Raw genomic sequence first — 102,327 nt, forward strand, 5'->3', positions numbered from 1 at the left:
TTCCAAAAACGCTTGGCCTCCAGCTGGTCTACCTCTGGGCAGTGGTCTCCTGATGGTCACATGCAAGAGATCCACAAGGAGCACCGGAAGGTGACTTCTCACCTGTGCGTTGTGTCATCAACATGCCCTCCGAAAAATCCCCTTAAGGGAGGTCTAGCCTTTAGGGTTTATCACTATCTAAAGTTATATTACAGATTTGCTTGTAGGTTTAGGGTCTGTCTCCCTCCACTGGAAAGTAAATTTCAAAAGGGCAGAAACCTGGTCCATCTTGTGCCCTGCTGCATCCCCAGTACCTAGAGCAGTGCCTGGGACGTGGTAGACACTCAGAAGCTAGCAGCTGAGGGGACTTCCCTGGCAGTCCAGTGGTTAGGACTCCTTGCTTCCACTGCAGGGGGTATGGATTCGATCCCTGGTTGGGGATGCTGCAAGGTGCGGCCAAAAAAAAAAAAAAAAAAAAATGAAGAAGCAGCTGGCAACTGAAAGAATTAAACGAGTTTTCCCAGCCCACACTTTGAACCTGTGGGCCCAGACCCACCTGGGGTAGCCTCTACACTCAAAATGACTCTGCCTCCAGGATCTCAAACTCTGAGCCCCCTCGGAGCACACCTGCCCTTCCCTCACAAAGGCCCTCAGGTTCTTCTGCCACCCATCTTCTGTCCAAGAGCCCTGCTGTGCCCTCCTCCTCCTCCCTGTGCTCTCACCCCTGCTCTGGTTCCCTGAGATCTGTGTCTTTCCCCAGCACCTGCTCAACCAGTCAGCAGCCCCGGGGATAGAAACTCGGGAGGCGGGAGAGCAAAGTATTTGAGAGCTAGGACCCTAGAATCAGACAGATTGATTCTTAACCTCTCTAAGGTGCAGCGCCATTTCATCAACAAAATGACAAGAGTAATAATACCCATCTCAAAGGTTCTTACAGGGATTAAATAGGGAGCTAAATTATCAGATGTGTAGTGAGCCCTCAATTGCATTTACCATTATTATTACCAAGTTAATAACACATTATTAATACCAAGTTAAGAGGCTTTTATTATAATCCAGAAGAGAAATTCCAACCCACTCAGACTCCCCCCCGACTTACAGGGATCCCTAAGGAAAATGTTCAAAACCTAGGTTTGCATAGAACTCAGAGCGAAAAACACTGTTTAACCACCACTCATTTTGCGTTGCATGAATGACGCTAATTCTTCCCCTCCCGGACCCACAGCCTTCATCATGTGGCTTTGCAGATGTTCTCATTGAAGAGATGGCGTCTCCGTCCCCACTCCTTGAATCTGGGCTGGCCTTATGGCCTGCTTTGGCCACAAGGTGCAACAGAGTGACCGTGCGCAGGTTCTGGGTGAGAGCCCCCAGAGGCCTGGCACGTGTGCATCTGCACTGCTGCATCTCCGCCACAGCCAAGAGAACATGCCTGGGTGAGGCTGTGGGCAGATGAGGGACACATGGAGCGGAGCCCAGCCCACGGGTCACCCCAGCCCAGGCGACGTACGCTGGCCAACAGACAAGCCACCCCCACGTCTGCGAGTGAGCCCACTGGAGGCCAGCAGAGCTGCCCCGCAAACCCCCAGTTTCCTGCAGACCTGGGAGCCCTCAGTCCTCACTGTTCTGTCCCACTGAGGTTTTATGGTTATTTCGCAGGAAGACGGAACTGATGTACCACCCAAGTGGGTACTGGACCACTGTGCTCCAGCTTTCCTATCGATGGCCGACCAGCTTCTGCTCACACGACTCCATCAACAGGAATCTGATGACCTTCAAAGGCAGCCCGTTCCCAAAATCTTTCCAAATTTTGAGCTAAAATCTCTATGTCCTTCACCGCTTGGGACAAACCCCTATATTTTCACACTAGTACCCCAATCTCTGTCCCAGGCCCATCTGCATGTTCACATGGATGTCCTCCAACCACGCCAAGGTCAGCACATCCAAGATAAAAAGCTGCATTTCTCCCCCTCCATTTGCATGGGGCAAGGACCTCTCAGCTCTCAAGTCTCGCCCTTCCTCACTCCCAACATGGAAAGAGTTGCCAAGCTGTGAAGATTCTATTTCCTCAGTCACAGGTCACTCTCCAGTGCTGGCCTTGCATCTCTGGCCTGGATCCATTTGACGGTCTCCATTCCTTCCTGCACACCGGCAACATACACCATCCATCCATCTTTCATTCAAAAAGTGTCACCTCACAGCTACCCTGTCTCAGGAACTATGCTAAGGATGACGAGATAAAAGGCACAATAATCTCTATTCCCAAGGAGCTCACCTAGTGAAGGGGCTCATCTTTCAAGCACAGGGATCTGATGATGATATTATCCTTTATTGGGTGCCTATTATATACCAACTACTCTATATCATACAATATCTCAAATCCTTTCAACAGTTCTAGTGGGTCTTACCGTATCCATTTTTACAGATGAGGAAACTGCAGCTCAGAAAGTTCAAGCCATAGACCAGCGGTCCCCAACCTTTTTGGCACCAGGGACCAGTTTTGTGGAAGACAATTTTTCCACGGACCAGGGGTGGGGGGTGGGGTCAGGTGGTAATGTGAGCAACGGGGAGCGGCAGATGAAGCTTCACTCGCTCGCCCGCTGCTCAGCTCCTCCTGTCCTCGGCCCGGAGGCTGGGGACCCCTTCCATAGGGCATAAGTGGTAACATCTGTTTGTTGGTTCCAAAACCCAGGCTCTTCCCACGGCACCAAACTGCCTTTCAGGCTGCCCTCACATCTTTCCTACTCAAAACGCCATGGCTTCCTTGGCAACCAGAATCAAAGGCAATGTCTTTAGGGTGGACTTTGGGGCCTCGCCTGTTGCTCTACAAACACCAGGCCTGCATGCTCCAGGCTCACCCACCTCCCTTGGCTGCTGCTGCTTCCTTACCCGGGGACATCCTCCCTCACATCCTGCCCTACATCCTCAAGACCGAGCTCGAGGGCACCTTCTCCAGGAAGTCTTTTCAGCCAGCAGGACTCTCCCATGTTCCCTCAGCACTGTGTCAGGCCCATTGTGCCGGCACTGGCCAGTCTCCCACAGTAGACAAAGGGCTGCTCGTAGACAAAGACTGAGTCTAGCCCATCTCTGGATTCCTGCTGCATCCCACAAAGGATCTGCACTCATGGCTGTGGGACAAGACAGAATTAATTGGATTGGATTACTGAAAATAGGAAAGTGGGCTCAACCACAGGACAGAAACTGGTTATGTAAATTCAGCCAACCAATATTTATTGAGCAGCTACTATGTGCTCAGTCAGGATTCTTGGTTGTAAGTAATATTAACAACTCTGGCAAACGAACATGGAAAAATTATTGGAGGGATGTAGAGCAGCAATAGGAAGACTAAATAATAAGGCTCAATTATTTACAATAGCCAAGACATGGAAACAACCTAAATGTCCATTGACAGATGAATGGACAAAGAAGGTTTTATATATATATGAATATTACTCAGCCATAAAAAAGAATGAAATAATGCCATTTGCAGCAACAATGGATGGACCTAGAGATTATCATACTAAGAAAAGTAAGTCAGAAAGAGAAAGACAAATACCATATGATATCACTTATATGTGGAATCTAAAATACGACACAAGTGAACTTAGCTACGAAATAGAAACAGACTCACAGACATAGAGAACAGGCTTGTGGTTCCTAAGGGGGAGGAGGGCGGGGGGAGAAATAGATTGGGAGTTTGGGACTAGTAGATGCAAATTATTATATATAGGATGGATAAACAACAAGGTCCTACTGCATAGCACAGGGAACTATATTCAATATCCTATGATAAACCAAAATGGAAGATAATATGAAAAAGAATGTACATATATATATGTATATATATACGTATATTCATATATATATAACTGAATCACTTTGCTATACAGTAGAAATTAACACAACATTGTAAATCAACTATACTTTAATAAAATAAATTTTTTTAAAAAATGAGGCTCAGAGACCCCCCAGGAATTCAAGGAGGCTCAGCAGCAAGGGCTCCAGCTGAGGTGACACTGTGGGCAGAAGATCTGTGCAGAATGCTGCTGCAGGTGTCTGTCCCTGCTGGCGGCAGGCTCGGCCTGTCTGAACAAACCCGCGGCTGCCCCTGATCTCTGGGTCGTTCTCTCTGGACTCAAAGTCCTGAGCCTAGATCATACACCCCCACCCAAGCTGCCAGAAAGGGGGAGGGAGGACTGTCTCACAAAGGGAAACCTCTGTAGTAAGAGATGGGGCTCAGCTTCCTTCTAAGACACATGTTGAGATTCCCTCAAAACAAAGAGGGGAGTTGGGGCGCTGGGCAGCCAAAACTATACGACAAATGTCAACCACAGACCTTTGCCTCAAGGAGCTTACATTTTGGAAGGAGAGGTGAGGCGGGACCTTGGAGATCATCTATTCCAACATCTTCCACATGTTGTCAGTGGAACACCATGAGGACAGCAGTATGAGGAAGGCTAAGTGAGAGACGCTGGCTAACCCAGTTCCCTCATTTCCGGCCTCTCAGAGCCTTTGATGCACCAGTGTACGCTGTGAACGTCCAAGAGGGGAAGAGATCATCAGCTTTTCCCTTATTTGACCATGCAGCCCTTTTCTTGCAAAGTATTCTATAGAACTAGTATTCTGTTCAGCAGACCACACTTCAGGAACTCTAACTCAACCTTCATTTTCAGACAGGGAAACTGAGGGACTTCCCTGGCCTCCTGACCGTCCACCCAGGACTTAGGGAAAGGACCTGTTCCCAGAAAAAGGAGGCAAAGATGGAGGCAGAGACCTGGGCCAAGGCAACTGCTCAGGCCCTCCCCCTGACTGGGGCCGCTGACATGAGCTCACTCTCCAGGTGCAGATGAACAATGCACACCCTCTAGGCCTTCGGAACCCACTTCCACCCTCAGGAAACCCCTTCCGGGGAAGAGCGGGGAACGGTCATGGGCAGCACAAGGCCACCCAGAACCAGGTCCCAGCTGCCTCAGCACCAGAGGGAAGGATGCAGGACACCCAGCAATTAGCAGGTACTCAGGACATGGCTGTGGAGCAGGTGTGCTGGAGCCCAGCCCCCGCTCTGCCACATGGCTGCGTGACCTTGGGAAGGTTAGTTAATTCTCTGAGCCTTGGTTTCTTCAGCTGAAAGAAAATGATCCACTGAATTACAAATGACTCAGTAAAGTGTGAACTATTCTTCAGATATGAAGTATTGTTGAAACAAACTTGTTTCCTTTTCTTAATGAGAGACACTGAAAAAGACTTCACAGGTAGGTCATGGCAACTCTTTGCGAGGCTTTCCTAAAAGGAGGTGTCTCCTATTTGGTTATGTTTGGCAGGGCCATAGCCTACCTAGAAACAGAGACAGGACAGCATTAACATTGAAGTATTCAGGGGCTTCCCTGGTGGCGCAGTGGTTGAGAGTCTGCCTGCTAATGCAGGGGACACGGGTTCGAGCCCTGGCCTGGGAAGATCCCACATGCCGCGGAGCGGCTGGGCCCGTGAGCCACAACTGCTGAGCCTGCGCGTTTGGAGCCTGTGCTCCGCAACGAGAGAGGCCCGCGCATCGCGATGAAGAGTGGCCCCCGCTTGCCACAACTGGAGAAAGCCCTCGCACAGAAACGAAGACGCAACACAGCCAAAATCAATCAATCAATCAATCAATCAATCAATCAAAACATACGCATCTGATTCAAGATCCTCATTAAAAAAAAATAAATAAATAAATAAATAAATAAAAGCCATGGAATCAGTACTATATTTAAAAAAAAAAAAAAAAAAAAAAAAACATTGAAGTATTCATTTTGGAAATATTTCCAGAGTGCCAGAAATTGTGCTCAGGGTTACATATTCCCCCCACACACCACACACACACACACACACACACACACACACACACACACACACACACATTTCCAGAGTGCCAGAAATTGTGCTCAGGGTTACATATTCCCCCCACACACCACACACACACACACACACACACACACACACACACACACACACAACCACTCATGGTGGCTCACATCTTTTATCTCCATGCCCTTGCCCTAACAGTCCAGGCTGCCTAGAATATGCTTTCCCCTCTTCACCTGGTGAATTTCTATTTATCCTTCCAACCTCAGATGAAGGGTCACCTCCCCAGGGAAATCCTCCTAGCCTCTCCTCTCTCCAACCTAAGTTGATGCCTCCTCTGTACTCTCTGCACAGACTCTCATCACTGATCTTCCTACCCTAGAGTGACCTTACCTGTCTGTACACCGGTCACCCCAAATAGACTATGAATGACTTGAGGGCTATGAGCCTAGCCCGGCACATACAGGTTGAGTGAATGAATGTATAACCCAACCTTCAGCTCTTTCTGTTGTGGGAAGCCTGGGGTTTTTCCTCATGTCAACCCTTGAAGCAAGAGTCCATATGTCTTCCCATCTACCCCAAAGAAAATACATGCCACATAGCATCTGACTGCTGGAGATTTTGTAAAGAAGACAGAGAAAACACACACCCCACAGTAAGATCCTCCAAATACCCATCAGACATGTTTATTTCCAATCTCCTTCCTACAACACCAGTAGTCCTTGATGGTAGCCAGTATGATGCCCCCTCCCAGGATGTCCAGGTCCTAATAATCCCCAAACCTGTGATTATGTCAGGTTACATGGCAAAGGGAAATTAAAGTTGCAGATGGAATTAAGGTTACTAGTCAGTTGACATTCAAATGGGGGACTATCCTGGGATTATCAAGGATGTCGTAAAAAGTGGAAGAGGATGGCAGAGGTGAGAGTCAGAGTGATGTAATGTGAGAAGAACTTGAGCCAGCTTTGAAGATGGGAAAAGGAGAAAGGGAGTCATGTGCCAAGGAATGGAGGTGGCCTCTGGAAGTTGGAAAAGGCAAGGAAACGGATTTCCCCCTGGAGCCTCCAGAGAAGAATGCAGCCTGACAACACCTTGATTTTGGCCCAGTGAGACCCGTTTTAGACTTCTGACCCCCAGGACCAAAAGAGTACACTTGTGGGGCTTCCCTGGTGGCACAGTGGTTAAGAATCCGCCTGCAAATGCAGGGGACACAGATTCGAGCCCTGGTCCAGGAAGATCCCACATGCCGCAGAGCAACTAACCCCATGCACCACAACTACGGAGCCTGCACTCTAGAGCCTGCGAGCCACAGCTACTGAAGCCTGCGTGCTGAAACTACTGAAGCCTGCGTGCCTAGAGCCCGTGCTCTGCAACAAGAGAAGCCACCACAAGGAGAAGCCCACGTGCCACAATGAAGAGTAGCCCCCGCTCGCCACAACTAGAGAAAGCCTGCATGCAGCAACGAAGACCCAAAGCAGCCAAAAATAAATTATTTTTTTTTAAAAAGAATACACTTGTGTTGTTTTAGGCCACTAAGTTTGTGGTCATTTGTTTCAGCAGCAATAGGACACTAATGCATCCTCTTGCCCTTGCCCCTTACCATGCCCAGACTCTCCTGTCTCCAGCAATTCCGCTCTGGCCCCAAACTTGCACGGCTCACCCAGCTGAACAAAAGCCCTGCAGTTTGCCCAAACCCACCCTCCTTAAAAGGCAGTTTAGCAACCATCTGTTGTTATACAAAGTATATCCCTCGACAAGCAGGCTCACACCCTCGCAACTAATCAAAATACTGCTTCCAAATAGATACGATATTCTTCCTGAGATACTCTCCCTGAGGGAAGTGCTGACGAATTGACTTTCTCCATCTTACCACAAGTGTAAATAATAATATAGCTAACATTTGGGAGCGCTTGCTATAAGCCAGACACTATTCTTAGTGCTACATGTGTTAACTCATTTCATTCTCCCAACAACTCACTGAAGCAGGTGCTGGTCTCAGCCCCATCTTACAGTCCAGGGAATTGAGACACAAAGAGTTTAAGTAACTTGCCCAAGGTCACAAAGCTGAGATTTTAATTCAGGCGGTCTGACTCCAGTCTGGGCTCTTAATCACTGCACATCCTGTCCCCCCATACGTGAGCAAATGAATAAATGAGGCATGTGTGCAAAGTGTACGTGGATGTGCATGTGGATGTCTCTGTGTGCAGATGCTGAGAAACCAGGTCATGAAGACAGAGGTCCTGTGCTCACGTTACTCATGGTCCAGCGGAAGACGGAGGCCAATGCATCAGTCCAGTGCTCTGAGGGCATCTGTGCAGAGCTCTGGGAGCAAAGGGGAGAGTCCAGATAGGAGTCAGGGAAAGCTTTCTGGAAGAGGTGGCATTGAGCTGAATTTTGAAGGGTGTGTAGGCAATAGTCAAGTGAAAGGTGTCAAAGGACATTGGGTCAAAAAGACCCTGAGGCCTGAAAGAGAAATACAGAGACAGGACAGAGTCATTGAGAGACAGAGAAACACTGACTGCAGACTGTAGAGGCAGAAAAAAAGAGGCAGAAAACAGCTGACTGTGTCGCATCTGGCTGTTCCCGGCCCAACCTCCCTCCAGTTCTGGGACAGAAAATAGCCTGGCTGACCCGTAGTGTGCAAAGCATTTCCTGTGCAGCCCTGGGGACCCCCGAGCTGTACTTTCTCAGGGGTGGGGCTGGCGGGGGTGGGGTGGGGCAGTGAGGGCAGTGGGGGAGGGGATGAAGTCTCCAGGACGAGAGTGGCTGAAGATGGGAAGGACGCATGTGCCTATGTCAGGGTCCATGTATGCGCACGGGGGTGCATGTGCGGGAGGGTGCCCCGGGTATGCGTGATGCACCTCCGTGTGTGCACGTGGCTGACCCTCGGGTTCATGTGTCTCTTCACGGAAAATGAAGGCTGGGTGGACACACAGCAGGTCATGGCGGCCACCTCCCTGTCTTAGGTCCCGGGGCAAAGGGCAGCTCTAGAAGCCTTCTTGAGTACACAAGCCATCTCCTCTGGGAAGCCACCAGCATCAATGCTCCTGAAGCAGCTTCCAGTGGACTCTTTATCCTGCCTGGTCCCCAAGGACGCCACCTCTGCATGCTCCCTTCTCGGGTCACTGACTTAGTTCCAACTTTTGCTGGGGACTGAGTGATCCAGCCAGAACCTTCTCCGAGGACCTTTCCCAGAGAACAGGGGGAGGATTTGGGGACAGTCAGGCCTGGCCTCCAGAGCCCAGAACAGCTAATCAGGGAAGATATCCTCCTCTCAGGGAGATCCCAAACATCCCCAAGTGACTTCTCCATGCCTCCAGCCTAGCCCCTTCCCTCATCTACCTCACTGAGTCCCTGTCACCACATTCCCCAAGGTTGTTTTTGAGACTATCTTTAAACAAGCTCTCCCCACCCTATCTTTATGCAGTTTATTATTTTACCCTCTACCCCTGTTAGGTTTTTTTCATTCCAACACACGTGATGTCTTTGAATCTAGAGCACGCATTTTTCCTATTTGATGGACCTGCAGAGACTGAATGGCCAGCCAGGATCTTTGATTTCACCACACTGGGGCCCATGGAGCTCACCCCGAAAGACCACAGAAGAACTTCAAGGCTGCAGGTACACTGGCTTCACCTGGCCGGGCCAGCCAGGCCTTCCTGGCCCTCCAAAGGCCTACAGCCCTGGCTCCCAAGCAGCTGCAAAAATAAGAGGTGTTATCATCCTCAGCCTCCCAAAAGGAGACCAATAACTCCTGGACTAAGGAACAGGAAGTAACATTGTGGAGCACCTATCACGTATCTCCTTTAACTGACACCAACCCTTCTAAAAGGGAATTGCTATTCTGGTGAAGAAGGGGTTTCCAGAGGAGGCTAAATCAGGATTACGAGTCAGGTTGTGTGTGATACATTGAAAGGACAGCACCCCCTCCCTCCAGCAACCCTTCACAAGGGGAGGGCCCGACATCGGGGTATATACAGGAAGCAGGCTCCCGGAGAAAGAAGCCAGAGCAGATGACCTTTCCACGGCCCAGCTCCTGGGACTGGGACAGAACATCAGGGAGAGAGGCAAGTTGCTGGCAAGGGGAATTTCTCTCCTGGAGGATCACATGAGAGAAGGCTCACAAGCACACAGCTTTAGGGCCCAGAGACAAAGTATGATCTGGATTTGGTGAGAGGAATCTTCTCCCCACTTCGTGGAACCCCCAAGTGGCTCCAGTTCACGGAGGACTGAAAGAAACAGGATGCCACCCGGCACCCAGTCTGCTCGCGGGTTTCAGGGCACGGCGACAGCACTGAGCGGGGAATAAGGGCTTTTTCAGGGGTCCCATAGCCCTTCTGTGGCTTGCAGGCCAGGACCAGTCATGAAGTAACAGACTATGAACACATGTGAGATGTCCTGGGAACCTTCTGAGTAGGTAGAAGTCTGGGTCCTATAGATGGGGAGCTACGAGGCAGAAAAAGTGGGGCGTTAAGGCCAGTGTGATTTCATTTGCAGGCACAGGTTGGTGAGGCCAGGGAAAGCCACATCTCACACACTTTAGAGATGGGGGTCAGGCTCAAAGAGGCCAAGTCACAGGCTCCACAGTCGCACTCCTTCCAGGACAGCAGCTGACCTGGGTCACCTCTAATGTCCACCTCAATGCCAAGGCCCCATTTCTCAGGCCAGTGCATTTCTACTAAGAAATCTCCAGAGCAGAGAGGGCTGAGCCTACGTGGCAAAGCCCTGCCCTGCCCGCGAGGCATCATCGTACCCGTTTCCCCTGTAACGTCTGCCTTCTCTGAGAACTGGGTCCCCATCCACCGGCCTCTGCAGAAGGTGCCGTGTCTCACCTAACACTCACCTTTCCCCCAGGCACTGCCTGCTAGTCAAGGGCCAGCGTGTCTCTTCTCTGGGGTTCTTTTGGATTCAGAAACCAAGGATCAAAGTTGTTCCTGTAATGTATCAGACTTGGGAGCTCTCAGCAGCCCCGTTTTCCTCCACGTGGAAAAAAAGGGTGTGCAGTGAGAGGCTGGAGTCACCACAGAGCGAGACACAGAGGTGAGCGGCTGAGAGAGCTCGGGTGACCCCCGCGTCTGCCACTGAAGCAACTCTGCGGACCTTGAAGGTCTTCTTTGCCTGCGAAGTACACGTTGGATCTTGGTCGCTTGCCTAAGGCCCTGCCCAGCCCCCACATGCCCTTTCCCCTCCATCCCAGGATGGGCCCGACAACGAGCAGCAGCGCCAGGGAGAAGAAAAGCTGGGGGGGGGGGGGGGGGCACCAGTCCGGCTGTCCCTTGGGGCTCCTCCCAACAATGGCATGGGCAGCACATTGTTTGCTCTGGGTCAAGACACCTCCCCGGATACCCCCACCCCTCAGCTTGGCAGTGAGTGAGGCAGAGGCAGAAACAGACGGTAGAGGCAGTTGCCAGTATCTCTGGAAACCTTCTGATGCCTGGGGACCACCTCCCTGACCCCAGCTTTGCGCGAGCAGGGAGGGAAAGAGGAGAGGTCAGACGGGGGACGAGAGAATAACTTGCTCTATGCTGGGGAGGAAGGGGATGACCCTGGGCTTAGGTGGAGAAGGGGCTGGGAGACCTCTGACCAATAGAAGCAAGATGGCCCTACTGAGACCTGCAACGTGGCTGAAGCCAGCCATTTCTCTTTTCTTTCCTTCAGGGTCCCCAACTGTGAAACATGCCATGGGAGCAGAATATACTCTGAGCTAGAGAACCATGATCTCTCCCAAGTTTGGGGATAACTTGGCGTCACGTGTGATCCCAGACCCACTGCTAACCTTAGCAGCTGCCAAGCTCCTCTGAACTCTGACTACTATGACTGTCTGTGTACCTGCCCAAGGTGGGCAAGCATAGGGGGCCAACACCAGTGGCCTCAGGTGCCAGGCATGCTGGACTTCACTGCTGGTGCAAGCTGATGGGAAAGGACAGGAAGCTGGGACTCGGGCAGGGAGAGTGAGTTCCTCCAAAGGCAAGATTCAGCCCAACATCGATGTCTTTAGGCCAGTTTGGTATTCAGAGCAGACAGCTTTTAGAACTGGAGCTTCAGGAGATGCGTATATTCAGAGCAGGACCCGAGTCCTGCAGCTTGGGAGCACAGAAACCCATCCCAGCCGCTCTGGGGATAGAGGGGGAGAGGAGAGGGACACCAACAAGACTAGTCAGGGTGTCCGGAAGCAAAGCAGGGCTTATCAATGATATCAACTGGGAAGGTGCAGCTGGGGTTAGATGGCTAAGATCCACGGGTGCCCAAAGCTAATTCCAGAGCCCAGAGCAGCCACGTGAATGGCTCTGGTATCTACACCAAGGACAGGAGACAAAGGGGGAAGAGAGTCCAGAGCAGCAGGCTTTGGGGTAAAGAGTCTCCTGGCAGCTATGGCTCCCCCCGGCCTAAGCAGTCAAGATCCGTACATGCACGGGGGCCACGGAACACTGTCAGGCCTGGAGGTCACCCAAGCCTGGAGTGCAGGGCTGACTCCGGGCAGCTTTCTCAGCCCCGTCTCAGAGGTCCCTGGCATTTGAGTGTTGGCCCAAATGTGCTGTGGATTAACTCCACTGATGGCAGAAGAGTGCCACACAGAGCGTCCAAGCCCACAGACACTCCAAGTAGCAGAGGGCCACTACGCAGCTCTCGGTTACCCACACTCCCACTCCCCATTCATTTATTTCCCTCCTTACCTGCTTATCAGATTCCAGGGTAGAGCACATCCCCCAGCGCAGCGCTGTACGGTGGAACACTCTGCGATGGCGGATATGTTCTGCCTCCTCTGCCCAGTACAGTAGCTACCAGTCACCTGTGGCTATTGGACATTTGAGATGTGGCTGGTGGGGAACCGAATTTTTTTATTTTAGTTCATTTCACTTTTTTTTTTTTTGGCTGCACTGAGCGGCTTAAGGGATCTTAGTTCCCCGACCAGGGACTGAACCCAGGCCCTCGCAGTGAAAACGCTGAATGCTAACCACTGGACCACCGGGGAGTTCCCCATTTTACTTTTAATAGTTATATGTGGCTGGCACCTACCATACTGGACAGAGCACTCTCGGCTCTTCCATACGGTGGGGCAGTCAACCCTTCTGAGGTCCAAACACTTAACCATGTCCGTGTGCCAGGAACGATCAAAAGGGGTCTCTGTTAAGGTAGGGCTGGAGTGACAGAGATAAGAGGAGAAAGAGAAGAAAGGAAGACATATCTACCTTATCTCATCCTCACGGAAACCCTGCAAAGGCAGTACGATTATCTCCACCTTACAAATGAAGAGACTGAGACTCGAACAGGTCTAATAACTTGCCTAGGGTCACACAGTTAGTTAGGGCCAGAGTCAGGGTTTGAACCCAAGTGTCTGACTCCTGTGTCCACGGTTTTCCACTTCATCACGTGTCTGAGGAAGAAAGTGTCCCTTCCTGGCACTGACGGGTCAGGGTTGGGAGGGCAAAGCCGTGGGCTGCTGGACGGCGCTCTAATGCGCCTCTTCCTGAGCTAGGTCTGCCCTGTTACAACTTCATTATTTGGCTTGAAGTGCATTTCAAGAACCCGGACACGCCCAGATCCACACATAAGGCCAAAGGCACATGGCCAAAGAAAAATTATCTGTTCTGTGCTTCCATTAGTGCAGATAATTAACAGCTGACTTGATATTCTTGGCATAAAGGAAGACAGAGCTCTGTTTTGTTTGGGCTGATACTAAAATACCTATTTATCCCCTCTGCACGCTGATTTGCTCACTCACTGGAGAACCAGACAGCAGGGTCAGAAGTGAGCTGGAAGGGAAGGAGATGAGGGTGGAGAGGGAACTAACATTTCTTAGACATCTAAGACTTGCCAGGTACCAAGCTAAGAACTTCAACAAATTGCTCAACTAATAATCATCCGATGAGGTAGCTATGACTATCCGTGTTTTACAGGAGCAGGACTGAAGCTCAGAGCGGTGAAGCAACTTGCCCAAAGTCACACAGTTGATGGTGGCAGAGTATGACTTCAAAATCCAGGTCTGCCTGATTCCAAGTCCACTTTATATCACACTGGCTCCTGGTAGAGATCTAGAAAACTCACCACTGCTAACAAAGTGCCTGAACTCCTTTCCAGCTCTATCTGGCACGACACCTAAAGCCAGGTTCCTGCTACAACCATCCCTCCTCCCAGAAGTTCAGGCTCCCAGGAGCAGGAGCGGACCCCAGCCCCCAATCCCATTGTGCGGTCGATGACAATGAGAGGCAGGCGTCCCCTTCTCACCGACCACTTTCCTCCCCACCCCATGAGGAGCTGCCAGTTCAGCACAATAGCGCATTCTGTGTCCAAGAGCCTCTGCTGGCGGTCCCCACGCTTTTGCAGCCCCTCCAGACAATGGCAGGGCCCAAAAGGCCTGATAACCAGTGACAAATGTATGTGAATGACCAGCTCACAGGAAGTGGCCTTCAATAGTCCGATAGCTTCCTGTATCCTGACATTGTGAAGGCCCACTTCCTGTGCTGTCTCCGAAAATACAGCAAGACAGAGCTGGGGGCAGGGGCAGAGGCAGGGCTTCCCTGTCCGCCCCCAGGCCAGGTGCTTTTCATCCCTCTCCCCCAACGATGCCAACAGTCTCACCTGACTCCTGGCCAAACCCCACCCCAGCCCAGGCACAACAGAGGACCTATTTTTAAAGGGTCTGCAGCCTTTCTCAGTCCCCCACCGCCCACCCCTGCCCAGTTGCAGGATCCCAAGCCTTCTGCTGGGAAAGGCTCTCCCATGGCTACTTGCATACCTCGGGTGTACACTATAAACACATTTCCCCGTGTCCGCAGGTCACTCGACTCTGAATGATAACCTTCAAGAGGCTTACAAATGCTTATTAAGTCATCGCTTCAACCTTATCTTCCCAGAGTGGACAATCACAATTCCTTCAGCTTCCTCCTTGTCAAAAAAGGCAAAGCACAGCAAGAGCCAGGGAGGCCTCTGCCCTCACTGGGCTCCAGATGGACTCAGGAAAAGGCTTTCCCAGGTTTCGCCTTCCCAAGCACCTTTCCTCCCAGAAGGAGCTGGTCAAAGAGATCAAGACCGCCTCCCAACTAGCAGGAAGGTGGGGTAAGAGCAGGGCTAATGTCCTGAGTGTCTTCTGTGGAGTCAAGCACTATGCTTAGAGCTTTCCCCTCGATTACCTGGTGACGGAGGTAGTAAATCCTCATATTAAAGATAAGCACTGAAATAAGCCAGACAAAGACAAATACTACATGTTATCACTTACATATGGAATCTAAAAAATAAAACTACTGAATATAACAAAACAGACTCACAGATATAGAGACTCACAAACTAGTGGTTACCAGTGGGGAGAGGGAAGTGGGGAGGGGTGAGATAGAGGTAGGGGATTAAGAGGTACAAACTACTATGTATAAAATAAATAAGCTACAAAGATACGTTGTACAACACAGGGAAGATAGCCAATATTTTATAATAACTATAAATGGAATGTAATCTTTAAAAAGTGTGAATCACTCTGTTGTACACCTGAAACATATAATATTGTACATCAACTATACCTCAGTAAAAAAAAATTTTTTTTAAATAAAGACAAGCACACAGAGAAGTTAAGTCACTGGCCCAGGGTCACCCAGCTAATGAGAGGCGGAGCCATGCTACCCCCAGCCTTGCTTGGCACTGGGAGACAGGTTTAGGTAGAGGGGAAAGGGGAGGATACCATTCACCCCCTCCTCTCATACCCTCTCTAGGACACCCACCCACATTCCAGACAGGGAAAGTCCTCCCCTGCCTTCCCGGCAGGCAACCCTGGAGAAGGGCAGGGGGCTGCACCCACCCCATCAGTGGCCTGCTGCTGTGAGTATTGTTCTCCACTTTCAATGCCAGGGCACTGAATCAGCCTCAGGCCATTGTGGTCACTGGGTGGGAGGGGGGCTGGTGTGGGAGGCAGGGAGAGGTCAAGAAGTGACAACCTATTCATTGCCCTTAGCCATTGGAGACCTGAGAGCTGCAGCTCAGCCAGCAGGAGCCCCCAGGTTCCGTGTGTCCAGGAATCCGGGAGAACAAAGAGGTCTCTGGAGATGGAAGGAAGGAGGGCAGGAAGCCCTCACCAACTTTCCCACCCTCCACCCTCCACGGTCACAGGGGAAGAAAGTAAAAGGGAGGGGCAGCCAGTTTCCCTGGGGGTAGAAAAGAACCCAAAGCCAGTAGCCCAGGGCTTAATTCCACAGCCTTCTCCACCAGTGACTTAGAGGGTGACTTAGCCTCTGAGTCTGTGTGCTCACCTGTAACTAGGCTTTACAGGGATTAAATGAGCTATCATGAAACACTCAGCCCCACGCTCACTGGAGCTCAGTGAGCAAGCGGGTTTTCCTTCTCAAGTTTTCTGGGCTTTCTCTGCCTCGGGTTCCCGCGACTAACAAGGTCCACAGCAGAAAGAGGCTGGCTGCCCTCTTCCAGCCCTTTTCCAAGAAGCAGGAAACCTCCGCAATCGTGGGACTCGTGGAGCGGTCTGGGCAGGAGGCGGCTGGCAGTCTGGCCTAAAGGCACCATCACCCCTGCCTCCAGTGTTGGCTCCTGGACCCTGGGGGACCCGCGGCCACGTGAGACCCCGGGCTGCTGACCCCAGAGGGAGACACCGAGGGCTGGGGAGGGGCAAGGCACCATCAGAGGCCCCTGAAGTGACCTCTAGCCCACCTAGTGGGGCTGCATTAAAGTGACAGGGAGGTGGGCTCCTGGAGTTATCTGTGGCCAATTCTGAATCCCAGCAAACTTCTGAGCCACTTCCCCACCCTGCTCAGCTTTTATCAAAAAACACATAGCTCAAGGGAAAAAGTCTTTACCAGAATATCAGCCTGAACCAAACCAATCAGACAGGTAAATCTTCTAGAAAAAAGATAACAGAAGTGATGCTTGGATTCTCAGTGTTGTTTCTACTCCTCCCTGCGCAGAAGGGTCCAGAGTTGCAGAGCTCAGCTAAAACCCAGGCCGCTGGATTTGTCCCCTTCAAAGTCAGTGTGGCCCCACTGGGAGAGCCTGGGGCCACGGCCGGACTCTAACGGTTGCCTAGAGAAGGAAGGGCGTCCAGTCTCTGATAAGAAGGGGAAGACAGGACCAGTGCCTGCGCCCCGCCACTGGCTGTTCCTTCACCCCCGAGACCACAGGGATAATCAGCTCAGAGAACCTTCCGGCCGAGGGTCCCCACCCCGAGGGTTCTGGGGAGAGGCGCCGGCACCAGCCTCACTCCAGGACCAGGCCAGCAACCAGGGACCGGTGAGCTCCTGCCTCAGGGGGCTGGGCACCCGTATCCAAGGCTCTGGCCACTGCCGCCCTCTCCTTGGAGACTCCCCCAGAGGCAGCCCCTTCCATGATGCCACCCTATTCTCCTGTTATGTGCTGAATTGTGTCCCCCCCAAAATTTATATCTTGAAGACCTGACCCCTCGCCCCAGCACCTCAGAATGTGACTGTATCCAGAGATCAGGCCTTAAACAAAGTGATTAAGCGAAAATGAGGCCATTAGTGGGCCCTAATCCGATCTGATCAGTGTCTTTATAAAAGGATATTTGGACACAGACACCAGGGGCTCAGGTGCCCAGAGGGACAAGCTTATGAAGAGGCAGCAAGAGCATGGTGTCTGCAAGTCAAGGAGAGAGGCCTCAGAGGAAACCAACCCTGCTGGCACCTTGATCTTGGACTTCTGGCCTCCAGAACTGTGGGAGAACAACAGAACAAATTTCTGTTGTTTACGCCGCCTGGTCTGTGGTATTTCGTTGCAGCAGCCCTAGCAAACTAAGACACCCCACCCCCCGCCTCGTCGGGGGATCATGAGGAGGGGTCTGGGGGGACTCCCCCCATTTACTTCCAGCTGAGCCTTACAATGGGTTGGCACTCCAAGAGCCACAACCACCCAGGCAGGGCCCCTCCCACTCAGCCCCACCCCTCCACTGCCCAGCTTCTACATCCTCTTCCAGAAACCCCCATCTGCCTGCAGGCCATTCAGTGAGCCAACCAAGGCAGGGCTATGAGGGCATCAGGAACCCCCCTGGAGCTGGGGATGCTGTAAAATACCAAGGGGGTACAGAGCGACTGGGAGTGGGAGAGGCAAATGGGAGGAGAGCAGCATCAAATGGCAGAGCCAAGGGGCCTCAGAGTTGAGGACCAGGACCCCTCACCATCCTCCAGCCCTCTGCCACGGCATTGCCCTAGGCCTCGGTTCCCCTCTACAGTCAGGAACCCCTTCTTAAGAGACCACAGACCTGAGTCTTTAAGTGTGGGTAAATGCATGGGATGGAAAAATACCACTAATCAAAATAACCAACTTTTCCTAAGTGCTAACTATACGTGAGTCTCTGTGCCAAATGCCTTGTGTTTTCTTTCCATCTTCACAATAACCCTGAGGGAAGCAATATATTAGTTCCACCTGACACGTGAGATTAAACTCTGAGAAGTTAAGTAGCTTGGCAAAGGCCACAGAGCTGTAAGTGGCAGTGCTGGGCTTTGAACCCAAGCAGTCTAACTCCAGAGCCGAGTTTGTTGGAGGCACAAGGGGAAGGCTGGGATCAGAGCCCATCGAGGCCCCAGCATAGGACAGTGACGCAAGGGCCAGCCAAGGACAGGGCTTTAGGGACAACAGCAGACGGAGCAATCCACCTTGTCATCAATTGACCAAATTATAAACACAAAGGCCTCCATCTGTGGGAAAGACCGTGACCTCCTACCCTCCCGCACGTGGGGAAAACAGCTTGGAGAGCATCAAAGGGGCACAGCTGCCCCAAAGGTTTATCTTTGGTCTGTGTGCTGGGAAAATGAAACTGGGAAGGGGCAGGAGAAGCAGGCTGCAGCCTCGGGCAGAGATAAAGTCACGCCAGCCACCAGCAGAGGGGCTGTGGCAGTGCCAGCTCTGTGCCCACTAGCCCTCACACACTCAAGGGTGTTTCCCTTGGGAGAGTCAACTGGTTGGCAGGCCAGCTGACCTCAGTTTGGTGTGATGACAAGCAGCAGACTGGGAAGGGGAGGGGCCATGGGATGGCCGCAAGCCCAGCTCTGCCAAGAATTCCCTGTGTTATCTTGGGTGAGCCATTTCCCGCCCTGGGCCTCGATCCCGTTAGCATAAGGGGAACCAGGACTCCTCTCCTTTCTGTTTGAGCTCCTTGGGGAGGAAGGACAAACGAAGAGGGCTTCATATAAACACAAGACGTTCTAGGCCAGCTTCTTGATGAAATGAGGATACCTAGGGAATTCCCGGCTGGTCCAGTGGTTAGGACTCAGCACTTTCACCCTGGGGCCCAGGTTCAATCTGTGGTCGGGGAACTAAGATCCCGCATGCTGCGGCGCAGCATGGCCAAAAAATAAATTAAATAAAATGGTTAATTAGAAAGAAAAAAAATGAGGACACCAAAGCCTGGCCCATCTCTGTTTTCAAGGCTCCGCCTCACCTTCCAGCCCGCCCCCTCCCAGGCCACAGCCAGAGGGAAGGCACGAAGGGGAAAAGGAGACAGAGAAGACACTCCAGAAGCAGCGGTTCCCTCGGGCTCCCAGGCATTCCCATGCCTACCCAGGATTTCCGTGTTCCGCAGGTTCAACCCAGAGGTCTGCTGAGGCTGAGGGAGAGCCCTACTTGGTAAAGGCATTAAGTGGTTCCTTGGGCTCTGACCCAGAGCCCTGCCGGGCTCCTTGGAGGGTTCCCATCCACCCTGCCGAGCTGCTACACCGCTTTGATCACTACTACACGAAGGGTTTCCTGAATGCTTTCCTGAGGACATTGTTCCCCACTACAGAGTCATCAGGGTCAAATTCATCATGGGCGATGCTGGTCCAGGTCCTACCCAGTGGGGAAAGCCCGCCCTCTGTCCAAGCCCCACTTCCCCTGGGAAAATTAAGCCAGTGGTTTCTCTTGGTTTAGCTCATTACCAGCTTTGGGGAAGGCAAAGCTGTAGCAAAACACGGCTGCCATTAGCTCAAGGCTGCCAGGCAGCTCAAAGCACACACCTGGGAGCCCTGCTCCGTCTTCCGAAGAGGCTTGTCTCCATACCCAGCCCCAGTTTCTGTCCCAGAATCACACTCAGGGGCCTCTTAATTCATTCAACATTTATTGGAAATGACTCTGTGCAAGGCTTGGTCCCTGCCCTCAAGGAACTTACAGTCTAGGGAAACAGACACACGACCGTCACAGTGCCTTGTGTAAATGCTGCAGTAGGAGAGCGGACACAGGGTTAGAGAGGCAGAGGGAATGGCAGTCTCTGCTTAGCTACCTAGGCTGTCTTGTGGTGTAATGGAGTTCACCAGGCAGCCAAGGAGGCCCGATGCATAGTGCACCCGGAGGCATCAGGACCTGAACGAGCGTAACACGATCAGGAAGTGGTATCAATACAAAGCATGTTCTGTCCTGGGGATGACGGGAGGGAGGCTAGGGCAAGATGATGGAAGAATCTGCATGGCACACAAGGGGGCTTTGGTGAGAGAAGCCATGGAGGTCTTTGAGGAGCGACCTCATTAAAAATGTGTTTTAGAGAGAAAATGCTGCCAGAAACGGGAAGAATTTTCAGGAAGAGACCAAAAGTTTAGGCAAGAGATTATAAGGGCAGGTAAGTGAGATGGAGAACAGAGGATGAATTCCAGATGAAGAAGTGGGTCACCACAGGTTGGGGGAAGGGGGAGTCAGAACCAAGTTGAGCAACAGGAGAGAGGAGACGGAATCCATGCCAAACACCAGGCCGGGTGTTTTACAAACACTCTCCATCTTCACAAGAATCGTCCCCATTGTACAGATGACACTTACAGAAGTTAAGTGACTTTTCTGGTCATGCAACTAAATTACAGAGTTAAGCTTCAAACCCAGGTCAACACCTTTAACTGTCATACAAATCTAGACAGAGATGTATAGTGAGCTGTTTCAGAGAATGATCTAGAGCTTGGGGGGAAATTCACGACTACAGATAAGACATCTGGGAGTCCTCAAGGTAGATCAGCAGGTGGTTGAAGCCACAGGTGAGGCTAAAACAGTGCAGCAAGAAAAAAGCCAAGGATGAAACTGGAAGAACACTCACAGTTAAGAGAACAGGAGGAGCCAGTGGCAGAGGAGACAGCTGGAAAAGGAAACAGAGGTGGTGGTGAAGTCAAGACAGAATTCGCTGAAGAGTGCCGGACACTGCAAAGCATTAGTGTGACTGGGAATGGATACCACATGTGCAATCACAAAGGCTTTTAGCCAAACTGGTTTCACCACTTTAGTGGTGGAAGTGGAGAGCAAGCAGCAAGGGCTAAGAGGAGTGCAGGGATGGGGCTGAGGGCTTGACAAGCTTGGTTTAAAAAAGAAATCAGGGACTTCCCTGGTGGTCCAGTGGTTAAGACTCCACGCTCCCAATGCAGGAGGCATGGGTTCGATCCCTGGTCAGGGAACTAGATCCCACATGCTGCACAGCGCAGCCAAAGAAGACAAATAAATAAGAAATCACCTTGAAGGCTACATCTGAACCCATACATGCAGAGTGTCAGGCCACACGGTTATGCAAAATTCTCTAGCTGCACTGGGCAGTTCAGGCCCAGAAGCAAACAGAAATGGACCGTGGAGCTGGGTTGGAAGTGAAGGAACAGGGGCAGTGGAGAGGGGCATAAGGGTACAAGGGATTTTGGACTCTTTTAGAGAGAAGAGCTGCCCTTTCTGGGACACCAGTAAAGATGTTTAAAAATCTCAAAAATATTTGGAGGATGCATTTGGAATTTTTAAACAAAAAAACAAAGCCAAGGTTCATCTCTGCATTGTGTAAAAGGGATCTGATAAACAGATAACTAATGTTAACAAATTTAATTAAAAAAGAATAAACTGTTTTTAAGTACATCAAGGCACCACTGGAACAGGATGCAAAATGATACACACTAATTACTAATTATTCCTCTTTACTATTCAAGCTGATTCCCCAAAGACTTCTACTTAGCAAATACTTTGAAGAGACTGTTCAGGAAAAGAATAAAGGAGCATTTATGTCTCTTCCCTTATTCAGACTGGCTGCCATCCTGATTCGATAAAAGGGAGATTTTACTGGGATAGAACAGCACTTGCAGGTTTTTGAAGCTCTAAGCTGGCTTCTCACTCTTTTTACACCACAGCAGGAAGGACATCAGCACCCCTATTCTTCCAAGGTCAGAAGAGGTGAAGGGGCATGCCCCAGGCCACCCCAGTCTCTTGCCTCCAAGTCCAAGGCTCTCACCTCCACCCATCCTGACACATGCTACTCTCAGGCGTTCCCCCACACCTCGCTCCGCCCGTCTTGACTCTGACCTTGAGACAGCACAGATGCGGCTACTACTTAGCAACACAGGTTGAAGCCTGCACCCCCGTGGCCAGCCTGGTTCTTGGACAAGGCAGTCTTTCCTGTAAGATACTCCTAAGAAGCCCTCAACCACCAGGCCTGAGAGGGTCCCTGTGAGGGTGGGTCCCTGTGATCACCCTCCCAACCAAGGCTGCTCTCCCCTCCGGATCCCTAGCTCACTAGGATCACAGGCTACATGGAACTGTTTTTCCTGCAATAAAACTACAGCAGCCAACATTTATTGAGCACCTACTTGTTGCCATGGACTCTGCTAAGAACTTTACATATGTTTACATATGTTACCTTAACTTTGCAACAACCCAGCAAAAATTGGTACTCTTATCCCTGTTTTACAGATGAGGATAACCGATACCTGAGGCTCAGAAAGGCTACGTGACTTGCCCAAGGTCATTCAGCTAGTGGTTGAGGCAGTACTCATAAGTCTGTCAGACTCGAGAATCCACTTTATTTTCACTGTACCACACCACCCTGGCTCACCACTCTACAAGTGCCTAGAGACCCACACCAGAGTGGAAAAGGAAAAGTGAGGCAAGGCACGAGCCTTTTCATTTTCACTGCCTGGCTCCCAAGTGACTCTGGGGAGGCTAATCCCCTGGTGTTTCACTCAGCCGACAGCCTCACCAGCCCGGGGCCCTGGGAAGCTGACAGGAGTCAAAGGGCCCCCTGGCAGGCTTGTCCTGGCAGCTGCCCAGCTGACTTGAGCTAACACAGCAACAGGCACAGGAAAGGCTCGAGAGAGAGTGGAAAAGCACCAGACCCTGGGCCGCTGAGGGCAGCAAAGTGATCCCTGCCATGCTCAGACGGGATAACGCAGCTCTAAAGCCACCACTATCACCAGGCTGGGAAGAGACCCGGGGCGGGGGCCGGGAGGGGTGGGTAAAAGCCCCAAGCACATCTACTTACTACTGTGTTTCAGTGAATCCATGACTGCTGGTCCAACCCAAAAGAGGGTCACGTGCCTCCAAGGTGAATCAGCAACAGTGGAAGAAAACCAGTCCATGCCCTGGTTGGTCCCAGCAAGCCTGGCCCACCTTTGCCCCATCCACAGAAACCCCGCTGCCTGATGACACCTGAGCAGAGGCAAGAAAGCACGCACGATCTCATAGCCCCACGGTAGCAGCGGAGCTCAGCCAGCCCGTGGGAAAGAGCAAGCCAGCTGAGAATACTAACAGACTTGCTGGAGGCAAAAATTCAGCAAGGGCAAGCCCGAGGAAATAAAATTATTTAAAAGGAGCACAAAGTGAGACTAGAAAAAGGGAGCAACTTGGATTTCCAAAGATAGTGCTTCTTCCATCAGGCACTGGGAGGACGTACATCAGTGGTGGCAGGGTTATTCTAAAATATCTGAAAATCCAAAAATGTCTTAGTCTGTGGGAAAGCTTTTTTTGTGTTATTTCTGTAGGTTTTCTGTCCTGTAATGTTTTGCTTAGGCCAATATTAAACTACATATGTGCAGGATGCCCAAAAGTGTTTCGAGGGAACCAATCCTGGGATCTAATGTTTGCCACAGTTGTTAGACTGCTTAAAAACAAAGCACATCTCTAAGATTTCATTAGAAGGCAAGGGGCAGCTTGACAGGTGGCAATATTGGCAGCCACTGGGTCAAATTAACTGTATGGGTATGTTAACATGCTTAGAATTTTTTTAAAAATAAACTGTCAACATTTAAAAATCAGAAGTTTCCATACCACACCTCCCCCCCACCCCCCAAAAAAATCCACAAAAATCTGAAATTCTGGCATCTTTTAGAGAGGGGGGAAAAAAAACAACAATCTGGTATCTCTGGGCAAGCAGCACAAATTGGAAGAAGCTGCACAGCCACTGCCCCCTTTAGGCAGGCCTGTGCTTTTCTAGCACCTGGCCGCTCATTTAAGCCACCTGACTGACCCCTGTAGGCAAGAGAGTGCTACTGGTGGTTTAGCCCAGTGAAGGGATCCCAGGCTTGGCCGTCCTCAGAACTGCCACAGGGGGGCAGCACTGGTCTGCCCATGAGGCCTGCGTCAGCCTGAGCCTGTAACCAAGCTAAGCTTATTAGCACATCCTTTCAGAACCAGAAACGTCATCCTCACTTCAGCAGCAGACCCTGCTTCCCCACGCCCCCCATCGGATTTATGCCCTGAGAAGCAACAGCAACTCCACATTCCCACCAGGCCTCGGCGACGGAGGCGGAGCCACGGCTCGACCTGCCCCCTCCTTCCCTGCCTACCACGTTCCACATCCCCCCGCTCCTCCCACTCCACAGCCGGCATCTCTATCTGTTCAGGAATTCTACCTTCACCCCCTGTTAACACCACTGGGCCTCAGATCCTGAGGTAAGAGGCAGGGCAAACACCCTCCCCCTTTTAAGGCAGGTTCATTCTTCATCAAATGCTCATTACTTGCCTTTGCTCACTCAGGTTAAAGGTCAGTTGACTTTGTGAGGCAACAGGTCTGCCTCTCTGCTCTCACCCCTTCCAACCTCACCGACAACATATTTCGTGGCAGCATTTAGTATAAGCTCCTACTGCCCTTCAGGAAAGACATTTAGTATTATGCATTGAGGCCCTTAAAACCGTTCGTCCCATTTCATCCAAAATGCCATTTACTCTTAGAGGAAAACGCAGGCAGAACACTCTATGACATAAATCACAGCAAGATCCTTTTTGACCCACCTCCTAGAGAAATGGAAATTAAAAACAAAAATAAACAAATGGGACCTAATGAAACTTAAAAGCTTTTGCACAGCAAAGGAAACCATAAATAAGACGAAAAGACAACCCTCAGAATGGGAGAAAATATTTGCAAATGAAGCAACTGACAAAGGATTAATCTCCAAAATGCCATTTACTGTTCCTACCATTTAGTCCAAAAATGCAGGAAAATCCTTATATAAGATACTCTTTGCAGTATTTCTCCTAGTGAACGACCAGAAACAACCCAAATGTCCAGCAATAGGGAAACTGTTAAAAACAAACTATGCTATATTCCCACTTGATGGGCAATTATACAGCTAATGAAAACAATTAGGATTATGAAGACCATGTGATAAGATAGGAAAGTGATGACAATATGAAACACTCTGTAAAAAAAGAATATAAAAATAAATGTACAGTAGTAAGTATCTAAAAAAACTAGTCCAAGAATGTGAAAGATACCAAAATGTTAACATTTTATCTGTACTAGAGCCCTCAGAGTGTGGGTAACCTTTTTTAAACCCCTACCAAATTTAATGTACACATACTACTTTTATAGGGAAAAGTATGTGTGCATGTGTGTGTGAAGTTGGAAAATTTGACAGCAATTGTTAAGCTCCCTGGTCTACTCTTAATGTAGACTTGGAAAGTATATAAGCCTCATGTCATCATGATAAAAAGGCCCTTGGGAACCTGCGCCTCCAGGACTCACCGCCTCCAGGATCCAATGCAGCCACGCTAGTGAAACAAAGCTTCCAGGGCCCCAAAGTCCTTAGTTAAAGGCCAATTTTATCCTACCCGGAGATGCCTGCTTTGCATAGCTCCCAGGAGACCCCAGCACCACCTGGAAGACAGGATTAGATCAAAATGGTTTTCAGACGCCACTTTAATCAAGTTTTGCACTACACAGTGACGGGGTGGGGGATGAAAGACGGTGACTGTTTTCAAGCAAATTCACCTGCCCCAAGGTGAACAGCCGGGGCTCCCAAGAACAGAAAACTGCTTTCCTTCCCAGGGGAATCCCCTTCCTGAGCGGACAGGATTTCAGGGAGAATGAGCACAAAGGACAGAGCAAGCTAGTGAAGGGAGCCAGGGAGATTTCTTAACTCTTCCCAGTGCAAACTAGAACTAGGCGTGTAGGTATCCCTCCTAAAGGCATCACCCCAATCCCAGCCACTCCCACCTAAGGCCAAACCGCCTCCCCACAGGGACTGACAGCCAATGTTCATTTCACCACTCTCCTCCCAGGGGTGCACCTAGCAGCGCAGAAGCCTGAGCAGCTGTGGCCACCATCCAGCAGAGGCAGCCTTCAGGCCAGAACCCCCACGGGCCTTCCTCTTCACTGGGCCCTCAGCTACTAGTGTGTCTGCCTGGCCATAGCAGAGCAGCCAGTATGTGTGTGGCTGTGTGGGGCGGGAGGGGCCAGAAGAAGCAATAAAGCAAATCAGATGTGGGTTCTGGTTGCTGGGTCGACATGGTGGCGGGACCAGTCCTGGCCCCCAGAAGGACCCATAGGGCCCTGTGTCCTCCATTAATTCTTCTCCGGGCGGTTTCTGTTCAGGACAGCTTTAGGGGCAAATTCCAGCTTGTCCTTAAGGCTCACGACCTGGGTGTGGTCCTTGCCTAGCAGCTCATCCAGCTTGCGGTCCTCCCGGCGCTCCGAGATGCTCTTCTCCTCCTCCACAGGCTGGGGATCCTTCCCCCGGATGAACCATTCCAGGTGGTAGCCCACAGCCCCAACCACGAAGGCCACGGGAAAGGTGACATAGGGAGCATAGGTACGCACCACGGTCCAAAGCACAGGCCACATGACATCTGCAGAAGAGCACGAGGCCACATTAGGGAGAAGCAGCACCCCTTCCCACCAAACACGGACCACCCACCAGGGCTCTCCACTCACCAGGCAGCCTGGCACAATTTACTGAGCATCCACCCCATGCAGAGCAATGCAAGAGGGCACCTTGCTTTATGCAACAGTTGGGTCTCTGAAACAATCTAGGAAATTTCAGAAGAGTCAATTGTTAGGGAAGGGGGAAAAGAATCTCTTTTACGTACTACGCTCTTTGACAATTATGCAACCATGTATGGCAGCGTTCCCCACGAGAGGACCTCTGAGCCTTACCTAATAAAGCTTCAATCCTACTGTTGACCCCAGGCCCTCCCTGCACAACTTGCCAACATTCTAAGAGTGGGTAAGAGCCTTTCTCTGCTCTACGCAATTCCCCCATCAGCAGAGCCAGCCATCCTTTCCCCACCACGCTCACCCCTGGGAGTCTCCTGTCTCCAGGTTAATGAGAAGCAGTTCCTCTGCCCCACATAAAGAATAAGCAATGTATTTAGGCAGCCAAAACCCCAAACCATTACCCAACCACTCTGGATTTTAGATAAAGATACTGGTTTTTTCCTATTCTGAACTTGACTTTTCTAACAAGACAAACCTCTTCTTTACAAATCTGCTTGCCAAACCCCTTTCAAAATACACTCTCTTCAACCAAAGCCGTATCTTCGTATTTGCACAATAAGCTCCTAAAAATATCACCAGCCCATTATACATACTCTGGACACACTAGAACTTGAAAATTCTATGTTAAAAAACTACTGTACAAGCCATGGCAGAAAAACAAAGAAGTGGAATGACCCCAGGGCTTCCAGAAATGAAGTAAGGCAACACCAGGATAATGTAAAAACACACAAATTGGGTCACCCTCATAGCCATTTAGTCTCAAATGATTATTATCATTATTAACAATTATCAAAGACTATTCACAATTATCATAATAGTGATAGCTCCATTTATTGAGCACTTATTACATGCCAGACCTTGGGCTAAGCTCTTTACATATACTGTCTCCTTTAATCTGCATGTCCGCTCTCTTGACGTAGCTGACATGACCAGAGGGTTAAGTAACGTGCCCAGAAGTCTCAAGTGAAAGATCATTCCTTTTGTGCCCCTGCAGGTATTTCTCCAATCTAGCTATCTCTGGTCTGAACCTCACCAAAGATAAGATGACTCTCTCCCTCTCCCTTTGGTTCCAATTCTCTCTGGAGGAACCCCAGCATTTTGTGGACCCAAGACTATAATGGACCATCACCAAGGAAAAAACTACAGCAGCTCCAAGATTGCCCTCTGCGTCCCCGTCTTAGCACCAGGCACTATGCTGGACAATTAACATATTAGTCATCATCTGATCTTCACAACACCTCTATGAGGCAGGAATTATTAGCCCAGATTTTTGTTGAAGGTCACAAAGTCTCAGGGACATAAGCTTATCTTGCCCAAGATCACCAGAAGTGATAGAGACATTGACTTGAACCCAGGCCTCTCCAACTTCAACACCTATGCTCCTTCTACTGGAAAGAACACACTGCAAACAGGTGTACGGTTTCTGTCCAAATCCTGGACTTGAGGAGAACTTACTGCAATTTTTCCCCATCAGCTTGGCATTTCACTACCTAGAAGAGCTTCCCTTTTTGCAAACTCTGAGATTACACTCAGAGATTTGTGAAATTACAAGATTTAGGAGTTGTTAAAAGAGGCACCCTTGAAGAATCTCAAACCTAATACTTCATTTTCTTTCCTACCTGTAAGCAAGTTCTCTATAAGTAAACACTTTTCCTAAACAGCCAACTCTCCACTCAGATTTCCAATCTGTCTTCAAATATATGAAGCATGAGTCCACAACTAATATTATCTCTCACATGCAGCCCGAGGTCTCCCTCTGTGGTCGGGTTCACATTCTAATCATTCCCAAATAACTTAATCCTTTCATTTATTCAACATTTATAACCACTTTCTCTGTGTCACACATTGGGCTGGCCTACCCCATTTGTCTGCATTTCTCAAAGCACTTTACCCTCCAGGGGGGCAAGGCCCATGTTTGTGTGCGTCCCCACTGTGCCCTATTCATCCCCCACCCCTCCCACCACGCCCGGCATTAAGTGCTCAAAAAGTTTGGTGAATGAATGAGAGCTCAAGCAACTCACTTGTGCAAAACCACCGCAGTCATCTAACCACCCGCCCTCGAAAGGTGGCAGGAACACAGCAGGTGCCTTTGCTGATTACAAGAAGCTAGATACTCTAACAAGTCATCTCCGGGGTGTCAAAACGAAAGAGGCAAAAGTGGCAAATATTTCCAGCCCCGCACTGAAGGAGCCTGAGCGTCCGGTGAAGGTCAAACGGTAAAGGTTGCCGGGAAACCTGCCCTTGTGCCGGGGGCCTCGGAGGCCCAAGAGACACGAAGCCGCAGTCCGAGATTTGAGAAATGCTAACAAGGGCAGAGAAAACCTGACTGGATGGAAGAATTAATTCTGACCGTTACTGAGTCCGGTCCGGGGATGAGAGCGCAAGGAGGTCAGGGTCCAAGGGTCTGTCCTTCTCCCTCCTCTGGGTTCCCGGTCCCCTGTCCCTATCCCACCACGCTCACGGCCTCGTCTGGTCTGTCCTCACCCACGTGCCTAAGGCCGAGAAGCCCGAGCTGCAGAATGTCTGCAGGGTGCTTAGACTTCCACGCCGAGCCCGGGGAAGAGAGGGAGCAGTCCAGCCTGGCCAGGGCCGCAGCGGACGCTCGCCATCTCCCTTCCCCTAACTCAGAGGTCAAGGCCACCAGCCGTAGCCACAGCTACGGGCGGCCCAGCAGCCGCTCGGGGGTAGAAACTGCCTGCCGGGACGAGTGCTCACCTGCGCCGCAGCTCACACTCCGCCGTCCGGCCCCAGCCCTCCGTCCGCGATCCGCCGGCGCTCGGGGAGCACCGAAGCCGCCACTCCCAGCGGCCCGCGGGACCTCGCCCCGGACCCCGCCCACCGGCGCCGGCTCCCTCGGAGCGCAGGGATTGGCTGAGCTCCAGAGCCAAAGGCCTGAGGAAGCTAGGGCTCCGCAACGGGCCGCGCTGCGCTGAGAGGGATACAGCGCCCCCTCCCGGACAGGAGGTTTCCCAGTGACATCACCACGGGCTTTCGCGTGGAGAAAGTGGAAGGTCACGCATTCATGTATTCAACTGATGTTTATTAGGCTTATTCTAAGACCTTGGTCTGGGCACAGAAAAATAAAAAACATGATCCTTGACCTCAAGAAGGTCTCAGCAGAGTAAAATCTAGAACTCTTAAGAACTCTTCCGGTCTGGGCTAGCTTTCTAGCCACGTGACCTTGGGAACATTGTCAATCTGCCTGAGCCTCCTTTCCTTCTTATGCATAGAGGTAATAACACCTATTTCACAGGATGTTGTGAGAGTTAATGAGACAATGTATGCAAAGTGCTGTGCTGGCACATAACAAGCAGGGAAATAAATGGTACTATTGTTAGTATACAAATAATTGAAATATAGTAAAACCTGTCTTACTTGACCCCTTAGGTGCAAGTATTCACTGCCTCCTCTGTGTCCCCACTGCGCCCTGTACAGATGTCTATTTTATCACATATAGAAAAAAACACACCAAAGCTTAAGTTCCATAACACCCCCACCTAGCCCTGTCTTTCCACCTTAATTCCACTAGTCTCAGGCAGGTGTATTTATTTACCTTTAGTAACACATACTAAACCCCTCCTATTCCCCCATGCAGACCAAACTGTTTCACACCTCTGTGCCTTTACTTACGCTTTGTCGTCTACCTGGAGTGCCCTTCCTACCTTTCTATACCAAAGTAGCTCTGTCTTGTTTTTCAAGCTCAAGGGACACCTTGGTAGGAAGCCTCCTAGATTGCATTATCAGGGTAGATACCCTTCCTTTATGATCTCAAAGATCTCAATGCTAGGCTCTGACAATGGAGGTGGAGAAAAAGGAACAGATAAAGAATAAAGAAATGTGTACGAAACCATTATTAGCAGAACGTGTTCACTGAGAGAGGACAAGGGAACAGAATTGCCTAGAATAACTAGCATTCAGTCAGCCAATTAACATGTGCTAGGCATTGGGGATGCCAAAATGACTGGGACCATGTTTTCCCCCAAGAGTTGTCTGACTAATGGGGAAGCAGAGGGGTCTACAAAATATCGAGAGAGTGTGAGAAATGTGATGACGGGAGCATGCACAAGTAGCACAGAGAAGGAGCCCCAGGAAGAATCAGGGAAGGCTCCCCAGAGGAACCTGCCCTTGAGCTGAGTCTCAAGTAGTGGCTAGCAGTTCTGTCAGGCAGAACTGAGTGGGGCTGCAGGGCACAGATTTAGGAATCAGAGAGTTGTGGGTTCAAATCCTGACCCTGCTGCCTGCTAATCTCAGAAAAGCTGTTTACACTCATTGTTTTAAAAAAGACAATAATAGTACCCACCCCCCTTCGGTTGTTCTGTACTAAATCACCTAATGTGTATAAAATGCTTAGCATTTACAGTACATGGCACCTTCTAAGTGCTTGGTAATTGATCACCAGTATGTTTAGTATTCCTCAAATTTACTCCTCCTTCTGTAATGTCCTATGTCCATTTATGGCATTACTTACTCACCAAGCCAAAAACCTGAGTGACATCTTCAAGGCCTCTTCATCTCTGCATTATTCCCCAGATCCAGTTTATAGCACCTATGCCTCCTGAATGTCTCTCAAATTCATTATCATCTCTTACCTGGACCACCTTGGCAACTCCTTCAATGGTCTCTCTGCCTTCCATTGCCTCCTCCAGTCCATTTCTATTCTGTTGGCCAAAGAGTCTTTCAAACACTTGGACTCTCCAGCTTAAACCCATGGCTGCCTTCCAGCCACATCTCCTTTATTTCCCCTCTACCCGTCCTAGCCTGTCACCTCTCTCCAGTCTCTGCTTTTCCCATTATCCCACACACACATAGCATTCCATGCCTTTGCCTAAGCTGGTCCTTTTGCCTGAAATGAATGTCTTCCCTCCTCATCCCTGACTACAAAACTCTAATTCATCCTGCAAGACCCAGTTCAAAAGGCTCCTCTTGCAGAAAGGTTTCCTAGACTCACCGGCTGCTAGAGGCTCCCTCCTCTGGTCTCTTCAGCCCCTCTGGGAGAGCAGGCCTCCCTTTGTACCATAACTTTGTGTTTATGTGCCTTGCTATGGCCAGATGGGAGCAACTCAGGCACAGGGACTAGATCTAATCCTTCACATGGCCATGGAGCCCAGCACAACTACCTGGGCCACAATACCCTAAGGAGACTCCCCACACACCCCCTACATCAGCCCCACACGGGGAGATTTTAGACATCACGTCTGTAGCAGGATGTCCACACAGTCTCGGATGCTACCCGTCTCTCCGTGTCCATTCCCATATACCTCATGGTCCTGGCAAGCCTGGCCCAGTTTCTGGGAAAACAAAGAGACCCATAAAAAGCTATATAATGTAGAGGTTAAACTTGGACTCAGCTACTTCCTGGCTTCGTGATTTGGGCTAAGTTGTTGAACCTCTCCAAGCCTCGGTTTTCTCATCTGTAAAATGGGGGTGATAACAATACCTGCTTCATAGGATTGCTCTGAGTATTGTCTAGTTTAAACCTCTCCTAGGTCCCCATTTTTGAGGTGAGAAAACTGAACCTCAGGATGATAAAGTCACTCAGCCAATGCCCCACTTGGCAAATCTGGGGGAAATAGACATATGAACATTTCTAGTTGAAACTTTGAGTCATCCAATTTCAGTATTCCCAAACCTGGCTGCCATCAAAATGGTGCAGTGGTTAAGAATCCGCCTGCCAATGCAGGGGACACGGGTTCGAGCCCTGGTCCGGGAAGATCCCACATGCCATGGAGCAACTAAGCCCATGTGCCACAACTACTAAGCCTGCACTCTAGAGCCGGCGAGCCACAACTACTGAGCCTGTGTGCCTAGAGCCCGTGCTCTGCAACAAGAGAAGCCACCGCAATGAGAAGCCCGTGCACCACAAGGAAGAGTAGCTCTTGCTCACCGCAACTAGAGAAAGCCCGCACGCAGCAACGAAGACCCAACGCCGCCAAAATAAATAAGCCAAAAAAACTCATCTGAGAGCAAAGACTCTATTCACTAAGTCTTGCACAGGGCCCAGGAATCTGTTTGGGATCAGCTCCAAGCTGATTCACTTCTGGGAATTTGGATCACACGGGAGCCCTCTTCACCTCCCAGTGGTCTCAAACAAGTGTTTGTTTGGGTATATGACCTCTTGCTTTTCAGGTGGTCTTCCAGACCAGCCTGTAAAACATCTATTCATGCCACTCTCGTGTTCAAAACCCTTCTGTGGCTCCCCATGGCCCTCAGGACCCAGGCCCACCTTCCTCAAATTGACCCAAAAGCCCAGCATGATCAAGCCTCTGCACTCCCAATACCTCTTTCTCCTCCAAGCCTCTGCACAGCTGTTCTCTGATCTTGAACATTCTTCCCAGCCCTCCTTCAGTGGCTAATACCTAGTCATCTTTCCAGCACTCACCCTTATAATGTAACTGCTTACTTGTCTGTTTTTCCCATATGGCTGTTAGCACCATAAGAGCAGAAACTAACTTGTTCAGAGCTACCTTCTGGTGCTGGACAGGGCCAACAGTGGTTCTTGATAAATATTTGCTGAATAAATGAATGAGAAGAACTGGCTAGTCCAGTGTGGCCCAGAAGAGCAGCCAACCCCTTTGGAAGGTTCTTCCTCCTGCCTCAGAGTGACACATCAACCCAAAGACTGGAAAGAGGGCTTTGTGAGTAGGAGCTGCCATTTAACTCTTTCTGGGCTCAAAAGGCTGTAGAGCTAAACGCTCAGGATTTATATTAGACAGACTTGGGTCCACCACTCTTAGGTCTGCCTGTGATTTTGGCCAGGGCACTTGACCTCTCCTGGGCTTCAGCTTTCTCATCTGTTGTAAGGATGAGCTACGTTCATGTAAAGCACTCGCATCTTGCCTGACCCTCAGCAAGCATCCAATAAATATTAGCCACCACTACTAGGTTTGGGATGCCACTGAGCTTCCCAGGAAAGTTCTGTTCTCTCTTTCGTTCCCCATCAATGTACCCATGCACAGGAGGCATCAGAAAACATGACAGCACAGAATTGAACAGTTTTCTGGAGCGGAAAGAACACTGGCCCCTTAGGGAAAAGGAAACCAATATTTGCCCGTATCGAAGAACAGCAGCCCTCCTGTTTATGGAGCACACGCTGTGCGCCAGACATTGGGCTCTGGGTTTCCCTTTCTGGGGGAACCCTGGGGAACTGGAAGGCAGAAAAGGAACCGGACTAAACTAGGAGGAATTGGAAGACAGGCCTCTTCACCCAACCCGGGCCCCTCCAAGAGGGCTCAGGTCTTCTGTCGCCACCAGGGGGCCGAATCCCCTCTCCCCCAGCTGACCCAGACAACCCCGCTCTCCCCAAACCAAAAGCCTGGGCTCCGGCCTCTCCTCCCTCCACCCCGTCCCCCACGCTCGGCAGAGGTGGCTTCTTCTGGAGAGAGCAGCTGGCTCGAGTGCAGTTCTGCCGTTTTATTTTTCCTGGGATACTCAAGGGGATGTGGGAACAGCCACAGGTGTGGTGAGGGGAAGCCCCCATCTCCCCTCCCCAGCAGCTGGGAAAGGGGAGAGGCCCAGGCGCCCTGGTCCTGGGTTGGTCCAGCCACTGTGGTCCCTGGGCCCGGTGGGCTGAGGGCTGAGGGTAGAGCCCCTGGGAGGGTGGGGCGGGCTCCTAGGCGGGGTTCGGGATTCTTCATAAAAAGCCACGAAGCTTGATTCCCCACGAAGCCCAGCCCCGCGGGGTGGGGGGGACGCAGAGCCCAGATGGGGGACCCGGCCCGGCCTGGCCCGTGGTGTAAGTAATGGCAGAGATGGTGCCCGTGGGGAGGAGGTGGGGACGAAGCGTCGGACCTGGAAGGTGGGGGGTCCCGGTGGGAGCGCAGGGCGGAGAGGCACGGCCCCCAGCCCAGCCCGGGCGCCTTCGCGTGGGGTCGGGAAGGTAAAAAACCCACGAGACCGTGACGGGCAGGAAGGGCCGGGGCGTGCGGTGCCGGCGGGGCGGGCGCACGGGGCAGCCCGCGTTCACAGTGACCTCGACGCTGGGTGTACAGTACGGGTAGAAAACCGCGGGCCCGGGCCCGGGCTGGGCGGGCCGGGCCGGTCACAGCCTGGTCTGGGCCTCGGGGATGTAGATCTCGATGCTGTCGGCGCTCTCGGTGGCCGAGCTGTGGCGGAAGGAGGCGGCGCGCTTGGCCGCCAGGAGCCGCTTGCGAGCTTCCTGCCGCTGCCGGTCCACCGAGTCCAGGGAGCGCTCCTTCACCGGCACGCCCCGGCCCCGCGAGGGCTTCTTTGGTATCGGCGGAGGGACCTTCTTCTCCTCCTGCCGGCAGAGGGGGCGGCACTTAGTTTGGGGGCGGGTCCCACCCGACCTCCCAACCGGCGCCCCCGCGGCCCGGAACGGCCTCTGACTCGTGAGAGCGGTTCTTGAGAGCGTGTGACGGCCCCCGAAGCCCCAGGGGTGCTTGTTCTACCAAGGTCAAACCCACATTTTTCATTTTTTAAAGCGATGGACTCGAGCGCCCCCTGGTGGAGCCGTTTTCCACAACTCGCATCAGAGCGTTCGCTCCCGCCCGGGGAGTGGAGCCTTTCCCTCCTGGTCCAGAGGAGTGCAGTTCTCCCGACCCAGGCAAGGCAATGAGGGCTCACGTTCCAGGCTGCTGGGACCCATCACTGACAAGGTCTGGTGAGATGAGGGCTGAGGGGACCTTGAAGGTCCCCTCTGTGCCGAGGTCCAAGCTGAGGGCAGTCTGCCCTTCTGGAAGCTCTAGTTTGGCTCCCTCAAACGACAGCTGGTCCGAGGTGGCTGCAGCCACCAAAGGGTTCTTGCAGCTCAGGCAGTGATGAGCAGTGGGACCAAGCAGAGGGCAGTGACCAAGAGCAGGGTCGAAGAGGGTCACCATCACCTGTCCAGGACTACCTTTGCTGCCCAGGGTCTCTTCTCCTGCCTTCCTCTCCCCGCCCGCCCCCGCCCCCGCCCACACTCTCTGGGGAAGGGCATTTTCCAGGGTCTGGACTCTTGGTTTGAAGGGACCTCCCCCCACCTTAGGCTCCAGGAGTTTCCAGCTGTTGGCCTTGAGTTGCTGTAGCTCCAGGAACTTGAGGGTCACATCCTCGATAGAGAGCTGCAAGAGGTCCCAGAAACCCGCCAGGTCCTGGAAGGTGGGCACGGGGAACGCAGTGGGGTCCTGCAGTGGAGGGAGACAGAGGGGAGGCAGTCAGTCAACAGGGTCTGAGCCCCAGCTTGGACCAGAGAAAGCCCAACCCACCCTCATTGTCAGGAAGCTCAACCTGGGAGAGTGGGGCGGGGACTGGGAGGTAGGGAGACAAGACAAACACCTGGTCTCACTTCCAGGCATACACACACTCCAGTCCCCTACCAGGTACACACACCTGATAGGCTCTGTGCCACCATGGGCACTCACCATGCTTTGCTGACACAGCCGGAAGAACTGCTGAACCTTCTGGGACAGGAGAAGTTGTGTGCTGCCCACGGCACTGCGGATCTTCTCCAGGACTGGAGAGCAAAAGGAGATGGGGGGAGAGGAAAGATGCCTCTCCTTACCCAGCCTCCAGGAAGTCTGCCCTGCATGACTGACCCCTCTGTTATGTGGCACTGTCTAACCGTCTGTCTCCTCCGGCCCCCTCCCCATCCCATCCTCAAGGTCTTAACAAGCAGCTCCTATCCCACTTCACCAAGAAGACTGTCCCCCGAGACACGGATGTTTCTTCTTTCATACGATCTCACTTCTTGAGTGCTTATCCTCCTGTGTCCTCTTCCCTCCCATGTCACAGAACAGATGGAAACCAGTGCCAGCCTAGCCCAATAGCCCTAGCCAGGCCCTAGCTCCGTGACCGCTCATTGGCAGAACTTTGTCACTCATCAGTATATGACTCCTCGGCTCATTGAGAATTACCAAATAATGTCATGTGCGTGACTCTTGTCTTCTAGTCACTACCCCATCAACTTGGGGATCCTGCGGTTAAGACTGGGTCTCCGCTCAGACTGCACTTGCAGGGAAGGGCATGTCCTCCCTCATGCAGGGCCCTGTCTTCCTGGCTGACTCTCCTTCTCCTAGGCCTCAGACGTGAGCTGACACCGTGCACTGCCTCCCCCTCTGCCTGAAGTCCTGGCCTCACACCTGGATCAGACCTGGATTCCCACACCAGCCCAGATGGGAATAGGGTCCCCTCAGTCTCCATGGACTTGGGCTGGCAGCCATCTCCTAGAAGGCCCAGCCCTTTCACCCGGTCACTTTCCCAGTCCTAGCTCTGACCTCTGAAGCTGCTCCCTGCTTCCTTCCACGAGCTCCCAACATGCCCTACTACTGCCAATGGGAGCCACCAAGGTCTGGGGCCATCCGACCAAACTGTGAGAAAGGCACAGTCACGCCCGGCCAAAGGCCTCTCCTATCACATCGCGGTAGCGGCCACGGCCGCCGTGATGCCTCCGTGCCCGGGGTCCCCTCACTCACTCTCCTCCGGCAGCTCATAATCCTCCGCCTCGCGCTCCATCTGCTGGCACCAGTGCTCCAGCTTCTCCACCTCCGCCCTCAGCATCTTGATGAACCACTCGCCATCCCGTGGGCTGGGGGACGTGCGGCCTGAGTCGGGGAGGCTACGTGAGCCGCGCTCCATCCAGGAGTCACGGCGCCCGGACCCGGGGCCGGGGGTAGGGGCAGGGGCGGGGCCGGGCGACCCATCGGTGGCCGGCGGCTCATACGGCAGTGGGTAGCCCTCGCGGTAGGCCCACTGGCCCTGCGTGTGGACCGTGCGGAAGACTGAGTAGGTGGGGGCCCGGGGCCCGGGCTGGGGCTCAGAGGCGTGCCTCTGGAAGGAGCGTCCGAACTGCAGGGCCTTGTCTTCTGTGGCCACGGTGGCCAGGCCGGCCAGGCCCTCCAGCTCCAGGTCGGCCTGCACACCGGCTGTCACGCTGTTGGAGCGCTTGAACCTCGCCCGCCTGGTGAGAGAGCTGGCGGTTATCTCTGCCCCTGCCCCGTCTCATCCCAGCCCTCACCCGCACCCCAGGCCAAAAGGAAACCTACAAAGTGATGGACATTTATTCACGACCTTTAAATGTATCAGTCCTTGCCACGGGTTGGTACATAATATACCTAACTGTTGCACCGGTTCTGGACAGGGGTGATATTCAAAATATTTAACCACCTGTACTCCATGGGCAGAACAGATGCTGGTAGACACTAATCAGACGGACAAAGCCAAAGTGCTAGGGCATCACCCTGCAGAAGCTGGATTGTGGGCCAAAAGGGCGTGGGGAGGGTCCAGGGTGGTCGCTCTTGACCAATGAACACAGAATTATTTCAGCATTTTAACAAACAACGTGTCTTCGCTAGTTCATACCAGCTGTACGGGTATATCCTCAGTCCTATGGAGAGATGAATAAACTATAGCACAGAGAGGCCCACAGTCACCCAGCTGCAAAACAGTGGAGCCAAGATCTGGACCCAGGGCTGCGACGCTTCACAGCCCAAGAACTTCCCACCACACCAGCTGCTAGAACATCAGGAAGAACTGCCTTAGAGCAGCTGGGGGAGAAGGGGTGGGCTGCAGCTGGGAGGACTTCTCCTCTAGGGACCCCATGGCTCAGCACGGAGCCTGGCCAGACACAGTCATCCGGTGCCAGTGGAGCTGAATTAAGTTGTTGGCAGGAATGACACAGGGCCTGGAAATTTCTTGTCTTTGAGTTAATAACATGCAAATCTTATGCAAAACAGAATGTCAATTGACCTTGTTCTCCCCCTCCCCACTGAGTTCAGTCAGAGTGAGGGCTCTTTTCTATGAAGAAGTAAGTGCTCCCTGAGGGGCATGAGGCTGGGGTCAGATAATACTTAAAGAAGAGAGAGTCAGGAGATGTGAGGGTGGCAGGGAGAGGTGAACAGACGTTTGAGGTCTGGAAATTCAAGGACCATGAAACAAAAGCCCATGTGTCCTAAGCTACCTCCACCCTCAAATGGTCAGAAGAGAGAGGGATTTGGGGGGCCAGGTTTAGGTGCTCCTCCTGCTTCCCAGGAGACTCCCCCACCCCCAACTTTAGCCTTCCTCATGCTGCCTGGTCCTTCTCTCCCTGCCTGCCTTGCCTGCCTGCTTCCCTCCAGCTGGCGGGCTGCCTGCTGGGAGCCTGTTGCCATAGAAACCAGGCCCAGAAGGATGCTGCAGGACCCAGGAAAGAGAGATGCACTCATGTGCAGTCCCCAGCCAGCCCTCTGTCCCAACCCCCACCCAGAGAAAGAGAAAGCAGGAACACATCCGCATTGCCTCCCACGTGGTCTTCACCTTGGCACCTGCCCTGTCCTGCCCTGGTCGGGGCTTGCATCTCTCTTTCCTTGACTATTGGATCAACCTCCTTTCGGACACTGCTGCCTCCACTCAGAATAGCACAGAAGAAGAGCAGTGGACTGAGAGGCAGACCAGAGTTCTAACGCTGGCCTTGTTGCTATGTGCCTTTGGGAGGTCACTCACCCTCCACCTGGGCCTCCACCTGGGCCATCTAGACATTATATGATATATATGAATATATATTATATGTAAGCACTCACACATATATGCTATAAAATGACAGGAATGGACCAGTACCAATGCCAAGGTACCTCCTCTCTCTAAAATTATACTTTGCAGGTGGGGGATGAGTGAAATAGGTGAGGGAGATTAAAGAGGGACAAACTTCCAGCTACAAAATAAATAAGTCACAGGGATGAAATGTACAGCATGAGTAATACAGTCAGTAATATCGTAGTAACTTTATACGGTGACAGATGGTAACTAGACTTATCGTGGTGGTCACTGCATAATGTATAGAAATATTGAATTTGTGCACCTGACACTACATAGTGTTGTAGGTCAATTACACTTCAATAAGAAATAATAATAAAATAATTTTTTGAATAAAATAAAATGAAATTGTACCTTTTAAAAATTATACCTTGTAAAATTATATCTATGCATATTTTAAGATCTGGGGCCCAACATTCCCTCACCAATCCACCCAGCACTGGAGTAGTCTTTCTAAAGCTGACCTCTGCCCAACCCATTCCTCTGCTCAAAACCCTTCCATTGCTCCCCATTGCCAACAAGATAAAGCCCAGGCTTCCTGTGCTAGCATTTACTCTGGATGCAGTCCTCTCTGACCTCATCTCCCTTGAACCCTCCTTGCCCCCCAAGTAGATTATACTGGCCCTGACTTCAGCCTCTGCACGTGCTATTCCCCTGCCTGAAATGGCCTTCCTCCCCTTCACTGCCTGTCGGTTCCCTGCTCAAGCCCCCTCCTCTTCTGTGAGCCCCCTGACTGCCCAGAGGCCATCCTCGTACCATCCCTCCCTCAGCCGTCTTCTTGCATTTGGAGGCGGTCCCGCGGTTTGGTTACATTGCTGTTTCTGGTGAGAGTTTTGTATGTCTAACTGAACTGTCAGGGTGCCCTCTGGCTCCCTTTCAATATTTTTGTGCTTTGAGCTCCAGTTAGCCTCTGGCTCCTTCGGCGCTCCAGCAATTGCAAACCACACAGGTAAAGGTGGGGCTTGCCCCAATAAATACATTAGTGAAGATCTGCCTTCCCTATTTGCTTTTCTGTTACCCCCATGAAACGTGGAGCTGTCCTTTGTCATCACTGGGTCTGTGCCTTTCACTGTCCTCTGAGGGGTCCTGAGAAGATCACACTGTATCTTTTTTTTTTTCTGGCTGCGTTGGGTCTTCGTTGCTGTGCGTGGGCTTTCTCTAGTTGCAGCGAGCAGGGGCTACTCTTTGTTGCGGTGCGCGGTCTTCTCATTGCAGTGGCATCTCTTGTTGCGGAGCACGGGCTCTAGGCACGCAGGCTTCAGTAGTTGTGGCATGTGGGCTCAGTAGTTGTGGCTTGCGGGCTCTAGAGCACAGCCTCAGTAGTTGTGGTGCACAGGCTTAGTTGCTCCGTGGCATGTGGGATCTTCCCGGACCAGGGCTCGAACCTGTGTTCCCTGCATTGGCAGGCGGATTCTTAACCACTGCACCACGAGAGAAGCCCCACACTGTGTCTTGATGGAAATAGGCCACACAGTCTGGAACAGAAGCATGAATGCCCCAGTCTTCATGGTTCTCGAGTCAGTACCTCAAGTAGCTCTCTCACTGTGTCTACTTGAAGGAAGACCAAAGAAATTGAGGAGCTTATGGGATTATTGGAAACATAATCTTCACCAACACTTCCAGCCAGGAGCCAGAGATCTGCACAGCACAAGCAGGAATTGGTCATCTTTGTGCAAGTGGCATTTAAAACCAGCAGTGCGGGACAAGATCACCCAAGAAAAGAGAAATGGAACAAAGATGCAAAGCCCTTGGGAACAGAGACATTTCAGGGTCCAGTGGAGACAGCATAGCCCCAGGCATGTCTAAGCCAGAGAGGAAGAGGAGGAAAATCAAGAGCAAGTCACCTAAGGGCAGACAGGGGACCACAAAAGGATGAAATCCTCAAAAAAGGGTCTCAAGCAGGAATGAGCAGCCAACTGGAAAATGCAGCTAGTTGAGAATGAAAGGTGTCCATTGACTTGGCAATATGGAAGCCACTGGTGATCAGGGCAAGAGTCAGTTTGGTGGAGTATGGAGGCAGACGCAGATGGGAGGGGGTTGTCAGGAGGTGGAGAAAACTAGGCAAGACAACTCTTCCAAAGAGCTTGGTTGAGAAGGAAGGAAGAAAGAAGACAATGTACCTTTAAGGAAGGGATAATCCGGTTATTTGTCAATTGTATCTCAATAGAGCTGGAGGGGGAGAAAAAGGAGGGACATATGGATGGTTCTCACATGCCATATCCCCAAGGGGTAGGTAGAATAATGGCCACCCAAAAAAGTCTATGTCCTAATTCCCAGAACCTATGAATATGTTACCTTCCACAGCAAAAAGGACTTTGCGAAAATGATTACATCAAGGATCTTGAGACGAGATCCTGCACTATCCAGTTGTGTCCATTTTAATCAAAAGGGTCCTTATAAGTGAAAGAGGGAGGCAGGAAAGTCAGAATCAGAGAAGCAGATGGGACAATAGGATCAAGGTTGGAGGGATTGCCTGTGAGGACTCAACCCGCCACTGCTGGCTTTGAAGACAGAAATGGGCTACAAGCCAAGGAATGCGGACAGCCTCTATAAACTGGGAAAGGTGAAAAAATGGATGCTTTCCAGAGACTCCAAAAGGGGTCAGTCCTGCCAACATCTTGATTTTAGCCTAGTGAAACCCAGTTCAGACTTCCAACCTCTAGAAATGTAAGATAATAAATATGGATTATTGGATGCCACTAAATTAGTGGCTATAATACTGTGCTGTAATAATACAGCAGCCATAGGTAACGAATACAACCTGTAAAGAGAAGCCAATTCAAGCTAGAGAAGAGAGAGGCAGTAATCCAAGGACCAGATAGGAGGGGAATGAATAATAACCACTTTACATGAATCAATATGCTCAATCCTCACATTAGTGTCACCCCTACTCACAGACGAGAAAACTAAGGCTTAGAGAACCTAAGTGACTTCCCAAGACCAGACACTTATTAATATAGGGCAGTCTGTCTGCAGAGGCCAGCTCTTAAACCATTACACTCCACTGCCTTCCTAGGACTGAGGGAGAGGAGCAGCTTTAACCAGAGGGCCAGATGCCTCAACTCCTGAGGCAGGACTGCTGGAGGAGGCAAGGAAAGAGATGCCAGTTGGAGGATGGTCCGGAAGTGAAGAGAGGTCCGACCAATGACCTCAATCGTTACAACGAAGTAAGCACGGAGGTTGTCTGCTGGAGATTTGGGGGTGAGGAAGCTGGGGGAGGGAATGAGAATGAACAGTTTTAGGGGAGGTAGGCTAGCAGAGTGGTTAAGCATGTATGCTCTGGAGCCAGAATGTCCGGGTCCAAAATCCAGCTCTATGGCTCGTGCCTCAGTTTCTTCATCTATAAATGAGAATGATAATAGTACCTACTCACAGGATTGTTATGAGATAATGTATCTAAGAAACTTAGAACAGCACGTGGCCTGCCCATTGCAAGTGTTAGCTATTACGTGGTGAGGCAGGAAGGTTTGCAGCTCACACTGAAAAAAAAGGGAGGTGGACAAATAAAATAATGGGAGTGTAGCACTGAGAACCCAGCCAGACCATTGTAGTTATTGATTATTATGATTGCTGTTGATCATTTCCATCTGTTCTCCCACAGCACTCTGAATAAAACCTTTTTTATACTCCATATCACATTGTATTGTAGTTAGTTACATATTTACATATCTGTCTCCCTTACTAAATTGGGCAGTTCCTCAAATAAACGTTGGTTGAGTGTTTGGTTGGTTCGTTGGAAGGAAGGATGGTAGAGACTACGAATCATCCCCCAACATCCATTCTCCTTTCCTCCGTAGTAATAGAATCCCACAATTTTAAGCTAGACACATGGCCCCTTCAAATAAAGATTCTTTTACCCATCTCCCTTGCAGCTAGGTGTAGCTATGTGGCTAAGTTCTAGCTTATAGGTTATAAGCAGAAGTAGTATGTGCAACTTTCAGAAAATGTCCTTAAAAGGAGAGGGCATGCCCTTCTTTGTTCCCTTCTCCTCCCTGCTGACCATAATGTAGACATGATGGCTGGACCTCAAGCAGCCATTCTGGGACATGAGATGGAAGCCACGTGCTGAGGATGGAGGAGCAATAAGATAGAAGGAGCCTGGGTCTGACACTGCAGAGCACCTACCAGCCCTCAACTGACTCTCTGGACTTCTAAGCAAGAGAGAAATAAACTTCTATCATGTTTGAGTCACTGTCATTTGGGGGTTTTCTGTAACTCACAGCCAAACCTAATCCTAACTCTAACTGATCCATTTTCAGGGTAGTGAAGTCCAAGGCTTATGTCCCTATTTAGTTTTGGATTTGGCAGTATTTGCTGCAGTCTTCACCAATCGCTGCAAACACAGGATAGAAACTGGCTTCAGTTATGAATCATCACTAATTTGTAACAATGCCTTTCACAATATTTTCTCCCCAAGCCTTTTAACAAGGTTGAGGAGGCCTCCTCCCCTCAAGTCCTTTAGGGCGACAATGCTCACATTCCTGGTGATTCTGGAAGTTATCATGGTTACTTCTGGGAGATGTTTCTCCTGTGATTCTCTAAGGGATAACACAACAGGCTCTGGGAAGAAACTGGCTTATCCCAAGAGACATACTGTCCAGGGAATGCTCAACATCCAGGAGTTGTCAAGAAGTTTTGCCAGGAGTATTTGGCAGCAGGCTGGCGGGGGTGGGAGGGAGAATGGGCGTGGACATTTCAGCAAGGCTCAGCCATTGTAGCAGCTCCCTCTCTGAGAAAGCATCTAAGAGCTTAAACATATAATCAATCAGGAATCCCCAAGTCCACCACCCCAGGCTAGGGGCTGTGACAGTGATGCCGAGGTGGGGCTAGGGTGGGAGATTGAGGAACAGTCGTGACCGTCCTGGAGTTGATGCTGAGGAATAGAGGCCGTGTCCACACCCCAGGCTTGTGGTCAGTCAGCGACTCATTGCTTTTGCAGGACTGCTCTTGGAATATAACTTCATGAGGATGGAAGCTTCCTGTTCTTTCTGCACATTCCCTTCCCAAGGTCCCAAAGCCAGAAATGATCATGAAGCTGAGGAAGGGGTGGACTTCCAACACAGAGTTCTCCAGGTAGCCCTGGTTGGGCACAAGGGGATCTAAGTAGGGTTGTCAGATAAAATACAGGACTCCCAGTTAAATTTTAATTTCAAATAAATAACAGATAATTTTTTTAGTATAAGTATGTCTCAAGTACTGTTTGGGAAGTACTTATACTAAAAATAATTCATTGTTCATCTGATAGTCAAATTTAATTGGGTGGTATGGTGTTTTTACTTGTTTACTTCCTTTTGTTTTTGCTAAATCTGGAATTTAAGATAAGATCTTAGTGGCAGGGATCTAGAAGTGGAAGCTACAAGGGGATCCCATGATTAGAGAGAGAGGCAAAAATCACATGGTTTTGATGTTCTCAAAAGGCCTTAGGAACAGACTTCTAATATCCAGCAATGACATTTGATGCATTCTTTTATCATGGCCCAGAGTGTGCTGGGTCTGGGAAGACAGGTGCTGTAGGATGCCCTGAGATGGGGGTGGTAACTGTTCCTTAATTATGCTCCCTCCCACCACAGGGTCTTGGCACCTGCTGGGCCTTCTGCCTGGAACACTCAGCTCCCACTTTCGCTTTGTTAATTTTTGTTCATCCTTCAGATCTCCACTCAAATGTCACATTCTCAGGAAATCCAGGCCTGACCCCTCTGACTGGGTCAAAGGCCCCTATTACACACCCTCATAGTGTACATACCTCTCCTTTGTGGCTCCTGCTCAGCTGTACTTCTGCATCACTTGGGAGGTTCTTAGATTAACATGGCAGCAAGCTTCACGGGCCAGGGGCTGTGTCTGGCTCTGCTCACCTTTGTATCTTTGGTGCCCAGCACAGTACTTTACAGATAACAGGGGTATAATAAATGTCTGTGGACAGATGAATCTTAGGTGGAGGTGGGGTGGAGATGGAACGGAAGGGGCACCAACCCCAACCCCTGTCTATTTCTAAGCCAAGTCACCACTGATGATGAGCAAGAGAAAGGACCCACAGACAACTCCCAGGTATAAAGGGCTATAAATCTGCACTCCTCACCCAAGAGGTTAGCAGGGAACACCTGAAAGGCAGAAAAGGAGAAACTTTTCCTCCCCAGCAATTTTGTAAACCAAAGTATAGAAAGAGAGAGAGAAATACTGGGACCAGTGAGACAGAAGCAAGGACAAGAGAGTCCAAGAAAATGGGGTGGCAGTGGGTGGGGGGCTAGGCCTGGATGTGTGCCTAGAAGGGCTGCTGGTATTCGTGGCTCACTTTTATGCACCAGCTGGGGCATGGTGTGCGGTAAGTCAGACTTAAAGTGCCAGGGACATAAGGGAGAGAAAGGACGGTGCAGGTGTGTAACTAAGGATGCCTTCAGCAGACAAGCAAGGGAGCCTGGCCAGAAAGACGCGCCAGATTTCTTCTCTCCCCACCTGTCACCCCCTCTGGATTCCCAGTGTGATCAACTGTCCCGAGCAATTCAGTTCTTTAGACATTTATCCATAAACTTTCTCCCCTCCCCTGCCCACCCCTCCAAACCTCCCCAAGCACCTACACAAGAGCAACGAAGACCTCATTCTCTGCCTGTCCCCACCCTTCCTTGACTTCACTCCAAATGCTTCCAAAATTGGTCCCACTTCTCTCTGTAACTGCTGCTGACGACTGATCAATGTAGTGGACTGAACTAACTTAGGAAGTTCCCCCCACCCCACCCCCATACATATAGAAATGCTGGATCAAATAAAGCCCAAAAGATGGTTTTGCTACAATGCCAAGCTTGAAAGCAGGAAAGAGACATCTTCAGGTATCAGAAACAAAAAGGAAATTCAAAACCTTAGTGGTGAAAGGGAACCTAAGCCAAGTGAGCCACAGGAATGTGGGCCAGACATATGCTAGAGGCTAGATGGTAATGCCCAGGGAGGATTAAAGGAAATACCCCAAGCCTGTGCATCCTGGGGACCTGGAAGGAGACCCCATGCATAAAGCCAGCAGCCAAAAATAAAGGTTGTTTCATTTACAAACGTGGACTAGAAAACTCATGTCATGATTCAGGTATGTGGCCTGGAAGTAGGATGCTGAGAAATCAGAATATTAAGGCTGCTCTGGTTGTGGGTATGGGGTTTGAATGAGTAGTACCAGTGAAATACAGAAACCTCAAGCTGAGATATTAACTCTAAAACTGGTCCCAAGCTCAAGCAATACTTGAGCATAAAGGAAATTGAACCCAGGAGGAAGCAGTGGGCAGTAACAAGCAATAGTGAACACATAAATTGTTAAAACATGTTTGTAAATCCAAACTATTAAACCATAAAAGATATAACAACAACAGATTTTTTTAAAGGGTTTTAAAGGCAGGGTTTTTTAAAGAGGTATAATCAAAATACTAGATAAATATAACATGGAATGGGAGAAAATATTTGCAAAAGAAGCAACTGACAGAGGATTAATCTCCAAAATTTACAAGCAGCTCATGCAGCTCAATAGCAAAAACACAAACAACCCAATCCAAAAATGGGCAGAAGACCTAAACAGACATTTCTCCAAAGAAGATATACAGATTGCCAACAAATACATGAAAGAATGCTCAACATCACTAATCATTAGAGAAATGCAAATCAAAACTACAATGAGGTATCACCTCACACCGGTCAGAATGGCCATCATCAAAAAATCTACAAACAATAAATGCTGGAGAGGGTGTGGAGAAAAGGGAACCCTCTGGCACTGTTGGTGGGAATGTAAATTGATACAGCCACTATGGAGAACAATATGGAGGTTCCTTAAAAAACTAAAAATAGAACTACCATACAACCCAGCAATCCCACTACTGGGCATATACCCTGAGAAAACCATAATTCAAAAAGAGTGATGTACCACAAGGTTCATTGCAGCTCTATTTACAACAGCCAGGACATGGAAGCAACCTGTGTCCATCGACAGATGAATGGATAAAGAAGATGTGGCACATATATACAATGGAATATTACTCAGCCATAAAAAGAAACAAAATTGAGTTATTTGTAGTGCGATGGATGGACCTAGAGTCTGTCATACAGAGTGAAGTAAGTCAGAAAGAGAAAAACAAATACCGTACGCTAACACATATATATGGAATCTTAAAAAAAAACCAATGGTTCTGAAGAACCTAGGGGCAAGATAGGAAAAGACTCAGACGTAGAGAATGGACTTGAGGACAGGGGGAGTGGGAAGGGTAAGCTGGGATGAAGTGAGAGAGTGGCATGGACATATATACACTACCAAATGTAAAATAGATAGCTAGGGGGAAGCAGCCACATAGCACAGGGAGATCAGCTCGGTGCTTTGTGACCACCTAGAGGGGTGGGATAGGGAGGGTGGGAGGGAGACGCAAGAGGGAGGGGATATGGGGATGTATGTATACATATAGCTGATTCACTTTATTATACAGCAGAAACTAACACAACATTGTAAAGCAATTATACTCCAATAAAGATGTTAAAAAAAAAAAAAAGGGCTGACTCAGGGCTGGAAGGCATGGGAACCACTGGCTCTGCCCTGAAGGAGGAGGAAGCTGCCTGTTACCAGACAAACCTGATGGCTTTCACACCTTGATGGCCCTTGAGATTGCTTTGTAGAATCACTCTTTTTTTTTAACCAATAAAGGAAGAATTTAAAAAATATATATATATATAAAACATGGAAGGGCTTCCCTAGTGGCGCAGTGGTTGAGAATCTGCCTGCCAGTGCAGGGGACACGGGTTCGAGCCCTGGTCTGGGAAGATCCCACATGCCGCAGCGCAGCTGGGCCCGTGAGCCAGAACTGCTGAGCCTGCGCGTCTGGAGCCTGTGCTCCGCAACAGGAGAGGCCGCGACGGTGAGAGGCCCGCGCACCGCGATAAGGAGTGGCCCCCACTCGCCGCAACTAGAGAAAGCCCTCACACAGAAACGAAGACCCAACACAGCCAAAAATAAATAAATAATTAAAAAAAAAAAAAACATGGAAAATGGAAGGAGGGAGTTAAGAAGGAAATTAAAGTGTTCCAAGGTTCTTGTTTTGCGCCTATTTCAGGATAGAAATACTAACTAATTTTAGACTTTATCAGAGACATATGAAATTAAGTATATTTGTTTAAAATTTGAGGGAAATCACTACTAAAACGTAAACTTCCAAACCAGTGGAGGGATGGAGGGAACAAGAGAAATAAAGTCACCTTGATTGGTTCAATAGAGGGCAGAAAAGTAGGGGAGGAGGAAAGCAAAGAAAAAGCATGTCCAGTTGAAAATTTTTAAAGAGATGATAGAAATAAGGCCAAATAAATCAGTAATCAAAAAATATATGAATGGATTAAATAGGTCTACTTAACTCTAGCTCCATACTGCTTACAAGCAACATATCTAAAACATAAGGCTATGGAAGGCTGAGAGACAAAGGATGGAAGAAGATATAATGGAAAATTAATCAAAAGAAAGCAGACATAGCAATAAAATCAGGCAAAATCAACTTCAAGGCAAAAACCAATAGTAAGGATGAAAAGCATCCTATTTAATGATAAAAGGGCCAACCCACCAAGAAGATACAATAATCATAAGCCTGAATACTAAATAGCATTCTCTCAAATTAAGAAAAAATGAATAAAATTCCCAGGGAAAATGACACATTCACAATCATGGTGAGACATTTTTAAAACACCTCACTCAGAACTGTTAGATCAGACATCCAAAAAAAATCAAAGATAAACATTTGAAAAATGCAATTTATAAGTGTGACCATATATATGCTATATGTGTACATGATGAAGGAAGCCTTGACAAATTCTAAGGAATAAATATCATACAGAATGCATTCTACGACCACAATGTAGCAAATCTAGAAATCAAAAGTGAAAAGGAGCCCCTCAAACAAAAAAATACACTTGGAAACTAAAAAAACTAAAAAAATAAAAAATTCTTCTAAATAATTTACAAGTTAAAAAGGAATTTTTGATGAACTTCCTAAAGGAAGTTAGTTACAAACTATTTAGAACTGAACGATGAAAACACTGCATCCCAAAACTTATGAGATGCAGATACAGCAGTATAGTTAGAAGGGAATTTATAGCCTTAAAAACACGTTAGAAAATAAGAAATAGTGTTCAAGAGGCTGAAAAAAATCAAACATGGCAGAAGAAAGAAAATAACAGTGAAGTAGTAGAAGAAAGGAAATATTAAAGATAAAAGAGAAACAATAGAGATGTTCACCCAAACCAAAAGCTAGTTTTTTAAGACTAATAAAATATAATTTTAAAAATATATTAAAATGATAAAATATACAAACCTTGAGCAAAATGAATCAAAAAAGAAAGGTAGGGGCTTCCCTGGTGGCGCAGTGGTTGAGAATCTGCCTGCCAATGCAGGGGACACGGGTTCGAGCCCTGGTCTGGGAGGATCCCACATGCCACGGAGCGACTGGGCCCATGAGCCACAATTGCTGAGCCTGCGCGTCTGGAGCCCGTGCTCCGCAACAAGAGAGGCCGCGATAGTGAGAGGCCCGTGCACCGCGATGAAGAGTGGCCCCCGCTTGCCGCAACTAGAGAAAGCCCTTGCGCAGAAACGAAGACCCAACACTGCCATAAATAAATAAATAAAATTAAAAAAAAAAAAAAAAGAAAGGTAGGGTATAAGCATGTGGTATTAGGAATAAAAAGGGGGTCATAACCTATAAATATAATAAAAATGTGTAAAATTATAATACCATGAGAAAGAATATTTGTACCAAAAATTTTGAAAACTGTCTATTTTTGTTAAATGGTCCATCTTTTAGAAAAATATAAATCATTAAAATTGACTGAAGAAGAAAAATAAAACCATAATAGATCAATAACCATGAAAGAAACTGAAGCTGTAGTTCAAAAAGTTTCTCTTATCCCAAAAAGGCCCAGATAGTTTTATAGGCAACCTTTACCAAACCTTTAAGGAATAGATAATTCCTACTTTACACAAATCGTTTCAAAGGACAGAAACAGAGAGAATGCTACCAAACTCATTTTAGGAGTTTAGCATAACCTTAATGCCTGAACTGAATAACAACAATACAAACAAAATTGTAGGCAGATATCACTTATGAACATAAATATAAAAATCTTAAATAAAATAATAGCTATTCAAAAATCCAGCAACCTATATGAAAATAATACAGCAAGACTGTGACAAAAACTGTTAGAGTTCCATTTCCCATTCTTCTCTTTGTGTTTAGCATAAGAACCCTGATTTTCAGCTCTGCTCATTGCACATTGCTTCCCAATAAGAGACTATTCCACAGCACCTCCCTTGCAGCTAGATGCCACCATGGGATGAGTTTTTAGCCAGTATGATGTGGGAAAGTGTTGTGTGTAACTTTCAGGAAATCTTATTTTTCTTTTTTTCTTTTTTTTTTTTTTTTTTTTGGCCTCACCATGCAGCTTGCGGGATCTTAGTTCCCCGGCCAGGGATTGAACCCGGGGCCACGGCAGTGAAAGTGCCGAGTCCTAGACCACTTGACTGCCAGGGAATTCCCGCAGGAAGTCTTTTTAAAAGGAAGGACTGCATCCTTCTCCTCTCTTTCTCCTTGGTACTGCTCAGAATGCAGACAGGATGGCTGGGCTTGAGCACCAGCTCCTTGGTTATGAGTGATATACAAAGGGTAGAAGATCAGCAAGACAGGAGGAGCCTGGGGTCCTGACACTAACCTTCTACATCCAGCCTTTTTCTTTTTTTTTTTTGGTGAGAGAGAAATATACTGAAGACACTATTGAGACCCTGTTACAGCCAAACTTAATCCAAACTGATAATGGGATCAAGTGGGGTTTATCCCAGGAATGAAAGAATGGGTCAACATGGAAAATCTATTAATATAATTCACCACATTACAGATGAAAGTATTAAATCTATGATCATCTAGGTAGATTCTGGAAAAGCACTCAATAAAATTCCACTCTCATTTTTTATTAAAAAATAAAAATTAAAAGCTCTTAGCCAACTAGGACTAGAAGGGAATTTCCTTAACCTGATCAATAGTATCCATCAAAATCTGTAGCAAACATCATCACACTTATAAGTGGGCCTTAGAAGATATTCACTAATGTCAGGAAGGACATAAGAGTGCTACACTCAACAGTAAACTAGAAGTCCTCTTCAATGCACTATTACAAGGGAAATAAATTTTAAAAAATACAGATTTAAAAAATATCCTCGGGCTTCCCTGGTGGCGCAGTGGTTGGGAGTCTGCCTGCCAATGCAGGGGACACGGGTTCGCGCCCTGGTCTGGGAGGATCCCACATGCCACGGAGCAACTAAGCCCGTGAGCCACAACTACTGAGCCTGTGCGTCTGGAGCCTGTGCTTCGCAACAAGAGAGGCCGCGATAGTGAGAGGCCCGCGCACCGCGATGAAGAGTGGCCCCCGCTTGCCACAACTAGAGAAAGCCCTCGCACAGACACGAAGACCCAACATAGCAATCAATCAATCAATCAATCAATCAATAAAATCTTAAAAAAAAAAAAAAATATCCTCATTTGCAGAAAATATAACTGACTATACAGAAAACCCATCGTGATTTTCAGACAAACTTTGGGTCCTAATAAGAGAGAGCAGCAAGGTTGCTGAATACAAAATCAACATATAAAACTTAATAGTGTTCCCAGACACTGGTACTGCCCAACAGGAAAAAAAAAAAAAGAAATCCCCAACATAAGATTGTCCATAATGCCTTTCTTCTGGATCATGAAAAAATCCTGCTTCCTAGCCTCCCCATACCCACCATTACTTCCCTGAAATTCCTTCTCCACTCAGCAGCTAGTGATCTTTTGTAAACATAAATTAGATCATACCACACTCCTTCTTTAACCTTTTAAGGGCTACTCATTAGTTAGAATTAAATTCCAGTTCTTTATCATGCCCATACTGTACATGACCTGGCCCCCACCTATTCTCCAGTCTACTCCCTCACCACTGTCCTGTCCTGTTCCACACCAGCCATGTGAATCTTCTTTCAGTTCCCAATGCATGTCAAACTCTTTCCTGCCCCAGTGTCTTCACATATGCTATTCCCTCTTCCTGGAATGCTTCCTCCCCCGACCATCATCTGAGTGTTCCTAGTCAACCCTCAAGTCTCAGCTTAAATGTCACCTGCTTAACCTAAATAAAGTCCCTTCTCTCTTAGCGCCTGCTTTTTTCTTTCATATTCCCCAAAATTGTAATAATATCACATTACCTATTATACCACAGTGTGTAATCATATTTTTACTCATGGGTTGTTTATTCATTGCCTTGATTCCCTTCCAGGCCATAACTTCTACGAGGGTAAGAGTCATGTCTTCCACATTTCCCTGAGCATTTAACAGGCGCTGTCATATAACAGATGCTTAATAAGTATTTTCTGAATGAATCAATCCACAAATGAATGACAGAGGTTGCTGATATAGTCTGAGTCTCAGTATGATGCCTGCTTCACTCTTCCCAGGATTCAGGCTTGTTAGGAGGAATGGGGGGACCCCCAGGGGTCTATATGGATGAGGGACCAAGAAGCCTCAGGAGGGAGCAAATGGGGGCACATGGGCTTGGTTTCCGGTCCACGGGACAGCATTAGAGTTGGGGGCAGTGTTCTGAACACAGAGCTGCACCCAGCCATGACTCCTACCCCACCTCTCAATAACTCAAGTCATAGACTTGCAGAATTGGCTTTACCGTAAAGTGCTACTTTTCTGTGATCTTTGTGGAATATTAAGAATTTGGAGGACGGTAGCTTTCAGTACTAATGGGGGCAACAAGGGCGCCTTTTTGCCACCCTCGATGGAGGCATTTACAGCTTCAGGAGCATATGGAGCTGCAGGGAGCTAGTGTGAGAGCAGAGAAAAGTGATGAATCCCCACAGGAACCCCAAGAAGTCTTGATCAGACACACACACACACACAAGATGCTCCCACGGGTTCCCAGAAATAGTTGGGGGAATTTAGGGAAGGTCTAAAACCCAACAATGGCAACCGGGAACAGAGCTGTGAGGGACTGCTACTGGCACTCTAGTTTTATTCCTTCAAGGGGTGTGGCCTGGGCAACACAGATTACCACGAAACTCTTACCACCAGCCCCAGGCAGGTTCCCAGACACCACACTTAGGGCCACTGGGCTGGGAGCACTGCAGCCCAGAGGGCAGATGGGCCACTATGACACTGCCACATGGCCATTAGAGAAAGCATCTTCCCATAGGAAGCCAACAACAGAGGAATTCCTCCCAGTATTCCCTCCAGAGCTCTCAGTGCTAATTTTTCAGTTCGAAATTAAGGAAACAATGTTTCTGAGGCCACCTAATGCCAGAATAGTGGCTGTTGATTTCTCTGGTACACCAAAGACTCAGGCATATAATAGGTACCCCCAACTGGTTAAATGCTCGTGTGAGCCGAGTGGGGAGGAGTATTATATCTTCCAGGGGCCCCTGAGAGGCAGTCTTCATGTTTATTTGTTTCTTTTTGAGTTCACATACTTGTACACCACGGGAAGTAACGAGGGACTGGAAAAATCCTGTTATCCCCTATAAAGGACAATTGCTAGAGGCCTGCTTTGCACCTACCTGCTACTTCTCCCTACTACCCCGTTCCCAGGACCACTGTATTCTCCTGTCCACCTCACAGCACCTGGGACAGGTACGGGTACAAGGAGAATTCACTTTAGACTGCGTTGGTGACATCTCCGTGGAGAGCCTCTGTGGCTTCTCTGACACCTCCCCATTCAAAGGGCTTGTCCTCAGGACCAGGAAGAGAGGGTGTGCAGGGAGCCCAGGCCAGTGAGGTCGTTATGCATCCCTCTCTCCTCTTCTCCACCCCACCCCCAGCAAAGCCTGAGATATCCCCACTCGGACCCACCTCTTGTCTTCTTCCACCTGTACACCGATGGAGTGGAACTCTCTTCGACTCCTGTTCTCCGTGTCCGAGTCTGAGATAGTCTCCACCTGGTGGCAGGATTGGGAAGTCAGTGGCCAGGGCGAGACCGAGGGACGCAAGCCCTTCCCAGGGAGAAGGGGAAGCGATGCCTGAGCCCCAAGCCAGCTGGCCGATCCTGAAAAGACCATCTGCCTGAACAAGACGAGAGACCCAGGAGGTCAGATGCATCAGGGTGCCAACCTCTGGGCACCGCTCTCCGCTCGCCAGGGGTGATGGTGCCAGGATGAGGGACAAGGATGTGGGCTGGGGCTGTTTGGATCAGCCCCGTCGATGACCAAGCTAAGAGCAAGCGAGGAAAAGGTCTGTGTATCCGGAAGGCCCCACTGACCCCCTCAATCCATCCTCAACCGGACAGGGCCTGAACTTTCCTCGGCGCCTCCTCCTTCCATACCTGCACCCCGATGGACGGCCGCCACTTCCGCTGCCGCGCCAGGCTCCGCAGCTCCTCCCTGCCTGGAATGGTCTTGATGATGAGTGTAGGGGGCTTGGGGCTGGCCCGGGGTGGCACCGGCGCCAACTCCAGGGTGCGCGCGCCCATGGCCGGGCCGTCCAGCCCGTCTGCGGAGCTGCAGCGCCGGGCGGGGCCCTCTGCCGCGGTGAAGCTCTCATGGGCGGAGTCGGTGCTGCTCTGGGCGGTGATGGAGATGCGGGGCGGGGCCTGGCTTCCCGGTGGGATGGGGGGCGGGGCCTTTCTGAAGTTGAAGGCTGTGGCCAGGGAACGGAAAGACACATAGGGTGAGAAACACGTCCTGGCAGGTGTCTGCCACTCCCCACACCCACGCGGTACCACAGGACCCAGCAGCCACGCGTACTCCACGTGCTGCTACGTACAGAACCACGGATCCTCCTCCCCATCATCCGACCCAGAGAGGCAAGCGATCTGCCCAAGGTCACACAGCAGAGCCGTGACCAGGGCCAGAGCCGGACCCAGATCGCTCTCCAACCTAGGGCCGGGCCAGGGACAGAGGGGGCGTACTCACAGGAGCCGGGCCTCCCTGAGACAGAGGCAGGGGTAGCAAGGAGGGGCAGGCAGTCATCGTCTTGAGAGCAGCCGGCCTGGATGGCCCGGAGGTAGCTGTGGCTCCGCATGCGGAAACAGCCGGGCAGGTCCAGGGCGTCCACGGCCTGGGACTCCAGCTCCCCAAACACGGACCCGCACACCGCCTCCAACTGCTGGTTCAGCTCCTCGCTGAGCTGGGTACAGGGGCCAGAAGGACAGTTACCGTGGTGCTGAGATGGGATGGGGGCGTCTCTGAGGCACTTCGCCTTAGGAATATATCTAGTTCTGCAGAAGCTGTGTCTCTGTGTGACTCTTAACGCCTTTGGACTAAAAGAAACCCTCACCCCCTGCAAAGAAAGACGGAGGCACCTCTGCCCTGTGCTGCTCGCCAGGCCTCGTTAGGGACCAGCCTTGGGGTCTAATCGTTCCTCTGAATACTCCTCCCTCGACCCCACCTATGCTTCTCCCAGACGTCTAGCTCGGGTGCCTCCAGACCACCCCATCTTCCTCTCCACCTGTCCCAGCCCTTCACGTTTCTCTCACCTGACCCTGGGGGGAGAGGACCAGAGAGCTGACAGTCACCCTCCTGCCAAGTACGGGGGTGGGGTACTGTAGGGAAGGACAACTTTTATTTTATTATTTATGACCAACTGCATTACAAAAATGATGGAAAGCAACCTATAGAGGTAAAATCATGTGGCAGGAAGGAAATTAATGGGTACATAACGGAGCAAAAATTATCATCCTTCAAGTGTTCCAAGCCCTCCCCCACCCTCTGCCCACTAACTAGGGTTCTGGTTCAGCCTGCCGGTTCCTTCCCTGCCCTCATCCTCTGAGGAAAGTTCAGCCACTGCTGATTGAGGTTCCTGGTTTCGGTTTTGATATTTTGTGATGCAGAATCCATGGTGTTAAAAAAAAAAATTGAAGCAACTAAGAAAAAGCAAAAGAAAAATTTTGTTCATGGAACCATGTCACATAACACTGCACTAAGACTAAATACACCAGCGGCGGCAGCGTCATTTGCTTTACATGAGAAAACTGACACAAAGAAAATATAAAGGTAGGGAAGAGGGTGGTTCAGTGGTAAGCTCAACACCCAGAGCACAGGATGCTTGCACATTTGACCCTGAGCTTCAGAGCACCCATAGCTTCAAGGAGTATAGCTTCTGGGTTGCCCACATGGCCTATGTTGTGAGACCCAGCTGGACTCAAGTGCTGGCTCTGCTACTTCCTAGCGGTGTGGCCTGGGAATGTTATTCAACGTTTTGGGCCTCGGTTTAATCACCTGTCAAATGGGAATGATAATGGTATCATCTTCATAGGGCTATTTAGGAGACTCAAAGAAAAACATGGGAGGCACTTGGTGCAGGTAAGCCCTCAATCAGTGCCACGGGATGGTCTCAGGGCCTACCTGGTAGACACAGGCCACCACGCATGACAGTCACACTATTCTTGTCACTGAGAAATTCCCCCATGGGTGACTATGTAGAGGCCACTGGATGACGTCACGGACAAGGTCCTCAGTAGCATCCGCATGGTGAATGCGACAGCAAGTATCCCATGGCTGCATCTTGTGACCTCCCAGGAAAGATTCATGGCATCATATTTATGTACAGTCAACAGAGAAAGGAGCTTGACCCATGTGTAAATTGCAGCTCAGTGTTTCCAAACTCGGCTCCCAAAGCGTATATGACATTATATCACTAGTCTACCTCAAATTGAGCAGGAATTTCCATCCTATTCTACAGATAGGCAAACTAAGGCTCAGAGAGGGCAGATGAATTATCCAAAGATGCCCAGCATGTAAGTGAGAAAACTAAAGTGCCCAGTTTCCTGTCTCTCCTGCCAGGCTGACTGAGCATCAGAATGTCCTGGAGAGCTTGTTAAACCTATATTAACTCAGGCCCCACCCTAAGGATCTGAACCCAGGGTTCTCTAACTATAAGCCTCTCTTCACCTTGGCTGCTTTGAAGGTCAGAGCCAAATTTGCTGGAGATTCAGTGATTCCAACATGGGTCCAGTAATTAAAAAGAAAGACTGTCTGCAGTTTTTTCTTCTGAGCAAGTGTACAGGCCATGGACAAATCAATCCAAGATCCTGTAGAAGTGAAGTTCTCCCATGTTTGTCTGGCATAACCCACACTCCTGTGGCACCTGTGACTTTCACGACTCCTTGTGAGTCTACCTCTCATTTTCCTATCTCCTGACCTCTGGGGTACCAAGCACCAGTGGTACCTGAAGCTCAGGAGCTGATCTAACTCTTGCTATTTCTAGGCCGGGCTCAAGATACTCCCCAACTAGAACCAATCCAGCCCAGAGGGTCCCTCTGAAGCACAAGAAAGCTTATCTAACCCTAGCAGAGAGCATTTCGGTCTCAAGTCTGGACACCAAGGATGGAAGGAATCTCACTCTGTGGCTTATATGTGTATCTCCAGCTCTCTTCTCTGTGTAAAGCACTAGGCATAACATCTGGCATATAGCAGGTGCTCAGTAAACATTAACTACTATTATTAGTAGCAAGCAGTTCTTAAATCACAGTGACAATACCTCTCAAAGGCCTGTCTTTCCCAAGGGTTCTCAAGCTCTTGAAATCTCCACCATATGCTAGTCCCATGACCAATTCTATCCAAGGCAGACAGAAGGAGGGTGAGAAACTCTCTGGGGCTACACATATTCCATCTCTCCTAGCCAAGAGGAGCTTCTGGCATTCCAATAAGGGACCAGGACCTAAGGGAAACGCAGACTTTTATAGACTCTCAGAGGAATACTGCATCTGAGCTGATCTTTACTGTATTACAAGTATGAAATTGTGACACTGTGCTGTGAATTCTCCTATTTTCCCTACACTGCCTTCCACCCTGCTCCCCCCAACTCTCACTTTCAGGAGAGTCAAAGCCAAAGAATCCTCTTGGGAAATGAGAACCTTAGCCTTTCTGCAAACCAGACTCAGAATCAGTAAATATTTCCAAGAATGTGGGATATTTAAAAGAAAATACTTTGTTTGGGTCTAACTGAAAACTGTCTGTACTAGAGTTAGTGGGTCCAACTGGGGACAAGGCAACATCCTGTATACTTTACATATGTCATTTGGTTTAGATAACCTTGGAAAACCCTCCCATTTTAAAACATTCTGAAACACTTAATAAAATATAACAAACGTTTTATATGCATAACTGAGCTCACAAGAAAGCGAGATAAGTCCCCAAGGGACAAAAGCAAAGAGGAGACTGGAAAATCAGAATATTAACTGTGTGAGCCAATGCTGTAAAGAGCCCAGTGGAGGGTGGGAGGCGGGGGCAGGGGTTGCTGGTCTCAGTAACCAAAGGGCTTAGATTTTAACACCCACTTGGGCCCACACGAAGCATGGAATTGGAAATGGGAACCTGCATAAAAGTAGGAAACGGGAAAGCTTTGATGAAAAGACAAACTAGAAAAATCAATTATCAACACAGACTGATGACAAGGGAGCTAGTCTGTAGTCTAGGCACTGGGGAGAGGGGAAAGAAGATAAATCTCCTAAGAATTTATACCCACAAGCTAATCTTCACACAGACCCAGCCTTCAGTGTCTGCATGGGCCAGACGCCCCCAAAATTAAAAATTAACATAAAAAGGTCCCAGACCGAGAATAGTTGAACAGAAGCAATTTAAAAATATTTTCTGAATGGTTCTGAAGAACCTAGGGGCAGGACAGGAATAAAGACGCAGACGTAGAGAATGGACTTCAAGACACGGGGAGGGGGAAGGGTAAGCTGGGACGAAGTGAGAGAATGTCATGGACTTATATATACTACCAAATGTAAAATAGATAGCTAGTGGGAAGCAGCCACATAGCACAGGGAGATCAGCTCAGCGCTTTGTGACCACCTAAAGGGGTGGGATTGGGAGGGTGGGAGGGAGACGCAAGAGGGAGGAGATATGGGGATATATGTATATGTATAGCTGATTCACTGTGTTATAAATCAGAAATTAACACATCATTGTAAAGCAATTATACTCCAATAAAGATGTTAAAATAAATACATAAATTAATTAATTAATTTAAAATATTTTCTGGGGGACCCACTCCTAACCCAGGCTGATGAGGGTTCTCAAAGATAAAGCTCCATTGAAGATGAGCTCATATTAAACTGTGTGGTAGACAACCTCTGACACAGCTCCTAATCATCTTCACCTCCTGGCATTCACATCCTTGCATAGTGTCCTCCTCTTGAGTGCAGATTAGACCTATTGGTCCCCTTCTAATGAATAGAATATGGCAGATACAGTGGCATGTCACTTCTGAGATTAGATTACAAAAACACTGTGGCTTCCATCTTGGACACTTTCTCTCACCATCTCTCTCTAGGAGTCTTTGCTCTGGGGGAAGCAAGTTGTTATGTTGTGAATTGTGTTATGTTGTAAGCCATATGGTGAGTCCCATACATCAAGGATCTGAAGCCTGCTGACAGCCATGTGAGTGTGGAAGGGGATCTTCCTCTAGGCAAGCCTTGAGATGACTGCAGACTTGGCCAACACCTTGATGAAGCCTGTGAGACATCTGATCCATGTGGCACCCAGCTAAGCTGTGCTTGGATTCCTGACCCACAGAAATTGTCAGATAATAAATATTTTTTGTTTTAAGACACTATGTTTTGGGGTAATTTATTATGCAGCAATAGATCACTAATGCAAACAGTGACATTAACAAGAACTAAACTTCTACCGAGTGAAGCCGTTGAGAATTCAAGGTTTATCGGTTACAGCAGCTAGTGTTACCTTAGCTAAAACAGATTAGCTTTTAAACAATGCTTAAATTTTCTAAAACTTAAAAGATAAATAAAACTGAAAACATAAGGATAGAATAAAAGCTTTGAGGGACTTCCCTAGCGGTCCAGTGGTTAAGACTCCACGCTTCCACTGCAGGGGGCACAGATTTGATCCCTGGTCGGGGAACTAAGATCCCACGTGCCGCGTGGTGCGGCCAAAAAAAAAAAGCTTTGAAAAAACCAGAAAGATTTGAAAAGGGACTAAGTCAGATTTCTAGGGGGCAAAGGGGGAAATTTAAAACACAACTAATGAGTAAATGAAACACAATTGAAAAGAAAAATAGTGAACCAGTGAATAGTGAATAATATATGAGGAACTTACCTAGAGGGCAACACAGAGAGGTAAAGAGATGGAAAATATGAAGGAGCGAATAAAAAGGCCCCAAATACAACAAATAAGAGTTCTAGAGGGGGGACTCGATAAAATGTAGAAGAGGCAATATTCAAAGGGATAATAATAGTCACTGAGAATTTTCCAGACTTCTGACTTCAGACACAACAGAGTGAGGATACCAAATCCTATCCCCCAAGACAACTATAAAGCTGCACAAAACTGTCAAAAACAACCATTTTATCACTCTGAAAATCAATCAAAGGTATACAGCAAAGAAACACATTCATGAAAATTACTGAACTCTGGGTAAGAACAGCATGAGTCTGTGGTGTCCTTGCCTGGGGCTGCTCCCATTACCCAAGCTCCCAGCTCTATCTGTTGCAATAGTTCAAAAAGGGTGGGCCAGGCTATGAAAAACCAGCTGCTTCACTGCAACTAACAAAGGGAGCTCACTTAATTTTGAGCGTTGTCTGTTACAGTGTCAAGAATAGGAATAACCAGCAGCACTGCCAGGCTGAGGTTTCAGCACTGTTTGGGGGCAAGCAATGGGACTGTCAGACTAGACAGGGATTTGATGGGGAGTTCCAGGGGGTAAGATAGCCATAGAGAGTTTGATAAGCTCTTCACATAGTCTGGGTTAACTAGAGCCTGGGTGCATGTACAACACAGATCAGAAAGGCCTTGAGTCCACCCACATATCCTTTGCCAATGGAGCCTGTGCATACGTGCAGAAGAAATGCAAGAGAGCCTGGTGAAAAGTAAAAGCCAGAGATGGCTTGAAAACAGCACAGTGTTTGTACTCCCCAGATCACACATAGAACCATAAAAGGAGAGAGAAGAAGTCTTATGGGCTTGAAGTTTTTGAGCACAACCTCTGATCAATCTCTGGCTGGACATTAAGCTACGCAGAGACAGGGTCAACCCCTAGGAAACCAGGCTTTAAAATAAAAACAAGAAAGAAAAAAAATTAGTGGAGAAATCAGAGGCTGCATCTGGAATCGTAGATAGATTTCACAGATTTAGCCCAGGGATTAACAAACAAACAAACAAAGCAATAACAATCTTCAAGAGGTAAAATAAGAATCCAGAGTTGCTACAATACATTATCTAAAATGTTCAGTATTTAACCAAAAAATTTGTGACACGTAAATAAACAAGAAAATGTGAATGTCCCCAAACATTTGATTTATCAGACAAAGACTACAAAGCAGCTATTACAAGAATGTTCAAAGAACTAAAGGAAAGCATGTTTAAATATTTAAAGGAAAGTATGACAACAGTGACAGCATTAATAGAAAATCACAACAAAGAGAATTTTTTTTTAAAAGGAACAAGAAAAGGACTTCCCTGGTGGCTCAGTGGTCAAGAATCCACCTGACAATGCAGGGGACATGGGTTCAAGCCCTGGTCCGGGAAGATCCCACATGCCTCAGAGCAACTAAGCCCATGTGCCACAACTACTAAACCTGCACTCTAGAGCCCACGAACCACAACTACTGAGCCCGCGTGCCACAACTACTGAAGCCCATGAGCCTAGAGCCCCTGCTCCACAACAAAGAAAAGCCACCACAATGAGAAGCCTGCACACCTCAGTGAAGAGTAGCCCCCACTCACCGCAACTAGAGAAAGCCCTCACGCAGCAACGGAGACCCAACCAGCCAAAAATGGCAGCCAAAAATTAATTAATTAATTTTTTTTTAATGTCTGGGAGAACAATTTCTCTTGGCCCTTGCTCATATTTTTTTTTATAATTCTTTATTTTATTTATTTATTTTTGGCTGTGTTGGGTCTTCGTTTCTGTGCGAGGGCTTTCTCCAGTTGCGGCAAGCGGGGGCCACTTTTCATCGCGGTGCTCGGACCTCTCACTATCGCGGCCTTTCTTGTTGCAGAGCACAGGCTCCAGACGCGCAGGCTCAGTAGTTGTGGCTCATGGGCCTAGCTGCTACGTGGCATGTGGGATCCTCCCAGACCAGGGCTCAAACCCGTGTCCCCCGCATTGGCAGGCAGACTCTCAACCACTGCGCCACCAGGGAAGCCCCTAATTAATTATTTTTAAAAAAGAACAAGAAAAGAATCAAATGGAAATACTAGAGCTGAAAAGTACAATAATTGAAATTAAAAATTCACCAGAAGGGCTCAGCATAAAAAGTGATCAGTAAACTTGAAGACAGATGAGTATAGATTATCCAGTATAAAGAACTGAATGGGGAAAATGACTGAATAGAAATGAACAGTGCCTCAGAGACCTATGGAACAACATCAGGTATACCAGTATGCATGTAATGGGAGTCCCAGAAGAAGACAGAGAGAAAGAGGAAGAAAAAATATTTGAAAATATAATGGCCCCAAACTTTCCAAATTTGATGAAAAACATTAATCTACAGATCAAAGAAACTCAATGAATCCAAAGTAGGTTAAACACAAAGAGATCCACACCCAGACACCTTACAGTCAAAATGTTGAAAGACAAAGAGAAAATCTTAACAGCAACAAGAGGAAAACAATTCATCGCATACAAGAAAAAAAAACCCAATATGATTTAAAACTGGCTTTTCATCAGAAACAATGAACACCAAAGGCAGTGGAATGGTATAGTGAAAGTGCTAAAAGAAAAAAACTGTCAACCAGGAATTCTATATCCAGCAAAACTATCCTTCAAAAAATGAAGTAAAAATAAAGACATTTCCAAATAAATACAGACTGAAGAAATTATTGCCAGCAGAACTATCTTACAAGAAATACTAATGGAAGTTCTTCAGGTTAAAAGGAAGTGACAACCAGTAGTAACTCAAATCCACAGGAAGAAATGAGGAGCACCAGAAATGGTAAATATGTGAGTAAATATAAATAGCTCTATAAATATATTTTTCACACTTTTTTCTCTCAACTTCTTTAAAAGACATAAGCAAAGCAATTATTATAACACTATTATTGGTTTATAATAATTTTTAGGTTTATAACACAGGTATAGGTAATACATATGACAATAATAGCACAGAAAAGGGAGAGACAAAGGAGATATATTAGAGCAGTGTTTCTGTATTTTACCAGAATCAATTAGATTTTAATAAGTTAAGATACACATTGTAATTTCTAGTGCAACCACTAATAACTTGAATAAGATAGTAAAAAGGAATTAACGAAAAGAAATTAAAATGGTACACAAAGTATTTAATACAAAAGAAGGTAGTAAAGGAAGAACAAAGGAACAAAAATGACATGAGACAATCCAACCATATCAATAATCACATTAAATGTGAGTAGACAAAACACTGCCATTCAAAAGGCAGAGATTTTCAGACTGGATAAAAAAGCAAGTAGATAGAAAGTAAAAAGAAGGAAAAAGATGTACCAGCAAACAGTAACCATGAGAGAATTTTCCAGATTTGATGAAAGACATGAATCCTCAGATTCAGGGAACACACCACACACACACACACACACACACACACACACACCATAGTGAAACTGTAGGACACCAAAATCAAGGGCAAAATCTTGACAACAATCAGAGAGAAATGAAAATAACCAACAAAGACTATTAGATTGATAGTTAGACTTCTCCACAGCAACAACAGAACAGATGACAGAGGAATATCATCAAAACACTGAGAGAAAATAAATGTTGACCTAAAATTCTGTAATAAGCTAAATTATGTAAAATAGTGAGAGTAAATAACATTTTTGGTTAAAGGCAGAATTTGCCACTAACAGACACTCACTGAAAAAAGTTACTAAAGAATTTACTTTAAAAGGAAGAAATGAAATGTAAGAAGGTATAGTGAGGGGGGAAAGGTAAAAATGTGAAGTATTAGTAATACTTAGTATTAGTAATACTACTAATCAAGTATTAGTAGTGTAAAAGTTAATAACAATAATAAAGACTAATTGAGAGAGGTTAGAAAAAAGGTGGGACTAAAATACTGGGCAACTGGTACATGTAAGAAGGGAAGAGGTGATCAAAAGTAAAGTGTCCTAAGGTCTTTACATTGTTCAGAAGAAGGGTAGAAGTAATTGTCAATCTGAGACTTTGTTAAGTCAAATATGCACATGAAATTATAAGAATAACCACAAAAATAATGAAATTAGTATATATAACTGCCAAATCAGTGTGGGATTTGGTGAAGAGAAAAATGAAGAAAATCCAATTGATCCAAAAGAAGGCAGCAAAGGAGTAGAAAAGCATCACCCAAAAGGCAGGATAAATAGATGGCACAAAATAAGATGACAGAAATGAATCCAAGCATATCAGAAATCACAATAAATATAAATGTACTAAACTCTCAAACTGTCAGAATGGATATAAAATAAAATATAGCTATAAACTACTTACAAAAGACATACCTAAAACATAAAGAGACAAAAAGCTTTAAAGTAAAATATAGGAAAAGATGTTCTAGGAAAATACTAGAAGGGCAAAAAGCGATAAAGATAATAGAGTGACGTCACTAGTTCATTAAACCTGTTTCCTCTTCTGTAAATCAGGGGTTATAAACTGTGCCCCCCTGGAAAAATATGTAAAGTATACATGATGTTAGATAGTGTAAAGTGATGAAAAGAAGAAGTTGGGGGGGGAGGAAGAGGAAAAGGAGAAGAACAGAGAAGGGAAACAGGAAATGTTGAAGGGGGTTAAAATTAAAATTTAGAACGTTTGGGTAAAGACCTGAAAGAAGCGAGGGAGCAATCCATGGGAGTATCTGGAAAGGAGAGATCCAGGCAGAGGTAGCAGCAAAGGACCTAAGGCTGAAGCACACGTGTGGTGTAGGAGGTGCAGCAAGGAGACCAGTGTGGCTGGAATGGGTGTGGGATGGGAACAGTGTTAGGATAGGAACTCAGAGGTAGCAAGGGCCAGATCATGCAGGGCCTTATACATCATAGTACAGTGTTTGACTATTCCCCTGAGCAAGGTCTTGATTGAATGCAATTTTATTCTTAAATGATCACTCTGGCCATATTACGAGAGAATGAAGAGGCGCAAGGACAAGTGCAAGAGATCAACTGGAAAGCAGTGCAACAGTCTAGACAAAAGAACATGGTGACTTGCACTGACATGCTGGCAGTGGAGATGGCGAGGAGTGACTGGATCCTGGAAATACTTTGAAGGTGGGACCAACAGGATTTGCTGAAGGGTTGGACATGGGATGTGTGAGAGAGAAAGGAGTCCAGACTGACTTCAGTGTTTTAGATCAGAGCTCCTGGAAGAATAAAATTGCCATTATCTGAAATGGAGAAGACATTGGATGGAGTAGGAAATTTGAGGAGGGAGAAAAGGGTACCAGCAGTTTGGTTTTGAACATCTTAAGTTTGAGATGTCTACTCAACATCCAAGTGAGATTTCAACACACAGATATATATGCATTTATGGGAGAATGTGGGCTGGTGATAGACATTTGGGAGTCATCAGGCTCTCAATAATATTCAAAGCTATGAGCCTGGATGAGCTCACCCAAAGAGTGAGTGTAGGAAGAAGTCCAGGAACTAAGCCCTGGAAAACTCCAGTGTTCCAATCCTGAAGAGTCTGTGGGCACCAGTGACACCGACTAAGAATAGGCAACCAGAGAGAGAAGCTAGAAGAACCTAAAAGGTGTGGTGTCCTCAAAGCCAACTGAGAAAAGTGTTTCAGGAAGGAGAGAGTCATCAGCTGCGTTAGATGTTGCTGATGGATCAAGTCAAAAAGGGCTGAGCATTAACTAGTGTGTTCAGCAACATAGACTGGTCTTCTGTGAAAAGATGGCTGTGCCAATCAGATTCCCTGATTCAGGAAATGTAACAAAGAAATGCTGAGAGACTGCAGCAGCAAAACCATGGGAGCCAACCAGGACGGTCTTTGCATTGCTTTTTTTCCCCAGCAAACAGTAAAAATAGCTAACCTTTATTGAGTGCTGGCTGTGTGCCAAAAACACTATTATGATGCCTATTTTTAAATAGGGAGAGTGGGGCTCAAAAAAGTCAAGTAACTTGCCCCAGGTCACTCAGCTGGTAAGTGACTGAGCTGGAATTCAAACCCACCTCATGCATTTAATTACTAAACTGCACTGCCTCCTTTAGTTGAGGGTAAAGTCTACACTTAGGTATAGAACTCACACTTGTAAAATACCAGTGTGGGGCCAGGTACCTTGTGTTTGCATATATTTTCTCACTGAACTCACAAAACCCCTGTGAGATAAGCATCATTACAATTGTCATTTCAAAGATGAGCCAACAGGGGCTTCCCTGGTGGCGCGGTGGTTAAGAATCCGCCTGCCAATGCAGGGGACACGGGGTCGAGCCCTGGTCCGGGATGATCTCACATGCTGCGGAGCAACTAAGCCCATGCGACACAACTACTGAGCCTGCGTGCCGCAACTACTGAAGCCCGCGCACCTAGAGCCCGTGCTCCACAAGAGAAGCCACCGCGATGAGAAGCCCGCGCACTGCAACGAAGACCCAGCACAGCCAAAAATAAATAAATAAAATAAAATTAAAAAAAAAAAAAAAGATGAGCCAACAGAGGCGTTGAGAGGGAGGTATCTTGCCAGTGTTCCACAGGGTGGAGTGGAGGGGGAAGAACTCAAGCCCTGATCATCTCTGAGACTGCAGTTCTGTCTATCCCTGGTCTGTACACTCAATCTTGCCTTTTACATGGGGTGGGGTGGGAGCAATCAGGCCACGAAAGGGCTGGGGAACCTCAGAGAACTGACGCTGCCCTTACAAGTTCATCACTTTTGAGGATGCTTGGTGGTTTTTAAGGATGTGACTCTGAGATCCTCAGTCTGAGTCAGCTCCAGGAGTCCCAAGGCAGGCTTCCCAGCTCCCCAGAACCAGACCTGTGCTCTCTCCATGGGCAGATTCCTGATTTTAAGGCCTAGGCTGAGCATGGGACTGAATCCCCCTTCCCACCCTTTCCTTCCAGCATGCTGGGCCTCTCCCTACCTGTCCGGTGGTGAGGGAACGGCTATAGCCAGGGATGGAGCTCCGGGGGTGGATCCGGGGCGGGACGCAGCAGCTGGGAAAGGTCAAAATTCCAGATTCAGAATGGGGGTCTGCTAGGAGGTGGGGGAAGGGAATGAGAGCACTGAGGCCCCTGAGCGGGTTCTAACCCTCAGAAATCCCAGAGATCCCCAGGAGACTCCTGGGTAAAGGGATTCTTCCAAAGGGACATTCAGATAGGGGCTATCACAGGCACCCCCTCTTTATATAGGGCAGAGCAAGACTGCCCAGTTGACCCCTAAGGAGGGAACCTGACTGGTACCGACTCTATGCACATCTCCTACAGGCACCCAGGATCAGCACCCTACACCCCACCCCCACCCCAGCTCTCCCTGTCCTTACTTGATCCGGGCCTGGTCCACGCTGGAGGAGCGGCGGGTGGTGAAGCGCCGGGCGACCGCTTTGGGAGATGTCTTGGGGCTGCCATCTGAGTCTCCACTCTCCTCATCCCCCATGGCTTTGATGTAGCTGCCGCTCCGCATCCTGCGGCAGGGGATCTCCCCGTCCTTGCCCCCAGTGGGGTAACCCCCCCAGTCATCTTGCGGCACCTGCAGGGACAAGGGGCCTCTATCTTTCAGACAAGTCCCTACTAAATCTGGAAGCCGGGACCCACATTCTCCACTGCCAGTGGGAGGCACTCAGCCCTGGCTCAAGCAGGCCACGTTCAGGAATGTGCAGAGGCAGAGCAGGTGAGGTCTCCGCTACAGGAGATGCCTCATCGTCCTCCATGTGACTTTTGCTACTTAATTGAGGACCACCTAGAGAGTCTAGGAGCTGACATGCCAGGTGCCAAGAGGTTGAAGCTCAGAGGTCAAAGTGACCTACGTCAATCTCACCCCTAGCAGTAAAGCGTCACCTGACCTCAGTGACCTTTCACCCCTCCTTCTCCTTCATCCTCTTAACTGCTTATATCCCAAATCCTCTAACTTTCCGCCTCCCTTCTGTGAAGAGACACAGAGGGAGTGACATCAATTTGTGTTTCAGAAAGAGCACTTCAACAGTCCAAACAGAGGATGGATTGTGGAGGGCCAGGAGCAGGGCAGGGGCTCAAGTGGCGAGACGGAGACCAATTAAGAGGCTGATGCTGTTATCCAGGCAAGAGATGATGAGGCTTAAATTAAGACAATGACAATGAGGGGGAAGAGGAGATGGAAATGAGAGGTGTTAAGGAGCATCAGTGAGCCTGATTAGACGTGGGGGGTGAGGGGGTGGGGAGGAGTCGATGATGACTGAGATGCTGCCGGCTGAGGACCTGGGGGGATGGTGCTGTCGATCACTGAGCCACAGAATCCCAGAGAAACAGGTTTGGGGGAAAGGTGATAGGTTCAGCGTTGAGCATCTTGAGTTGGCAGAGAGCTGTGGAGCAGGTGGTTGGGCGTTTGGTTCTGGAGTTCAGTGGAGAGACCTGGGCTGGAGGCAGACATGGGGGAGTCATGGGTGGCAGCTGAATCCACAGGAGTGAATGAAACAGCCCAGGGGAAAGAAGAAAGAGAGGTGGGAAGGGATCCACTGACATTTAAAAGGGGACTGCGAAGAAAGGGAGAGGAGCCTATGAAGTCACCTGAGAAAGAGTGGGCAGAAGGGTGGGAGGGAAGTCAGGAGAATGCCGTGTCATGGAAACAGGAGACATTTCCAGAATAGAAGGAGTTGATAATGTCAAATGCCACAGTGCGTGCAGAGGTTAGTGATTCGGGCTAGGGAGTTAGAACCGTGTTCAAATTCTGGCCCCATCACTTGCTAGCTGGGTAAACTTGAGCAGAACTGATTCATCTCTAAGCCTCAGTTTCCTCGTCTGTGAACTGGTGATGATAATTATGCCCACTTCACAGCATTGGTGGGAAAGATAAGTGAGCCAATATAGAGTGCCCAGCACAGAGTAAGTGCCCAGTGTTGACCATTGTTATTATAAGCATTGAAAGGTACCTTTCAAGGAGAGCTCTCAAGAGACCATGGGTGACCACTCCCAGGACATTTTAGAGGACAGGGGTGTGGAAGTCAGACTGTAGTAAAGGGGAGAGTGAAAGGAAGTAAAGGAGTGGAGTCTGCACTCTAAGAACTTGGAAATGAAGGGAAGACAGGAGGGAGATGGAAAGGGGTATGGGGTTGAAGAAAGATTTTTTGTTTTAGGATGACAGAGATTTGGGCATGTTTGCAGGATGAGGGAAAGAGTCAGTAAAGAGACAGTCTTTAAATGTGGGGAGGAAGCGGGGACAGCTCATGGACAGAGGGGATCCCAGAGAGATGGGCTCAAGGCCTGTGGAGGCGTCATCCTGGGATGGGCGGTCCTGGCTTCTCCTCTGAGCCAAGGAGGAAGGGTATGAGGGTGGCGGGGGATCTTGACGAGTCCACTGACAGGAAGGTGAGGGAGTCTGGGATGGTCTGCCTACACTGTGAAGAATGAGGTGTAATGAAGGCATGCGGGAGGGGCCCAGGGCAGGTAGCGAAGATTTAAAACGCCTGTTGAAAAGAACAGGTTAAATGGGGTGGGGGTTAGGGTTCAGGGAGAGCATAGGGTTCAGGAGAGGAATAGAGATTCTGGGGTGGGACTAAATGAGGAGTCAGAGATCAGTGTGAGAACAGGGATGGGATGGGACCCCACGAAGGAGCCCTCAGGGGGTGAGGCGGACGGGGCTCGGTGGGGGGCTGGGCTCAATCAGAAGATGGGAACGCAGGGAAGAGACGAGGCTCCGTAAAGGAACAAGGGCTCCGAGTGAAAAGAGGGATTCTGGAAGAAGTCTGAGAGAGAGAGCTGGCATCCAGTAGGGGAACAAGGTCTCAACAAAAGGACTGGGGATCCAACAAAGACACCTGGTCTGAGGTGGCCAGCTTCCCCTGCTTTTGTGCCGGGGGGGCACCAGTCTGCCTAGAGAGTCCCTGCAGCCCCGTGTTCTCCCCAAAACAGGCTCAGACTTTCCAGTCCTAAGAGTCCCTGGAACCCCGGCCCCTGACAGATCCTTCCCCTTCCCCGTACTCTGCAGAGAGGAACTACAGAGGCAGAGGGAGGCGGATGGGACAGCCGGGCACGCTCTGCACGCTGCAGGGCTCCCACTCCACAGCCACTGCGGAGCTGCTGGCTTCTCTGCAGGACACTGTGAGTTGCATGTTAAAAAGGAAGCCCCCAGGGAGGTGAGGGCAGCCCTGGAGAAGCAGCAGGGAGCAGCGGAGTGGTGGCAAGGTTGCAGGGATGGGAGAAGAAGGGTTGGTGATCTCTCCTCGGCCCTTTCTGCTGGACCCTTCAATCCCCAGCTTAGAGAACCTCTCTCCCAGGGAGGGGGCAATCCAAGGCCAACCCAGAAGTCCTGAATCCTAGAAGTCTCCAACCTCCCCTTCTGTCTCCCACCCCTTCCTGCTTCCACTGTGGCCCTATCTGTTCCCTTGAGCGTTTGTGAGTTCCCCACCCAGGAGAGCCCTAACATGCGAACAACTTACCGAAAAGGCCAGTGACACCCAAAGACACATGCAAGCTCAACTCTCCACACCTTTGAACGTGCTGTAGTCTCTTCCTGGAACACCCTTAAATCCTGGAACTTCTGCACTCAACTAACTCCAAATTCTCCACGGAGATTCTGCTCAGGGGACATTCTTCCTAGAAGTTGTTCTGGCCACCATCACCCAGGTGGGTGAGGTGCCTCCTCTGGGCTCCCAAGGCTCTCTCCTCTCACAGCCTCATCACAGTGTATTCTACCTGATGCCTTGTCTAGCCCACCTTTAAATGGTGAGCTCCTCCCAAGCAGCGTCTGTGTCTTCATCTTTGTCTCCACAGCACCCAGGAAATGCTCACTGAATGAATGGATGCAGATTAACTATGCGGAACGTGGGTTTGGGGGATAACCCTAAGTCTACTGGACTTCTAGAACTTGTCTAGACTTTTCCTCCTAAAACTACAGCAGGGCTCAGGAAGGCGTGTCAGGGGATATGAGAGGGGAGCATAAGGCAGAGAAGAGGAAGGCTGATGGCAAGAGGAGCCCCTGAGCCCATCTCAGTAGGAAGACGGAGAGGGGACGGAGATGGATGAAGGCTCCATAAGAAGAAGGGGTCAGAGCTCTCAGCCTCACCTGCAGACACCACAGAGTTGGTAAAAGATGACAGGGACAGTGTGCTAGTTATCACCTGCACCATCCACTCTCAGGAAGCTCTGGCCTGCTGCTGTGTCTGGAGCTCAGACTTCAGTGTGAAGCCCAGCCTGGGGAAACCCGTAAGACAGGCTCCCAGGCTCTTCCACAGCCTCACGGGTGCCCTACTGCAGGTTCCCCAGAACGACAAACACCAGCAGAGGCACATTCTGGAAATAACTGACCTTCACATTCAAACAATATCTGGACCACCCAGATTTGGGCAGAAAAGAGGTCTGGAGAAGGCCTAGGGGCAAGAGGACTGCTTTCCAACTGCTGACCTCCAATCTTGGGGAAGCCACAGGCAGGGAGCACCGCACCGTCCTGTTCACTGTCTACTCTCAACCTCATCCCGCCTCCAGCCTCACAAGGCAGAGGCCAGCACGGCTCGTCCAAAACATCAGGTAAAGGAAAAGTCTTCCTGGCACTGACACACAATATCAAAATAGAAGGGCCCCTTCACTGCACAAACAGGGAAACTGAGGTCCCAAAAGGGGCTCAAGGCAATACAGTGAGGCAGGGAAGAGCCTCCCTGACTCCAGACCCTCCATCCTGGGAATAGCTGGCTCCCACCCAACCCTTCCCACAGCTCCCTGGGTGACAACACTGATGAGGGCTGAGGACCCTGTTCCCCACCCCCACCAAAGCCTCACCTGCAGATAGTGATAAGTCCTGGTTTTGGCCTTGGCCTCCGGACCCAGGAGCCCCTTGCCTGGCCCGGCCCCTGGGTATCCATCCCGGCCCTGGCTGACCATCATGGTATGCCAGGCACTTCGCTTGACCGATTGTCCATCCAGTGACATGGACATGCCAGTGCAGGCAAGACAGCGGCCTTCCGACCCGCCCGAGCGCCCCTTGAAGCTCAAGTCCCGGTAGGACCCATCTGGAGCCTCCAGGCAGAAGGGACCACCAGGCTCCCCAGGGGGCCGCCCACCGGCCAGGAAGCCGCTGTCACTGTCCAAGTTGTCATCGGAGCTCCACCAGCCCGCGGCCTTGGCCTGGTGCCGTCCATCCCCCTTGCGGTCCTTGCTCTTGCTCCTCTTGCCATGCCGGGACTGGTGGTGGTGGTGGTGGTGGTGATGGTGGTGGTGGGAGGTGTGGAGGCCTCCAGAGCCCGGGCCAGGGTAGCTGTCTCCGCCGGGGCCACCTCTGCCCTCAGCCTTGGGCCCATTATAGTCCCGCTTCCCTGGCGCCTCCAGAGAGTGGGACTTGGCAAACAGCTTCTGCACAGAGTGAACCAGGTGCCGGATGCGGCTGGGGCTCTCGCTGCGGGCCTCCGGGGTAGTGCCAGACCCTGGCCCGGGCCCGGCCCCCGCTGGACCTCGCTGGTATGGCAGCGTGTGGAAGCCATCTTGTTGAACGGGCAACTGCTTTTCAAACTGGTCCAGAAGTGTGGGAGGCAGGCGGGGGGCACCCTTGCCCTGTGGGTGGCCCACACAGTCTTCACAGGTGTCGAAGGGGCCCTGGCCAGGGTACATCCTGGGGAAGGTGCTGCTACCCCCCCCAACCCCGGCCCCTCCTGGCCCTCCCTCGGGGCCTGTTGATGGCCCCTCACTCAGGCTCAGGGGCCCTTCAGGAGAAAGGTGTCCCAGGCCAGCTCTTGGGGCACAGAAGCGGGGCTCGGTGGAGAAGGCCTCCCCGGAGCCCAGCAGGTATGGAGCCCGGGCAGCGGGGCCCACGTCCATATGCTGCTGGTCGGCAAAGCGGGCTGGGCGGGGATGGCTGCCTCGGTCGCCATGATAAGCCCTCATGGCCTCAGCAAGGGCTCTTCATAGTGTTGGGGGCCAGGCCCCAGGAACCTCCTGGGAAAATAGGGGGCAGTGGGATTAAGATTGAACAACAGGCCACTTCACCTGAAACTATCTTTTATTAGGTACTCTTATATCCCTTTAGGTAGTGCATACCAATTTAGTGTGATTAATTCTACCATCTTTCCACAAATGGGCTTAAAAGCCTTAAAACAGTCATACTAGACAAAGATGCTCACAAGGGCACAAAATAACGTCATCATTCATCAGATGCTGCAAATATGATAAATACTTATTCACAAGAGGAAACGCCCTCAACCAAATGGGTTTTTAAAAATCCTTGGGTAACCGAAAATAAAAAGATACCAATACAGACATAAAAACTAGTCAAACATACTAGCCATTAGGTGAACTAGCTTTTAACAAGCTGACATGAGGCAAATTGATCCAGCACCACACCTGTGTCCCATCCCTACCCAATTCCACTGCTATGAAGAGTCAGGCCTCTGCGTCACAGCTCCCAGAAGCAATAACCAAAGAGAACACTGGACCCAAATCTACATATCTATCACGATTCTGCAGGAAAACCCCTCCGCTTCCTTCCACACCCAGCTCCTTCTATCTGGCTGTAGGCTTATTCTCCTTCCCCCCCACCCAGGACTGAGATAGGAAGGGATAACCTGAGATGACTCCGCCTTCCTCTTCTGGGTTCCAAATATCCCCTGATGAAACTTCCCCTTTTGTCTTTTACCACCACCCCCATTCCAATGGAGGGGAGTCATGAAGGGAGGAGAAACATAAAGAGGAGGAATGCTGGCTATTCGAGCAGCATCTGAATCCTAAACTGGGGTTAGAACCCAGGAGTTCCTCCTCCCAGGAACAGTGGGCTGGCAGGGCAGGGGGGTGATGGAGAGAAAGCATTGGAACCAGTGCTCCTGGCCCCCATCCCAGGCTTGCCAAGACTACAGGACGGAGAGGTCAGCTCTCAGCAAGTACTGCCTCCAATCAGAACTCCAGAGCTGCCAGGACAGGAGCTACAGCAGGAGGGGGTGCCAGCAGGAGGGACAGGGACTGAGGAGCTGGCAGACGGCGCCCTCTCTCATCCCAGACCAGGCTCCTGGGCCATCTGCTGACTATGAGGTGATGACAGCCTCAAAGACTCCAGACAGCAGCACCTCCAAGGCTCTTCCTCCCTTCCTCCCCGCCACTGCCTCCCCATACCCACCATGGGTATGGCTTCTTGCAAATCCTGCTCACAGCTCATCTCTGAGCACTTGCTATGTACCAGGTACTGTGCATACCTAATAGTCTCTGATCCCACTGAAATCCTATGTGTAGACATTATCCACACTTACCCATGAGAAAATTGAGCTCAAAATGGTAAGGTCACAAAGCCGGTAAATGGGTGAGTCATTTTGAATCAAGATTCAAACCCAGGTTATTCTGATTTAAGAACCCCATCTCCCAGAGTCTCCTACTACTCACCATCCGGGTTGTCCCATCCTTGGTGTCAGGATTCCCACTGCCAGGCAGAATCCTAACTTCAGAAGGCTCAGGACCACTGGCTCCTGACCAAAAAGAAAAGGGTGGTAAGCAAAGAGGAAAAGAGATTCTCCCGGAGTCCTCAGAGGACCAGTCTCTGGCCTTGACAGTTTCCCTGCCCAACCCCCCAAACCAGGACTGATTGGATCCCCCATGATGCAGAGCCTTTGGACCCCCAGGGAAATGAAGTTGGCTTCATTATGCAAATGAATGCAAATGAGCTTACAGGTTGGACTACCTCCAACTGCAGGTGTCTGTGTGATCTGTCCATGGTGCTGAGCCACTGCATTTTTTTTCATTGCTCTCAAATATGATTCCATTCCACAAATATTTGTTGAGCAGCTACCATAATGAGACTCGGAATGAGAAGTGTATAGAGGTGATTTAAGTGTGGTCCCTGTCATCGAGAGGCTTGTAGTCTAACAGGGGAACAATCTCTCACGTGATAGGGTTATTTTAGGTCCCTGTATTTTTGCACAAGCTGCTCCTTCCTCCTAGAATCTCCTTTCATCCACCTTCCAACCCAGGCCCCTGGCTAACACTTATTCATATTAAGCCCACCTTCCCTCGAAGACTTTTTGTGCTCTTATTCTGGGTTATACCTCTCTATTGGGTTTTTATAACACCCTGGGCTCCTCCCATGAAAGCAGCTATCACACTGCACTGAAATTGTCTGTTTCAGTTTCTGTCTCCCCAACTAGAATCTGGTCTTCTGCAGGGTAGGAACCAAACTCTATTTATCACTGGATCTCCAGCACCTAACTCAGGGCTTTGCCCAGAGCTGGTACTTAATAAATGTTCGCTAAGTAGATGAATAAATGACTGTGCTGGAAAGAGGTACCAAAATGTCAGGCCAGTTAAGATGAGGGCAAGAGTAGATCCAATAGAGGGAAATTGAGGAAGACTTCCCAGAGAAAAGTGTGTTTAAGATGGAGAACAAGATGGCTGTGTGTAAGGGAGAGAGAATTCCCACTGGAGGGAACAGCAGGCACAAAGGCAGAAGAGGTGGGCAAATAAGGAATTCTGAGGCACGGGTTGAGAGAGTTCCAGCAGACACTGGGGTTTGGAAAACACTGGGAAGAGATGGGAGAGAGTCAGAAAGGAAGACGACTCTGAAGTTTGCAGCAGCCGTGACTGGAAGACTAATGATGCCATTATTAGACACGGGAATGTCAGGAAGAAGAGCTAGCTTTGCAGGCATGATTAATAGTAGTGGAAGAGACACAGTCAGACAACAAGAAGAACTTCCTGACCCTGACGGATGTGAGACAATGAGGAAGATTGTGAAGTCTCCTGGGAATCTTCCATAGAGGGGAAGGTAGGACATGCCCAGCCCCTGGCCCACCCTATGGCCTGGGCTGGCGAAGATGTTCATTATCTTGCCTGGAGGGGAACTGGGGGGGGCACCTCACATATATCAACTGCCTGGCTCTAGATGACAATTCTCTTCCTTTGCCCCTCTCTGGGGAAGCAGACCAAAATGGCCTCTCAAGCAGCTATTGGGAAAGCACCTAGAAGCATCTCCCCACCTTGGAAAGAAGCTTTGATAGCTTGGTCTTTCATCCATGGCATGGTCCTCCTCTTCTTGCCCCAGGCAGGACCCATGTCTGAGACTCACAGCACAAAAGGCCACTTTGACAGAAACCCAGACCATCCCATTTGCTTTGTTTGTGGCCACATCAAACCTGGGAATGTCCACACCAATGGTGGGCATTCCCAGGTTTCCCCCCTTCCTCCACCACCACACAGGCGCTGCTGCCAGCCCTAAACCTTCATCAAGATCTTATCAGTCTCTTTAGCATCAATCCATGTCCTCCCAGCTCTAGTCTCAAAGGAGATGGGCCCCTGTGTTTGCTCCTCTCCAGACAGACCAGCCCCAACTCCCTTACCCATGTCCTACAGGGCAGTACTCGCTAGTGGAAAAAGCTCAAGCCCTGAGACCAGAAAGTGTGTGACACTAGACAAGTGACCTGCCCTCTCTAAGCCTAATGATACCTGCTCACCTATCTCCAAGGATTTTAGTATCAAGTGATACAAAACCACTCTGTAAACTCTAAAAGATTACACAATATAATCCCACATGTGAAGCCTTCATTTTGGATTTGCAAAATCCCCAGTATCCAAATATTAAACAATCCAATCAAATCCAAATTACTGGGAGGAGAAGATATCCAATTTATGGATTTCCTAAAGAGAAGATTTAATTGATATAGATTTAATTATATAAACTTCCTCCTATATATCACAGTTATGATCACATACCTTCTGCTGCCACCCCATTACTAAACATAATCCACAGGCAGGAAAAACAAGCGAGGAGGGGACTAATAATTCAATCCATCGCCAAGTCCTATGGATTTTGCTTCCTAAAAATAGATCTGCCCACTTATTTCCATATCCACCAAATCACTGTCGGCTGACTAGCCAAAACTCATTCTCAACCTCCTTTCCCCTTTCCCAGCCTCCCTTGTACCTAGAAGCCACATGATTCACTTGTAGCTAATGATATATACATAAAAATTTGATGAGGGATTCTGGGAAAGATTTTTGCCTTTATAATAAAAGGGATGGGGCTTGCAAGTACCATCCTTCCTCCCTTTCTTTTCAACTTGAATACAATCATGATGCCTGGAGCTAGGGCAGCTGTCTTGCCACCATGAAAGAAAGGCCTAGAGAATCACAGAAATGCTGACCCTGGAGCCACTGAGCCATGGCACCAAAATAAAGCAGTTGCCTTCCTCCAGGCCTAAATGCAGGAAGGAATAAACTCCTTTTTATTTAAACCACTGTCGGCCAGATTTTCTGTATTTGCAGCAGAAAACACTGCTAACTAATCCAACTACCTCAGAACATCATCTCCTGCCTGGACGTCTGCGAAAGCCTCCTAAATGGTCTCCCTGCTTCCGCTCTTACCCGGCTCCAATCCAAATGGTCGTTTGGAAACACAAATCTGATCATGTCACTTCTGTGGTTAAAATTCTTCACTGGCTTATTGATGTTCTTAGGATAAAGTGCCTTAACCCATCCAACAAGGCCTGCAGGCTCCGGCCCTTCCTGGGCTTCCAAACTCTGCTCACAACACGCTCCCCCTTGCTTCCTCTGCTCCAGCCAGGCCAGTCTTTCTGCAGTCCCATGATCTCTCCCATCACGGGGCCTATTCCCCCCACCCCCGTCCAGAAAGCTTTTCCCGTCCACCTCTGCCTTGCTAACTCCTACACACCCTTCAGATCTCAGCCCGGTTGTTGCTTCCTCAGGGAAGCTTTCTCTGGCCTCCCTGACTAGGTCAGATCCCCCTGCTGTTTGCTCTCAAGGCACTGTGTACCTCTACAGCTCTTCTATCATTACCATTTTCAATTTGTGTGATCCAGAAATTGTCTGTCTCTCCCATTAGCATGTAAGCTCCATGTAAGTGCAGGAATTTCATCCATCTTTTTCACTGCATTATCCCCCCCACTCCTATAGAACAATGTTTGGTAGATGGCAGGTGTTTGTTGAGTGAATGTGAGCCAACAAAGAACAAGATCCTTTCACTTATGACATTTTAATTCCCACAACTATGCCAAGGGATAGATATTATCCCCACCTCCCAATTTACAGAAGAAGAAACTGAGGCTTGGAGGGGCTGACAGTCCCAAGGTCATACAGTTGGTGACAAACCCAGAAGTCAAACCCAGTGTAGTCTCACGCCAACGCCTTAGCTTTCCTCCTACCTGTGCTGCTGCTCAGGGAAGCCAAACGGATTAAACACCCTTCCGAAGGAACACAGCAATGAATTTGTTTTTTGTTTTTTTGTTTTTTAAAAAGGAAACAAACAACTAAGAACCGCACCCATACCACACACTCCAGAGGTAACCAAAGTGTGGTTTAGCCTTTTCCCCTGAGTGGTGAGTACTGAATTTGTTCCAGGTCCAAGGTCAGATAAGTACAGAATAAAGGAAGCTCCCTGAAACCCTCTGACAACTCTGGGCGCTGGTGCTACTTTCCCCCGTTTTATTGCACCAAGTCATCTATCTACTATCCCAGGCCACCAGCACACAGAGACCTGCCCAGATGGTGAACCTCTGAGCCCAGGGAAGCAGCTGCTTTTGCAGTTGCCTGTAGCTGGCTAGGAAGTGGGGAGTGAAGGAGGCTAGGAGGGTGCTGTGTGTGGCACATTCTCTGATGCAGCTCGCATCTATCTGGGATTGGAAGAAGTGGCACCCATGCCGTCACTGAGAAATAACCCAGTTTAGCACCAACTACACAATCCAGCAATTAGTTTCTTAAACCGGAACTTGCTGGGGGCTGCCAGGCTGGCGGAGTTGTTGTTACAAATCTCACTGGGAAACCAGCTGTGTAATTCGCCAGGAGGTTGTCACTGCCCCAAGCAATTACCTTCCAGAAAAACAATGGAAAATGGAGGAAGGAAAAGGGCTGCAGAGGAGAGAGTCACAGGGGTTTTCTTGTCCTCTCTCCCAGGACCCTGCGCAGCCAAACCAGCTGATTTTCCTTTCTTGAGACCTAGGTGACTCCCAAACTCCCTGGATCAAAGCAGTTATTGGTATAGCCTCTGTTGTCAGACTCTCAGGGTTCAAGTCCCTTTCCATTCACTTACTAGCTGTGTGTACTTGGGCAGGTGACTCACCTCTCTCTGGCTACTTTCTCTTCTGTACAATGGGGATAATATTAGCACCATCAGAAAGGTATGAAGGATGTGATGGTTAACCAGGTAAAGCATATAATACTGCACCTGGCACACGGTGAATCCTCAATAAAGGTAGCTATCAGTATTTGCATTTTCATTTTTATGACTTCCTCCATTGGTTTACAGTGTGACCTTGAGTAGGTCACTTAGTATCTCTGGGACAACTGTATAAGACCAAAGGTATTCTACTGGAAAAAAAGCAGTTCTTACTCAAGATTGTCTACACCTGGGCAGCCAAGGATCAAGGTGCCTTCGACAAAAGCCAGGGTCTCAGAGGCTGACACAAAGTGATGCTTTGGGCAAAGATAAAGATTTCAAAAATCAAATATTAACTGCTTCATGCCTTCCCCCAAGAAGCTGTCTGGAAGAGCTACAAGCGGGACATGATGGTCCAGATGGCAGCAAAAGGGTACAGTTGCTCTCTTGCTGTGGATCAGCCTTCTTTAGTCCCCTCACACTGGAGCCTCTGAGGTCATCCCCTCACCAGTTCCAAGATAGCAGAACCTACAGCAAGTGAGGCCTGGAATTCATTTTGCTGCTGTAGGCCCAGGCCCCTCCACACCTGTGGGTGAGCTACGTGTGCCCTTGGGACTTCAAAGTTTCAGGCATTGCCTTCCCATCCCCTTTCCCCGTGTCAACCTAACCAGAGTGGCCAAGATTCTGCCTCAGTTTCCCTTTCCAGTCCTCCTCCACCCCCTATCCTGACAGCAGCTCCGAGGCTGGGGCTCCGTCCACGGTGAAGGGGCCAGCTAGTGGGGGGCCCTAACATAGAGCCTCTGACCTGTAGCCCACACTCCCATGCCCACCGATAGGAATTCCTCCTCAGCCCCAGCCTTTTCCTGCATCCAGGGCTGCCCGAGCCCCCTTGACCATTTCAGCACTGGCTTTTCTCAGCTGCCTTCGGCAGGATCTCTGCAGCTGGGCTGGTTTCCTCACCCCTGGCCTCTTGCAACCTCGCTACCCAGCTCTGTCACTGAAGACGCAGCAGGCCTCGTGCCCAGCCCCCACCCTTAGGACCCTAGAAAAGCCTTCTCTTCCTCTCACTGCCCCAGAAAGCGGAAAGAAGGAAGGGGGAACAGAACAGGAGGGAGGTTTGGGACCTTTTTCATTCACCTTTATTACTTTATTTAATCAACTCTTCCTAGGGGTTTAGGGTAGGAATTTTACAGAAAATGGGCTTACTGCTCCAAAACACTTGAGACACAGGAAGATCCAAGTCTATATCCATCTCCTGACCCATTGGACAGTGCTCAGCCCGTGAATAACCCACACTACCTATAATCTCTTTGAAAATCCCACCTCAGGGGGCTTTGTACTTGATGTTCTCTCTGCTGGAACACTCTGCCCCAGATATTCCCATGGCTTCCTCTGTCTCATCTCTCAGGTCTCAGCTCAGAGAGGCCTTCCCTGACCACTCTCTAACTAAAGTCGAACTCCATCCCCCAGGAACGCTCTACATCACCCGGTTTCATTGCCTTCATAGCACTATTGCTCTTTGAAATTATTTTCTTTATCTATTACATGTTTATAGTATGTTTCCCCGTAGCAGAATATAAGCCCCAGGAGGGCAGGGATTAAGTCTGTCTTATGTGCTGAGTGTATCCTCAGTATCCTGAGTGTCTAGAACGATGCCTAGCACGAACAGGTGCTCAAAAAGTATCTATCGCATGAATGAATGTCGTCACTTTCCACTCTACTCCTGTGCCCAGCAGCCCACAGAAAGGACCTCCGCTCCTTTCCCTCTAAGGGCTCTAGAGAGCCCCTGGAGGATTTGGTATTCGAAATCCCGCCACCAAACCCAGCCCTGTTCGTCACTGTTTATCTAGCCCCTCTCAACTGGCAGGTAAAGATGGTTCTTTTCCAGCCACATCTGGGGCTCTCTAGGTGTGCCCCTTTGCAGAGTTCAAGGAAGGCAGCGAGGGGAAAGAGGAATGAAGGGGGGAAGTTTACACTCCCCACACTGCAGAGCAGGAGGAGGAGACCGTGAGGAGGGAATCTCCCAGCCTCAAGTAGGTCTCCTCCTCCAGACTCTCTGGGTCCCAGCTTCTCTCCCAGCTGGGGCCATATAGCCAAGAGGCACCAGAAGCAAAGTTCAGGCTTCTCCAGGGCTACCAAATGCCCTACGGGATACAGTTCCGCCTGGTCCGCCTCACCCCTCGTACCCCCTAGCTGCAGCCACAGCCAACGGCTTTTGGCCCGTTCTTCCCTTTCTGTCAACTGATCAGTCCTCAGGTTGCTCAGCCTGTTCATGCTCCGCCTCCTGAGGGTCTCCAGGAGTCTTCTTTGGGGAAGTCATCCCAGCCAGCCGCTGAGAGGCAGGATCCCAGGACTAGACTCCTATAGGACCCTGGTCAGGGACGGCTAACGAGAGAGACTGTGGGTTATGGGCCCCAAGTTACAACCGTTTGGGTTCATGTCCCGGGTCCACCAGTTACTAGACATGTGGCCTTAAGGAAGTCCCTGCATCTCTCTCTAGTTCAGTTTCCTCACCTTTCAAACGGGGGCAAGCCTAGTTCTTTTCTCACCATGATGTCATGAGGATTAAGGTACTGCAGGTAGAATAGCACAGTGCTGAGGGTTAGCTCCTGACAACCAGGGAGAAACCACTAAAACACGTGCGATCTGGGAGCAGCGCCTTTGAGAGGGTTTCTCAGACAGCCTCAGTCAGAGGCTGTAGCCATACCTGACGCAGGTATAGATCAGAGATCCAAAACTCTGAATACTCATTTGTTTCATGTTTCACCCAGGACTTTCTGTTTGCCTAGGTTCCTTTTGAAGACCACCCACCCCTTGAGCATGCTGAAGACAGCAGAGCAGCTCTGGTGGCCAAAGATGACGGCATCTGAGAGAACTAGACGCCCTTGATTTGTAGACCCCACTGATCCCCGCAGCCAGGGCTGGTGGTCTCTCTTCCAACTCCAAGGATCTGGGAGGGAAAGCCCAGTGAGCTTATTGCTCGGTATTGAAAAGACAATCATCTGCTTCCAACCATTTCATCTCAGCCTACCTGCATGACCATGAGTCTCAATTTTGTCATCTGTAAAATAGGGATAACAATACCTACCTTCTAAGGTTGTGGCAATGAGTAAATAGGCTGATCTGTTCAAGGCAACTGGCACATATGTTTCCACACGTTGGCTTCTCCTGACTTGAGCACCCTAGTGCCTTCTTTTATTTGTATGTGTTTGATGAGATTTGGGCTGATGCTGCCCCGGCCTCCAGGATGCTGCCAGACCTGTGTCTTCTAGGGCCATTAGAAAACAGCAAGCAGAATCCCAAGTCCACGGCAAGGGTCCCCTGGGCAGCAGCTTCTCAGCCAGGCCAGGCCTGTGGCCTGGGCTACTCTCTGGCCCAGGTGTCTTGCTGCCCCGTGAAGCCTGCCTCCTGGGTTGGCACACTGTCCTGAAGCTCTCTGTGAGAGGTGGGACCAGGATTGCCTGCACCAGGGCCTGTCTTCTCTGGGCCTCTCCTACAGGGAAGTCAAGCACAGAGTCGGCCCCCAGGGGACCCAATGAGGGCTAGTTGGTTGGCTAACTGCCAGGTTGACGTGGTGGCACCTCCCTCCCCTCTGCTCTGCCTGATCCTCCCCCAGAATCCAGAGTATTAATCCCTGCTCTCCTCGCTGGACTTCTGGGCTTAGCAGGAGCTAGGACCACAACGGGAGAGAGTATGGGGAGAGGAGTCAGCACAGACTATGAGATTCTTCCGTGTGGAAAGCCTGTCCTCCCAACTTTGCCTCTGACGCAGTTCAAGTATCCTCTCTTCCAAGAAACCTCACCTAAGCGTGCCCTCCTCATCAATCCCAGAGCAAAGCAGTTGCTACCTTCTCTAAGGTCCCATACTTCAACACAGTAGGATAAATATTTGTTTGCAGGCTGTGAGTTCCTTGAAAACCAGGATCCATCTGATCTATCTCTGTATAAACAAAACCTGGCTTATAGTAGATGCTCAATAAGTTCAAGATCAGTAATTGAGCCATCAAGAAGTAGCACCCCTCTGCTGGTTGTGGGAGAGAAATAGGGAGAGAAACGGGAGGAGGCATGAGCGAAATGACTCCCTGCAGCTGGACCAGAACTCTCCAGCAGGCAGAGCTGGACCAGTGTGACGTGGGTTTCCTGAAGAGCTGGGAGTGTCCTGTCCAGGGAGGCATATAAGCTGAGGTTGGAGGACCACTTTGGAGGATGGTATAGGATGCATTCAAGCACAGAACACATTTCAGATCATACACCCTCTGGTACCTTTCAACTCTGAAGTGTAAGGCTCAGCTCTTTGAACACATACAACTGAACAGGCGCTGTGTTAAGTGCTTTAGATGTACTTCTTTGTGTAGGCCTCGCAACCATCCTTTGCAGTAGGTGCCGTTATTATTCCCATTTTACAGATGAGGAAATTGAGGCTAAGAAATGCAAAGAAAATTGCCCAAAGTCACACAGGTGGTGGAGGATCTGAATCTGGATCTAGTCCTGGCCTGACACTCTCAACCACTAGGAGACCAAGCCCTGGCAGGTCTAAAGGAGCATCTCTCTCTGACCAAACTGGTCTGATGAGGTCACCAGGTGGACCCTCAGTGTGCCCTGATTCATCACTCAGCCTCAGGAAACCTCCACCCTTGCCATCCCTCCCTTGCACATGGGCATCCGGTCCCAAGACTGCTTATTCACAATTTAACACACGTGTTCTCCAGAAGCAGATTACACAGCGATGCAGGCTCATCCAACGCAACTCACATGGCATTTGTCCTCAAATAGCTAGTCATCGTCACATAATGTGCACAGATATATACAAACTTGTTCCCACAAGGGTTCACACGCACGTGCATTTTCATCCAATGGACATTGATGCTTGTGCACACAGAAGCTGCACAGATACAAAACCTCACATACACATTCACATATTTATCCCCACACAACAGACATAAATGTTCGTTTCACATCACTTAGGCACCCACATCTGCTCAATGTCATACACCAAATCCTCCCCCAACAAGAACTTTATCCATTGTTCCCGGATCCAATACTAGGCCCAGGTGAGCAATGATGCTGCCTCCCTCTGGGGTTGGCCAGGCAACCCAAAGATCGGGAGATGGTTCTGCCTGCCTGTGATGGATGGAATTAATCTACTGAGCTGGAGAAACTAAATAATTAAATCCCTAATCACCCCCCCCAAGCCAGCCCAAGCCAATATAGCTGAGGGAGGGAGGGGACTCTGAGGCCCAGACCAATATCCTAGAGAGGAGGAGGGGCTTGGGAAGACAGGCATAGACAGAACCCTCTAGGAGGGTTCTCTGGAAGGCAGACAGACAGACATGGCTCTCCAGTGCTACCGGCTCTCCCCTTCCACATGGAAATGGAGCAGCTTGGGAAGACAGCCCGCCACCACCCACTAATACAGAGTGAGAGGAGGGGTACAGTCCTCCTCCCACCCTCCCCAGAGTCCTTCCTGCCCCTCCACGGTGCGCGTCCTAGGAGTGTAAGGGGATGGCGGACAGGACACTCAAAGTGCCCAGGACCATGGCCGTCAATGGGGACTGTCAGCCCAAAGGGGAGCTGACGTAAAATCAGGCCCTGGCCACCCCTGGAATAGGCCCCTCCCCTGCCTGGCGCAGATGGCAGGGAAGGACCCTCCACACAGGTGCACCTGCTTCCCTCAGGAAGTGGGTCCAGCACGTGACTAACAGGCTGAGGATGGAGCAGAGGCCTGGGCAGGGGGGCTCAGGGAATGAGCCTGGGAACAGGCCCCAGTCCGATTGGCTGAAAAGTGGGTCATTTTCCTTTTGAAAAATAGTGAGAAAATGGAGAAGTAGGTCGGGCTCTCATCCCCTCAGCCCCAGGCACCATCCCGGACTTGTGGGGTGGGGCGAGAAGGAGAGGTCTGCACATGCCAAAGCCCCATATCCCCCAGGACTCCACTGGGGGGGCCCCCAGCACAGGAGGCCAAGGTCGTCATCACTCAGGACGCCCAAGGACACGCACTCTCTGAGGCCAGGCCGGGAGCACGAGCCCCACCCTGCCCTGGGGGCCCTGGGCGAAGCTGGAGGGATGGGGGCTCCCGCGTGCAAGACCCTGAGGAGCCCCCTCCCATCCTCCGGTCTGTTGTGGTGCCTCCTCTCCTCTCTTCTCCTCCCTTTCCTCGTCGTCCACGTGGGCAGAGTCGTTGCCATGACACCGCGGGCAGGTGGGCGGCTCTGGCGGCTCTTTCGGCCCAACCCCCACGCTCAGAGCCCAGGTGGGAGGGGAGCGGCGGCAGCGCCCCCGCCCCTGGTCCAGATGAGAGGAGAGATTGGCAGAAGGTCCCCATCATACACCGCGGATCCTGGAAGGGGCTCTAGCTCTTGGAAATGAGGCAACCTAGCTCTTGGAGGGGTTGCGGAGGATCTCTCAACGCGGATTTTAGGCCTCAGGGCCCGCCCCCTACGCGGGTCAGGCAGCGGCACGAGCGGGGCTGACCCACAGGTCCCACCTCTTCCTCCTTTTCTCACCAGCCCGCCTCCAAGCGTTCCCCAGGTACTAAGTTTCAGTCACTTCACCCTAGAAGCTGAATGGTCCCGCCTGAGGTCCTGCCTCAGTTCCTCATTCTGCAGCACAAGCTCAAGACGCTATGCTCTTTCCTTAGAGAGGAAATCAGACAAAGTTGAGCCTCTCAGAGAGGTTCCTCCCCTACCGCCAAAGCCCCAGTCTGTCCGCTAGAAATCGGGTCCCAGTTCCCTGGGTGTCCCCACATCCCGGAACTCACACACCCTAGGGGGGAACCACTCACTCCTAAGTCCAGACTTGGTCAAGGCACCCACCCGGCTAGGAAACGGGACCAGAGTGGAACAGGGAGAGGAGGGGGGGCAGGGAAAGGTGAGGGCTAGGAAGTGGACGCTGCCTGAGGATGCTGTCCTGCCTCCCACCACATCTGGCCTCAGGAAGTCTGGGCCGGGCCTGAGCTCCTCACCGGCTCTGAGCACCCCTCTCACGGTCCACGTGCCTCTCCCCGTGTGTCTCTAAGGCTCTGTGACTCTGACTTCCAAAGACCCTTTCCACCGTTCAGCGCCCTGTGCCCTATCCTTATTCCCTCAGGCAGGAGCCCTGCATCACTGACCAAATGGAACCTTCCTGGCAGCCCTTCGCAGCCTGGCTGACAGGGGTAGACATACGTGGGGTGGTGGTGAGAAGATCCCAAAGGAAAGGAGAACATCAACCAGGGTTAGCTGGAGGCTGTCCCGCTTGTCACTGGGTGTTCATGACATACATACCAATTTATATACAAAGACACTTTTACTTTCTTCCTTAGCCTTCTGCGACTAAGACAGTAGATGTCACTGGCTAAAATGTGACATGTGCACACGTGTGCCTGTGTGTGCATGCATGCACGTGTTGGTACACTGTATCTCCCTTTCTCCACCTCCACTCCCAATGTTCTCCATCAGGCTGCCCTCATCCTAAGTTCTCACTAAAGCTCTTTCAACGGGTTCCTAACTGATCTCCCTGCCTGTATCTTGGCCCAGCCCGATCCACTCTCCTCACTGGCTGCCAGTGCGATCTTCCTAAAATCGGTTTATTCAACATATATGTATTGAGTGCCTCCAAGCCAGGCGCTCCTCTGGACACAGTAGGTACAGTAGTGAACAAAACATTCTCTTGCTCCATTCTCATGAAGTTTCTCTCCTAATGGACAAAGAGATGATGAACAAATATATGAAATAATGGAAGTGGTACGTGCTGAATTTTTTTTAAAAAGGGGAGATGAGAGGACAGCATCACAAGGGGCTATTTAAGATAGACTGTGGGGGAGGCCTCTCCAAAAAAGTGACTTCTGAGCAAAGACTTGAATCAAGTGAGGGAGCAAGTCATGTGGGTGTCTGGAGGGGAGAGCATTTCAGGCTGAGGGAAAAGCAGAGGCCCCCAAGGTGAGGCTGTGCTCAGCATCTTTGTGGAACCGAAGGGAGGCACTTGTAGGGGTGGCATCTGAGATCAGGGAGGTCACTGGAGGCTATTTTACACACAGCACTTATGTCACTCAGACCCCACTAAGCACTTAGGATTTCACTCTGAGTGAGATGGAAAGCCATTGGAAAGGCATGATCTCATCTTATGCTGGCTGCTTCTGTGGGGAGACTCTCCGGAGGAGGGGATGGCAAGGGTGGAGGTAGGGAGACCCGTTGGGACAGTTCCTGTCACTAAACCACCTTCTCCTACCTCTGCCCACCTGGTGAACACCTGTTCAAGCCTTGGCTCAAAGGCCTCCTCTTCTATGGATCCTTCACCAAACCCCTCCCTTCCCTGCTCCAGAACTGACCAAGCCCTCCATAGGCCTCCACTTTCCCCCCATGAACACTTATGTCCTCCTACTTTCCTGAACACTCTCCTTACTTGGATCCAGGTCTTTTACCTTCTCTAGACTGGAAGTTACCTGAGGTCAAGGACCATCACCAGCGCCCAGCACGGCACGTGGCACACCACAGACATAAAACACCACTGGCTGAATGAACGGATGAACTGGGGGAGGCACATGTGACGGAACAGGGACCATTTGTAGGCTGTTGTTAACCTGGGTGAATGAGGTGCACGTGTATGTCGTCACGGGTGGCAATCAGGCCAGTATTAACACATGTCCACATATTTCTTCTGCTCTGTCTATATGCATATATGTGTTAGCATGTATGTACATGTCGACAAATCCCTCCATTGGTATGTACATTCCTGCAGATTTTTCACGTGTATATATACATTTTAGAAAGTGCATTTATGTTCAGATATGCATATTAAGGCATAGACAAGTAATGCACACATATCCATGCACACACGCACATGTGTGAAGCTGATGCACACACTTGGGCCTCCCTAAAAATCCCTACCCCTTTCATCCACTAAGCCCAGCTTGTTCTGCTTGATTCTTTTTTTTTTTTTTTTTTTTAATTTATTTATTTATTTATTTATGGCTGTGTTGGGTCTTCGTTTCTGTGCGTGGGCTTTCTCTAGTTGCGGCAAGCGGGGGCCACTCTTCATCGCGGTGCGCAGCCCTCTCACTATCGCGGCCTCTCTTGTTGCGGAGCACAGGCTCCAGACGCACAGGCTCAGTAATTGTGGCTCACGGGCCCAGTTGCTCCGCGGCATGTGGGATCTTCCCGGACCAGGGCTTGAACCCGTGTCCCCTGCATTGGCAGGCAGATTCTCAACCACTGCGCCACCAGGGAAGCCCTCTGCTTGATTCTTGAAACTTCAGTGGTAACGTTCAAGCTCCCAAACTCTTTCCCCTACATACACCCCTGAGCACCATAGCATCTGATCAGCCTTGAGCTCAGCTCCCTTTCTCAGCTGTCCCCAAGGCCTGTACGGTTTTCTCCTCTGCAAGCTCCTTTCATACGGATGGTGGCAGGGAAGAGTTGGGTCCCCATGAGAAGATAACTTGAGACACCTCGAGGAGCCTGGTTTTTGGAAAAGAGCCACAGGCATGAGAGTGGATCAAGTTCAAGCTTGTGTGAAAACAACTTTTGGACAGCCCCAATGTTTAGTCAGAATCTCTCCGTCTCATTCTTTCTGTCACATTTATTCACATGAATGACTCAACTTATGTACACATATTCACATGCTGTTAATTCATGTGCCCCCACATACGTGCTCACATGCATACTTACACTCACATATATGTATGGTTGGGTGAGCACCCTCCCACACACGGGTTTAAGTAATTGCCTTTATAGTCACATATATACATAGATGCATACATAGAGTCATACATACATATACACATGTATACATATGTCCACAAATACACAAACTCATAAATGTGTTTTTACCCATTCATACAGCATACTCACACATACGTATGGACATATACACAGTCACATACACACTCACAGGCAGGAATACACATGCACATGCACTGGAATAGCAGAGATGTGCACAAAGCCAGGAGTCCATATTCTCCCAAGTGACATCACAAGTTTGCGTTTGCTCTCTCCTCTTGCCAGTCTCCCACTTCATTTTGGAAAGTTATTCCTATTATCAATAGGATATGCCCCACTCCTGGATATACTCCATTCCTACCCACTCAAAGAAAACAAAAGTCATTCCAAACAAGGTCTCTGTCATCCCCTTGTCTCATGCCTGGAATAACCAGTATTTCCACAGACAACCTGGGAGGCAGGGAAAAATGGAGTAGGTATACCTCAGAATAGGTGCACCTTTTTCCACCCAACAGGCAGCCCCCACCTCCCATATATATACAACTTTTTAATTCTAAAAGGGGAAATGAAGAGAAAATATCAAGGCCAGAGTTCTTCCTCCCAGTACCTCTGGGTATGGTCCACAGCTCCCAGACTCCAAAACAGCTACTGGGGCGGAGGAAGGAACAGTAAGAAAATTATCTCTGGGCCTTAAAACTTCTTGGGGATGCTTCTCTTCTTCCCTAGAGGGCAGCTTCACGACGTTCAGTGAACCCCTCCCACCCCAGCCAAGGACCCCAGCAAAGACAGGGTAGACCTGGAGGCTTAAAAATGTAAAGGGGCAGAGGGTGATCTGGGCTCACAATAAGAAAAGAAGCAAGTATTTAGAAAAGAGGAGCTGGGTAGGGAGCAGGGGAGCAAGCTGAAGACACCTCCCAGCAGGAAGGCAGCTGTTGGGACACTGGATCGTGAATAGCAGGACCCTCCAATGGGCCAGGGAGAAGGGGGTGGACATCCAACGTTCCATGTGGGGGTGGAGGAGTGACTGCTTCAGGCAGTAGCGGCAGCTCCAAAGTAAAGTCTTATCAAAGCTGTTATGTAACCAAGGGAGCTGAGTGGAGCACAAACACCTCCCCTCCCCAAACAGGCACCCACACCCACACCCACCACCTCCCAGCATCCACAGCATAGGAAAACTCAGCTCCTCCCAAGCAGCTAGAGAAGGGAGGAATCATCTTGATGAGTTACATCAAAAACATGATGGGTGAGGGGTTCCTTATTAACTAGAAGTCACATCTGGAAAGGGATAAACTGGTTCAGTTTGGGGTCCCTAAATACCTCCCCTTCTTTTTGACCTCCCTGCCACACCCAGTTTTTGCCCAGCATCCAGAAACTTTCTCCTTCCTCTCCCCTCAAGAAGGATCCCATTTGAATATTTGATTGTTCCTTGGGGATGGGAGGTGAAGCTGCCATCATCCACTCCTGCCTGTTGTTCCCCCACAGTCTCATCTGCATGTCCTGACATTTGGCTCTCATTCCCCTGGGATGACAAGGGAAGGGACCTGGAAAAATAAGTCCTTGCTCTATTCCCTTCAGATTTACAAAGATGGAGCCTAAGAACCCAGAAAATTAAGATGATCCTGACCCTAGGTTAGTGTGGAAAAGATTTACAAGGGAGCTGAGAACTGAAATCCAGACCCCCATCCCCCAATTTGAATCGTTTTTTTCTCCCCCAGCTTTTTCTCTTTTCCCACTGCCCCATCTCTAGTAGCCTCCTCCTTCTCTGCTGCATGGCACTGAACAATCCCACCCACTCCTTGAGTCCTGTGCTTGGAAATCTTCCTCCCCAACAAAAGTCTCTCCCAAATGCTGCTCTGAGCTCTGGTTGGGGTGGGCAAAGCATGAGACAGGCTTGCAGAAAATTTCACTGTCTCCTGTCCTGAGTTTGAAAGTTTGGTGGGCAGGGGGATGCTACATGGTCAATCAGATTATCCTAAACTCCTGAGCTCTACGCACCCCAGGCCTAACCAGCAAAACCTAAAGTCTCTTAATCCAGATCTGCCTTGAGCCTGAAGTTCTGGGACCCAGTAGGAGAAAGGCTGGTGCCAGTACCCCTAAGCTTAGTGCACTAAAAACTATCCAAGAGAAGAGCGCTCACAACCGCAACATCACCCTCCATCCCTACCCCCACACCAGCAGTCGGGTGGTTTTGGAAAGGGGAGGAGGAACTGAAACAGGAAAAGAGGAGTCCCTTTCCCAAATACCGTTAGGAGCCGTGAGGCCTAAGGTCAGAGGAAGGACCCCAAAATCTATCTTTCTGTCCAGGCACCCTGTCCTTGGAAAGTAGGTCATCAGGGAGAATTTTTCTAGTGAGCCCTCAGCACTGCCCAGCAACCTTTCCATCATTGGGCCCCCAACACAGCCCCATTCAATACCCGGGACAGTTCCAAAGGAGCAAATCCCACCAAGTCCAATTCAGCACTTGGGACAGCTCCCAGCCACTCTGCGGTCCTGTTGCCAGAAACCCAGGATGCCAGAAACGAAAGGCTTACCCCACTACACCCCCGGTTTAGTACAGAAGCCCCTCTCCCCTGCCCCTCCCACACTCGCTCCCATCCACCGGAGGCACCTGGTACTCCTCTCTTCCCTCTGTATCCAAAGAAAGAAAAGAAACCCAGACTCTAGGCTTCCCTGAGTGAGCCTAGAGAGAGGACCCCACCCACCTCCTTTCAGCCCTGAGCCTCTCAACGCCACTCACAGCTGGTTCTAAAACCATTTTCCTCCTCAACCACCCCCCCCAAAAATAAAATAAAATAAATACTCACGTGGGGGCCCCCAGCCCTGTAAGCAGATATGGTAGGGGGAGGCAGAGAGAGGTAGCTCCCCACACCCCGTTCTGAGCCCCCTTTCCGAAGGAGCCAGCTCCCATCTGGACTGGGGGGAGGAGAGACATGTGGAAGCACTGAGTGAGGGGAGGGGAGAAGGGAGAGGGGAGGAGGCAGGAGCGGAGGACTGCGGGGGGGGGGTGTCGGGATGGGGGCGAGGGAATCCTTCAGTTTCATTCTCTCCCCATGTCTACATCAGCCCTGCAGGCTCAGCTCTTTAATATTTACACACAGGAAGAGGAGAGGATGAGAAAGAACAGAGAGTGAGGGGGGCAGGAGATACCTGAGCTCAAAGGGCATAAACGCAGGGGCCTTGGGGAGCTAGGAGCTCACACCATCCCCAGCCCATTCCCATTCTGAGCTCTTGACTGGAAGGAAGAAGGAACCCTGGGACCATTCTGTCCCTTTGTTAACAAGACACTTTGAAGCAGCATCAGAAAAAGATCAGATCCCCACCCACATACCTGGACACCCCCACAAACCCAGATTTCTCGGGTGCCTTATGTTCAGAGGGTAGAGGCAGTATTCATGCGCAAGCACGTTCTGATGCTTGGAGGCGTGTTTGCATGTGGACCGCTGTGTAAAAGCACATGAACATGTCAGCTAGCATGTACAGGTTTATACAAGTATGTTCTGAGTGCATCCACATGTAACAGCCCATGCAATCATATGCAAACTTATATAATCGTATGTGTCAACCAGTCCCCAAGCGACCTCCTCGCAGCTCTCCAGCTAAAACCCCAAGGACAAGGCCACCCACCTCCCCAGACTCCCTTTTCACAGGCCCCTCCCTCACAACCTCACTTTTTCTTTCTGTAACATGGGGAGAAGGACTGATGGGAAGGCACGCTGCATTTGAGCCCAGGGACTTGACAAGTTATTAGCAACGATGAGCTGGCAGTGCGTTACCATAACGATGGTGCCACCACCTCACCCCAGCTCAAACCCAGACTCCCCAGACGGCAGGAGGCCCGCTGAGCCAGCAGCCTTCAGACCTGGGGGAGGGGGTGGGTAAAGAGGGAATCAAGAGGCAGCGCTTGTAGAGTGGAGGGTACGCAGCTGTTCTTCCAACCCCCACTGAGAGACAAAGCTTTGAAGCTACCAAGTGGAATGAAATCAGATTCTGGAACGGTTTCCTGACCATGGGGATGGAAGACACTGGAAGGGGTCTGTAGAAGCCCCTCTAGACAAAAGCTCCTGTTGCCATTTGCTCTTTTGTCCCCTCACTCAAAAGAACCTCTTCTACTGATCTCAGTAGATTAATAGAAAAACCAAACAAACAGGAGGCACTTCCATGAATTTTGATTTTCCCATCTGTAAAACGGGAACGCTTATCTTTATCATTTAGCCCAGGCTCCTGGAAGGCTTAATTAGAAAGAGTTTAAGGGTAACCACAGACCCCCTCCAAAATCAGACAAGCCCCAGAAGTTTCTCTACCTAACAGGAACATATGAAGTAAGGAACCATCAGGCCAATGAGGCAAAACGCATCAGAAACTGGATGGGATGAAGGAAAATGGAGCTCAGCCAGCCCAAGTTCCAACATCAACTGGAGAGAGATGATGTGAGCTGCCAGGCAGCAGCTGAAAGCAGCTGCTGCCACAGAAGAAAGTCTGGGAGTCTGGCCTGCAGCAGCTTCAACCCCTCAGCAGGAATTAAGAGATGCTCAATGGCCTACCTCAGTGGTGGGTATGGCTAGGAATCCCCATTCCCAGGAACATCTGTAACTCCTTCTCTTTGGAAAGGGGTCCCAGGTTGAAGGGTCTACAGCCTTAAGGTTACTGAGTCTTTGTTTCTTCTCCCCAAATCCCCTCTGCTCAGTTTTGATGAGCAGAGTGTGGGGTGAGACTGGGGGTTTCTAGGAATGGAAAGCAACATGGAAGGTTGTAAAGTTCCTAGGCTAAAACTAGCCAGGAACCCACAAGTTTGCTGTGTGACCTTGGGCAAGTCCCCTCCCTTCTCTGGGCTTCGGTCTCCTCACTTTGTAATTAAGAGGTTGGACCAAGTCAATTCTAAGGTTCCTCCCCTGGCCATCACTCTAGAGCTACATACAAGCGCACTCCTTGGATGTGAGCCCCCTGGCATAAAATGCAGTGGGCACTGCCTGCCAGATCAGTGGGGCGGGGGTGTGGGGGATGCGGGGGTTGAATCTGAGGTTGTTCGTCCTATGTGCATGCTCCTTTTAGAAACACCTGCCACCCTAGCCCTCCCGGCTCCCTTTTTAGACCCTGATTCACTGCCAACTCACGAAGCCTCTCCCTCCCCTCCCTCCTCTCTTCTCCCCCTCTCTCCCTTTTAGGCCTTGGCAGCTGGGTGCAGAAGTAGCCCCAGCACTCAGGGAATGCTGGGCGGAGGTGGAGGGCAGTGCCACCAGGGTCAGAGAGAGCACACCAGGGAGTACCACTCTCTAACCCTGGCCCAGCCCAGCTCTTTGAGTCACCAAAAGACCTGGGTTGGAGTCTTTCCGAACCACTGACTAGCAGTGTGTGATTGTGGGGAATGCAATTCACCTCTCAAGCCTCAACATCCTCATCTGTAAATTGGCATTATATTAAGCTGAACCACATGAAATTGCTGTTTTGTAGGTAAAAAACAAAACAGTTGAATATTGGCAATTTCATATGGCTTAACCTGCCCTGCCTGTTTCCCGGGACTGTTAGGAAGATGAGAAAAGTGTTGAGAAGGGAGCGTTTTTTAAAAGCCCTGAACTGATATAAGGGCATTTTTTTAAATTATTATTATTTCAAAGAGCTTTTGCACAGACCCACCTGGAGTCAGTGGGCTGAACCAATGACCCAGAACTTGGAAATTTAGGGCTTAGAAGTCTGGAAACAGCCACCTGCTCTGATGACTAAGAACAGGACAGAAGCCTCCACCTGGCCTCCTCAGCTCCTGGCTCTAAAGGGCCCTTGGTGAAACAGTACTGGGGTGACACAAGTTCCAGGCCCCAAGAAGGAGAAGCACACACAGGCACATACACTCCAGCTCCCCCCCCCACCCCAGGCCCAAAGGCCTCAGCATGCAGCTAGGACACAACCAGCAGCATCACAGAGGGTACCCCCTGGGGTAGGTGAAGGTGGGAACCAACGTGGAAAGTGCAATGCAGCTCTTGCCTGAGTCAGGGGTGAGGAGTCCCTGGGGAGGGGGTTTGAGCTGACCTCTGAAAAGTCCCCTCTCCCTGTCCCATCCCCACCACCACCAGGAATCCCCTGGGAGAGGAGGGGACAAAGCCCAGGTGCGGGTGATTCAGAGTGAACCGTGCTCGGATACATTCTCTCTCTCTCACACACACACACACACACACACACACACACAGGCCACAGATACCTGGACCCACTCACAGAAACAGTCGCACCGGCACACACACATCCATTCGCATACACACTCAGAGACATCCACAGGCACACACACAGTGACAACACACACACTCATTCGCACACATGTCCACCGACACATACACAGCAACACCCTCCATACTCACACGGCATACACCCACTGACACGCACACACTCACCCACAATGACACACGCACACTCTCGCTGCATACACTCACTGGCACACACAATCACCCACAGACCCACGGTGACACGCACGCGCACTCACACACCTGCAGAGGAAACTTCTCTCCGGATCTCCCCGACACCGCCACTTGCCCTCCACAACCCAGCTGGCTACTCCCTCCCAGACCCAAGCCTCAGCCGGGCCAGGGCTGGGCCGGGGCGGGCGGCCACGCGGCTCTACCCCTAGAGCCGGTCCGCGCTCCGCGTGGTCCGCCACCCGTCCCTCCGGTCAGGCCCGCGGGCAGCCAGGCCGGGGCGGGGCGGGGGCGGCGGAGGAGGCCCAGTCCTCCCCCATCCCGGGGCCGGGAGCCGAGGCCGCCGGAGCCCGGGGCGTGGGCGGCGCCGGGGCCGCAGCCAGGCCGAGGCTGGGGGGCGCTGCAGAGGGCGCGGCGCGCGCGGCCCCGTCCCCACCCCTCTCCGCGCCTTACCTGGCCCGGCTTGGGCTCCGGCCGGGTTACATGGTGCCGGCGGCCCGGGCCGGGGGCGCTGCGGCGGCTGGCGGGCGGGCAAGGACGGGGCCCGGCACTGCGGAGCCCCGGGCTGAGGGGCCACGCTGGCTGCGGAGCCCCGAGCGAGCGCCGAGCGGCTGCGGGCGCGGGAGCGGGAGGCGGCCAAGCCACGGAGGCTGGATTTCCCGGGGACCAGGAAGGGGAGGCGGGGGGATCCCGCCCGCGCGCTCCGCCTCCGCCCCCGCCCCCGCCCCCGCGCACGGCCGCCGAGCCCGGAGCCGGCGAGAGGGAGGGGGACCGAGCTCCCCGCCCCCGCACGGGACCCGGGAGGGCCGAGGCTGCAGCTCGCGAACGGCCGCCGGGGTCTCAGAGGAGCGCCCGCTTAGCTGAGCGACAGCGCTGGGGAGACCCAGGTGGGGGAGCGAATAAGCCCCCCCTCCCCGGGACCGCCGGGGACCCAGGAACGGGCACACACAGTGTCACGGTCACGCACAGCCGCCTAGGCACAGGGACCCCAGCCCAGAGGCGAGCGGTTAGGGAAACAGTCACACAGCCTCCCAGACACGGTCTGGCGCCCCACCGAGGCACAGTCACACCCTGAATGTCACACACAGCCCCCCGGGCACATCCCTCTAGGAGACTCTTCGGGTTTCCCGGGTGAGCTACTCGATTTCAGCTCCTGGCCTCGGGTCTAAGAGCCCCCTTCCTCTGCTTCCCAGGGTGGGGCGCTGTGCCGGGCCTCAGAGCCACAGACCGGCATCCCCCATTCACAGTCCGCACAGCCCAGGCATCCCCAGTGTGGAGCGAGAACCCCGCTAGACCTGCCGACTTTGCTGGGGCCCCCACCTGTACCCACTGTGTCCGCCCACCGCTAGGCCCTGAGCCAGGGGTCGTGCCTAGGCGGGGGCGGGGTGGGGGAGGGAAAGGGGATGGTCCGAAGCACAGCCGGAGGCTGCAGAGCCAGGACACAGGCTGCAGGAGACAGGAGAGGCGGAGGAGAGCTGACTGCAGCAGTCCCTGGCTTGAATCCGTCTTGGCGCCCAGAGCGATGCTGTAATGGTGGTGGGGGGGGGGGGGCGGCGCGCACTGGGGAAGCCGCCTGGGGAGGGGCTAATTCTGGATTCCGATTTCCCCGGGTGAGTGTGAAGAGAGCACTGCCTCAGGCTCCGAAAGTTGGGGTGGAGAGTAGTGGGCAGCCTTAAAGCCTTCTTGCCCTCTTCCCTCCTCCACACTTCCTGGTCTTGAAAGCTTTGGGGTGGTGAGGTGTGGGCTTGGGAGGCTAGGGAGCCCGACCATCCTCCTCTCTAGGAATAGACCTTGGAGTAGTTCTGATTCAATACCCACCCAACAACCTCTTTCTCCCTGTACCCCTTTGGGGTCACTGGCTCTCCTTCTCATATAAAGGGGGAAACTGAGACAGAGAAAGTAGAAGTCACAGGCCCAAGTGAATTAAAACTGGGAGTCAAGCCCTTTTTCCATTTCCCAAGAAGACGTTTAAAGATGCCACATGACATAAAGTTCTGGTGGGAGATAGGCAGACTGGTCACCTGTCCTACTGCCCACATGACCTGTTCAGTCAAGACGTTTCAACATGAGCTAAGGTTGCAGATAATTCCCAGCCTAGGGATCGGCCAAGAGCAGATATCAGGGAAAGTAAGATATAAAGTTGATCCTAGGAACCCCCCTTAGAACTACAAGAAGCATCTCACTTTCCATGAAGCATAAGAACAGCCATCATGTAGGATGCTAAAAGGCACCACCATGTTTTCTCAGTTCTAAGATGTATACTTTGTTAACTATTCTGAAATTGGAAGAGCATCTTACAATGGATGGGGACATTTTATATGGTTTTCTACATTTCTCTCACAGTTGTATAAACGAGCTGATGTGTTTTAGAATTGAGAAATAGTGTAGTTTTCACTTGTTTATTCCACAAACATTTACTGATTGTACCTGGCACCTTGCTAGCCCATTGAGGCATAAAGATTAGTCAGACAGACTTTAGACAGTATTCTCCCACATCCGTCCAGTGATGTATAAGGGAGATGGAGACGTAAATCAATCATTACTATCAGGGCCAGCTTCATGGGAGTCACACAGAGCCCCACGCTTACAAGGTTTTATGCTCTGCAGTCACTGTCTTGAAATTCTTAATAATTTTTTAACAAGGGACCCTGCACTCCACAAATTATGACTGCTGTATTAGGAACTCCATGCCTTAGTAGAAATGGGCACTAAATACCTTTAGCGTCTAGAGCTGTCTGGGTGAAGAAGGGCAGTCAAAGAAGTGAAGAAGCATAACGGAAGCATATGAGTAGAGTTTCAAAGATTGGGAGAGAGAATTAGGGTAGAGAGCCACACATGTACAGAGACAGAAATTCATCAAAATGTCAATCAAGCAGTATGGCAGACTAGGTGCTTGGTTGATCCTCTCACTGAAAGCATGATAAATGATTATTTTTTAATTTTTAAATCTTCTTAAATTCATCAATGAGCTGGCAAAAAAATAAAAATCACTCCAGCCAAAATCTAAGTGAAGGGAGAACCAGGGAAGTAAGCAGAGCACTGAAGCCAACTTTAGCCTTGGGAGCTATAACACATTGGTTGCAAAAGTGGCTCACCTCTTCCTGAATCCTTGTCTTTTGCCATATGACTTTGCAACTCCCTGCATCAAGAGGGCGCTCTATTTTCCCACCCCTTGAATCTGGGTAGACTTGTGACTCGCTTTAACCGATAGAATGTGGAAGATGTCATAGTGTGCCAGTTCTAAGCCTAAGCTATAAGAGGCTTGCCTACTTCTACTCTTTCTCTTGGTCTCCTGCCTCCTTTCTGAGAACAAGCCTGGTAACCTGCTGTCAGATGAGAGACAAGATGCAAGAGAGCCTTGCTATCCAAGACAAGACCATCATAGACCAGCCTATAGCCAGCTGACCCCCAAACATGTGAGAGAGTCCAGCCGAGAGCGACAGAGACATATACCTAACCGTGGCTGACTGCAGACATTTAAGTGAGACCAGCTGAATGAGAAGAACCACCCAGTCAGTCTGATGACTCTTGAGCAATAATAAATGCTTATTAATTTAAGCCACTGAATTTTTGAATAATGTGTTATATCACAATATTGTGGCAATAAATAACTGATTCAGGGGTATTTGCTAACATATGAAATTGAACTTCACTTTTTGTGAAAGAAGGACATGAGGGAAAGACAGGACAGGACATGAGGGAAAGAAGATGAAGCACAGGGTTTAACTTGGGCAAATACTCCCCTGTTTAAACTTAGAACCCTAAAGGGCTCTACTCTAATGTGCAGGTGAACTAGGAAAAAACTCACCCCATCCCCACATGTAGGAAATTGCAAGGAAAATTATCTGTTTTAAACCTTGGCAATAACAATGAGTGTAGGGAGGAAGAGTCACCTCCTGAGATTCCATAACTACAACTTAGACCTCACATGCAATCAAATTCACTCTACCGAGGTGATCTGAAAAACCTGAAGCCAAAAATTTAGTATAAAATGTTCCCAGACAGGTAGTGCCCCAGGTGCCTGGCAGAAGCAAATGTAAATCTTTGTTAGAGGAACTCACTTTCATCTTAGGCCTCAAATAATTTCCACAGATAAAGTTCCAAAGAAAATGAACAACAACAAACGGCAGAAATGCATCTGCAAAGAGCCCAGTTATTAGACTTATGAGACACAGAACATAAAATAATTATGTTTAATGTATTTAGAGAAATAAAATAATCCTGTTGCCTTTGGCTTAGTTTCCTTGTCTTATTGTGCTGGCCAGAGTACAACGTTAGGTAGAAGTGGTGATGGTGGGTATGTTTGTTTCATTCATAACTTTAATGCTCTGACATTTTTTCTTTAGGATGATACTTACTGTAGGATTTTTGAACACCTCTCTTGATCAGGAAAAGGCAGTTCCGCTTTACTTCTAATTCACTAAGAGTTTTAATCAAATATATGTTGAATTTTTCAAGGACTTTTTCTGCATCTTTTGACATGATCATATGGCTTTTCTCCTTTAATCTGTTGTCATCATTCCATTTAGAGATTTTCCTAATATTAAATTTCACTTTCCTGAGATAAACCCAACTTACCTGAAGAGCTTTATGATTTATTTTACATATACTGTCGGATTTGATCTGCTAATATTTTGTTTTGGATTTTTGCATCCTATATTAATAAATAAAATGAGCCTGATATTTTCCTGTTTTTTGTTGTCTAGGATTTGGTTTCTGAATTATCCTAGCTGCATAGAGTGAGTAGGGGGAATATTATCCTTTTCCTTTTCTCTGAAGATGTTTGTATAAGATTGGGATGATCAGATATTTGTAAGTTTGGTGAGACGCATCTGTAAAACCATCTGGAACTGGTGTTGTTTTTTTTTTAAATGGGAAGTTTTCTGTTTTGCTTTGTTTTGTTTCACTATTGCTTCTGTTTCTTTAACAGGACTGTTCATTTATTTTATTTTTATTTTTATTTTTATTTTTATTTTTTTGGCCGTGCTGCGTGGCTTGTGGGATCTTAGTTCTCTGACAGTGAAAGTACCGAGTCCTAACCACTGGAGCACCAGGGACTTCCCTAATAGGACTATTTAAAGGACGGTTTCAGGTTTTCTATTTCTTTTGAATCAATTCTAATAATTTATATCTTGCTAAGAATGTCTATTTTTTCTAAGTTTTCAAATGTATTGTCATAAAGTTGATGATAAAATTCTATTATCTTTTGTATCTGCTTCCTCTGTAATTGTCCCCCCCCCCTTTATAATATTTATTTGTGCCTTCTCTCTTTTTCTTGATTCTCATTGCCAGAGACTTGTCCATATTTTAATTATTGTAAAGGACCAATTTTTTTAGCTTTGTTGCTCTTCTCTATTGTTTCTTTTCTAATTTCTTGATTTCTGCTCTTATTTTTATTATCTACTTCCCTCTATCTTCTTTAAGTCTACTCCTTCTTTAACTCACTGCTTAAATTGGAAATGTAGTTTTTTAATTTTTGGCTTTTCCTCTTTTTAAATATAAACATGTAAGGCTATAAATTATCCTTGGGAATTCCCTGGCAGTCCAGTTATTGGGACTTGGTGCTTTCACTGCCAAGCGCCCGGGTTTGATCCCTGGTCAGAGAACTAACAACCCGTAAGCCACAGCGTGGCAAAAAAAAACCACAACTTATCCTTGAAGAACTATTTTCACTGCATTTCATATGTTTTCATTATCATTCAATTCTGAGTGTTTTTAAGTTTCCAATGAGATTTCTTCTTTGACCTATGAGTTATTTGGAAGTGTGTTAATCATTTCCAAATAGCAGTATTTAGTGTACATTTTTGTTATTATCTTCTAACCTAATTGCATTGTGATCAAAGAATCTTGCCTGTATGTTAGTTATTGTTTGAAATTTGCTCTGTGACGAGTATACAATCAACGTTTGTAAATGTTACATGTGCGCTTGTGGTAGTTAGTCTCCAAGGTGGCCCCCAATTATTCTCATCTCAAGGTGTTTATTCTTTTGGGTAGTCCCCTCCCACATTGAATAATAGGGCTGTTATGTACAACCAATATGACGTTGCAGAAATGACAGTATGGGACTTCTGAGGCTACATTGTGAAACACATTGCAGTGTCCATCTTTTGGTCTGAGGTTGCTCACACTGAGGGAAGCCAGCTGCAATGTCATGAAGACACTCAAGCAGCCCTGTGAAAAGTCCTACATGGGAAGGAACTGAGGCTTCCTTCCAACCACTAGCACCAGTTTACTTGTAATGTGGGTGAACCTGTTTGAAAGCAGATCCTCCAGCTCCAGTCAAGAAGACTGTAGCCACTGACAACATCTCTCTGAATCTCATGAGACATATTGAGCCAAAACCACCCAGCCAAGCTGCTCCTGAATTCCTGACCCACAGACACTTAGAGATTTAAAAAATGCTTATTTTTGTTTTACACTATTGAGTTTGTGCAGCAGTGGATAACTAAGACAGTTTTGAAGAAGATTTTGTACTCTCTATTGTAGAAAGGAGAATTATGTACAGTCAAGCTTCTGTTCGTTCAATTTTATTGTTTATATCTTCAATGTATTTAGTGAATTTTTATCTGCTTGACTTGTCAGCAATTTAAGAGAATGTGTTGAAATCTCCCATCATAATGGTGGATTTGTGGATTTTATATTGTAGCCTTATCAAATTTTCTTTATATACCTTAAGGCTACTTTGTTAGGTGCATGCATGGTACGATTAAAGTGGAAAAATAAAACTATCATTATTTTCAGATGACATAATTGTCTACTTAGAAAATAATCTAAAGACAAACTATTAGATGTAATTGTATTTAGCAAGGTGTCTGAATAGGAGATCAATATACAAAAGTCACTTGCATGTTTTTACATTAACACAATAATAAAACATGTAATTT

At 49.4% G+C, this 102,327-nt stretch overlaps 2 protein-coding genes across 3 annotated transcripts; both read right to left on the reverse strand.

Moving 5' to 3' along the window:
* Window positions 1–25,636: 25,636 nt before the first annotated feature.
* SMIM12 (small integral membrane protein 12) lies at window positions 25,637–29,577 on the reverse strand. Of its 2 annotated transcripts, XM_007182490.2 has the most exons (3): window positions 29,447–29,577; window positions 26,669–26,763; window positions 25,637–26,583 (listed from the first exon to the last, which is right to left on the reverse strand). In XM_007182490.2, the coding sequence occupies exon 3, from the start codon at window positions 26,576–26,578 to the stop codon at window positions 26,300–26,302; it is 279 nt and encodes a 92-aa protein (XP_007182552.1). In that variant the 5' UTR covers window positions 26,579–26,583; window positions 26,669–26,763; window positions 29,447–29,577; the 3' UTR covers window positions 25,637–26,299. The 2 variants fall into 2 exon arrangements, with proteins under 2 accessions (XP_007182552.1, XP_007182553.1); XM_007182491.2 differs by lacking the exon at window positions 26,669–26,763 and having other exon boundaries at window positions 29,447–29,569.
* A 4,536-nt stretch (window positions 29,578–34,113) lies between these two features.
* DLGAP3 (DLG associated protein 3) lies at window positions 34,114–96,074 on the reverse strand. Its single transcript, XM_057541612.1, has 12 exons — window positions 95,897–96,074; window positions 74,635–74,717; window positions 72,055–73,203; window positions 67,632–67,837; window positions 67,233–67,305; window positions 55,161–55,374; window positions 54,572–54,885; window positions 54,103–54,188; window positions 37,141–37,625; window positions 36,091–36,182; window positions 35,710–35,853; window positions 34,114–34,988 (listed from the first exon to the last, which is right to left on the reverse strand). Exons 3-12 carry the CDS (start codon window positions 73,150–73,152, stop codon window positions 34,770–34,772), a joined length of 2,931 nt encoding a protein of 976 aa, XP_057397595.1. The 5' UTR covers window positions 73,153–73,203; window positions 74,635–74,717; window positions 95,897–96,074; the 3' UTR covers window positions 34,114–34,769.
* Between the last annotated feature and the right edge of the window lie 6,253 nt (window positions 96,075–102,327).

Source organism: Balaenoptera acutorostrata, chromosome 1 (assembly GCF_949987535.1).
Source record: "Balaenoptera acutorostrata chromosome 1, mBalAcu1.1, whole genome shotgun sequence".
In the NCBI taxonomy this organism is placed as follows: domain Eukaryota; kingdom Metazoa; phylum Chordata; class Mammalia; order Artiodactyla; family Balaenopteridae; genus Balaenoptera; species Balaenoptera acutorostrata.

Excerpts from the sequence above, each read along its gene's own strand:
- SMIM12 (XM_007182490.2), bottom strand. The coding sequence starts at position 26,578 with ATGTGGCCTGTGCTTTGGACCGTGGTGCGTACCTATGCTCCCTATGTC.
- DLGAP3 (XM_057541612.1), bottom strand. The coding sequence starts at position 73,152 with ATGAGGGCTTATCATGGCGACCGAGGCAGCCATCCCCGCCCAGCCCGC. Across the intron at positions 54,189-54,571 it reads GGCCGTCCATCGGGGTGCAG|GTGGAGACTATCTCAGACTC; the intron begins GTATGGAAGGAG and ends TCCTGCCACCAG. Across the intron at positions 37,626-54,102 it reads CAGGTGGAAGAAGACAAGAG|GCGGGCGAGGTTCAAGCGCT; the intron begins GTGGGTCCGAGT and ends CTCTCTCACCAG.